The sequence below is a fragment of the Malaclemys terrapin genome, chromosome 21, assembly GCF_027887155.1.
Source record: "Malaclemys terrapin pileata isolate rMalTer1 chromosome 21, rMalTer1.hap1, whole genome shotgun sequence".
In the NCBI taxonomy this organism is placed as follows: domain Eukaryota; kingdom Metazoa; phylum Chordata; order Testudines; family Emydidae; genus Malaclemys; species Malaclemys terrapin.
In genome coordinates, this window is record NC_071525.1 from 18,396,916 (window position 1) to 18,537,539 (window position 140,624).

General features: G+C 53.6%; 4 protein-coding genes and 1 pseudogene across 4 annotated transcripts; 1 reads left to right on the plus strand and 4 right to left on the minus strand.

The window, feature by feature from the left end:
* Positions 1-219: 219 nt before the first annotated feature.
* Positions 220-14,161, minus strand: LOC128827373 (sialic acid-binding Ig-like lectin 16; annotated as a pseudogene).
* A 17,226-nt stretch (positions 14,162-31,387) lies between these two features.
* Positions 31,388-46,290, minus strand: LOC128827207 (sialic acid-binding Ig-like lectin 16). Its single transcript, XM_054011018.1, has 13 exons — positions 46,167-46,290; positions 45,344-45,748; positions 44,024-44,344; positions 42,602-42,655; positions 41,912-42,175; positions 41,753-41,818; positions 41,503-41,632; positions 36,201-36,334; positions 35,890-36,079; positions 33,202-33,317; positions 32,915-33,008; positions 32,559-32,682; positions 31,388-31,561 (listed from the first exon to the last, which is right to left on the minus strand). The coding sequence occupies exons 1-13, from the start codon at positions 46,288-46,290 to the stop codon at positions 31,388-31,390; spliced, it is 2,196 nt and encodes a 731-aa protein (XP_053866993.1).
* Positions 46,291-82,243: 35,953 nt separating this feature from the next.
* LOC128827347 (sialic acid-binding Ig-like lectin 16) lies at positions 82,244-89,523 on the minus strand. Its single transcript, XM_054011204.1, has 11 exons — positions 89,388-89,523; positions 88,640-89,044; positions 88,186-88,506; positions 86,646-86,699; positions 86,013-86,279; positions 85,682-85,747; positions 85,285-85,551; positions 84,819-85,124; positions 84,611-84,704; positions 84,249-84,372; positions 82,244-83,259 (listed from the first exon to the last, which is right to left on the minus strand). The coding sequence occupies exons 1-11, from the start codon at positions 89,521-89,523 to the stop codon at positions 83,074-83,076; spliced, it is 2,226 nt and encodes a 741-aa protein (XP_053867179.1). The 3' UTR covers positions 82,244-83,073.
* A 28,551-nt stretch (positions 89,524-118,074) lies between these two features.
* Positions 118,075-133,016, plus strand: PPP2R1A (protein phosphatase 2 scaffold subunit Aalpha). The gene is made up of 15 exons (XM_054010607.1): positions 118,075-118,188; positions 123,181-123,271; positions 123,732-123,832; positions 124,125-124,357; positions 124,759-124,906; positions 125,091-125,246; positions 125,549-125,663; positions 126,247-126,317; positions 126,753-126,887; positions 127,084-127,257; positions 127,764-127,824; positions 129,789-129,943; positions 130,172-130,314; positions 130,581-130,672; positions 131,360-133,016. The coding sequence occupies exons 1-15, from the start codon at positions 118,111-118,113 to the stop codon at positions 131,374-131,376; spliced, it is 1,770 nt and encodes a 589-aa protein (XP_053866582.1). The 5' UTR covers positions 118,075-118,110; the 3' UTR covers positions 131,377-133,016.
* A 1,537-nt stretch (positions 133,017-134,553) lies between these two features.
* LOC128826864 (chemerin-like receptor 1) lies at positions 134,554-135,517 on the minus strand. Its single transcript, XM_054010377.1, has one exon. The coding sequence runs from the start codon at positions 135,515-135,517 to the stop codon at positions 134,579-134,581; it is 939 nt and encodes a 312-aa protein (XP_053866352.1). The 3' UTR covers positions 134,554-134,578.
* Between the last annotated feature and the right edge of the window lie 5,107 nt (positions 135,518-140,624).

Consider the following 140,624-nt stretch of genomic DNA (forward strand, 5'->3'; position numbering starts at 1 on the left):
ACAGCAGCAGGGTGTCCTGGGAGAGAGAGATTCTGGGGTATGTATGTGGCTGGCAGTCTGGATGGATGGATAGATAGATAGATGATGGGTGGGTAGGTACATAGTTTGCGGGTGGGTGGATAGACGGTAGGTAGGTGGGTACGTAGGTGGGTAGATTGGTAGGTAGGTATATGGGTAGGTGGGTAGATGGATGCATAGGTAGGTGGGTCAGTAGCTGAGTTACCGTCTGTAATAGAGCAGGGTGAGGTAATAGGCCAGGATGAATCCAGTCACCACGAACACGAGTTTGCAGCTGAATTCGATAAATGCCCAAGTGAGGCCACCTGATGGAGCTAGAAGAAGTCGAGAGTCTGGGATAAATCCCTGAAACCCCTGTCCTGAGCCAGCCACCCCTGCCCTGAGGCCGTGTTGGAGCCAGCGCCCCCTAGAGGGGAAATTCCCCAGCCCCTGAGCGACCCAGCCCCGCCCTGGGGCCCTGGGGTCAGATTGTAGGTGATGTTCTCTGAGGGGAAAGGTCCTGTGGCCCAATCCCCGCCCCACCCAAGCCCCACCCTGGGGCCAGATCAGAGTTCGCGCACCCTAGAAGGGAGGGGCTCTCACCTGTGTCTGGTGGGCTCAGCAGTACAGTATACATCCTGTGGGTGTTGGAGCCAAGGCAGAAGATCTGGGGGCCCCTGTCCCCGCTCCCCGTCCAGCTCAGGGTGCTGATGGCCTCATCCCCCTGGGCCCAGGAGCTGACCTGCAGGGCCCCCCATGAGCCGTTCCCAGCCAGGAGCTCCCCGTCCACCTGCCACTGGAGCCGGGGCGGAGAGCGGGAGTTCAGAGAGCAGCTGCAGCTGATGTTGGGCCCCTCACGCTGGCAGGATGCGTTCAGCCTGGTCCCCAGCAACCCAGTGGCAGGGAGTCCCACAGGTTAACCGTACAAATACTCAGGGATTGGCAGTCCTATAGATTAACCTGCTAATATCCAGTGGCAGGGAGTCCCATGGTTCTTCTGCTCTCCGGTGTCTATTTGGCTGGCCCCCAGGCACTGATCCTGCCCCATCCTCAGCCAGCTGCACTTCACACCAACTCACCTGCTTTTCCACCCTCAGTCTGGGCACTCATGGCCCTTGTAGACGGCCCAGGAGTCAGTTCAAGCCTCAGCTGCCCGCCTTGGGGCTGCCCTCAAAGCAGCTAATTAACTATGGCACAGGAGGGGTTGGCTCTGTCTCCGTTTACAGGGGCTGGACACCCTATGACACCTGCTAGAACTCAATGGCAAGGAGTCCCATGGATTAACACTGCTACTTTTCAGTGTCAGCGTCCCAGGGGTTAACCCCACTCACACACAGTGGCAGGGAGTCCTGTGGTCTAACCCCACTCACACCCAGTGGCAGGGAGTCCCACAGGTGAACCCCACTCACGTTTGCAGAGCAGTTGGAACTTTCCCTGGGACATCCCACCATAGACTCCTGCCCTGCTCCCTGCAGCACAGGGTCACCTATGGATGCCCTGCCCGACCCCCTGCAGAACAGCATGCCCCACTGAGGCCCCACCCTGCTCCCTGTGGCACAGCGCCCCCTAGAGCCCTACACTGCACGTGCACATGCAGAGCCCGGCTGGCCCACCCGTAGGAATTCATGGCTCAGCACCAATACTCCCCAGCATCCCCTCTGCTGAGATTCAGCAGCTCCAGGTGCCCGGCCCCTCCCTGGCCAGAGCTCAGGGACTCCTTCCCCTTGGCCCAGCTCAGGTTGGCATTGGCTCTGCTCCCAGCCTCACAGCTCAGGCTCAGGGAGTCGCCCTCCTGGGTCTCCAGAGACACAAATTCACGCTCAGCCTTCAATGGGGCCGGCACTGGAGGAGACGAGCAGGCAGGTTTCGCCCCTGCAGAGATCCTCTGCCAAGGAAGTGAGATTCAGCCATCTTTGGGGTGGGAAACGGGGGCTGTTTACATGAGAAGCCCTCGCCCAGTGTGGAGTCGTAGCCAGCTCTGGGGTTGGAGCACAATTTTGGTGACTTTCCATGGCAGCAGGTCTCTGTCGCAGAGATCGGTCCATGACCCATCTCATCCCCACTGCCCAGTGCCCCCTTAATGCCACCCCTGGGTCTGGAGACAGAGGGAACAGGGCCTGCTCCCTGCTCCCCGCACCACAGTCCTGTGGCTGCCTCGGACTTCCCGCTCCGGGCACGGACCAGCCTGGCCCGGCTGAGCCTGGCGCCTGGCCCTGAGTGTGGGCAGAGCGTGACTAGAAGGTGCTCGCTGATTCCCGGGGCTCACAGCGCGGCCTCTCACCGGGGTTTCCATTCGTGATCAGGTTCCCATTGGTGTTGGGGGGCCCGGACAGCTCTGTAACACAAACCACAAAGGGGGGATCAGGGTGGCTGGACAGCACAGGTGGCTATCCAGGCACCCCTCACCCAGCGTGGGGACGTAGCCAGCTCTGGGGTGGGTGCACAATCTCGGTAGCTTTCTATGGCAGTAGGTCTCTGTCGCTCAGTTAGCTCCCTAACCCATCTCCTCTCCACTGCCCAGCGTCCCACAGTGCCGCCCCGCGGGCTGGAGACAGAGGGAACCGGGCCGAACCTCCCACCATCCTCCCTACAGCCCTGAGGCTTCCTTGAGCTCTCCCCTCCGGGCATAGACTAGTCTGGCCATGGGTGACATATGAACTGCCAGCTCAGGGAGGCTAGCCCCTGACCCCACCCCTTCTGCCCAAGGCCCCACCCCCACTGGATCCCAGCGCCCCCCCACCATAGCCACTGCCCCCCCGAGCCAGCCCTGGGCCACCAGAGCACCCCAGCCCCAGAGCACTGGGAGGGAGGGAGACGTGGCACTAGCCTCCTCGAGTCCCAGGCCGCAGGCTGACCCCCTCTAGCCCTAGCCCCAGCCCCAGCACCGCCATGGGGGAACAGCATGGGCAGTGAGCAGGAGAGGACCTGGGGGCAGAGCATGGGCGGGGCCACGTAGGGCTGTTTGGGGCAGCTCAGTCTCCCCTCGCCTGCGATACCCACCACCCATGAGCCTAGCCCAGCTGGGCCTGGTGCCTGCCCTGAGCGCGGGCAAAGCGTGACTAGGAGGCGCTTGCTGATACCCGGAGTTCGCAGCGCGGCCTCTCACCGGGGCGTCCGTTCCTGGTCAGGGTCCCGGTGGGGTTGGGGGACCTGGTCGGGTCTGTAACAGAAATCAAACAGAGGGGATGAGTGGGGCTGGACAGCACCGGAGGGGAAGGGTCACTAGTGAGCACTGAGCCTAGACATGGCCCCTCGCTGTGAGCTCAGCTGGGGACCGGGAAAGTCCCTGAAGTGACACAAGACCCGTGGGCGGGGAAGGGAAGCGACAGACCCAACTGAGCCCAAACCAAGAGGCGACCAACGGAACCCAGGGGCCGGGTTAGGGCTGTGCCGGGGAACCAGAACCGTGGGAAATGGAGACCCAAGGGACCAAAACTGTTTGGTCAAAATTTGGCCTAATTGGCGGAGTCACTAACGAGGGGCTGGGCTGCTTCAGCCTGGGTACTTGAGCGAGCGTCACCAGCGCCACTGTCTGCCGGGCGCCTGGGCATTCAGCGACCTGCTTCCCAAACATGTCCTCCCCAGGGCGGGACAGAGGCAGGGGTCTAAATATCCCCACTTCCACCCCCATCCCCACCCCAGACCCAGCCACCACCGGGGTCATCAGACACCCCCGTCATCGGTCCTTTGCGTTCCCCCCTCGGTTCGTCTCTCCCCAGCCCTCTCCTTTTGCTGTCTGGCTTAGCTGGCCAGGCCTGGGTATTTTGCAGCCCGGCTGCACCCAGAGGGGCGGCTAAAAGCAACACCTCGAACAGCCAGATGCTGATACTGGCTGGCCAGGCCTGGCAGGGTCCCTCCACGCTGCCCTTAAAGCCCCGCGGCGCTGAGCCTCAGAGCCTGGGTCCGTTGGGTCGGGCTCACGGGGCTCGGGCTGCGGGTCTTTGATTGCAGGGCGGACGTTTCCTCCGAGGTCTGTGTAGATGTTCGGGGTCGGGCTGGGGCCTGGGCTCAGACACGGGGGGGGGGGGGCACTGGGGGGCGAGTTCCTGCTAAATCTCCCTCTGGCTGAAGGGAACAAGGGCCGTCCTTACACTGATGCCTGATTTGATCCTTCACCTCGCAAAGGCGGCCGCTGATTTCCCCTCTGCCCTGGATCTGCAGCTCGAGGGTAATTTAACAGGGGTTGCCCTGGTGCAGTTCGGGCCGAGGTCTCTGGTCACCGAGCCCCGAGTGTGTGTAGTACCGGACAGTGACTGGGTCCCATATAGGGCATCCACCGATCCCGGCAGAAAGGGGCGGGGGGGAGGAGATGCAGTGGGACAGCCTGGGGGGATCTCAGGGGGCACTGGGATGGCTGGTGTGAGGGGAAATCCCAACAAGGGGGGATTGTAATGGGGGGTGTGGAACGCAGCACAGGAGGATTTTGGGAGCAGGGTAAATCGGGGTAGAGAGGGGAGCCTGCTGCCCCTACTTATACAGCGCAAAATGCCATTAGCTGTCTTGGCAACAAGGGCACACTGTCAACTCATATTCAACTTCTCATTCACTGTAACCCCTAGGTCCTTTTCTGAAGAACTGCTGCCTAGAGCCACTCGGTCCCTAGTCTGTAGCAGTGCATGCGATTCTTCCGTCCTAACTGCATTACTCTGCAGTGCTCCTTGTTGACCCTCATCAGATTTCTTTTGGCCCAATCCTCTAATTTGTCTAGGTCCCTCTGTATCCTATCCCTACCCTCCAGCCTATCTACTACTCCTCCCAGCTTAGTGTCATCTGCGAACTTGCTGAGGGTGCAATCCACGCCATCCTCCAGATCACTGATGAAGATATTGAACAAAACCGGCCCCAGGACCGACTCTTGGGGCACTCCGCTTGAAACCAGCTGCCAACTAGACAATGAGCCATTCATCACTACCCGTTGAGCCTGACAATCTAGCCAGCTTTCTATCCACCTTATAGTCCATTCATCCAGCCCATAATTCTTTAACTTGCCAGCAAGAATACTTTGTTAAAGTCAAGGAATAACACATTCACTGCTTTCCCCGCATCCACAGAGCCAGTTATCTCATCATACAAAGCAGTTAGGTTAGTCAGGTATGATTTCCCCTTGGTGAATCCATGCTGACTGTTCCTGATCACTTTCCTCTCCTCTAAGTGATTCAGAATTGATTCCTTGAGGACCTGCTCCATGATTTTACTAGAGACTGAGGTGAGGCTGACTGGCCTGTAGTTCCAAGGACCCTCCTCCTTCCCTTTTTTAAAGATGGGCACTACATTAGCCTTTTCCCAGTCATCCGGGACCTCCCCCGATCGCCATGAGTTTTCAAAAATAATGGCCAATGGCTCTGCAATCACATCCACCAACTCCTTTAGCACCCTCGGATGCAGCGCATCCGGCCCCAAGGACTTGTGCTCATCCAGCTTTTCTAAATAGTCCCGAACCACTTCTTTCTCCACAGAGGGCTGGTCACCTTCTCCCCATACTGTACTGCCCAGTGCAGCAGTCTGGGAGCTGCCCTTGTTCGTGAAGACAGAGGCAAAAAAATCATTGAGTACATTAGCTTTTTCCACATCCTCGGTCACTAGGTTGCCTCCCTCATTCAGTAAGGGGCCCACACTTTCCTTGACTTTCTTCTTGTTGCTAACATACCTGAAGAAACCCTTCTTGTTACTCCTAACATCTCTTGCTAGCTGCATCTCCAAGCGTGATTTGGCCTTCCTGATTTCACTCCTGCATGCCTGAGCAATATTTTTATACTCCTCCCTGGTCATTTGTCCAATCTTCCACTTCTTGTAAGCTTCTTTTTTGTGTTTAAGATCAGCAAGGATTTCACTGTTTAGCCAAGCTGGTCACCTGCCATATTTACTATTCTTTCTACACATCAGGATGGTTTGTTCCTGCAACCTCAATAAGGATTCTTTAAAATACAGCCAGCTCTCCTGGACTCCTTTCCCCCTCATGTTATTCTCCCAGGGGATCCTGCCCGTCAGTTCCCTGAGGGAGTCAAAGTCTGCTTTTCTGAAGTCCAGGGTCCGTATTCTGCTGCTCTCCTTTCTTTCTTGTGTCAGGATCCTGAACTCGACCATCTCATGGTGACTTCCTCCCAGGTTCCCATCCACTTTTGCTTCCCCTAATTCTTCCTGGTTTGTGAGCAGCAGGTCTAGAAGAGCTCTGCCCCTAGCTGGTTCCTCCAGCACTTGCACCAGGAAATTGTCCCCTACACTTTTCTGACAGTCTCGTCCACCTGGGCCCACGAGCTGACATGCAGGGTCCCGTGTGAGCCGTTCCCAGCCAGGGGCTCCCCGTCCATCTGCCACTGGAGCCAGGGCGGGGAGCGGGAGCGCAGAGAGCAGCTGCAGCTGATGCTGAGCCCCTGGCACTGGCAGGACGAGTTCAGCCTGGTCCCTGGCCACGGGCTGTCTGGGGAGAGCAGGAGACACAGCGACAATAGTCAGATAGAGAAACCAGGGAGTCCAGTGGGTTAACCCCATTCACACTCGATGAGCAGCTGGAACGTCCCCTTGGTAGAGCTCTCGTTCTAGGCCCAGCACCTGTAGAGCCCCCTGTCCTCAACCGTCACCTTGGGCAGCTCCATCCACAGCTGATTCACCCGCATGGGGCGGGCACCCACAGCGGCTCGGCTCCCCATAACCCAGCTCAGCACTGTGGGGGGCTGCTGGCGAGGGAGCAGAGGAACTAAAGGGAGTCGCCCTCCTGGGCCGTGAACTGTGAACTATTGACCACCAGGGTGCCGGGATCTGGGAATAGGAATAACAAGAAACCACTCGCACCCTGAGCCAACCAGTCCCTGCCCGGGGGCTGGATCAGGCCAGCACCCACTAGAGGGGAAAGGCCCCGTGCCCCACTCCCCACCCCCTAGCGATATGTTGGAATAGCTGGGGGTTGTTCCTGTTAGCTCTGGAGATGGTGATTTGCAGAGTCGTCACTGTAGCTGAAATACCCACGGCAACATGTTAGATTGGAGAGCGCCCCCCACTGACCCCCTGCCACATTCCCTGCAGCACAGTGCCCCCCAGCACCTTACACTGCCTGTGCACACGCAGGGCCTGGCTGGCCGATCCATAGGAATTCTTCGCCCAGCACCGATACTCCCCAGCGTCCCCTCTGCTGAGATTCGGCAGCTCCAGGCACCCGGCCCCTCCCTGACCGGTGCTCAGGGACTCGTTCCCCTTGGCCCAACTCAGGGTGGCGTCAACTCTGCTCCCAGCCTCACAGCTCAGACTCAGGGTGTCGCCCTCCTGGGTCTCCAGAGACACAACATCGCCCTCAGCTCCCCACACATCTGGCTCTGGAAGAGACGAGCAGGCCAGTTAGGCCCTCCCCAGAGATCCTCTGCCAAGGAAGCGAGGTTCAGGCACCTTTGGGGTGGGAAACGGGGGCTGTTTACATGAGAAGCCCTCGCCCAGTGTGAAGACGTACCCAGGTCTGGGGTTGGAGCACAACCCTACTGACTCTCCATGGCAGCAGGTCTCTGTCGCAGAGATCGGTCCCTGAACCATCTCATCCCCACTGTCCAGCACCCTCTAGTGCCACCCCAGGGTCTGGACACAGAGGGAACTGGGCCCGTTCCCCCGCACCCTCCCCACAGTCCTGTGGCATCCCTCGGGCTCTCCCCTCCGGGCACGGAGCAGCCTCGCCTGACTGAGTCTGGCATCTGGCCCTGAGCGCGGGCAGAGCATGACTAGGAGGCTGTCACTGATTCCCGGGGCTCGCAGCGCGGCCTCTCACCGGGGCGTCTGTTCCTGGTCAGGGTCCCGGTGATGTTGGGGGGCCCGGGTGGGTCTGTAACACAAACCAGACAGGGGAGATCAGGGGGGCTGGACAGCACCGGGGGTGGGGGGCTCACTAGTGATCACTGAGCCTAGACATGGACCCTCACTGTGAGCTCAGCTGGGGGACGGGAAAGTCTCTGAAGTGACACAAGACCCGTGGGCGAGGAAGGGAAGCGACAGACCCGACTGAGCCCGACCCAAGAGGCGCCCGACGGAACCCAGGGGCTGGGTTAGGGCCGCACCGGGGAACCAGAACTGTGGGAAATGGAAACCCAGGGGACCAAAACTGGTTGGTCAAAATTGGGCCTAATTGGCAGAGTCACTAATGAGGTGCTGGGCTGCTTCTGCCTGGGTACTTGAGCGAGCGTCACCAGTGCCACTGTCTGCCGGGCACCTGGGCATTCAGTGTCCTGCTCCCCAAATGTGTCCTCCCGAAGGGGTCTAAATAACTCCACTGAACCCCCACCCCAGACCCAGCAACCACCAGGGACATCAGACACCCCCATCATGGATCCTTTGCCTTCCCCCCTTGGCTGCTCTCCCCAGTACTCTCCTTTTGCCCTCTGGCTTATCTGGCCAGGCCTGGATATTGTGCAGCCCGGCTGTGCCCAGAGGGGCGGCTAAAAGTAACACATGGAACAGGCGGACTCTGATACTGGCTGGCCAAGCGTGGCAGGGTCCGTCCATGCTGCCTTCAATGCCCCGCGGCGCCGAGCCTCAGAGCCTGGGTCTGTTGAGTCGGGCTCATGGGACTTGGGCTGCGGGTCTTTCATTGCAGTGCGGATGTTTCCTCCGAGGTAGTTGTTCGGGGTCGGGCTGGGGTCTGGGCTCAGACATGGGGGACTGGGAGGTGGGTTCCTTCTAAATCTCCCTCTGGCTAAAGGGAACAAGGGCCGTCCTTACACTGATGTGATTTGATCCTTCACCTCGCAAAGGCAGCCGCTGATTTTCCCTATGCCCTGGATGTGCAGCGTGAGGGTCACAGGCCATTTAATGGGGGGTTGCCCTGGGGCAGGGCGGGCCGAGGTCTCTGGGCATCGATCCCAGAGCGGGTTTAGTGCCGGACAGCGACTGAGTCCCATTAACACTCTGCCCCATATAGAGCATCCACCGATCCCGGCAGAAAGGGGAGGGGATGGAGGAGACGTGGTGGGACAGCCTGGGGGGATCTCAGGGGGAACTGGGGTGGCTGTTCTGAGAGGGGGGAATCCCTGCAAGGGGGGACTGGAATGGGGATGTGGGTGGATCCCAGCACAAGAGGATTCTGGGGCAGAGCAGGTCAGCGGTAGAGAGGGGAGCCATAGCCAAGGGGGCAGGAAGGGGTGAAGATCCCAAGGGAGAAGGTGCTGCAGGGTGTGGAGGGAAGGGGCCTGGAGTAGAATTGGCTGAGGGTGCATGGTGGGGGGTGGGGATCCCAGGACAGGGCAGAGTTCGGGGAGGGGCTGGAGAGCAGGGCTGGGGAGCCCAGGGGTGGGGAACCCAGCAGAGGGGGCTGGGGGCAGCATGGTGGGACTGGGTGGGTCACTCACAGCCGACGTGGAGCCGGACGGTTCTGTGGGTGGAAGGTCCCTGTGCTGAGCTGTAGGTGACTCTGCAGACGAGCTCTTTGCCATGGTCCCACAGGGTGGGCATGAAGCTGAGCTCGGAGATGTGGGCCCAGGTGCCGTTCGCCAGCTGGGCTGAGACGTTCCAGGCTGTGTCGCTGAACGGCCCCATCCAGGTAACTCAGGGAGGGGGCCCGGAACAGCGCCCAGGGGCCATGCAGGTCACAGTTACTGGCTCCCCGGCCAGCAGCATCCCTGGCAGCCCCCGCGCCGGTGAGATCTGGATCTCGGGCTCCTCCGTCAGCTCTGAGGCACAGGGAGAGGGGAGAGAATCACTCGGGACATAGGGCGTTTGGCCTTTAGGGGCGCCGGCTCTGACCTGGCCCCAGGACGGGGACTGGCTGGCTCAGGGGGGCTGATGAGCAGTGTCATAAATATAGAGGGAAGAGTAACAACTTTCTGTATGTAGTAGCATCAAATCCCTCTTTGGCAGCTGTAATATATCATTTTACCTGTAAGGGATTAATCAGCTCAAATAATAGGGTTACCATATTTCAATAGTGCAAAAAGAGGACACTCCACAGGACCCCGCCCCTGCCCCAACTCTGCCCCTTCCCCACCCCAGCCACGCCCCAACTCCGCCCCTTCCCCACCCCAACTCCACCCCCTCCTCTGAGCACCCCACATTCCCCCTCCTCCCTCCCGCCCCCCCCCCAGCTGCTGCTGCGCTGGGGAAGTTGCTTCAGCCCCTGCTGCGGTGGAGAGCGGCGGGAGCCGGGAAAGTTGGAGCCCGGGGAGGAGGCGGTCCCCTTACCATGCCTCCCTATTTTCCCGGACACGTTCGGCTTTTTGGAAATTCCTCCTGGATGGGGATTTGAGGACCAAAAAGCCGGACATGTCTGGGAAAATCCGGACGTATGGTAACCCTACCTCTGACACTCACCTCTCCCTCCACTGGAGGGACTCCCCTGTCCATACCTGTCCTGGGGCCTTCCTTTAAAGGGGCATCCCCATATCAGCAGGGTCTACTTGGAAAAGATAATATTTACTCCCTTGTGTGGCTGAGCTGGGCTGTGACAATCCAACCCATCATGCGTACTGTGAGAAATGGGGCCCAACACTAACCATGGCAGTGTCATTTCAGGGACTGTATGGCCTCGAAGTTCAAACAAACAAGCTATATAAAGTCCTTTTCTTTACTGGGAAACCAAATGGAAGTTTTTCTAGAAGGGTATTTTTAGAAATCTCAGTATAATGACAAATTTCAAGCTCAGTTAAATAATTCAGAGCACAATTAGTACAGAGACATGAATAGTGAGAGATCCAAGCTGGTTTGCCTGATATTGGGTAAAAATGTGTGTAACTTTGCTATAGAAGGCCTTGCCAAACTAAGTATTGAAGCATATGCAACCATCATCGTAGACAGTGACTTGTTTATACTGCTCTATATACTATACCAGTGTTTCTCAATCTGGGAGTCGTGATTTATTTGATCATTTATATGGTAAAAATGAGAAAATAAGCAATTTTTCAGTAATGCTGTGCTGTGATACTTGTATTTGTATGTCTGATTTTGTAAGCAAGTAGTTTTTAAGTGAGGGGCACTCAAGACAAATCAGCCTCCTGAAGGAGGTACAGTAGCCTGGAAACATTGACAACCACTGCTCTAATCGACCTGGATCAAGAATGTCTTTGTTTTACTTTCTATTTCTATAGTAAGGCTATTGGGATCTCAGCATTAAAATACAGTCTCAGAAGGATTTTTTGAATTATGTTTTTAAGAAATTTCATAAATGGACCACTGCACTTCCCCCAAATTAATGAGTCTGATGGTTCATTTTTCAAGACCAAAGGTCCCTGCATCTTCCAAGTATTAGAGTGAGTTGTTTTCCAGAAACCCAAAGGTGGAAGTTCATTAGCAATCTATTTGTGTGTAATACATTTTATAGTAACAAATAAAAAGGAAGTCACAACTGATCTAGTCAAATTTGCTTCCTGCCCTCTAGTCAGGGACGTATCTCCCTGCTGTCAACAGTTCTCTCCGGAAACAGCAAAAGAAAGATCCCAGATCCATCTATGAAACTGAAAAGGGTATTCCCAGAAACACTGAGAAAATGAATGCCCAGGGCTTTTGTTACACTTTACCAGGGAGCTCAGGAGTGAATGCACCAAACCGAAAACTCACTGCTGCGGAAATAAACACTCAGGGCTAGACTCTGCTTGGAGACAGCAGAATCTGCTACCATTTGCTGCTCTGAGGGGTACAGTGCCTCACAGAGCTGGGGAAAGGAGGCAAGACCGTGGCTGGCAGTGCAGGAGAGAGTAAGGTGCATCACTGGCCTCCCCGCTGCGCTGCTATGGGGCCAAGCACCCCCCTCGCCGGGCCCCCCAGGTGGGGGGAGAGGTGACACCCCCACGTGCCCCAGGCTGGGCTGAGCCACGGTGGGGTCCCTGTCCCTTTAAGAGCGGGGCTGGGCTGAGCCGAGCCGAGCTGGCAGGGGTGGCTCTGCTCCCGGCTGCAGGCTGATGCCGGAGCCTGGGCTGAGAGCCAGGCTCGTCTCCTGCACCAGCTCTGGGAGGGGCTTTGCTGCGGCTCCCCCAGACCCCCCGGGCCGAGCCGCCACACGGTAGGGGCGGGTTGCATGTGGCAGGGCAGGACCCGGTGGGGCCGAGGGCTGAACAGGCCCGGCAGGGCGGTGCGGGGGCTGCTGGAGGGAAGCTGGGGAAGGGGTGGCACGGCCTCAACCCCCTGGGGCTGCCTGCCCCGCGGAGGAGGCAGAGGGGTGCAAGCCGCAGCAGGACCCCAGCCCCCCGGGGGAGGGGATCCGGGGCCAGCCCAGGGAGGCAGGAGCAGCCCCGGGGGTGCTGGGCGCGTGCAGGGCAAAGTCCCGGGAGAGCCCCAGCCCCGCGGCGGGCAGTGCTGCAGAGGAGGATCCCGCGCTCCCTGGAGGGCGAGGGGAGCCCCAGGCAGGGGGAGCCAGGCCGCCCGCACCCACCGCTCGCGGCCGCTCCAGGCTGCTCCCAGTACCGCTTTCAGCTGGCGCGGCTGCCCTGTCCGCTACTTTTGGGTCTTTAAATAGCCGTCCGGGGGGAATCCCGGACATTTTTAGCTTTTGACAAATTCCCCCCGGACGGCTATTTAAAGACCCAAAAGCCCAACATGTCGGGGAAACCCAGATGTATGGTAACCCTACAAATAACCTAGTTGGCACCTTACCAGAAGGACCAATGAGGAAAGAAGATACTTTCAAATCTGCGGGGGTGGGGGGAGGATTTGTTTCATGCTCTCTTTTTGTTTAAGTAGGCAGGGAAAGGCGTGAGGTTCTCTTTTGTTTTAGCTTGTGAATTTTCCTATGCTACAGATGTAGTTTGATTCCTGTTTTTGTAACTGTGAAGCTGAGCCCGAGGGGAAACCTCTGTGTTTGAAATCTTCTATTTACCCTGTGAAGTTACCTTCCAAACTGATTTTGCAGCTGTGATTATTTTTTTCCATATATATAAATAAAGTTCTTCTTTTAAGAACCTGATTGATTTTCAGTGTCCTGAAGACAAAGAGTCTGGTCTGTGCTCACATTGCTAACCTATTGGTTGGTATATTATTCTCAAGTCTCCACAGGAAAGGGGGTGAAGGGCCTTGGGGGGATATTTTCGGGGGATAGGGATTCCAAGTGACCCTGCCCTGAATTTTTCTATAAATCACGTGGTGGTGACAGCAATACCGGCCAAGGACAAAGGAAGGAATTTGTGCCTTGGGGAAGTTTTTAACCTAAGCTTGTGGAATATAAGCTTAAGGGTCTTTCATGTGGGTCCCCACATCTGTACCCCAGAGTTCAGAGTGGGGGGAGACCCTCACAAGCGGTGACTGCGGCTGTTCTTACCTGTCACAGAGATCATGAGTGCAGAGTCTGTGCCATCGGAATTGGAGCGGTAAGTGTGATCTAACATGCCTTTCTCGACGCTAAAGAAATATCTCCCCTCATCCGTCCGTCGGGCATCACTGATTTGCAGGGAGCAGTCGCCATGCGCTGGATCCCCCGTCAGCCGGAACCGGCCCTGGGTCTCCTGCGGCACCCCCACGTTGGGGACACCGCTGGCCACAGGATGATCCTGGCCCACAGTAGCAGGCTGCTTGTACCATTGTCCGTATAGCTGGGCCGAGGGATTGCCGGTGTCAGACGAGGCTGGGTACGTGAAGGTGCAGGGGACGAGAACACAGAGACCCTCCTGCACGGACACCGACTGCGGCACCGCCAGGGTAAATCCAGGTGGCTGGGACAGGGACCCTGCAGGGGATGGGGAGGGATCGAAGTGGGACCCATAGAGAGCAGAGACCAACCCTGAGCGGCACCCCCCAGCCCTGCCGGTTCCCCTCACTCCCAACCTGCAGCCCCCTGCGAGCCCAGCCCTCAGCTCAACCCCCGCTCGAGGTCTATCAGTGCCCCTCACTCCCGACCAACAGCCCCATGAGAGCCCACCCCTGGGTCCTTGACCAATTCTCACTCCATTTAATTCCATTCCTCCCTCCATCGAGCCCCCTGCCCGCTCTCTGTCACTCAGCGCCCCCTAGCACCACACTGGGGCACTGGGCTCCCCTCCCCATCTGGCCAGTCTCCCTTTCACATTCTGGGACAGACCTGACCCCGCTTAGCGCAGGATCTGCCCTTCCCCCTGCACTGGGGCTGCAGCAGCTGCTTACTTACCCCTCCAGAGCAGGGCGAGGATCAGGACCCTCAGCGTGGCAGGACCCCCTGCTCTCCAGAGGTGGCCCTGAGGCGGGAGCTCCCTTTCCCCGGCGTCATGCTGTGGCAGCAGGGCTCTGCCCATGGCTGGGGCGTCCGGCTGGGACAGACCTAGAGACAGACGGGGGGTGAGAAGTGTGAGAGCAGAGGCTGTGTGGGGGGACAGATCTGCCTCGGGGACCATCAGTACTGCTGGGCTCTGAAGGGGGCTGATCTGGGGCTGCTGACAGTGCAGTGACCTCCCCCCCCCCCACAGAAAACCCCAAATCACCAGACGGTCCTGAGAGATCGTGGGCTAAAAAAATCCTTAAATTGGCGGGAAAAAATGAGATTTTCTCTACGAATCATGAGAGCGGCCAGAAAATCCTGATCTGGTGACAGAAGATGGTGGGAAGGCAGCGCTGCTCCGTGTCTGCTTTGCTTCAGTCTTCCCACAAAAAAACAACATGTGAGCGAGCGACCAGTGAAGTTACCACGGACAACAAAGGGGACGGGCTGCAGATCGGAATGAGTAAAGAACACGTCAGAGATGTTCCAACCACTTTGAATGAATTCAGATCAGTGGAGCGGGAAGCTGTTCAACCCAGGGTGCTGAAGGAATTAGTCGAAGAAACCTTGGAGCCACTGGAAATAATATTTGCAAACTCCTGAATGCCAGGAGAGGTCTCAGAAGACAGGAGAAGGACTAACAGAGTGGCCATCTTTAAAAGGGGAAAAAGGAGGAGCCGGGGAACTCTAGACCAGTCAGCCTGACCTCGACACCTGGAAAGCTACTAGAGCAATGTATAAAACCTCCAGTTTTGTAAGGGGAAATCATGGCTCGCCAAACTGCTAGAATTTTTGGACGGAGTCAACAGCATGTGAACAAGAGTGACCCAGTCCATTTACTTAGATTTTCAGAAAGCCTTTGACAAGTTTCCCCCCAAAAGGCTTTTAAGCAAGGTAAGGTGTCCACCAGCGTTCTGTATTGTTACCAGTGCTGTTCAACATGTTCATAAATGATCTAGAAAAAGGGGTAAACAGTGAGGTGGAAAAATTTGCAGATGATACAAAACTACTCAAGCTAGTTAAGTTCAAAGCTGACTGCGATGAGCTACAAAGGGATCTCACAAAACTGGGTCACTGGATAACAAAATGGCAGATGAAATTCAATGTTAATAAATTCAAAGTTATGCACATTGGTAAACATAATCCCAACAACACATATAAAGTGATGGGGTATAAATTAGCTGATACTGCTCAAGGAAGAGATCTGAGAGTCACTCTGGATAGTTCTCTGAAAACACCCACTCAATGTGCAGCAGTCATCAAAAATCATTGAGAAAGGGATAGCTAATAAGACAGAAAATATCATATTGCCCCTATAAAATCCATGGTACACCCACATCTTGAATACTGCGTGCAGTTCTGGTGGCCCTATCGCAAACTGGAATTGGAAAAGGTTCAGAAAAGGACAACAAAAATGATTATGGGTGTGGAACAGCTTTCATAAAAGGAGAGATTAATAAAACTTGGACTGTTCCGCTTGGAAAAGAGACGACCAAGGGGACTATGATAGAGGTCTATAAAATCCTGACTAGTGTGGAGAAAGTAAATAAGGTAGTATGATTTGCTCCTTCCCATAACACGAGAACTAGAACTCCCCAAATGAAATTAATAGGTGGCAGGTTTAAAAGAAATGTAAGGAAGTGTTTCTTCACACAACGCAAAGTGAACCTGTGGAATTCTTTGCCAGAGGATGTTCTGAAGGACAAAACTATAACAAAGTTCAAAAAGAACTGGATAAATTCATAGAGGATAGGTCCATCAATGGCTATTAACCATGATGGAGAGGGATAGTGTCCCTAGCCTCTGTTTGCCAGAAGCTGCGAATGGGTGACAGGGGATGGATCACTTGTTGATTACCTGTTCTGTTCATTCCCTCTGGGGCACCTGGGATTGGCCACTGTCGGAAGACAGGATACTGGGCTAGATTGTCCTTTGGTCTGACCCAGTATGGCTGATCTTATGGACAAATGTGAGCTTGGTGGAACTATTACGTGGAGGTCCCAAGTGGGGCTCCACAGGGATCTGTTCTGGGTCCCACGTTGTTAAACATCATTATTCATGACCTGGATGTAGGACTAGGGAGCAGACTGATCTTATCTGCAGATGACACAAAGCTAGTGGGAGTTGCCAACACTTTGGAAGATGGAGCTAAAATTCAGAGGAATCTTGAAAAATTGCAGAACTGGGCTGTAGACGACAAAATGAAATTCGTGAAGGACGAATGGAAGGTGCTCCATTTAGGGAAGAAAAAACAAATACACAAATACAGGATGGGGAAGAACTGGCCTGGCAGCAGCACTGCTGAAAAGGAGTTGGGAGTTGTGGCGGATCACAGCCATGACATGAGTCAGCAATGCGATGCAGTTGCAAAAAAGCAAATGCAATTTCAGGTTGCATGAACAGAGGCAGAGCATGCAAGTCATGGGCAGTGACAATACCGCTCTATGCCTCAGCTGGAGGACTGTGTCCAGTTTTGGTCACCAATGTATAGAAAGGATGTAGAAAAACTAGATGTAGAGAAAAGATCCAGAGGTGAGGTATAAAGATGATGAAAGGGATGGTATGGAAGCCCTAAGGGCTCAGACTGAAGGAACTGGGCATGGTTAGTTTAGAAAAGAGATTGGCAGGGTAGGAGGGGACATTATCACAGGTTTCAAATACTGGAAAGGCTGCCATCAAGAAGATTGTTCTCTCTCGCCCCACAGGGCAGGACGAGGGGCAACAGGTTCAAACTACAGTAGAGTCAATTGAGATTAAATCTCACAGAAAACTTCCCAGCTGTGTGAGCAGTCGGACAATGGACCAGCCACCCCTAGAGGTCATGAAAGCTCCTTCCCTGGATGGTTTCGAGAGGAGGCTGGACAGCATCTGTCTAGGATGGGTTAGACCTAACCAATCCTACATCTTGGCAGGGGTTGGACTAGGTAACCCCTGAGGTCCCTTCTCACCTGTGGATCTGTGATTCCAGGATTCACTAAAAAATCCCAAGATTTAATGTGAATGTCATGACATCGGGAACCCCCACTCCGAAATTCACTAATAAATCCTGAGATTTCTCTAAGAATCATGTGATTGGCTGAAAAAGGTTTCAAAATCCTGAAACAGGCTTTTAAAATCCACAGATTTGTGCTTTGCCTCCAAACACCCCGTTGTTTGCACCCTGTTGGCTCAGCCCCCCGGCCCCAGTGATGGTGTCAGCCGCGCACGGTGAGGGGCTGGTTCTGCAGGGACCGAGGGGAACTGGATGTAGGTAAATCACCCCAGGGGTGGGAGTGCTGCAAAGAGATCATGGCTAATGCTGCCCTCCCTGCCCCACAGCTGCCTTGCCCCTTCCCCCGCTCCACCCTGCTCCTTCTGCAGCTGGGACTCTCCTCCTTGTCAGTGTTACAGACCCTCCATCCTCTTCACTCTTGTGAGAATGGTAGGGACCACTCCCTCCTTTCCCCTCCTCACATGGGAATTGGGTCACTCACACCTTCCCCCGTCTTTACCTGTTAAAATGGGATGGGCCTCTCACTCCTGCCTCCACCTCCCCCATTCACTGCAGTGAGCTCAGCTCAGATCCCCCATGGCCCATGCACCATGCCGTGCCAGAGCAGGGTGCGACGGCCCCCATTGCCCAGGGCTGAAGGGGAAGGGGCTGGACCCGAGAGATCCAGACTCCATCCCAATGCCTGGGGGGCTGCCCTGTCCCCATAGAGTATCTGGGAGTCCCAGGGGATCTGTGCCCCACACACACCCCACACTTTGTGCTGACCCAACTCCATGGGGGGCAATGGAGTCAGCGCAGTTGGACTATGGGTGAGACGTTTGCACGTATATGCTCAACCTGGAGTATCTATAACTACCTCCTCTGCAATGCCTGTCTTCCCTGCGCCCCAAGCGCACCCCAGAAGTTCCATTTCCCACCATCCCTCTGATGCCCTCAGATGTCCTCGGGAAGGAGGCTGAGAGATGAGATCTGGGGAACCCCCTGCTCTATGTGGCCCCCTGAACCAATGCCTCCAGTGTGGTCCCCATGGTGGGGCAGCCCTGGGGCAGGACCCTGCTCGGGCTTGAGGGGCCACGGCAGAGCTGTGGGGATGGGGAGCCCAGGCCTTGGATTGCAAGGGGCTGTTGGTCAGGATTGAGGGGCACCCCAGTCTCAACAGAAGATCCAGCTCCTTCCCCCCCATTTCCACTCACCTCTAGACCTGCAGAGGGGGGCCCAGCACCCGGCTCTCCGACCCTGCAGCCCGGGTTCCTCAGGGTTTGTGACTCGGAGCCTGTACAGGAACCTGAAAGCAGAAGTGGGCCCTGGCAGGGGCCGTTGGGGGGAGATGCTTTCTCAGAAACCCCAGAATCAGCATCCTGCTGACTTCCCCTCCCTCTGGCTGGCACTGCCCGCGGCTTCCCTGCAACAGGGGCAGGCTGCATATTGCTTGTGGGGCTGGAAATAGAACCCAGGAGTCCAGACTCTGAGCCCCGCTAAGCCCCACACTCCTCCCAGAGCTGCGACAGAACCCAGGAGTCTTGGATTCCAGCCCCACTACTCTAACCTGCCAGACCCCCATAATCTCCAAGAACCAGGGATAGAACCCAGTGATGGTGGGGCGCCCAGCCCCCGCATTAGCTCTAACCCTTTATTTCTGCTTTCTCCAGTTACAAAACAATATTTGAACACTAGCAGTTTGCACCTCTTATCATATTGTACATGCTGCAGATACTAATCACTTACCCGGAGCTGAGACGCGTTTCCCTCTGGGGTGGGGCGGCTGCGAAGAGCGCACTGGCGGCTGCTCAGAGAATTCCTCCTCAATACTAAATCCTAAAATACTGAATTAACTTTAGGAAAAACAAAGAAATATGCACAGATCCATGTGGAAATCATTGTCATTCATTTATTTGGGGGGGTTTGTAGACGCAATAATAAAAATAATGTTCAGTTCTCTCTGTTCTTTCCTGGACCTGTACAGACTAGAAACACAAATAAGGGGCTTTGAACGTTCCTGTCTTTTGCTTGTTTTTTTTACTTTTGCTTTTTCTGGTTCCTTTTTTTTTGTTTAGTCTGGCTGGCTGAGTCTGCTGCTGTGAAAAGTGATCCCTGTATGTCAATATCTCTTTCCACCATACGTGCAGACTTTTATTTTTCCCCGGGGAATGCTCCACCCCGGCTCCGCCCGAGGCCCTACCCCCCACTCCACCCCTTCTCGCCCCCTCCCCTGAGGCCTGATCCTTGCTCCACCCACTCCCCTGAAGCCCCGCCCTTTGTCTGCCTCTTCTTGCCCTTCTCCCTGAGGCCTGACCTTGCCCTGCACCCTTCCCGAAAGCTCCCCTCCCCTGCTGATCGCTGCGCTCCGTCCTCCCCCAGACCCCTCCCCGAGCCACCAAACAGCTGTGGTTGGTAGGTGCTCAGCACCCACTATTTTTTTCCCATGGCTGTTCCAGCCCTGGAGCACCCACAGAGTCGGCTCGTGAGCTTTTTACAGCCCCCAGCAGCTCCCAAGTCTGCTGTGAAAAGGGATATTAACAAACATACACGTATCCCTTTTCCCAGCAGACTTACTCAGCCCCAGATGGGACAAATTAAGCCCTGGATTTGGAGGCAGGTAGGGAGGCCGTGGGGGCCAGGGGCAATAGGGGGACTGGATGGGGGGCTTGAGGAGGCAGTGGGGGCCATGGGTGATGGGGGGTGAGCCTACGGCTGGAGCCTACTGCTGCGTGGCCAGGAGACAGAGCCCAAAGCCCACAGGACAGGGCCCAGGGATGGAGCCCAGGGCCTGGAGGTGGAGCCCGAAACCCCACAGCTGGAGCCCACCACCCCAGAGCTGAAGAGTGACTCCACCACCCCTGGGAATGTGGGGAACTCACTTGCCCCCTTCTCCTCCAGTGTTTGTGTCTCCAGATGGGGCAGGGCCAAACCCCTGCTGGCGGCCCTGGGAGAGAGCCCTCTGCTTTGCCCCCCCAATCACCACCCAGGAGGCTCTGGCCGCAAGAAAAGCCGCATTTGAAAAACTCGGCCCCAGAAAGTCTTGCACAACCTGGATCCAGTGTCTGGAGATTTCAGTGCCATCAACGCAAGGAGAGAGATCGTCACAGATAAAGGCCAGCTCCCACGGACAGCCGGCTTCTGACCCCACCACGGGGGGAACTGGCTGTGGGGAGGGGGAATGGGACATGGGTAATTCCCCTCTGGGGTCTCTTGGCAGGGGATACATCAGCAGATCAGAACTGCTCCATTAAGTGCAGATGTTTGTTTTCTGTCTCTCAGGTCCCGGGTCACTGAGGATTCCCTAGTGATGAGAGCTGGGTCAGCGGGTCTCAGGAGAGGCAGCTGGATTCCAGGGGCTGCTGACTCCAGCCTTTGATTTAAAAGCTGAGATGCAGCTGAATTTGGGGTGGGGTGCAAGGGTTGTTTTTTTAACGGCTCCATCACCCTGTGCTGAGCTGCAGAAGTGTCTGGGAAAAACCTATAACTAAAAGAAACACAGCGCCCCCTAGATGCGTTGAGGCTGGCCCTGATGGCCAGGCCCTCCCTAGTCTCCCACCCTGGCCTGGTCTCCCAGCCAGACCCTGTCCCGCTCTGGCCCAGGCATGTCAGCTCTGCACCCCTGCGTGTGGGCATCAGTGGCTGTGGTGGGCGGCTGGTGGCTAAGCGGATCTCATATAACAGGAAGTTTTCAGTCGGTGAGTTTACTCCACCTCTGGCCTGTTGGCCCCAGTTCGGGGCCAGGCAAGAGCCGCGGAGAGCAGGTGAGCGGGTGTGATGAAGCAGGATTTTTTGTTCTGTTTTTTCAATGGTTTGCATGCACAGGGGGTGGGATTCAGTTTCCCTGGTTTAGCGAGGTGGTGGGAGAGGGAGTTTGTTGTTACAGAGGGCCAGCGAATGGCCTGGAGAGTGGATACCTCAGCAACTGGTGACCTGGTGACCAGGAGGCCCAGCTCAGGAGTCACAGCCGGTTCTGGCCAGTGGAAGGACAATGGGCTGTGGAGAGAGAACCCTGGTGACTGGACCAGCCGGTTCCATCCAGAGGGGAAGCAAAGGATGGATAGATTCATAGATTCATAGAATTTGAGGTCAGAAGGGACCATTATGATCGTCTAATCTGACCTCCTGCACAATGCCGGCCACAGAATCTCACCCACCCACTCCTGTAACAAACCCCTAATCTATGTCTGAGCTATTGAAATCCTCAAATCGTGGTTTAAAGACTTCAAGTCGCAGAGAATCCTCCAGCAAGCGACCCCTGCCCCACGCTGCAGAGGAAGGCAAAAAACCCCCAGGGCCTCTGCCAATCTGCCCTGGAGGAAAATTCCTTCCCGACCCCAAATATGGGTCACTGTGCGGCCCGCGGGGGGGTGAGTAGGCAAGCGGGCGGGCAGTGGCGGGGAGTGAGTCAGCGAGCCGGGGGGGGGGGGGGGGGGGGCGGAGGAGACGAGCGGCGAATCGGTGGCTGACCTGTTCTACTGATCTGGTCTGGCTCTCATCCTCTTTCCCAGGGCCGGCTCCAGGCACCAGCAAAACAAGCAGGTGCTTGGGGCAGCACATTTCTAGGGGCGGCATTCTGGCACCGGCCATCATAGGCGCTGACTCCGGGACATGGGGAAATAGTGCCCCCCCCCGCCCCAGCTTGCCTCCACTCCGCCTGCTCCCCTGAGAGCGCCACCGCCACTCCGCTTCTCCCCCCTCCCTCCCACGTGCGAAACAGCTGTTTCATGCAGCAAGGCTGGGAGGGACGAGAAGCCGAGTGACGGGACACTCGGGGGAGGCAGCGGTGGTGGAGCAGAGGTGAGCTGGAGCGGGGAGCAGTTCCTCTACCCCCCCGTTACTTCCTGCACCCCCCCACCCTAGCTCACCTCTGCTCCACCTGCTCCCCTAAATGCGCTGCCGCTCTGCTTCTTCCCCCTCCCTCCCAGGCTTGCCACACGCAAAACTGCTATTTCGCGCAGCAAGGCTGGGAGGGAGGGAGGAGAAGCCGAGTGGCGGGCACTCGGAGGAGGTGATGGTGGTGGAGCGGAGCTGGAGCGGGGAGCGGTTCCTCTACCCCACCCATTACTTCCTGCTTTCCCCGACCCTAGCTCACCTCCGCTCCGCCTGCTCCCCTGAACGCACCACTGTTCCACTTCTCCGCCCTCCCTCGCCTGAGAGGGAGGGGGGAGAAGCGGAGCAGCAGCACACCCGGGGGAGCAGGAGGAGCGTAGGTGAGCTAGGGCGGGAGGTCACGGGGGGCCCGCAGGAAGCAATGGTGGGGGGGGAAATGCAGCACACCGGGGAAGGAGGCAGGGCTGGGGATTTGGGGAAGGGGTTCAGAAGGGGTGGAGTTGCGGCAGGGCCGGGGGCAGAGGGGCACGAAAAAAAGGGAGGGGGGCGGTCAAAAATTTTTTTGCTTGGAGCGGGAAAAATCCTAGAGCCCGCCCTTCCCTCTCCAAGTGTTGCAGCTGTCTGGAGGTGCCTGCCTTCCACACCTTCCTCATTCACACCTCATTCATTCAACAGGGCAATTGATTACAAAGTGGGGGGGAAGATCTTATTCTACTTCTAGCAAAAAGACATTTTTCTTTTACCTTAATTATACTACCTTTGGGGCCCGCTATAACAAATTACCAAGGTTCAATACTGCTGTTTCGGTGGGGTGACACTGGGGAAGGAGGGTTTGTTTCCGCGGGGCAGGTGGCACTGGGAGGGTAGAGGGGGGTGTTTTGGCAACGCTGGAGGGGGTTGTTTTTGTGGGGCGGGTGGCGTGGTGTTGTGTTTTGGGTGGCGCTGGGGCGGGGTTGGCGGCTCTCGGGGGGTTTCGGCCCTCAGCTGTTTTCTTTGGAATAATATGGCCCTCACCACTTTATGAGTTGTGCAGGCCTGGTCTAGTGTGACCTCCTGCACAACGCAGGCCACAGAATATCACTCACCCATTCCTGTAATAAACCCCTAACCTATGTCTGAGCTATTGAAGTCCTCAAATCGTGGTATAAAGATTTAAACATGCAGAGAATCCTCCAGCAAGTGACCCTGTCCCATACTGCAAAGGAAGGTGAAAAACCCCCAGGGCCTCTGCCAATCTGGCCTGGAGGAAAATTCCTTCCTGACCCCAAATATGGTGACCAGCTAAACCCTGAGCATGTGGGCAAGATTCGCCAGCCAGACACCCAGGAAAGAATTCTCTGTAGTATCTCAGATTCCACCCCATCTGACATCCCATCACAGACCATTGGGCATATTTACCGCTAATAGTCAAAGATCAATTAATTGCCAGTATCAGGCTATCCCATCATACCATCCCCTCCATAAACTTATCAAGCTTAGTCTTGAAGCCAGATATGTCTTTTGCCCCCACTGCTCCCCTTGGAAGGCTGTTCCAGAACTTCACTCCTCTAATGGTTAGAAACCTTCGTCTAATTTCAAGTCTAAACTTCCTGATGGCCAGTTTATATCCATTTCTTCTTGTGTCCACATTGGTACTGAACTTATATAACTCCTCTCCCTCCTTGGTATTTATCCCTCTGATATATTTATAAAGAGCAATCATATCTCCCCTCAGCCTTCTTTTGGTTAGGCTAAACAAGCTCTTTGAGTCTCCTTTCATAAGACAGGTTTTCCATTCCTGGGATCATCCTAGTAGCCCTTCTCTGAACCTGTTCCAATTTGAATTCATCCTTATTACACATGGGAGACCAGAACTGCACACAATATTCCAGATGAGGTCTTATCAGTGCCTTGTATAACTGTACTAATACCTCCTTATCGCTACTGGAAATACCTCGCCTGATGCATCCCAAGACCGCATTAGCTTTTTTCACGGACATATCACATTTGGCAGCTCATAGTCATCCTGTGATCAACCAATACTGCGAGATCCTTCTCCTCCTCTGTTACTTCCAACTGATGAGTCCCCAGCTTATAACAAAAATTCTTGTTACTACTCCAGTTTACAGGGTCATCCAGATGTTCCTGTATGATATCCCAGTCCTTCTCTGTATTAGCAATACCTCCCAGCTTCGTGTCATCTGCAAACTTTATTAGCACATTCCCACTTTCTGTGCCAAGGTCAGTAATAAAAAGATTAAATAAGATTGGTCCCAAAACCAATCCCTGAGGAACTCCACTAGTAACCTCCCTCTAGCCTGACAGTTCACCTTTCAGTACAACCCGTTGTACTCTCCCATTTAACCAGTTCCTTATCCACTTTTCAATTTTCATATTGATCCCCATCTTTTCCAATTTAACTAATAATAATGCCATTTGATATTGGAACTCATTTACGAAACTTTTCTTAAACATTACATGAATATATTGTCCCATACTATAGAATTAGCATTTATAATCCCTAATCCAGGATGAGATATTTGGGGGCTATAATGTATTTTAATTAAAACAATCTTTAGATAGATTTTTTCCTCAAAAAGCATTTTATTAAAAAAAACAATTTAAATAAAAAAATCAGATTTATTTATTTCTTTTTTAAAAAAATCATTGATTTTTATCCACCCTGTTTTGTATTTTAAGCAAATACATAGGTGTGGGTGAGAAAGATGGTAAAGTTAAGTTTTGTAAAATGTTTTTCCCCCCAATCAGGCATGTGCAGCTCTCCTGACAATGCTGTAGTTGGAGCTACAGGGACACCTCCACCAGAACTACCAAAGAACCAGGAATCTGCTTTGAGACCTTTAACAACACCAACGCAAAGCAGCACAAGAGTGCAGATGAAGCATCAGGGCAGTCCTAACCTCCTATACATCAAACCCAAGGACAAAACAAAAGACTCTGGTAAAAACCAACCACGCAAACACAACTCCAGTTCCTCAGGGGTCACCACCACACTAAGCCCGGAGAAAACCGTGAGCGAAAATGCCCACATTCACAAACCTGGAGCACACACATTAGGGATTGTGAATAAAAAAACAAGGACTGACAAACCATTCCCCCAACACCATAAGCTCGTCACAGCTCCCCCATACTCTATTATGTGGGAAAAGTATGATGCTTCGTTCAGAATACTGGTGGACGCTGTATCCTCAGGGGGTCTAAAAGAAAGGAGGGCTGGAAAGGACATCAAAAATGCAAAAGCTCTTGCAGGTGACTTTTTGAAAAAACTTCAATTTTTCCAAAGAGTGGCTCTGAGCAGGTGTGACTAGTAGTGGAAAGGGGCCTGGGTAAAAGGGACGCCCTCAAGGCTATACGTCAGCTCAGGTGTAAACAAAAGGGGGAAAGCGCTTGGGAGATAAACAGATGGCTGCCAAAAAAGTTTCAGGCCAGGGTCACTGTAACATTTTTTTAAAAGGCCAAAGAGGTAATGAGGAAAAACAATACAAAAGAGATGCTCCCTAGTGGATGCTCTCCAGCTGGCACATCTGAAAATGGGGAGGCAGAATCTGACCTGCGTAGTGGTGGTGACTCTCACACAGAATCTGATTTAGAAAACACCCCAGAAGACTCTCTAGATGGGTCCCCGTCTGCTCCTGATGATCCTCACGGAGGCTTCGCGAAGTCTGACTCTCAAATAGCATCTGACGTAGAAGATGTCACTGATGGTCCCATTGAGGAACCCCCAAGTAACCCTGGAAATGCAGAGGTGTAGATGGAGAGAGTGAGAAGTTGGCAACATGAATTACCTAGATTTGGGGGGTCCATGTATTGTGAGGAATTTAGTTTTGTCAATCTTGGGCAAATAAATTCAGCTCAGCAGGTTGTTGAAGCCATATCCAGGGGGAGATAGGAAGTTCTCGATGACGTTAATGGCAGGTAGGCCCTGATGATTCTGTTCAGTTACGTTTAGAGAGCAGGAATTGAACTAACCCTTTGTTTTCAGTCAGAAGAACCAGGGATGAGCTGTCTGCTGAGGATGTCTTAAATCAGACCCCAAAGCTGCTACAGAGCAGTAGAGAGAGGCATGTCGATGGGACGTTGCGCCTCCTTGTGACAGTTGTAAAAAACAGGGGTGGGGGCCGTCGTAGAGTTATAAATTCCATCCTCAGTCGTCAAATCGTCCATAAAAAGAGACCGTGTTTGGTAGCCCTGACATACACCAGTACCAATCTGTGTTTAGCGGGTGGGCTCTTGACTGTCATGTCCGACCATAAACCTACGGACACGGAATTGTTAGCGGGTGCGAGAAAGTTGCATGAGAAACCGGAGTGGTCAGATCAAAAAAAGGTTCTGCTCAGGGACGTAGCAACGTTTGAACAGCATTTAGGAGTTAACATACAGATGGCACTGTATGTGGTGAAAAGCGGATGGGGCCTTTTTAAAATGGGGGACCCAGTGTACCCCAAGACTTTTTTCATCCTGTTGCACGACGAGCATTATTATGGGGTTCTGGATGTGAAAAAGTTGTTCGGGGAGAAAAATGATTGTGAGTTTTGCCAGGTGGTGTACAGTCACGACCACTCTTGCAGGTATCGCTGCTGCCGCTGCTTGAGAGTAACGTGCTCGGACAGCGTGGGCGTGCAGCTGAGGTGTCCTAGCTGTAGACTGTATTGTCGCTCCAAAGAGAGTTTAGACAGACATGTCAACTGTGCATTGAAAATACAAGTCGAATGCCTGTCTAAAACTTTGTGTGATCAGTGTCAGTCTTACGTGGAGAAGGGGCACAAGTGTAAAGGGAGGTTCTGTAAGCAGTGTCAGGGTTTGATCACCGGTGATGTAGACAGACACCTCTGTTTTATGGATAGCATTAGAAAGCCCAAATCATCAGAAAGGTGTATGTTTTTACAATTTTCAATTCACGCAGGAGGCTGGGCAGCACATGCCCTATTACATTGTTGTAATGTCCCTAAAGCCAGAAATATCCTGGGAATTTAAGGGCAGTGAGTGTCTTTCTACCTTTGTTAAGACCTTTCTTGGCAAAGAGTTCCGGGACTGCACGTTCCTAGCGCACAGTTCCAAAGGTTACAATGTGCATGTTGTGATTAGACAGTTACTGAAGGAAAAGATGTGCACTCTGAGGCAGGTTTTCTAACCCTTTAATCATTCTCCTGCCTCTCCTCTGAGCCCTTCCCAGTGGGTCAACGTCCTTCTGGAACTGCGGGCACCAGAACAGGACATGGGATCCCAGCAGTGGTCGCACCAGGGCCAAATCCAGAGGGAAAATCACCTCCCTGCTCTGACTCCAGAGCCCACTGTTGATGCACCCAGGACGGCCACAGCATCGCACCGGGAGCTCATGTTCAGCTACTTACCCAGCATCACTCCCGAATTATTGTCAGAGTCCCTGCTGCCCATGAGAATGTCCCCCGTCCTGTAAGTCTGGCTGACACCTTGTGTTCCTAGGTGAACAAGTTGACATTTAGCCCTATTAAAACACACACTGTTGGCTTGTGCCCAGTTTAACAAGCGACCCGGAGTGCTCTGTAGCAGTAACCTGACCTCGTCATTATTTGCCGCTCCTCCCATCTGTGTGTCATCTGCAAACTTGATCAGGGCTGATTTTATGTTGTCTTCCAGGTAGTAGAAAAAAGTGTTAATGAATGTTAGGCCAAGGACAGTTCCCTGTGGGATCTCTCTGGAAACACGTGCTCGCTGCTGATTCCCTGGTGACAGTTGCCTCTGGAGATCTAGCAGCTAGCCAGTTAGCCAGGCATGACGGGGCCCTGAGCTCAGCTAGGATTTCAAAAGCAGTATTGCAATACAAATCACACGCACACATAGGGCCTTACTAGTCCTCCATCCTGATTTTCACCCTGTTGCTAAAGGCAATGGCGGTGATGTAATATCCATCGCCGTCCGTAGGGAGTTTCACTTGGCACCACTTGACATTTTGATTCAAAAACTAGAAGGATACGAAATTACCGTGACCCAGATTTAAAACTGGCTGTTAGCAAGAATGAGTCCTGTGAGTCACTGACAGCTGGGGGCTGCCCAGACACAGCAAGAGACAGGCCTTGCCCCAGCTGGGATCAGGGCTGTCAGGGTTCCCTCCCCACTCTGAACTCTGGGGTACAGATGTGGAGACCCCCATGAAATACCCCCTAAGCTTATTTCTACCAGCTTAGGTTAAAAACTTCCCCAGGGCACAAATCCTTCCTTGTCCTTGGACAGTATCGCTGCCACCACCAAGGGAGTTAGACAAAGATTCAGGAAAGGACCACTTGGAGTTTCTGGTTCCTCAAAATATCCCCCCAAGCTCCTTCACCCGCTTTCCTGGGGAGGCTTGAGAATAATAGACCAACCAAATAGGTAAACAAGGTGAGCACAGACCAGACCCTTGGGCTTTTGGACACTAAAAACCAATCAGGTTCTTAAAAGCAGAACTTTATTATAAAGAAAAGAGTAAAAGAAGCACCTCTGTAAAATCAGGATGGAAGGTAATGTTACAGGGTAATAAGATTGAAAACACAGAGGATTCCCCTCTAGGCAGAACTGCAAAGTTACAAAAAGCAGGAATAAACCTCCCTCTTAGCAAGGGGAAAATTCACAAGCTACAACAAAAGATAATCTAACACATTTCCTTGCTTTACTTACATTTTTGTAACCTTTGGTGCTTATTTCAGGGTTTTAGGAGAGGTTTTTCTCCTGCCCTGGTCCCTCTCCATCCTGAGGGAGCACACACAAAGAGCATAAACAACACCTCCCACCCCGCCAGATTTGGAAGTATCTTCCTTCCCCATTGGTCCTTCTGGTCAGGTCCCAACCAGGTTACTTGAGCTTCTTAACCCCTTAGAGGTAAAGGAGGGATTTTATGCTCCCCTTAGCTGTATGTTTATGACAAGGGCCCTATTGTGCCAGGTGCTGCTCATACACAGTGAGAGACAGGCCCTGCCCCAGCTGGAATTGGAGCCGTGTTAAGCCCGGCCCTGCCCAGAAACCAGCTGCAATCAGGGCCTTCCAGGGGAAAGGCAGAAGTGAAAACAGATTCTTTACTGGACACAAATAAGTCAGAGTTGTTATTGGCTCTTTGTTGAAAATGTAGCACTGACAGAAATGACACATGAAAATCTATTTCAAGTAACAGTTTGTAAACAGGGAATTTTACAGTCGGATGCCTTTGGCTTTGGAGTGAACAAGTTACCTTCAATAGAACATTGTTATTAAGAAATTATCATCACGTGGCACTGATTGACCTAGACAGAGATCAGGGCCCTGTTGTGCCAGGCGCTGCCCAGACACAGGGAGAGACCATCCCTGCCCCTAAGAGTTTATAATGTAAGTATCCCAGGGCACCATTATTATCCTCATTTTTGGGGTAGGGAAACTGAGACTAGACAGATGCAGCAACCTCTCCCAACCTCACCCTACAGCATTTTTAGTGAAGCAGAGATTAGAACCCAGAGTACCCAGCCAGCATCTTAGATACAAGCCCATCCCTCCAGCTTAGGGTTACCATACTTAAAAAATTTTAAAAAAGGACACTCCACGGGGCCCTGACTCCGCCCCTTTCCCACGCCCGGCCCCACCCATACTCCGCCCATTCCCCGCCCCAACTCCGCCCATTTCCCGCCCATTCCACAAAGTCCCTGCCCTAACTCCCCCTCCTCCCTCCCAGCCATGCGAAAAGGGCTGCCCGAGTGCTACTGGCTTCATGGTTTGCTGGGCAGCCCCCATACCCTGCGCCCCCGGCCGGCGCTTCCCCAGTGCAGCTGGAGCCCGGGACGGAAAGCGCCGAGCCGGGGGCACAGGGTCTGGAGGCTGCCCGGCAAACCGTGAAGCCGGTAGCACTCGGGCTTCGGCCAGCCCCCTTGCCTCCGTACCCTGCGCCCCCAGCCGGGCACTTCCCCTCCCGGGCTCCGTCTGCTGTGCTCCTCCCCTGACTCTTTGGCTCTGTTTAAGAGCCAAGCTGCTGGAGCGCTACCGGCTTCAGCCAGCCTCCATGCCTCCGGACCCCAGCCGCTGGAGCAGAGCAGCTGGAGCCCGGGAGGAGAAGTGTCCGGCCGGCAGCTCGGGGTCCAGAGGCAAGGGGGCTGCCCGAAGCCGATAGCACTGGCTCGGGCAGATTGGCTCTTAAACAGAGCCAAAGAGTCAGGGGAGGAGCAGAGCCGCCGCGGGAGGGGAAGTGCCCAGCCGGTATTTTCCCGGACATGTTTGGCTTTTTGGCAATTCCCCCCGGACGGGGGTTTGATTACCAAAAAGCCGGACATGTCCGGGAAAAACCGGACGTATGGTAACCCAACTCCAGCTGCTACCCCTGAGCTTGAAAATCCTGTCCATCTGTGAAAGTAGGGTTACCAAATTTAAAAAATAAAAAAAGAGGACACTCCACGGGCCCTGGCCTCGCCCCTTTCCCACCCCCGCCCCCGCCCCAACTCCACCCCAACTCCGCCCATTCCCCCAAAGTCCCCGCCCTAACTCCCCCTCCTCCCTCCCAGCCACGCGAAAAGGGCTGCCCAAGCGCTACCGGCTTCACGGTTTGCCGGGCAGCCCCCAGACCCTGCGCCCCCGGCCGGTGGTTCCCCAGCACAGCTGGAGCCCGGGAGGGGAAGAGCCCAGCCGGGGGCGCAGGGTCTGGAGGCTGCCCGGCAAACCCGTGAAGCGGGTAGCACTCGGGCTTTGGGCAGCCCCTATGCCTCCGAACCCTGCACCCCCGGCCGGGCACTTCCCCTCCCAGGCTCCAGCTGCTCTGCTCCTCCCCTGACTCTTTGGCTCTGTTTAAGAGCCAAGCTGCCCGAGCCAGCGCTACGGGCTTCGGGCAGCCCCCTTGCCTCCAGAGCAGAGCAGCTGGAGCCGGGGAGGAGAAGTGCCCGGCCGGCGGCTGGGGTCCGGAGGCACGGGGACTGCCCGAAGCCGGTAGCACTGGCTCGGGCAGCTTGGCTCTTAAACAGAGCCGAAGTCTGAGTCAGGGGAGGAGCAGAGCAACCGCGGGAGAGGAAGTGCCCGGCCAGTATTTTCCCGGACATTTTCGGCTTTTTGGCAATTCCCCCCGGACGGGGGTTTGATTACCAAAAAGCCGGACATGTCCGGGAAAAACCGAACGTATGGTAACCCAACTCCAGCTGCTACCCCTGAGCTTGACAATCCTGTCCATCTGTGAAAGAAGTTGGTGAGGGCTCAGGCAGGGTAGAAGAGAGACTCTCTGTGGCTGAGGGGTGAGAGGCTCTTTCCCCCGGGGCCAGTGGGGTTTGGGAGGGTGCAGGCTTTGAGACCCAGCTGCAGAGGACTCTGGGATACCTCCCTCAATGCAGTGCTCCAGCATTTCCAAAGCTTAGTTGACTCCGCCCTGAGTCCAGGCCGGAGCAGGGATTTGCACCCAGGTTTCCCACATCGTGAGTCCAGCCCTGGGCCAACCCCTTCCCTCCACACTGTGATCCCCCCTGCACTGGATGGGCCGGAGATGCCCAGCCTGGGCCCATGGCGCGAGGGGGCTATTTCCGCCGGACCTCAGCATAGACCATGGCTGGGGCCTCTGAAGGCTCCCCCTGTTTGTGCTGCAGCTTGGAGAATTCGATGGAGGCGTACTGCAGCTCGTCTGGGGCCTGTGCTGTGGCAGCCCTGTCCTGGTCGCCTTTGGTCCGGCGGGCGGCTGGAGTCTTGTGACGCTGAGTGAGAAGCAAGGCAGAGACACCAGGCAGAAACTTGCATCCACCCTACTAAGCTGATTGCCTGGGCTGCCCCAGGCCTCGTTTCCCCCACCCTCCGTGCAAATGCATTTGCTACATCGGGTGTGCACTAGCAAGAGGCTTGGGATTGGCTGTGTTTCACACTCTGCACGCATGAGCCAATCCCATGCCAGCACCAGCTCAGTTAATGCCTTCACTGCCTCACCTGCATTGGCCATGCATTAGCAACATGCATGTGGGTGTGTTCATTTCATGCACTATGAATGCAGGATTTTATCTCATGCATCTAATTGTAGAACAGGTTCAGGAAATATATTTTCTGCATTTCATGCACCGAGCACTTGGGGCAGCACTGGTTAAGTTAACGCATTCCCTGCATTGCCTGCACTGGCTATGCATTAGCAATATGCAAGGGGTTGTGTACATTTTATGCACCGTGCATGCATGATTTGATCCCATGCATGTCGTGGTTCCATAGACAATGCTGATGTGTTCATTGCATTTTCTGCAGGGTGCATATATTTGCAACAGACAAGGTGTACCCTGCATGCATTGTCTGATCATGTGTACCTAATACCATAGCAGGCAGCTCCAGAAATGCATTTCTTGCCCAGCTGGTGCATTCGGGAGATGCCCAGGGATTGGCAGCATTGCAGCCCCAATCTAGTCCCATGCACTTTGTGAATGCACATGAATGCATTCGCTGCATGTCCTCCCCTCTGAGCAAGACCTGAGGGATGAGGTGCATTTTCTGCATGCAGGAGCCAATCCCACGCAGTTCGGGGAGCCCAGGCTGGTGGCAGGGATGTATTTCTTGCACCAGGCATGCGTGGGGGGTCGGGTGCCCTGGTGAAAGCCTGACTTATATTTGTGCATTTGTTAAGGGGGTGGGAAGAAGAAGAAGTGGAGGGGGCAGAGAAGGGGTGGGGTGGGAATGGCAGGTGGGCTTGGTCCCCCACTCCCCCCAGGTACATACCATGGGGATGCTGGTGACGGTACTGTAGATCACGCTGGCCTCGTTGGCCGTGTGCTCCGCCTGGCTCCCGTTAGCTGTCTCCCCGGCCTCGGCACTGGGGGGCACCGGCTTCCGGCGCCGCAGTCTGCAGGGAAACATATCAGGACTGATGCATTAGCCTGGGGGAGGGGCGTAGAATAGCCCTGTTGGGAGGGAGAAAGTGGGATGCTAGAGTGCAGTGGACTGGGATCGGTCAGGGGAGGGGAGATCTTACTGGGGGCAGGGGGGAGCTGGAATACCCCAGGGGAAATAGCAGGGGATCTCAGTGGGATCTGGGAGGGGCAGTTGGGAGTCAGGGTGGGAAGCCTCAGACTTACTTGATCACATAGAGCCCGAGAAGGAATAAGCCAATGAGGACCCCCAGCCCACAGGCCGTCCCGATGATCACCGGGTTGCCAAGATCCTTCGAAGCTGCAAAAACACAGAGCACGGGGCATGGCTGGAAGAGAACCCAGCAGTCCTGGCTCCCAGACCCGAACTCCTGTCCCAGAGCTGCAGATCGAATCTAGAAGTCTTGGATCCCAGCCCCAACTCCCAATTCCCAGCTCCAACTCCAACTCCCCTCCCTGAGCTGGGGACAGATTCCAGGAGACAAAGGTCTCACCTCTCTGCAGGGGGCTGAGTTCAAAGTGGATGGCGGCATAGCTCCCTTGGGGGTTGGAGCCAAGGCAGAAGATCCGGAGGCCCCTGTCCCCATTCCCAGTCCAGGTCAGGGCAGAATCATGGAATCATAGAATATCAGGGTTGGAAGGGACCTCAGGAGGTCATCTAGTCCAACCCCCTGCTCAAAGCCGGACCAATCCGCAACTAAATCATCCCAGCCAGGACTATGTCAAACCTGACCTTAAAAACCTTTAAGGAAGGAGATTCCACCACCTCCCTAGGGAAACCATTCCAGTGCTTCACCACCCTCCTAGTGAATTTTTTTCCCCTAATATCCAACCTAAACCTCCCCCACTGCAACTTGAGACCATTACTCCTTGTTCTGTCATCTGCCACCACTGAGAACAGTCTAGATCCATCCTTTTTGGAACCCCCTTTCAGGTAGTTGAAAGCAGCTATCAAATCCCCCCCCATTCTTCTCTTCTGCGACTAAACAATCCCAGTTCCCTCAGCTTCTCCTTGTCAGTCATGTGCTCCAGCCCCCTAATCATTTTTGTTGCCCTCCGCTGGACTCTTTCCAAATTTTCCACATCCTTCTTGTAGTGTGGGGCCCAAAACTGGACACAATATTCCAGATGAGGCCTCACCAATATCGAATAGAGGGTAACAATCATGTCCCTCGATCTGCTGGCAATGCCCCTACTTATACAGCCCAAAATGCCGTTAGCCTTCTTAGCAACAAGGGCGCACTGTCAACTCATATCCAGCTTCTCGTCCACTGTAACCACTAGGTCCTTTTCTGTGGAACTGCTGCCTAGCCATTCGGTCCCTAGTCTGTAGCAGTGCATGGGATTTCCATCCTAAGTGCAGGACTCTGCACGTCACTTTGTTGACACTCATCAGATTTCTTTTGGCCCAAGATTCTAATTTATCTAGGTCCCTCTGTATCCTATCCCTACCCTCCAGCGTATCTATCACTCCTCCCAGTTTAGTGTCATCTGCAAACTTGCTGAGGGTGCAGTCCACGCCATCCTCCAGATCATTAATGGACCGACCCTTGGGCACGCCGCTTGATACCGGCTGCCAACTAGACAGTGAGCCATTGATCACTACCCGTTGAGCCCGACGATCTAGCCAGCTTTCTATCCACCTTATAGTCCATTCATCCAGCCCATATTTCTTTAACTTGCTGGCAAGAATACTGTGGGAGACCGTATCAAAAGCTTTGCTAAAGTCAAGGAATAACACATCCGCTGCTTTCCCCTCATCCCCAGAGCCAGTCATCTCGTCATAGAAGGAAATTAGGTTACTCAGGCATGACTTGCCCTTGGTGAATCCATGCTGACTGTTCCTGATCACTTTCCTGTCCTCTAAGTGCTTCAGAATTGATTCGTTTAGGACCTGCTCCTTGATTTTTCCAGGGACTGAGGTGAGGCTGACTGGCCTGTAGTTCCCCGGATCCTCCTTCTTCCCTTTTTAAAAGCTGGACACTACATTAGCCTTTTTCCAGTCATTCAGGACCTCCCCCGATCGCCATGAGTTTTCAAAGATAATGGCCAATGGCTCTGCAATCACATCCGCCAACTCCTTTAGCCCCCTCAGATGCAGCACATCTGGCCCCATGGACTTGTGCTCATCCAGCTTTTCTAAATAGTCCCAAACCACTTCTTTCTCCACAGAGGGCTGGTCACCTCCTCCCCATGCTGTGCTGCCCAGTGTAGCCGTCTGGGAGCTCACCTTGTTCATGAAGACAGAGGCAAAAAAAGCGCTGAGTACATTAGCTTTTTCCACATCCTCGGTCACTAGGTTTCCTCCCTCATTCAGTAAGGGGCCCACACTTTCTTTGACTTTCTTCTTGTTGCTAACATACCTGAAGAAACCCTTCTTGTTACTCTTAACAGCTCTTGTACCTGCAACTCCAAGTGTGATTTGGTCTTCCTGATTTCACTCCTGCATGCCTGAGCAATATTTTTATACTCCTCCCTGGTCATTTGTCCAATCTTCCACTTCTTGTAAGCTTCTTTTTTGCGTTTAAGATCAGCAAGGATTTCACAGTTAAGCCAAGCTGGTCTCCTGCCATATTTACTATTCTTTCTACATATCGGGTTGGTTTGTTCCTGCAACCGCAATAAGGATTCTTTAAAATACAGCCAGCTCTCCTGGACCCCTTTGCCCTTCATGTTATTCTCCCCGGGGATCCTGCCCATCAGTTCCCTGAGGGAGTCAAAGTCTGCTTTTCTGAAGTCCAGGGTCCGTATTCTGCTGCTCTCCTTTCTTCCTTGTGTCAGGATCCTGAACTCGACCATCTCATGGTCATTGCCTCCCAGGTTACCATCCACTTTTACTTCCCCTGCTAATTCTTCCTGGTTCCTGGGCAGCAGGTCAAGAAGAGCTCTGCCCCTAGTTGGTTCCTTCAGCACTTGCACCAGGAAATTGTCCTTACACTCAGGGCCGGCTCCAGGGTTTTGGCCGCCCCAAGCAGCCAAAAAATTTTTTAAAAAAAGCCACGATCGCGATCGCAATCTGCGGCGGCAATTCGGCGGGAGGTCCTTCGCTCCGAGCGGGAGTGAGGGATTGTCCGCCAATTTGCCGACGAATAGCTGGACCTGCCGCCCCTCTCCAGAGCAGCCGCCCCAAGCACCTGCTTGCCGGACTGGTGCCTGGAGCCGGCCCTGCCTACACTTTTCTGACAGTCTCATCCCCATGAGCCCACGAGCTGACGTGCAGGGCCCCCCGTGATCCGTTCCCAGCCAGGGGCTCCCCGTCCACCTGCCACTGGAGCCGGGGTGGGGGATCAGAGCGCAGGGAGCAGCTGCAGCTGATGCTGAGCCCCTGGCGCCTGCAGGGCGAGTTCAACCCGGTCCCCAGCCAGGGGCTGTCTGGGGAGAGCAGGAGTCACAGCGACAATACTCAGAGAATGAAATCCAGTGGCAGGGAGTCCTGCGGGTTAACCCCACTCACACCTGGTGGCAGGGAGTCCCATGGGTTAACCCCATTAACACTTGACAAGCAGCTGGAACGTCCCCTGGGCAGAGCTCTCATTCTGGGCCCAGCACCCGTACAGCCCCCTGTCCTCAGCCGTCACATTGGGCAGCTCCAGCCACAGCTGATTCACCCTCATGGGGCGGGCGCCCCTAACAGCTCACCCCCCCTCACCCAGCTCAGCACCGCGGGGCGGCTGCTGGCGAGTGAGCAGAGGAACCGTTGGCCACCAGGGTGCCGGGATCTGGGAACGGGAATAACCAGAAGCCACTCGCACCCTGAGCCAACCAGTCCCTGCCCAGGGGCTGGATCGGGGCCAGCACCCACTAGAGGGGAAAGTCCCTGTGCCCCACTCCCCACCCCCTAGAGATACATTGGAATAGCTGGGGGTCGTTCCTGTTAGCTCTGGAGACGGTGATTTGCAGAGTGCTCACTGTAGCTGAAATACCCACGGCAACATGTTAGATTGGAGAGCGCCCCCCACTGTCCCCCTGCCACACGGCACCCGCCTAGAGCATTACACTGCACGTGCACACGCAGGGCCCGGCTGGCCGACCCATAGAAATTCTTTGCTCAGCATCGATACTCCCCAGCGTCCCCTCTGCTGAGATTCGGCAGCTCCAGGTGCCCGTCCCCTCCCTGGCCAGAGCTCAGGGACTCATTCCTCTTGGCCCAGCTCAGGTTGGCGTCGGCTCTGCTCCCAGCCTCACAGCTCAGGCTCAGGGAGTCGCCCTCCTGGGTCTCCAGAGACACAAATTCATGCTCAGCCTTCAATCGGGCAGGCACTGGAGGGGACGAGCAGGCAGGTTTCGCCCTCGCAGAGATCCTCTGCCAAGGAAGTGAGATTCAGCCACTTCTGGGGTGGGAAACGGGGACTATTTACATGAGAAGCCCTCGCCCAGTGTGGAGATGTAGCCAGCTCTGGGGTTGGAGCACAATTTTGGTGACTTTCCATGGCAGCAGGTCTCTGTCGCAGAGATCGGTCCATGACCTATCTCAGCCCAGCGCCCACTAGTGCCACTCCTGGGACTGGAGACAGAGGGAACCGGGCCTGCTCCCCGCTCCCTGCACCACCCTCCCTACAGTCCTGTGGCTGCCTCGGACTACCCCCTCCGGGCACGGACCAGCCTGGCCCGGCTGAGCCTGGCACCTGGCCCTGAGCGTGGGCAGAGCGTGACTAGAAGGCGCTCGCTGATTCCCGGGGCTCGCAGCGCGGCCTCTCACCGGGGCTTCTGTTCGTGGTCTGGTTCCCATTGGTGTTGGGGGTTCCAGACAGCTCTGTAACACAAACCAGAAAGGGGGGATCAGGGTGGCTGGACAGCACCGGTGGCTATCCAGGCACCCCTCACCCAGCATGGGGACGGAGCCAGCTCTGGGGTGGGTGCACAATGTTGGTACCTTTCCATGGCAGCAGGTCTCTGTCGCTCAGTTAGGTCCCTAACCCATCTCCTCCCCACTGCCCAGCGCCCCCTACAGCTGCCACGCGGGCTGGAGACAGAGGGAACCGGGCCGAACCTCCCACCATCCTCCCTACAGCCCTGAGGCTCCCCCCTCCAGGCATAGACTAGTCTGGCCATGGGCGACATATGAACTGCCAGCTCAGGGAGGCTAGCCCCTGGCCCCGCCCCTTCTGCCCAAAGCCCCACCCCCACTGGAGCCCAGCGCCCCCCCACCATAGTCACTGCCCCCCCGAGCCAGCCCTGGGCCACCAGAGCATTCCAGCCCCAGAGCACTGGGCGGGAGGGAGACGTGGCACTAGCCTCCTCGAGTCCCACGCCGCAGGCCGGCCCCCTCCAACCCTAGCCCCAGCCCCAGCCCCAGCCCCAGCGCTGCCAAGGGGGATCAGCATGGGCAGTGAGCAGGAGAGGACCTGGGGGCAGAGCATGGGCGGGGCCACGTAGGGCTATTTGGGGCAGATCAGCCTCCCCGGCCTGTGATATGCACCACCCATGAGCCTGGCCCAGCTGAGCCTGGCACCTGGCCCTGAGCGCGGGCAGAGCGTGACTAGGAGATGCTCGCTGATTCCCGGGGCTCACAGCGCGGCCTCTCACCCGGGCTTCTGTTCGTGGTCTGGTTCCCAGTGGTGTTGGGGGGCCCAGTCGGGTCTGTAACACGAACAAGAGAGGAGGGATCATGGGGGCTGGACAGCACCGGGGTGGGGGTCCCTAGTGATCACTGAGCCTAGACATGGCCCCTCACTGTGAGCTCAGCTGGGGGACGGGAAAGTCCCTGGAGTGACACAAAACCCGTGGGCGGGGAAGAGAAGTGACAGACCCGACTGAGCTCGACCCAAGAGGCGCCCGACGGAACCCAGGCGCCGGGTTGGGGCCACGCCGGGGAACCAGAACCGTGGGAAATGGAAACCCAAGGGACCAAAACTGGTTGGTCAAAATTGGACCTAATTTCCACAGTCACAAACGAGGGGCCGGGCTGCTCCAGCCTGGGTACTTGAGTGAGCGTCACCAGTGCCACTGTCTGCCGGGCACCTGGGCATTCAGTGTCCTGCTCCCCAAACGTGTCCTCCCCAGGGCGGGACAGAGCCAGAAGTCTAAATAACCTCTCCCCCAGCTCCAGCTGAGCCCCAGCCACCACCAGTGACATCAGACACCACCGTCATGGGTCCTTTCCCTTCCCCCCTCGGTTCGTCTCTCCCCAGCCCTCTCCTTTCACCCTCTGGCATAGCTGGCCAGGCCTGGATATTTTGCAGCCCGGCTGCACCCAGAGGGGCGGCTAAAAGTAACACGCAGAACAGCCGGAGGCTGATACTGGCTGGCCAGGCCTGGCAGGATCCGTCCATGCTGCCCTCAAAGCCCCGCGGCGCCGAGCCTCAGAACCTGGGTCCGTTGGGTCGGGCTCGGGGGCTCGGGCTGTGGGTCTTTGATTGTAGCGCGGACGTTTCCTCCGAGGTCTGTGTAGACATTTGGGGTCGGGCTGGGGCCTGGGCTCAGACACGGGCGGGGGACTCGGGGGCGGGTTCCTTCTAAATCTCCCTCCAGTCCTTACACTGATGCCTGTGTGTTAGGGGAAATCCCAACAAGGAGGTATTGGAATGCGGGGTGTGGATCGCAACACAGGAGGATTTCGGAGGCAGGGCAAGTCGGGGTGGAGAGGAGAGCCTACTGCCCCTACTTATACAGCCCAAAATGCCGTTAGCCTTCTTGGCAACAAGGGCACACAGTCGACTAATATCCAGCTTCACATCCACTGTAACCCCTGGGTCCTTTTCTGCAGAACTGCTGCCTAACCAATCGGTCCCTAGTCTGTAGCAGTGCATGGGATTCTTTTGTCCTAAGTGCAGGACTCTGCACTTCTCCTTGTTGAACCTCTTCAGGTTTCTTTTGGCCCAATCCTCTAATTTGTCTAGGTCCCTCTGTATCCTACCCCTACCCTCCAGCGTATCTACCACTCCTCCCAGTTTAGTGTCATCTGCAAACTTGCTGAGGGTGCAGTCCATGCCATCCTCCAGATCATTAATGAAGATATTGAACAAAACAGGCCCCAGGACTGACACTTGGGGCACTCCGCTTGATACCGGCTGCCAACTAGACATGGAGCCATTGATCACTACCCGTTGAGCCTGACGATCTAGCCAGCCTTCTATCCGCCTTATAGTCCATTCATCCAGCCCATACTTCTTTAACTTACTGGCAAGAATACTGTGGGAGACCGTATCAAAAGTTTTGTTAAAGTCAAGGAATAACACATCCACTGCTTTCCCCTCATCCACAGAGCCAGTTATCTCATTATAGAAGGCAATTAGGTTAATCAGGCATGACTTGTCCTTGGTGAATCCATGTTGACTCTTTCAGATCACTTTCCTCTCCTCTAAGTGCTTCAGAATTGATTCCTTGAGGACCTGCTCCATGATTTTTCCAGGGACTGAGGTGAAGCTGACTTCTTCCCTTTTTTAAAGATGGGCACTACATTCGCCTTTTCCCAGTCATCCGGGACCTCCCCCGATCGCCATGAGTTTTCAAAGATAATAGCCAATGGCTCTGCAATCACATCCGCCAACTCCTTTAGCTCCCTCGGATGCAGCGCATCCGGCCCCATGGACTTGTGCTCATCCAGCTTTTCTAAATAGTCCCGAACCACTTCTTTCTCCACAGAGGGCTGATCAGCTCCTCCCCATGCTGTGTTGCCCAGTGCAGCAGTCAGGGAGCTCCCCTTGTTCATGAAGACAGAGGCAAAAAAAGCATTGAGTACATTAGCTTTTTCCACATCCTCTGTCAGTAGGTTGCTTCCCTCATTGAATAAGGGGCCCACACTTTCCTTGACTTTCTTCTTGTTGCTAACATACCTGAAGAACCTTTCTTCTTACTCTTAACATCTCTTGTACCTGCAACTCCAGGTGTGATTTGGTTTTCCTGATTTCACTCCTGCACGCCTGAGCAACATTTTTATACTCCTCCCTGGTCATTTGTCCAATCTTCCACTTCTTGTAAGCTTCTTTTTTGTGTTTAAGATCAGCAAGGATTTCACTGTTTAGCCAAGCTGGTCGCCTGCCATATTTACTATTCTTTATACACATCGGGATGGTTTGTGCTTGCAACCTCAATAAGGATTCTTTAAAATACAGCCAGTTCTCCTGAATTCCTGGATTCCTTTCCCCTTCCTGTTATGCTCCCAGGGGGTCCTGCCCATCAGTTCCCTGAGGGAGTCAAAGTCTGCTTTTCTGAAGTCCAGGGTCCGTATTCTGCTGCTCTCCTTTCTTCCTTGTGTCAGGATCCTCAACTCGACCATCTCATGGTCACTGCCTCCCAGGTTCCCATCCACTTTTGCTTCCCCTACTAATTCTTCCTGGTTTGTGAGCAGCTCTGCCCCTAGCTGGTTCCTCCAGCACTTGCACCAGGAAATTGTCCCCTAGACTTTTCTGACAGTCTCGTCCACCTGGGCCCACGAGCTGACGTGCAGGGCCCCCCATTAGCTGTTCCCAGCCAGGGGCTCCCTGTCCACGTGCCACTGGAGCTGGGGTGGGGGTGGGAGTGCAAGGAGCAGCTGCAGTTGATGCTGAGCCCCTGGCACTGGCAGGACGAGTTGAGCCTGGTCCCCCACTGGGGGCTGTCTGGGCGGAGCAGGAGACCCAGCGACAATAGTCAGAGAGAGAAATCCAGTGGCAGGGAGTCCCACAGGTTTACCCCACTCACACCTGGTGGTAGGGAGTCCCGGGGGTTAACCCCATTCACACTTGATGAGCAGCTGGAATGTCTCTTTGGTAGAGTTCTCATTCTAGGCCCAGCACCTGTACAGCCCCCTGTCCTCAGCCGTCATGTTGGGCAGCTCCAGCCACAGCTGATTCACCCCCATGGGGCGGGCACACCCAGCGGCTCGGCTTCCCATAACCCAGCTCAGCACCATGGAGGGGATGCTGGGGAGGGAGCAGAGGAATTGCAGGGAGTCGCCCTCCCGGGCTGTGATCTGTGAACCATTGGCCACCAAGGTGCCGGGATCTGGGAACAGGAATAACAAGAAACCACTCACACCCTGAGCCAACTAGTCCATGCCCCGGGACCGGATCGGGGCCAACGCCCACTAGAGGGGAAAGTCCCCGTGCCCCCCCCTAGAGATACATTGGAATAGCCGGGGGTCGTTTCTGTTAGCTCTGGAGACGACGATTTGCAGAGTGCTCACTGGAGCTGAAATACCCACAGCAACATGTTAGATTGGAGAGCACCCCCCACTGACCCTCTGCCACACTGCCTGCATCACAGCGCCCCCTAGAGCCTTACACTGCACGTGCACACGCAGGGCCCGGCTGGCCGACCCATAGGAATTCTTCGCCCAGCACCGATACTCCCCAGCGTCCCCTCGGCTGAGATTCAGCAATTCCAGATGCCCGGCCCTTGCCTTGCCGGGGCTCAGGGACTCGTTCCCCTTGGCCCAGCTCACGTTGGCATCGGCTCTCCTCCCAGCCTCACAGCTCAGACTCAGGGAGTCGCCCTCCTGGGTCTCCAGAGACACAATGTCACCCTCAGCTCCCCACGCATCTGGCACTGGAAGAGACAAGCAGGCAAATTAGGCCCCCCAGAGATCCTCTGACAAGGAACCGAGGTTCAGACACCTTTGGGGTGGGAAACGGGGGCTGTTTACATGAGGAGCCCTCGCCCAGTGTGGAGACGTAGCCAGGTCTGGGGTTGGAGCACAATGCTGCTGACTCTCCATGGCAGCAGGTCTCTGTCGCAGAGAAGGGTCTCCTCCCCACTGTCCAGTGCCCTCTAGTGCCACCCCGGGGTCTAGACACAGAGGGAACCGGGCCCGCTCCCCCGCACCCTCCCCACAGTCCTGTGGTATGCCTCGGGCTCTCCCTCCGGGCACAGAGCAGCCTGGCCTGACTGAGCCTGGCGCCTGGCCCTGAGTGAGGGCAGAGCGTGACTAGGAGGCGCTCGCTGATTCCCGGGGCTCGCAGCGCGGCCTCTCACCGGGACGTCTGTTCCTGGTCAGGTTCCCGGTGATGTTGGGGGGCCCGGGCGGGTCTGTAACACAAACCAGACAGGGGGAATCAGGGGGACTGGACAGCACCGGGGGGGGCGAGGGGGGAGTTGCTAGTCATCACTGAACCTAGACATGGACCCTCACTGTGAGCTCAGCTGGGGGACGGGAAAGTCCCTGAAGTGACACAAGACCCAGGGGCCAGGTTAGGGCCGCACTGGGGAACCAGAACCGTGGGAAATGAAAACCCAAGGGACCAAAACTAGTTGGTCAAAATTGGGCCTAATTGGCAGAGTCACTAATGAGGGGCTGGGCTGCTTCCTCCTGGGTACTTGAGCGAGCATCACCAGCGCCACTGTCTGCCGGGTGCCTGGGCATTCAGCGTCCTGCTCCCCAAATTTGTTCTCCCCAGGGGTCTAAATAACCCCACTCCCACCCCCAGCCCAGACCTAGGCACCAACAGGGGCATCAGACACACCCGTCATGGGTCCTTTCTCTTCCCCCCTCGGTTCGTCTCTCCCCAGTCCTCTCCTTTCACCCTCTGGCTTAGCTGGCCAGGGTCCGTCCACGCTGCCTTCAAAGCCCCACGGCGCCGAGCCTCAGAGCCTGGGTCTGTTGGGTCGGGCTCGCGGGGCTCGGGCTGCAGGTCTTTGATTGCAGCGCGGACGTTTCCTCCGAGGTCCATGTAGACGTTCGGGGTTGGGCTGGGGCCTGGGCTCAGACACGATGGGGACGAGGGGGCAGTTTCCTTCTAGATCTCCCTCCGGCTGAAGGGAACAAGGGCCGTCCTTACACTGATGCCTGATTTGATCCTTCACATCGCAAAGGCGGCCGCTGATTTCCCCTCTGTCCTGGATCTGCAGTGCGAGGGTCACAGGCCATTTAATGGGGGTTTCCCTGGGGCAGGGCAGGCCGAGGTCTCTGGGCACCGAGCCCAGAGCATGTTTAGTGCCAGACTGTGACTGGTCCCGTTAACACTCTGCCCCATATAGAGCATCCACCGATCCCGGCAGAAAGGGGAGGGGGGAGGAGACGTGGTGGGACAGCCTGGGGGGATCTCAGGGGGAACTGGGGTGGCTGGTGTGAGGGGAAATCCCAACAAGGGGGGATTGTAATGGGGGGTGTGGATCGCAGCACAGGAGGATTCTGGGGCAGAGCAGGTCGGGGATAGAGAGGGGAGCCATAACCAAGGGGGGCAGGAAGGGGTGAAGATCCCAAGGAAGAAGGGGCTGCAGGGTGTGGGGTGAAGGGGCCTGGAGTAGAATTGGCTGAGGGTGCATGGTGGGGGTTGGGGATCCCAGCACAGGGCAGAGTTGGGGGAGGGGCTGGAGGGTAAGGGTGGGGAGCCCAGGGGTGGGGAACCGAGCAGAGTGAGTTGGAGCCACCGTGGAGGGGCTGGGTGGGTCACTCACAGCCGACGTGGAGCTGGATGGTTCTGCTGATGGAAGGTCCTTGTGGTGGGTAGTATGTGATCTTGCAGACAAGCTCTTTGCCATTATCCCCCAGGGTGGGCGTGAAGCTGAGCGCGGAGCTGTGGGTCCAGGTGCCGTTCGCCAGCTGGGCTGAGACGTTCTGGGCTGTGTCGCTGAACGGCCCCATCCAGGTGACTTGGGGAGGGGGCCCGGAGCAGCGCCCAGGGGCCGTGCAGGTCATAGTCACCGGTTCCCCGGCCAGCAGCATCCCTGGCAGCCCCTGCACCGGCAAGATCTGGATCTCTGGCTCCTCTCTCAGCCCTGAGACATGGGGAGAGGGAAGAGAATCGCTCGGGGATATAGGGGAAAAGACAATTGCCCTTTAGGTGCGCTGGGTCCGATCCGGCCCCAGGACGGGGACTGGCTGGCTCAGGGGGGCTGATGAGCAGTGTCATAAATATAGAGGGAAGAGTAACAACTTTCTGTATGTAGTAGCATCAAATCCCTCTTTGGCAGCTGTACTAAATTGCCTTCCCTGTAAGGGATTAATCCTCTCAAATAACGTAGTTGGCACCTTACCAGAAGGACCAATGAGGAAAGAAGATACTTTCAAATCTGGGAGGGTGGGGGAGGGTTTGTTTGTTGCTCTCTCTTTGTTGTTCCCTCTCTGGACAGAGGGATAGACCAAGCAGGTACAACATCTCTTGAAAATATACCTGGAAGAATAGATCTAAACCCACAGAAATTGTAAGTAGGCAGGGAAAGGTGTTAGGTTATCTTCTGTTTTAGCTTGTGAATTTTCCTATGCTTCAGATGTAGTTTGATTCCTGTTTTTGTCACTGTGAAGCTGAGGCCAGGGGGAATCCTCTGTGTTTGAAATCTTTGATTTACCCTGTGAAGTTACCTTCCAAACTGATTTTGCAGCTGTGATTCTTTTATATTTTATATAAAGTTCTTCTTTAAAGAACTTGATTGATTTTCAGTGTCCTGAAGACAAAGAGTCTGGTCTGTGCTGACATTGCTAATCAATTGGTTGGTATATTATTCTCAAGCCTCCCCAGGAAAGGGGGTGAAGGGACTTGGGGGGATATTTGGAGGATAGGGATTCCAAGTGACCCGTTCCTGAATTTTTCTATAAATCACGTGGTGGTGGCACCAATACCGTCCAAGGACAAGGGAAGGAATTTGTGCCTTGGGGAAGTTTTTAACCTAAGCTGGTAGAATATAAGCTTAAGGGTCTTTCCTGCTGTTTCCCACATCTCTACCCCAGAGTTCAGAGTGGGGGGAACCCTCACAAGCAGTGACTGCAGCTGCTGTTACCTGGCACGGAGATCGTGAGCGCAGGGGCAGTGCCATCGGAATTGGAGCGGTAAGTGTGTACAAACATGCCTTTCTCAACACTAAGGAAATATTTCCCCACATCCGTCTGTCGGGCATCACTGATTTGCAGGGAGCAGTCGCCGAGCGCTGGATCCCCCGTCAGCTGGAACCGGCCCTGGGTCTCCTGCGACACCCCCCCACTGGGGAGACTGCTGGCCACAGGAGGATCCTGGCCCACAGTAGCAGGCTCCTTGTACCATTGTCCGTATAGCTGGTCCGAGGGATTGCCGGTGTCAGACGAGGCTGGGTACGTGAAGTTGCAGGGGACGAGAACACAGAGACCCTCCTGCACGGACACCGACTGCGGCACCGCCAGGGTAAATCCAGGTGGGTGGGACAGGGACCCTGCAGGGGACGGGGAGGGATGGAAGTGGGACCCATAGAGAGTAGAGACTAACCCTGAGCTGCATCCCCCAGCCCTGCCGGTTCCCCTCACTCCCAATCTGCAGCCCCCTGTGAGCCCAGCCCTGAGCTCAACCCCCCCTCGAGGTCTATCAGTGCCCCTCACCCCTGACCAAAAGCCCCATGTGAGCCCAACCCTGGGTCCTTGACCAATTCTCACCCCTCTTAGTTTCCATTCCTCCCTACATCGAGCCCCCTGCCCGCTCGCTGTCGCTCAGTGCCCCCTAGCACCACACTGGGGCACTGGGCTCCCCTCCCGCTCTGGCCAGTCTCCCTTTCACATTCTAGGACCTACCTGACCCCGCTTAGCGCAGTTTCTGCCCTTCCCCCTGCACTGGGGCTCCAGCGGCTGCTTACTTACCCCTCCAGAGCAGGGCGAGGATCAGGACCCTCAGCGTGGCAGGACCCCCTGCTCTCCAGAGGGGGCCCTGAGGTGGGAGCTCCCTTTCCCCGGCATCCTGCTGTGGCATCAGTGCTCTGCCCATAGCTGGGGGTCTGGCTGTGACAGACCTAGAGACAGATGCGGGATGAGATGTGTAAGAGCAGAGACTGTTTGGGGACGCAGATCTGCCTGGGGGACCATCAATACTGTTGGCCTCTGCAGGGGGCTTATTTGGGGCTGCTGGCAGCACAGTGACCTCTCCCCCCCCCCCCAGAAAACCCCAAATCACCAGACGGTCCTGGGCTAAAAAATTCCTTAAATTGCCAAAAAACCCTGAGATTTTCTCTACGAATCATGAGAGCGGCCAGAAAATCCTGATCTGGTGACAGAAGATGGTGGGAAGGCAGCGCTGCTCAGTGCCTGCTTTGCTTCAGTCTTCCCACAAAAAAACAACATGTGAGCGAGCGACCAGCGAAGTTACCACGGACAACAAAGGGGACAGGCTGCAGATCGGGATAAGTAAAGAACACGTGAGAGATGTTCCGACCAATCTGAATGAATTCAAATCAGTGGGGCAGGAAGCTGTTCAACCCAGGGTGCTGAAGGAATTAGTCGAAGAAGTCTTGGAGTCACTGGCAATAATATTTGCAAACTCCTGGATGCCAGGAGAGGTCTCAGAAGATGGGAGAAGGACTAACAGAGTGGGCATCTTTAAAAGGGGAAAAGGAGGAGCCGGGGAACTCTAGACCAGTCAGCCTGACATCGACACCTGGAAAGCTACTAGAGCAATGTATAAAACCTCCAGTTTTGTAAAGGGAAATCATGGCTCACCAAACTACTAGAATATTTGAGGGAGTCAACAGCATGTGAACAAGGGTGACCCAGTCCATTTACTTAGATTTTCAGAATGCCTTTGACAAGGGTCCTCCCAAGAGGATTTTAAGCAAAGTAAGCTGTCATGGGATAAGTGGGAAGGTCCTCTCTTGGATCAGTAACTGGTTAAAAGATAGCAAAAAAGGGTAGGAATAAATGGCTAATTTTCAGAGTGGAGAGAGGTAAATAGTGGTGTCCACCAGTGTTCTGTATGTTGACCAGTGCTGTTCAACATGTTCATAAATGATCTAGAAAAACGGGTAAACAGTGAGGTGGAAAAATTTGCAGATGATACAAAACTATGTAAGAGAGTTAAGTTCAAAGCTGACTGCGATGAGCTACAAAGGGATCTTACAAAACTGGGTCACTGGATAACAAAATGGCAGATGAAATTCAATGTCAATAAATGCAAAGTTATACACATTGGGGAACATAATTCCAACTATCCATATAAAGTGATGGGGTACAAATTAGCTGATACTGCTCAAGGAAGAGATCTGAGAATCACTATGGATAGTTCTCTGAAAACACCCACTCAATGTGCAGCGGCCATCAAAATCATTAAGAAAGGGATAGCTAATAAGACAGAAAATATCATATTGCCGCTATATAAATCCATGGTCCACCCACATCTTGAATACTGCGTGCAGTTCTGGTGGCCCTATCGCAAATTGGAATTGTAAAAGGCTCAGAAAAGCGCAACAAAACTGATTATGGGTGTGGAACAGTTTTCCTAAAAGGAGAGATTAATAAAACTGGGACTGTTCATCTTGGAAAAGAGACGACTAAGGGGGGCTATGATAGAGGTCTATAAAATGGGCGACAGGTGATGGGTCACTTGTTGATTATCTGTTCTGTTCATTCCCTCTGGGGCACCTGGCATTGGCCACTGTCGGAAGACAGGATACTGGGCTAGATTGTCCTTTGGTCTCACCCAATATGGCCATTTTTATGGAGAAATGTGGGCTTGGTGGAACTACTATTAAGTGGATACAGAACTGGTTCAACAACCACAAACAAGCAGTAACTGTTAATGGAGTGACATGGGATTGGAGGGACGTCTCAAGTGGGTTCCACAGGGATCTGTTCTGGGTCCCGTGATGTTTAACATCTTTATCAATGACCTGGATGTAGGACTAGGGAGCAGACTGATCAAATCTGCAGATGACACAAAGCTAGTGGGGGTTGCCAACACTTTGGAAGATGGAGCTAAAATTCAGAGGAATCTTGATAAATTGCAGAACTGGGCTGTAGACGACACAATGAAATTCATGAAGGACAAATGGAAGGTGCTCCATTTAGGGAAGAAAAGCCACATGCACAAATACAGGATGGGGAAGAACTGGCTTGCAGGAGCACTGCTGAAAAGGAGCTGGGAGTTGTAGCGGATCACAGCCATGACATGAGTCAGCAATGCGATGCAGTTGCAAAAAAACAAATGCAATTTCAGGTTCCATGAACAGAGGCAGAGCATGCAAGTCACGGGAGGTGACAATACCGCTCTATGCCTCAGCTGGAGGACTGTGTCCAGTTTTGGTCTCCAATGTATATAAAGGATGCAGAGAAACTGGAAAGGATCCAGATGTGAGGGATAAAGATGATCAAAGGGATGGAATGGAAGCCCTAGGGGCACAGCCTGAAGGAACTGGGCATGGTTAGTTTGGAAAAGAGATTGGCGGGGTGGGAGAGGACATGATCACCATTTTCAAATACTTGAAAGGCTGCCGTAAATAGGAAGGAGAAAAGTTGTTCTCTCTCGCCCCACAGGGCAGGACGAAGAGCAACATGTTCAAACTACAGCACAGTCAATTGAGATTAAATCTGAGGGAAAACTCCCCAGCTGTGTGAGCAGTCAAACAATGGACCAGATGCCCATGGAGGTCATGAAAGCTCCTTTACTGGAGGGTTTCGAGAGGAGGCTGGACAGCATCTGTCTGGGATGGGTTAGACCCAACCAATGCTACACCTTGGCAGGGGTTGGATTAGGTGACCCCTGCGGTCCCGTCTCACCCTGTGGGCCTGTGATTCCAGGATTCACTAAAAAGTCCCAAGATTTAATGTGAAAGTCATGACATCGGAACCCCCCACCCCAAAATTTGCTAATAAATCCTAAGTTTTCCTCTAAGAATCATGTGATTGGCTGAAAAAGGTTTCAAAATCCTGAGATTTGTGCTTTGCCTCCAAACACCCTGTTGTTTGCAGCCCATTGGCTCAGTCCCCACCGCACACTCAGTGATGGTGTCGCCCCCGCACGGTGAGGGGCTGGTTCTGCAGGGACCCAGTGGAACTGGATGTGGGTAAATAATCCCTGGGGTCGGGGTGCTTCAGAGAGCTCATGGCTCCCCCCTCTGCAGACAGGGTGAGGTGCTAATGCTGCCGTCCCTGCCCCACAGCTGCATTCCCCCCTCCCCCACTCCACCCTGCTCCTTCTGCAGCTGGGACTCTCCTCATTGTCAGTGTTACAGACCCTCCATTCTCTTCACTCTTGTGAGAATGGTAGGGACCACTCCCTCCGTTCCCCTCCTCACATGTGAATTGGGCCACTCACACCTTGCCCCCTGTCTTTTCCTGTTAAATGGGATGGGCCTCTCACTTCTGCCTGCCCCTACCCCATCCACTGCTGTGGGCTGGGCGGGTCTCAGCTCAGATCCCCCATGGCCCATGCACCATCCCCTGCCAGAGCAGGGTGGGACGGGCCCCGTTGCCCAGGGCTGGAGGGGAAGGGGCCAGCCCCGAGAGATCTAGAGTCCAACCACATCCCTGGGGGGCTGCCCTGTCCCCCAAAAGTATCTGGGAGACCCTGGGAGTCTGTGCCCCACACACAACTCACACTTTGCGCTAACCCAACTCCATGGGGGGCAATGGAGTGAGCGCAGTTGGACTATGGGTGAGAAGTTTGCATGTATGTGCTCAACCTGGGGTATCTACAACTACACCCTCTGCAATACCTGCCCTCCCTGCCCCCCAGAACCACCCATACAGGGAAGTGGAAGCCCCCGGGAGTTCCGTTTCCCACCATCCCTCTGCTGCGCTCAGGTGTTCTCGGGAAGGAGGCTGAGAGATGAGAGCTGGGGAACCCCCTGCTGTACTGGCCCTCTGAGCTGATGCCTCCAGTGTGGTCCCCATGGTGGGGGAGCCTTGAGGCAGAACTCTGCTTGGGCCGGAGGGGCACTGGCAGAGTTTTGGGGGTGGGGAGCCGAGGGCTGTGATAGCAAGGGGCTGCGGGTCGATATTGAGGGGCACCCCAGTCTCCACGAACCATCCAGCTCTTGCCCCGCTTAGTTCCACTCACCCCTATATCTGCAGAGGAGGGCCCAGCTCCTGGCTCTCAGTCCTTGTAGCCGGGTTCCTCAGGGTTTGTGACTTGGAGCCTGGGGAAGCAGCATGCACAGGAACCTGAAAGCAGAAGTGGGCGCTGGCAGGGGCCATTGGGGGGAGCTGCTTTCTCAGAAAGCCCAGCACCAGCATCCTGCCAACTTCCCCTCCCTCTGGCTGGGGCTGCCTGCGGCTTCCCTGCAACAGGGGCAGGCTGCATATTGCTTGTGGGGCCGTAAATAGAACCCTGGAGTCCAGACTCTGAGCCCTGCTAAGCCCCACACTCCTCCCAGAGCTGGGACAGAACCCAGGAACTGTGACTCTCTGCCTCCACTCGCACTGTAACCCACTAGACTCTGCTCCCCTCCCAGAGCTGGGACAGAACCCAGGAGTCCTGGCTTCCAGCCCCCCTACTCTAACCTGCCAGACCCCCTCATCTCCAAGAGCCAGGGATAGAACCCAGTAGTGGTGGGGCGCCCAGCCCCTGCATCGGCTCTAACCCTTTATTTCTACTTCTCCAGTTACAAAACAATATCTGAACACTAGCAGTTTGCACCTCTTATCATACTGTACATGCTGCAGATCCTGATCACTTGCCCAAAGCTGAGACACGTTCGCCTCTGGGGTGGGGCGGCTGCGAAGAGCGCACTGGCGGCCGCTCAGAGAATTCCTCCTCAATACTAAATCCTAAAATACTGAATTAACTTTAGGCAAAACAAAGAAATATGCACAGATCCATGTGGAAATCATTGTCATTCATTTATTTAGGGGGTTTTGCCTTCTCAATAATAAAAACAATGTTCAGTTTTCTCCATTCTTTCCTGGATCTGTACAGAATAGAAACACAAATAAGGTGCTTTGAACATTCCTGTGTTTTGTTGTTGTTACTATTTTTTCCCATGGGGTGTTCCAGCCCGGGGGCACCCAGAGAGACGGCCTCTGAGCTTTTTACAGCCTCCCAACTAGCTCTGAAGTCTGCTGTGAAAAGGGACAAACATACACGGATCCCTGTTCCCAGCAGACTTCCTCAGCCCCGGAAGTGCAGGGGACAAATTAAGCCCCAGATGAGGAGGTGGGTAGGGAAGCAGTGGGGGCAGGGGTGATGGGGGACTTGGGGAGTCAGTGGGGCCCATGGATGATTGGGGGTGAGCCCAGGGCCAGAACCTACTGCTGTGTGGCCAGGAGACAGAGCCCAAAGCCCACGGGACAGGGCCTAGGGATGGACCCAGGGGCCTGGAGTTGGAGCCCGAAACCCTACACCTGGATCCCGCCACCCCAAGGCTGAAGACCGACACCACCACCCCTGGGAAGGTGGGGAACTCATTGGCCCCCTGCTCCTCCAGTGTTTGTGTCTCCAGATGGGGCAGGGCCAAACCCCCATTGGCGGGCCTGGAAGAGGGGTCCCTGCTTTGCCCCCCCAATCACCACCCAAGAGGTTGTGACCACAAGAAAACCCGCATTTGAGAAACGTGGCTCTAGAACGTCTTGCACAACCTGGATCCACTGGCTGGAGATCTCGGTGCCATTGACACAAGGAGAGAGATTGTCACAGATACAGGCCAGCTCCCACAGACAGCCGGCTTCTGACCCCACCACGGGTATTTCCCCTCTGGGGTCTCTTAGCAAGGGAAAGATCAGATCTTAGCAGATCAGAGCCATTGCGCGCAGACTTTTTTTCTGTCTCCCGGTTCCTCAAACACCTCCCAGGTCCCAGGTCACTGAGGATTCCCTGGTGATGAGAGCTGGGTCAGCGGGTCTCAGGAGAGGCAGCTGGATTCCAGAGGTCACTGTCTCCAGCCTTTGATTTAAGAGCTGAGAAGCAGCTGAATCTGGGGTGGGACGTGGGGGCTGTTTATACAGATATCCCTCGCCCAGAGCTGAGCTGCAAAAGTGTCTGGGAAACCTATAACTAAAATAAACACAATGCCCCCTACATGCATTGAGGGCAGCCCTGATGTCCGGGCCCTTCCCAGTCTCCCACCCTGGCCTGGTCTCCCAGCCAGACCCTGGTCCTCTCTGCCAAAGGCCAGTGGCACATCAAGTTCTGCCCTCCTGCATTTGGGCACTGGTGGCTATGCTGGGAAGCTGGTTGTTGAGCAGATCTTGTACAACAGAAAGTTTCCAGTCCATGAGTTTGCTCCACCTCCGGCGTAATTGAGGCCAGGCGAGAGCTACGGAGAGCAGGTGTGACAAAGCTGGGTTTTTCGTTTTGTTTTTTCAGTAGTTTGCATGCAGAGGGCGTTGGACTCAGTTTCTCTGGGTGTTACTGGTTTAACGAGGTGGTGGGAGAGGGAGTTTGTTGTTAGCGAGGCCCAGCAACAGAACTTCTGACCCCAGCCAATGGCCCGGAGAATGGATATCCCAGCGACTGGTGACCCGGAGGCCCAGCTCAGGAGTCGCAGCTGGTTCTGGCCAGTGGGGGGACAATGGGCTGCGGGGAGAGGACCCCGGTGACCTGGCCAGTCAGTTCCAGCCAGAGTGGAAACAAAGGATGGATGAGAGGAAAGGAGACCCAGTCAGCCTGTCTACCTGGGACAGAAGACAAAGGACAGAGGCAGGACTTGGGGTACAGTGATATTGGATGCCCAGCTGGAAGAAAGGGGTTCTGAACTGGGGAGAGAGCAGCCAGAGCCAACCTGGATGGAGAGGATACTTAGATGTCCTGTGCTGATGGAGGCCAGGCCTGTGGCCCTGAGAGTTTCCTGTGCTGTGTTCAGAAGCTCTGTCATAAATATAAAGGGAAGGGGAACAACCTTCCTGTGTACAGTACTATAAAATCCCTCCTGGCCAGAGGCACAAAATCCTTTTACCTGTAAAGGGTTAAGAAGCTCAAGTACCTGGCTGCCACCTGACCAAAGGGACCAATAAGGGGACAAGATACTTTCAAATCTCGGGGGGAGGGAGAGGCTTTGTTTTGTCTGTCTGTTCTGTGTGCTTGCTGGAGACAGATCAAGAAGGCAAGCAATCCAACTCCATTAGAGTTAGGGTACGTCTATACCCAGCCGCTAGTTCGGCGGCTGGCAATCGAACTTCTGGGTTCGACTTATCGCGTCTTGTCTGGACGCGATAAGTCGAACCCGGAAGTGCTCGCCGTCGACTGCGGTACTCCAGCTAGACGAGAGGAGTACCGCGGAGTCGATGGGGGAGCCGCGGAGTCGACGGGGGAGCCTGCCTGCCGCGTGTGGACCGAGGTAAGATCGAACTAAGGTACTTCGAACTTCAGCTACGTTATTCACGTAGCTGAAGTTGCGTACCTTAGTTCGATTTGGGGGGTTAGTGTAGACCAAGCCTTAGTAAGTAATAATAAGGGAAGGCGTTAGCTTTCTTTTATTTTGGCCTGTGATTTTCTTTGTCTAGAGGGAGGTTTTGTCTAGAGGGAGGTTTATCCCTGGATTTGTAACTTTAAGGTTTTGTCTAGAAGGGAGATCCTCTATGATCTTGAGTCTTTTGTTATTCTGTAAAGTACTTACCATCCCAATTTTACAGAGCTGATTCTTTTACCTTTTCTTTAATTAAAACAATTCTTTTAAGAACCTGATTGATTTTTCATCATTTTAAGATCCAAGGTCTGTGTTCACCTGTACCAGTTGGTGAGGATATTATTCTCAAGCCTTCCCCATGAAAGGGGGTGTAGGGGCTTGGGGGATTATTCTGAAGACTGTCCAGAAAAAGAGGTGTAGGAGCTTGGGGGGATATTTTGGGAAGGTAGGGCTCCAAGTGGCCCTCCCTAAATGTTTGCCCAGCGTGGAGAGCACAGGTGACCACAGATAGCTCATCAGCACAGGTAACCATGCAGGCCGATAATCGAAAAAGAGAACCATCATGGACCGTGAGGGAGGTACTGGATCTGATCGCTGTATGGGGAGAGGATTCAGTGCTAGCAGAACTTCGTTCTAAAAGACGAAATGCCAAAACTTTTGAAAAAATCTCCAAGGGCATGATGGAGAGAGGCCACAATAGGGACTCAGATCAGTGCCGCGTGAAAGTCAAGGAGCTCAGACAAGCCTATCAAAAAACAAAGGAGACAAACGGTCGCTCCGGGTCAGAGCCGCGGACATGCCGCTTCTACGCCGAGCTGCATGAAATTCTAGGGGGGGCAGCCACCACTACCCCACCTGTGATCGTGGATTCCGGGTTGGGGATAGTCTCATCAGCGACGCCTGAGGATTCTGCCGATGGGGTAGAGGAGGAGGAGGAGGAGCTTGCAGAGAGCACACAGCACTCCGTTCTCCCCAACAGCCAGGATCTTTTTCTCACCCTGACTGAAGTACCCTCCCAACCCTCCCAAGCCAGTACCCAAGACTCTGACCCCATGGAAGGGACCTCAGGTGAGTTTACCTTTTAAAATATAAAACTTGTTTTAAAAGCAAACGGTTTTTAATGATTACTTTGCCCTGAGGACTTGGGATGCATTCGCGGTCAGTTCAGCTACTGGAAAAGTCTGTTAACGTGTCTGGGGATGGAGCGGAAATCCTCCAGGGACATCTCCATGAAGCTCTCCTGGAGGTATCCAAAAGCCTTGCCACAAGGTTTCTGGGCAGTGCATCCTTATTCCGTCCTCCATGGTAGGACACTTGACCACGCCATGCTTGCAGCAAGTAATCTGGTATCATTGCCTGACAAAGCCTGGCAGCGTATGGTCCCGGTGTTTGCTGGCATTCAAGCAACATCCGTTCTTTATCTTGTTGTGTAATCCTCAGGAGAGTGATATCACTCATGGTAACCTGGTTGAAATACGGGAACTTAATTAAGGGGACAGAGGTGGCCGTTCCTACTGGGCTGTTTGCCTGTGGCGGAAAATAAATCCTTCCCTGCAGTTAGCCAAGCGCAGATGGGAAATTGGCCCTGAGCTTTTCGCGTTTGGCTAGCAGGGATCTTCCCTGATACCAGCCATGCGGTGGGGGGGGAGGGGTACAGCGATCATCCCAGAGAATTCATGGCGGGAGGGGGGGGGTGGGGTGGTTAGTTTGTTTTCTGCTGCTGCTGAATGTTAACAGAAAAACCGCAGCACTCTACAGGCTATGCTTGGTATGTGGGAAAGGAGGGCGCAGAAGCTGTAAGACAATGGCTTACCATGGCCGCATGCAAGCCGAATTCTGTTGCCCAGACCTGTGATCTCTACCAGCAAAGCCACAAGCACTCAGCATTAAGAGGCAAAATGCGACCTTGCACAGAAATCACATGTGCTATGTAATGTGAATAGTGTTGGTCACTGTGAAAGAGTATAAGCATTGTTCTGCAAAATGTATCTTTTTAAACAATTCTCTCTTTTTTCCCCTCCCTACAGCAGCTGCAAATTCCTCAAGCCTCCCTCCTCCATCCCGAAGGCTATCACAGATAAGGCGTCGTAAGAAGAGAACGCGAGACGAGATGTTTTCTGAAATTATAGAATCCAGCCGCAGTGACAGAGCTCATCTGAATGAGTGGAAGGAAACAGTTTCAAAGTATAGGAAAGAAGCCAGTGAACGTGAGGACAGGAGGGACCAACGTGAGGAGAGGAGGGACCAACGTGAGGAGAGGAGAGACGCTCGAGATGAGAGGTGGCGGCAGGAAGACCAGAGGAGGCAGGATGCAACGCTGGGGCTGCTGCGTGAGCAAACAGACATGCTCCGGCGTCTGGTGGAGCTTCAGGAACGGCTGCAGGAAAACAGACTGCCGCTACAGCCCCTGTTCCACCCTCCCCCCTCCCCATGTTCTGTATCCTCCTCACCCAGACGTGTAAGAACGCGGGGGGGGGGGGGAGGCTCCGTACACCTTCCCATTCCACCCCAGTAGACAGCCCAAGCAAAAGGTTGTCATTTTTTTAACCTTTTCTTAGTGGCTTTTTCCTTCCCAGCAATCCTCCTCCCAAATACCACCCGGGTTCCCTCCCTCTTTTTCTAATCTATTAATAAAGAAGAAATGATTTTTAAATGATAGTGACTTTATTTGGTTTGAAAGAAAGCTGGGGGAAGGGGGAGGGTGGGTTCCTTACAGAAAATCAGTCAATAAAGGGGGCGGGTTTTCATGAAGGAGAAACAAACAGATATTTCACACTGTAGCCTGGCCAGTCATGAAACTGGTTTTCAAAGCTTCTCTGATGCACAGCGCTTCCTGGTGTGCTCTTCTAATCGCCCTGGTGTCTGGCTGCGCGTAATCAGCAGCCAGGCGATTTGCCTCAGCCTCCCACCCCGCCATAAAGGTCTCCCCCTTACTTTCACAGAGATTGTGGAGCACGCAGCAAGCAGAAATAACAATGGGGAGATTTCTTTGGCTGAGGTCTGAGCGAGTCAATAATGATCGCCAGCGACCTTTTAAATGGCCAAATGCACATTCTACCACCATTCTGCACTTGCTTAGCCTGTAGTTAAACAGCTCCTGACTCCTATCCAGGCTGCCTGTGTATGGCTTCATGAGCCATGGCATTAAGGGGTAGGCTGGGTCCCCAAGAATAACTATTGGCATTTCAACATCCCCAACGGTTATTTTCTGGTCCGGAAAGTAAGTCCCTTGCTGCAGCCCTTTAAACAGAGTAGTGTTCCTGAAGACGCGAGCGTCATGAACCCTTCCCGCCCAGCCCGCGTTGATGTTGGTGAAACGTCCCTTGTGATCCACAAGTGCTTGCAGCACCATTGAAAAGTACCACTTGCAGTTTATGTACTCGGTGGCTTGGTGCTCCGGTGCCAAGATAGGGATATGGGTTCCGTCTATTGCCCCACCACAGTTAGGGAATCCCATTGCAGCAAAACCATCCACTATAGCCTGCACATTTCCCAGAGTCACTAACTTTCATAGCAGCACCTGAGTGATTGCTTTGGCTACTTGCATCACAGCAGCCCCCACAGTAGATTTGCCCACTCCAAATTGATTCCCGACTGACCGGTAGCTGTCTGGCGTTGCAAGCTTCCACAGGGCTATCGCCACGCGCTTCTCAACTGTGAGGGCTGCGCTCATCTTGGTATCCTGGCGTTTCAGGGCAGGGGACAGCAAGTCACAAAGTTCCATGAAAGTGCCCTTATGCATGCAAAAGTTCCGCAGCCACTGGGAATCATCCCACACCTGCAACACTATGCGGTCCCACCAGTCTGTGCTTGTTTCCCTTGCCCAGAATCGGCATTCCATGGATAGAATCTGCCCCATTAACAACATGATCTCCAAAGCACCGGGGCCCACGGTTTGACAGAATTCTGTATCCGTGTCCGTGTCCGTGTCCATGTCCATGTCCTCATCATGCTTGTCGCTGCGTTGCCGCCGCCGCTGCCTCCTCGCCTCGTTTTTCTGGTCCTGGCTCAGCATAAACTCCACGAGAACGCGCGAGGTGTTTACAATGTTCATGACTGCTGTCTTGAGCTGAGCGGGCTCCATGCTTGCCGTGGTATGGAGTCTGCAGTGTTCACCCACCCAGGAAAAAAGGCGCAAAATGGTTGTCTGCCGTCCGTTGCTTTCATGCAGGGAGGGAGGGAGGGAGGAGATGAGGCTGTACCCAGAACCACCTGCGACGATGTTTTTTGTCCCATCAGGCACTGAGATCTTAACCCAGAATTCCAATGGGCGCGGGAGACTGCGGGAACTATGGGATAGCTATGGGATAGCTACCCACAGTGCAACGCTGCAGAAATTGACGCTAGCCCCGGTACTTGGACGCACACCACCGAATGAATGTGCTTAGTGTGGCCGCATACATTTCGACTTTATACAACCTGTTTTCCAAATTCGAATTATATAAATTCGGATTAATCCCATAGTGTAGACATACCCAAAGTAGCAAGTTTTGACCATTACTTTAGCTCAGGCCTTAGGTTTCATACCAGGCCTCTGATACACGGACAAATATTTCAGGCTGTCTTCCTACTACAGATGGATGCACCCTGTATGCAGTTGGCTGTGAGCTGAGGGACTCTGCAGTGAGTGGCTGCCAGCAATAAAACAAGGGAATTGAATGAACCAGTGAGGAAATTGCCTATAACCAGCTCCCTAAAAGGGACCTGGCATGTCTGTGCGGGGAGAGAGGGCTGAGCGTTGGGAGGCTCACCCAGAAGCAGCTGATTGCCCGGCTGGTAGAGAGTGACCAATCCGAGGAGGAAGTTCCAGTTCCCAGCAGGGCTCCCGGGATGCCTGGACAGCCTGGGAGTAGCCAGGGGGACGGTGAGTGTAGCATCCAGGAGTCTATCAGACCTGATTTCCCAATCAGCAGGGGGGCTGCCTAATCAGGTTTCTCCCCAGAGGAGCTGCGGAGACTGGAGCTGGAGCTGAAAGCGAAGGAGCTGGAACTGGAGAAGCAGAGGCTGGTGAACAGAGAGAGAGAACAAGACTGCTCAAAGGTGAGACTCCAGGAAGCCCACCTCAGGGGTGCCCGTGAAGGCCAGGGTAGGCCAACCCCCCACATGGGACTTGAGGGACCTGAAATGTAATTACTGTGGTCATTAAGGACACAAGGTGGCCTAATGCCTGAAGATGAAGGAAATGGCAGCCAAGCAGAACCCTCGGGATGTCAACTAGGTGGGAGCCGACCTAGAGGGGGCACCGCCAGTCCAGGGGGCTGCAGTCGACATGGCTGTGTCAGGGGGAGGGGACCGCCAGGCCAGGCCAGCTGGGGAAGACGGGGCTCCAGCCCCGCACTCAATTTGCCGACCGACCTGGGGGGACAATTGCCACATCATCCCCATTGAGGTGAGGGGAAGGAGTGTCCAGGGGTTCTGGGACATGGGTGCAGAGGTGACACCAGCCCGGCCGGAGGTGGTGGGCCCAGCCCAGCTAGGGCCCAACGCATACCTAGGCCAGAGGGGGATGTTTGGGCCCCCCATCAAGGTGTTTGTAGCGAGGATACACCTGAAATGGGGGGCTAAGGAGGGATCCAAAGAGGTCGGGTGCATGATCACCTGCATACCGAGGTGCTAATGGGTAATGACTTGGAGAACTGGTTGGATGGTATTCAGAGCGCCCTGGTGCTTACCCAGAGCCCGAGCCAGTGAGGGATGCGGGACCTCCTGAAGGGAGGACCGAAGCACCGAGGGTAGGACTTGACAGGGCTGGGCCTGAGCCTCTGTCCCAAGGTGGGGAAACCGAGGCACAGCCAACCAGTACTGTGGCCCCAAACCCAGCAGCTGAATTCCAGATGGAGCTGCAGGAGGATCCCTCCTTAGAGAAGCTGATGGCCCTTGCTTGCCACAGCGGTGCAGGATCCCAGGGGGAGGACCACCAGGCGAGATTCCTGTGGGAGAAGGGATTTTCCTGTACTGGGAATGGACTGGCCTGGGGCAAACTGAACCTTGGAAAGCCAAGAGGAAGTTGGTGGTTCACCAGGGGTACCGCCACAGGCTAGTGTACTTGGCCCACGATATTTCCCTCTGCACCAGGCAGAGGCTGCTGCAGAACTTTTACTGGCCGGGGGTCTTTGATGCCATCCAGCAGTATTGCAGCTCCTGCGACCCCTGCCAGAGGGTGGGGAAGGCCCAGGATAAGTGTAAATCAGCTCTGAGAGCTTTGCCCATCATAGAGGAGTCTTTTCAGAAGGTGGCCGTAGACATAGTGAGGCCCTTCAGCAGGGTGACCCGGTCAGGTAAGAAATACATTCTGGTGGGGATAGATTTCGCTTCCCGGTACCCCGAGGCAATGCCTTCTATTGAGGCAGACACTGTGGCAGATGTGTTGCTGACCATTTTCAGCAGAGTGGAGTTCCCCAAGAAGGTCCTTACAGAAAAGGGGTCCAACTTCATGTTGACCGAGTCCAGTGCTTGTGGAGAAGTGTGGGGTCCGTCTGGCACACCTGGGCCTCTGTGTATCACCCTCAGGCCAATATACTTGTGAAGAGGTTCCTTGGAATCCTAAAGATGATGATGAAAACATTTATGGACCAGCACCTGCAGGACTGAGACAAGTATTTACCCCACCTGCTGTTCGCATACAGGGAAGTGCCCCAGGAATCCACAGGGTTCTCCCCATTCAAGTTGCTGTATGGGAGGAGAGTGAGGGGACCCCTGGACTTGATGATGTGGATGAGTGGGAGGGGAAGGCCTCTCCAGATGGAGAATTGGTGGTGGAGTATATACTGACTGTGACGAACTGGGACTGTTCTTAATGTGGTCTTTGAGTGCTGAGAGGGGAGTGTTGGCCTGGGAAGGCAGGAGAGCGTGGCTGGGACGGTCTGCATTGGGGGATGGGAGACTGGCCTTGAGGGAGAATACCTGAGCATGTAATGTGAGAACCCAGGAAGGGGTTAGAGGCCAGGTGACACCTTTGCCCGGGAAACTGAACAAAGGCTGGGGGGTGAGGGGCTTTTTCAGGAGCTGACTGGTGGAATGGCTGGGAGGCAGACGGGGCTCTGACCTCCCAAGGGGGCTGTGGTGCCCTGGGACCCCAAGATGTACCTAACTGAGGGGGATCCTGTTGTCTGTGCCTGCAAGACCTGTCTTGGACTGTGTTCCTGTCGTCTAAATAAACCTTCTGCTTTACTGGCTGGCTGAGAGTCATGGTGAATCGCAGGAAGCCGGGGGTGCAGGACCTTGTGTCCCCCACACTCCGTGACACTGACCTTCTGGGAAAAGCTCACTGAGCTCATGGGCTTGGCAGGGAGAACCTAGCCAGGGCCAAAGGGAAGCAGAAGGTCTGGTCTGACTACTCAGCGCGTACCTGCTCCTATGCCACCGGGGACCAGGTGATGCTTCTCAACCCCATGAGGAAGAACAAGCTGCCTGGGACAGGCCCTTCAGGGTCACAATGAACTACATGAAGGTGAACTGCTGAGAAGGAGCTGGGAGTTGGGGTGGATCACAACCTCGACAGGAGTCAGCAATGCGATGCTCTTGCAAAAAAAGAAAATGCAATTTTAGGTTGCATTAACACAGTCAGAGCATTCAAGTCAGCCTCCTCTCACAGCTCCCCCGTCTGCAGCCAGGGCGGGGCACTAATGCTGCCCCCCCGCCCCAGAGCTCTCTCCCCTGCCCCCACTCCACCCTGCTCCTCCTACAGCTGGGACTTTCCTCCCCCCATGAAAATGACACTGGCCACTCCCTCCTCCCCACTCATCTGAGGCCTTGTCTATCTGCAAGTTTGTGTGCAGTAAAGCAGCTTTCTGCGCTGTAACACCCGAGGTGTCCACACTGCCAAGCCACTTAGTGTGCAGAAACTGTGCAGTTGTAGTACTCTAAAAAAAACCACCCAACGAGAGGTGTAAAGCGTTCTGTGTCAGGGGCACAGCACTGCAGTGCCAGTGTAGACACCATGGTGATTTCAGCGCTGTGATTGGCCTCCGGGAAATGTCCCACAATGCCTATTCTCATGTCTCTGGTCATCAGTTTGAATTCTACTGCCCTGCCTTCAGGTGACCAACCGTCATCCCCACCCTGTACATTCCTTTGCAAATTTGAAAATCCCCTTCCTGTTTGCTCGGTGATGTGTCCAGTGGTCTCAGCGCATCTTTCCAGGTGGCCCTGCCTGCTCCACGCACCAGGCGATCCCCAGCTTGGAGCAATGCCGAGCTGCTGGCCCTCATCGGCATTTGGGGAGCGGAGGCTGTCCAGTCCCTGCTGCACTCTAGCCATAGGAATTATGATACCCATGGACTGATTTTATGATTCTTGATAGGGGCCATGACTGGGACACATTGCAGTGCAGAGTCAAAGTGAAGGAGCTGCAGAACACCTACCATAAGGTGCGGGAGGCAAACCACCGCTCAGGTGCTGTGCCCACAAGGTGCTGGTTCTACAAAGAGCTGGATGCGATACTCGGTGGTGACCCCACCTCCACTGTGATGGTCCCTGTGGATAGTTATTTGGTTCGTGTGCCACTTGAGAGGTTATATAAATGTCTATCAGGGATGGTCTAGACAGTATTTGGTCCTGCCATGAGGGCAGGGGACTGGACTCGATGACCTCTCGAGTCCCTTCCAGTCCTAGAATCTATGAATCTATGTATCTATGAATCTGACAAACAGAGGCTAGGGACACCATTCCTTACCCATCCTGGCTAATAGCACTCCACCACCAAAAAACAGGAATTGAAGGTGTTGTGAGACAGCAAGAAGAGAGACCAAAAGGAGAACACGGCACACCAGAACGAATCCACAGAGCGACTCTTAAACGTGATAGAGCACCAAGCAGACATGCTGCAGGCGATACTAGCTCTTCAAACCGAGCAGCTCCATGCCTGCCCTCCCTTGCAGCTGCTGTCGCAAAACTCTTTCCATGCGCACCTCTCCCCACCCCATCCCAGCCCCTGCTCCTCCACCACCACCACACTCTTATCAACCTCCTGGCTCCACTCTCTACCCGCAGCATTCCACTCCTCCCTCCTCACAGTCCAGCCATGTGGACTCCCACTACCCACTGCAATCAACACTTGTCCCTCTGCAGTTTGGCCATGCTGAAGTACAGCACCCGCTGCATTGTACTCCAAAGGCGAAGGTTGGGTATGATCTCTGGACATACACAAATCTGTAACTGTCCTGGGACCCCTCCTCCTCCTCTTGAAACCTTCCCTTCCCCCATATCCCTCCCAGCTGATGATTTTTTTTGTTTGACTTTCTTCTCTGGTTGTTGTCTTTTAATAAAAGAATTGTATTGGTTTGAAAGCAAATCTTTATTCTATTAAGTGAAAGCAAAAAGAGCCCTGCAAAGCAACATACACTTATGTTAAGCCCCCTTCTTGCATCATGTGCACCAATCATATAATAGCATTACAAGCACTGCAATCCCGAGCATAGCAACAAATATTAGTGGCTTTCAGCTTCAAATTGCTGCCTCAAGGCATCCCTGATCCTTATGGCCCTGCGCTGTGCCCCTCTAATAGCCCTGGTCTCTGGCTGTTCAAACTCAGCCTCCAGGCGCTGAGCCTCTGCGGTCCAGCCCTGCGTGAAGCTTTCACCCTTAACGTCACAAATAATATGGATCATACAACACGGATATAAGCATAGAAATATTGTCATCGGCAATGTCCAGCTTCCCATACAGGCATCGCCAGCGGGCTTTTAAACTTCCAAACGCACACTCCACAGACATTCTGCATTTGCTCAGCCTGTTGTTGAACCACTCCTTCCTGCTGTCAAGTTGCCCTGTATATCGCTTCATAAGCCATGGCATTAAGGGGTAGGTGGGGTCTTCCAGGATCACAATGGGCATTTTGACTTCCCCTACAGTGATCTTCTGGTCCAGGAAGAAAGTCTCTGAATGCAGCTTCCTGAACAGGCCAGTGTTCTGAAAGATGCGTGTGTCATGCACCTTTCTGGACCAGCCTGCGTAAATGTCTGTGAAATGCCCACGGTGATCCACAAGTGCCTGGAGAACCATTGAAAAATACCCCTTGTGATTAGTGCACATGGTGTCTAGGTGGTCTGGTGCCAGAATTGGAATGTGTGTGCCATCTATTGCCCCTCTGCAGCTGGGAAGCCCATTTGTGCAAAGCCATCCACAATGTCTTACACATTGCCCAGAGTCATGTTCTTTCAGAGCAGGATTTGATTAATGGCCCTGCATACTTCCATCAACATGAGTCCAATGGTCAATTTTCCCACTCCGAACTGGTTAGTGACTGATCGGTAGCAGTCTGAAGTAGCCAGCTTCCACAGTGCAATCACCACGTGCTTCTCCAACAACAGGGCAGCTCTCATTCTTGTGTCCTTGCGCCACAGGGCTGGGCGAGCTCATCACACAGTCCATTGAATGTGGCTTTCCACATCCGAAAGTTCTGCAGCCACTGCTCGTCATCCCAGACGTGCATGACGATGCGATCCCACCACTCAGTGCTTGTTTCCTGAGCTCAAAAGTGGGATTCCATTGTGGTCAGCACCTCCATGAATGCCACAAGCAATCTCGTGTCATAGCTACTACTCATGGTGAGATCAATGTCACACTCCTCTTCCCTTTGTAGTTTAAGGAATAACTCCACTGCCACTCGTGATGTGATGGTCAAAGCGAACAGCAAACTGGTCAACAGTTCGGCATTCATTCCTGCACCCTGAAGAGGCAGGGCACGCAGTACACAACTATTGAAAGATGGTGCCAAATGCAGATGGAAAAACAGGAATTTCTGGGATGCGAAGCAATGTGTCACGGGACATTGGAACAGGACCCAGGATGCCGAACAACCCCATCCACCTTCCCACAAGTCTTAGTGGCAGAAGAGAAAGAGCTGCTCTGTGGGATAACTGCCCAGAGTGCACCGCTCCGAATACCACTGCAAGTGAACACGGTATTGTACAGGCAGCTGACAGTGTGAACAAAACAGCCAACACTGCGGCATTTAATTTCAAAAAGGGGAACTATACAAAAATGAGGGGGTTAGTTAAACAGAAATTAAGAGGTACAGTGTCTAAAGTAACAGAGGGTCCTGTGGCACCTTTGAGACTAACAGAAGTACTGGGAGCATAAGCTTTCGTGGGTAAGAACCTCACTTCTTCAGATGCAAGTAATGGAAATCTCCAGAGGCAGGTATAAATCAGTGTGGAGATAACGAGGTTAGTTCAATCAGGGAGGGTGAGGTGCTCTGCTAGCAGTTGAGGTGTGAACACCAAGGGAGGAGAAACTGCTTCTGTAGTTGGATAGCCATTCACAGTCTTTGTTTAATCCTGATCTGATGGTGTCAAATTTGCAAATGAACTGGAGCTCAGCAGTTTCTCTTTGGAGTCTGGTCCTGAAGTTTTTTTGCTGTAAGATGGCTACCTTTACATCTGCTATTGTGTGGCCAGGGAGGTTGAAGTGTTCTCTTACAGGTTTTTGTATATTGCCATTCCTGATATCTGACTTGTGTCCATTTATCCTCTTGCGTAGTGACTGTCCAGTTTGGCCAATGTACATAGCAGAGGGGCATTGCTGGCATATGATGGCATACATAACATTGGTGGACGTGCAGGTGAAGGAGCCGGTGATGTTGTAGCTGATCTGGTTAGGTCCTGTGATGGTGTGGCTGGTGTAGATATGTGGGCAGAGTTGGCATCGAGGTTTGTTGCATGGGTTGGTTCCTGAGTTAGAGTTGTTATGGTGCGGTGCGTGGTTGCTGGTGAGAATATGCTTAAGGTTGGTGGGTTGTCTGTGGGCGAGGACTGGCCTGCCTCCCAAGGTCTGTGAAAGTGAGGGATCATTGTCCAGGATGGGTTGTAGATCACTGATGATGCGTTGGAGAGGTTTAAGATGAGGACTGTAGGTGATGGCCAGTGGAGTTCTGTTGGTTTCTCTTCTGGGCCTGTCTTGTAGCAGGAGGCTTCTGGGTACACATCTGGCTCTGTTGATTTGTTTCTTTATTTCCTTGTGTGGGTATCGTAGTTTTGAGAATGCTTGGTGAAGATCTTGTAGGTGTTGGTCTCTGTCTGAGGGGTTGGAGCAGATGCGATTGTACCTCAGTGCTTGGCTGTAGACGATGGATCGTGTGGTGTGACCGGGGTGGAAGCTGGAGGCATGAAGGTAGGCGTAGCGGTCGGTGGGTTTTCGGTATAGGGTGGTGTTAATGTGGCCATCGCTTATTTGTACGGTGGTGTCCAGGAAGTGGACCTCCCATGTAGATTGGTCCAGGCTGAGGTTGATGGTGGGGTGGAAGCTGTTGAAAGCATGGTGGAATTCTTCCAGGGTCTCCTTCCCATGGGTCCAGATGATGAAGATGTCATCAATATAGCGTAGGTAGAGAAGGGGCATGAGTGGACGAGAGCTGAAGAAGCGTTGTTCCAGGTCAGCCATAAAAATGTTGGCATATTGTGGGGCCATGCGGGTGCCCATAGCGGTGCCACTGGTATGGAGGTATATATTGTCACCAAATTTGAAATAATTGTGCGTGAGGATAAAGTCACAGAGCTCAGCAATAAGTTGTGCTGTGTCATCATCAGGGATACTGTTCCTGACAGCTTGTATTCCATCTGTATGTGGGATGTTTGTGTAGAGAGCCTCTACATCCATGGTGGCTAGGATGGTGTTTTCTGGGAGGTCACCAATGCATTGTAGTTTTCTCAGGAAATCTGTGGTGTCACGGAGATAGTGTCTAAAGTGAAATAGTGTCTAAAGTGAAATCCCTGCAAACTGCATGGACGCTTTTTAAAGACACCATAATAGAGGCCCAACTTAAATGTATACCCCAAATTAAAAAACACAGTAAAAGAATGAAAAAAGAGCCACCATGGCTTAACAACCTTGTAAAAGAAGCAGTGCGAGACAAAAAGGCATCTTTTAAAAAGTGGAAGTCAAATCCTAGTGAGGTAAATAGAAAGGAGCATAAACACTGCCAAATTAAGTGTAAAAATGTAATAAGAAAAGCCAAAGAGGAGTTTGAAGAACATGTAGCCAAAAACTCAAAGGGTAAGAACAAAATGTTTTTTAAGTACATCAGAAGCAGGAAGCCTGCTAAACAACCAGTGGGGCCCCTGGATGATTGATATACAAAAGGAGCGCTTAAAGACCGGTAAGTCTAACATCAGTACCGGGCAAATTAGTTGAAACAATAGTAAAGAATAAAATTGTCAGACACATAGAAGAACATAAATTGTTGGGCAAAAGTCAACATGGTTTCTGTAAAGGGAAATCGTGTCTTACTAATCTATTAGAGTTCTTTGAAGGAGTCAACAATCATATGGACAAGAGGGATCCAGTGGACATAGTGTACTTAGATTTCCAGAAAGCCTTTGACAATATATATTTAGGGTTAATTTGTTCTTTTATTTTTAGGTTTGATTTTTTTTGTGCTGCTATTTATGGGCAGGTTTTTTTAATTAGTTGGGTAATTTGCATTAACACAGATGTTTTCTGGCTTGCTTTTGGATTTAAAGCCATTAACAGAGCTAAGAGACTCTATCTTAAAAGGGACACAATCAACTTTTACCAGAGTTTTGATAACTTTTTATTTTTAACTTTTGCTTTTAAAACACACAACAGTTTGAAAAAGAAAACACAACCTATTGCGGCTTCATTTGGAGCCCTAATAGGATTTTAATTAAGTAGCATGGTATGTTTGGATTTTTTTTACCCTTTTATAATATACACTGCTCAGTGCCTGCTGTGCTTCAGTCTTCCCCCACAAAACAACATGTGAGCGGGTGACCAGCCAAGTTACCATGGACAGAAAGAGGAAGGGCTGCAGATTGGGATAAGTAAAGAACACCTCAAAGACCTTCCAACCAATTTGAATGAATTCAGATCAGTGGGGTGGGAAGCTGTTCAATCCAGGGTGCTGAAGAAATTGGTTGAAGAAACCTTGGAACCACTGGCAATAATATTTGCAAACTCATGGATGCCAGGAGAGGTCCCAGAGATGGGAAAAGGGTGAACAGAGTGGCCATCTTTAAAAGGGGAAAAAGGAGGAGCCGGGGAACTATAGACCAGTCAGCCTGACTTCAACACCTGGAACACTGCTAGAGCAATGTATAAAACCTTCAGTTTGTGAGGATGAAGGGGTGAGCACCCGCATGGATTTACCAAGAACAAATCCTGCCAAACCAGCTTGATTTTCTTCTTTGATGAGGTAACTGGTTGGTGGCGGGGGGAAAGCGGTGGACATGTGAATTGGGCCACTCACACCTTCCCCCCGTCTTTACCTGTTACAATGGGATGGGCCTCTGACTCCTGACTCCTCCTACCCCATCCACTGCAGTGAGCTGGGTGGGTTTCAGCTTGGATCCCTCATGGCCCATGCACCATCCCCTGCCAGAGCAGGGTGGGGCGGGCCCCATTGCCCAGGGCTGGAGGGGCAGGGGCTGGCCCCGAGAGATCCAGACACCATCCCCATCCCTGAGGGGCTGCCCTGCCCCCGTAGAGTATCTGGGAGTCCCAGGGGGTCTGTGCCCACACAACACCCACTTTGCACTGACCCAACTCCATGGGGGGCAGTGGAGTGAGCGCAGTTGTACCCTGCAGTCCGGGTTCCCCAAGGTTTGTGACTCGGAGCCTGGGGAAGCAGCATGCACGGGAACTGAAAGCAGAAGTGGGTGTTGGCTGGGACGGTTGGGGGGAGACATTTTCTCAGAATCCCCAGAATCAGCATCCTGCCAACTTCCCCTCCCTGTAGCTGGGCCTGCCTGTGGCTTCCCTGCAACAGGGGCAGGCTGCATATTGCTTGAGGGCTGGAAATAGAACCCAGGAGTCTAGACTCTGAGCCCCGCTAAGCCCCACACTCCTCCCAGAGCTGGGATAAAACCCAGGAGTCCCGGCTCCCAGCCGCCCTACTCTCACCTGCCAGACCAGTGCTCCCAGTGGTGAGCTGGAGCTGGTTTGCACCAGTTCCTGGGAACCGGTTGTTAAATTTAGAAGCCCTTTTTGAACCAGTTGTCCTGCGCGGGACAATCAGTTCTAAAAGGGCTTCTAAATTTAACAGCTGGTAAGTTGAAGTGACCCAGGAGGGAGGCGGAGGTGAGCTGGGGCGGGGGCCGCCCACACCGAAGCAGGTAACCTGCGAAGGGGGGTGCAGGGGAACCGCTCCCCTCCCCAGCTCACCACCGCTCCGTCTGCCTCCCTGGGCCTGAGCGCAAAGCTGCCACTTGCTTCTCAGCCCTCCCAGGCTTCCCGCGCAAACAGCTGATTCGCAGGAAGTGGGGGGGGCTGTGAGCTCACCCTGACCTGGTGCTCCAGGTGCTGTGCAGTGACAGCGTGGCCCGGCTACAGCCGATCGGCACAGCTGTAGCACCACCAGCCACCTCCAGGCAGCGCGGGAAGGGGGTAGGGAGCGGGGGTGGTTGGATAGAGGGCAGGGGACTTCAGGGGGGTGGTTGGGGAGTGGATAGGGGTTGGGGTGGTCAGAGGATGGGGAATGGGGGGTTGAATGGGGGCAGGAGTCCTGGGGGAGCAGTCAGGGAGGGGGGGTTGGATGGGGCAGTGGGAGGCAGTCAGGGGCTGGGGTTCCAGGGGCAGTCAGGGGACAGGGAGAAGGGGTGGTTGGATGGCACAAGGGTCCCTGGGGGCCATTAGGAATGAGAGGAGGTGTTGGATGGGGTGGTGGGGGGCAGTTAGGGGACCGGGAAGGAGGGTGGATGGGGCAGGAGTCCTGGGGGGCAGGGGCGGGCCACGACCCCCTTGTGGGGTGAGGAGGGAGCCGGTTGTTAAGATTTTGGCAGCTCATCACTGCAGACCCCCCTCACCTCCAAGAGCCAGGGATAGAACCCAGTAGTGGCAGAGCGCCCAGCCCCTGCATCCGCTCTAACCCTTTATTTCTGCTTTCTCCAGCTACAAAAAATAATCTAGTAACGCTAGCAGTTCGCGCCTCTTATCATATTGTACATACTGCAGACACTAGTCACTTATGTGGAAGAAACAAAACTTCACTCTCAGGTTGGAAGCAACAAAATCCGAGACAGCTTTATTCAAGCAATTGCAGGGGAAGAATACACCTGGCAGAGAGCATCCCTGCCTCAGTTTCTCCAGAGTACAAGCAACATCACACAAGCATTTATACCTCTTTGTGACATGCTTGAAATTAAAAACATCTACATTTTATTTAGACTATTTGCTATCTAGTCCAGTATTTTCTCACTTTCTTTTCTCAAAAACATCGTTATCTCAAGGCTCGGTCACACTGACTATTCTGCTGTTTTTCACTCGCTTCTGACGTGAGTTCTGCTTTTACAGGTCTTGCCATATTAGGCTAAGACTTAGCTCAACAGTTGTTCTGTCTCTGACACTTAAATGGCTGCACTTAAACCCTCTCTTTCTTTCCCTGCTTCCACACTCCCCCTTTTGTGCTTCCTTTAGCACAACTAACATTTTTAAATTCCCAATTGCATCACGCCTTGTATTTCTGTCTTTATCTCAGGAGGATTAGAATTAGCCCTATAAGACTTAACTGGATATAACGATAATGCGTGATTAGTGTGAACATGAAGGGCATTTTTGTTAGTACATTTTTTACAACAATAACATATTTTTCCATTAAACAAAAGCAATACAAGCAGTAATGTCCCCATTGTAATAATATGCTGGGATTGTTTTATTGCATTAATTAGATAGCACATTGCATTATAATTAGTACACAAAGTCGACACTTCATAGGCTGTATGAAAAGCATGTTTTTTAATTTGATATATATTTGGAAGCACATGGATTTGGCTTTGTAAGTTAGAAATTTTTTGAACCGTTGGTAGGAGTGAGCGTAAATTTTGAAACCGGTCTGGTGTTAAAGTGGTTCAAGTAAAAGAAATCTGATACCTAAGGTTTAATTGTGGGGCTTTGTTTGCAGGCCAAGAAATAGTGTGATTTCCTGCAGTTGTAGTGAGATTAAAATGCATGTTTAGCAAAGTGGTAGCTTTAACATATACACAGTTATCATTAGCTTGGAACAGCAACTGTCCTGTCAGGGTAGTTTCTTGTCCCATACCCTCCCAACAAACTTTGTTAAATACTGTGACAACTTTTCTTGCTTTAATTTTTTTACGCACTGAAGCTGCGCGGGTTTCAGGGGCCATAATGTTCACTGATTTTTTATTTTAATTTAAATATTGGGTGTTATTCTAGGAGCACTAACAACAGATTGGCTAGGCATATTAGGTGGTCTAATATTTTAGATGTTACGGTAAATAATTCAGTCCCACATGCATCCTCCCCATCGACCCGGCAGGATTTGGTATGTGGGAGCCCACACAGACCCCAACCGGCCCATATGCTTGGAAGGAGCACTGCAAGTATTTGCAACTTTATTTTGAAAATCTTTATGTATGTTTTTATGGCCACTAATCAGATGGCATTTTTGAGGTATTTGTAAGTGCAGTGGGCCACACCTGATGCTCGAGATCATTTTGAACGGCCATTAGCTGGTCGTTCAGGAAATCCTGAATTTTTGAACATGCTAGATTCCATTGCAATTTTTTTTTGCCTTAGTGATATTTAATACCGTTTTTGTTAACAGTTTTTGGGTCATTGAACTAAGGGCAGAAATAACATGTAATTTACCAATTTCAGCTTGCACCTGGGGGAGTTGTGCTTTAGTAATAAGACCAGTGGCTTTTTTAATTGTTTTAATTTTTATTATGTTGTTGGCCCTTAAGAATATTTTAAATTACGGCTGCACTATTTGCACCATTTCATAGGTGTCCAGCTAAGCTTTTTTTTTTTTTTTTTTTAGAGGAGACCTGTGCCCTTTGCTGCGCTAGCCGAATAGCAGCCCCCTTTGTGCAATTTGGATACATGGAAGTGATTTGGAAACTGGATAAGGGCAGGGTGAATTTTACAGTTCGTAATGTGGCATTAATTATGGTTATTTGATGTCCTAGTACATTTTTTGGGGGGATAGCATTATACCACATCTGTTGTTTGATTGTTTTTAAATATTTTTGAGATGCATTAACATTAATGGTATAAGAAGGAGTATATTGTAAGATGGTACAGGTTAGATTGTTAGTTACTGGGATCATTTTAGGACAGGTAAAATTTCCAGTGGTAGAACATACTCTTTGAGTATGAGTCTGGTTATTTACTAATTGGGTAATTAAATAATAATAAGGCCCCTTTTTTTCCAATACACTACAAACCTCTGGAATGGCCATTATATCAACCCCTTCATAAAACCCATTTATCTTACATTTAATTTTTTAGAGCCATTTGTGGTAATATTCTATACTTCTATTTTGCTAATTTATAATAGTCCCTTTTTTTTTTTTTAACCAGGGCCAATTCTTAATGTCTTTTGTAGTCAGGAACTTCTGGACCTTGGTGGTTTCGGCAGAACAAGTGTTCCTTCTTCTTTCTTGGAACTGTCGTGGTTTAGCATCATACAAGGGAGAGGTTACAAGCACATTACCCTGTAGTGCTGTAGTTTCTGTAGCAAATGACACAATGATTTCAGCAGTGGACAAGGGAGAGGTTACTAGCACTTCACTTTCTCCTGCCGCTCAGGAGGAGGAGCAGAAGTACCAGAAGAAGAAACAAGCTGATCAGCAGTTGATGTAGAATTATTTTGAGGCGAAGGGTCTTTTTGCAGTGACGAGCATGGGTCCAGGTGGTCAGTCCTTGGCACTTCACAGCAGTGTTGGTAGTCAGCAGGACTTTTTTTTTCATAGATTCATAGACTCTAGGACTGGAAGGGACCTCAAGAGGTCATCGAGTCCAGTCTCCTGCCCGCATGGCAGGACCAAATACTGTCTAGACCATCCATGATAGACATTTATCGAACCTACTCCTAAATATCTCCAGAGATGGAGATTCCACAACCTCCCTAGGCAATTTATTCCAGTGTTTAACCATCCTGACAGTTAGGAACTTTTTCCTAATGTCCAACCTAGACCTCCCTTGCTGCAGTTTAAACCCATTGCTTCTTGTTCTATCCTTAGAGGCTAAGGTGAACAAGTTTTCTCCCTCCTCCTTATAACACCCTTTTAAATACCTGAAAACTGCTATCATGTCCCCTCTCAGTCTTCTCTTTTCCAAACTAAACAAACCCAATGCTTTCAGCCTTCCTTCATAGGTCATATTCTCAAGACCTTTAATCATTCTTGTTGCTCTTCTCTGGACCCTTTCCAATTTCTCCACATCTTTTTTAAAATGCGGTGCCCAGAACTGGACACAATACTCCAGCTGAGGCCTAACCAGCGCAGAGTAGAGCGGAAGAATGACTTCTCGTGTCTTGCTCACAACACACCTGTTAATACATCCCAGAATCATGTTTGCTTTTTTTGCAACAGCATCACACTGTTGACTCATATTTAGCTTGTGGTCCACTATAACCCCTAGATCCCTTTCTGCCATACTCCTTCCTAGACAGTCTCTTCCCATTCTGTATGTGTGAAACTGATTTTTTCTTCCTAAGTGGAGCACTTTGCATTTGTCTTTGTTAAACTTCATCCTGTTTACCTCAGACCATTTCTCCAATTTGTCCAGATCATTTTGAATTATGACCCTGTCCTCCAAAGCCGTTGCAATCCCTCCCAGTTTGGTATCATCCGCAAACTTAATAAGCGTACTTTCTATGCCAATATCTAAGTCGTTGATGAAGATATTGAACAGCGCCGGTCCCAAAACAGACCCCTGCGGTACCCCACTCGTTACGCCTTTCCAGCAGGATTGGGAACCATTAATAACAACTCTCTGAGTACGGTTATCCAGCCAGTTATGCACCCACCTTATAGTAGCCCCATCTAAATTGTATTTGCCTAGTTTATCGATAAGAATATCATGCGAGACCGTATCAAATACCTTACTAAAGTCTAGAGTTGGTAAGGGCCTTTCCAGCGTGGAGCCAAAGCAGTGTTTTGCTGGTGGACCTTTATGTAGATCTGATCTCTTGGTTCCAAGGAGTGGCAGGGCTGTTCAGGGTCCTTGGGTAATGCTTCTTTTACCTGTGAGTAAAAAGACTTAACACATCTCATTAGTGCCTGGCAGTAATTAAGCATCATATTATCCATTAAATGAATGTCCATCTGAGCAAGGGCCAGTGGGGGCGCTACTGGAAGTTGTATCGGGCACCCTGTCAAAATCTCATGTGGGCTGAGTCCAGTCTTTCGGTTGGGAGTGGCCCTCGTGCTCATCAATGCTAATGGCAAAGCGTCTGACCATTTGAGATTTGTCTCTGCACAAATTTTAGCCAGTTTGTTTTTCAGAATCCCACTGTGACGTTCCACTGTCCCAGCAGATTGTGGGTGGTGGGGGCAGCAGAGGTTGTGTTGTATCTGCAAGGCTGCACATAATTCTTTTACAATCTGTCCAGTAAAATGAGTACCACGGCCACTGTTGATACACACAGGTATACCAAATCTTGGTACAAAGTCTTTGAGCAAAATTTTCACAACAGACACGGCACCTGCCCTCCTGCAGGGGAAAGCCTCAACCCAACTTGAAAAAACATCAACTAATACCAATACATATTCATAATTACAACATTTAGACATTTGAATGAAATCAATCTGAATATTTACAAATGGTCCCCACAGAGGGGGATAGGCTGCTTGTCTGGTTTTAACAGCTTTACCAACATTGTGTTGCTGGCAGATTGAACATTGTTGGCAGTAGTGCTGGGCCACAGAAGGAAAACCTGGGGCATACCAATCGCGTCCCACTGCAGCAAGCATCCCCCCTTTGCTCACGTGCACCACCCTGTGGTGCACACGAGCAAGATAGGGCAGAAGCACCCTTGGGGCAACCGGGCGGCTGTCTCAGAAGCGCCAAAGGTGATCAGGGTGCAAGGTGCACCCAGCAACCCTCCAAGAACATTTTTCAGTCTGACAGATGACGAAAACCAGATGAAATACCATGACCTAGGTAGTGCACTCTAGATTGGCACAACTGAAGCTTTTCCCGAGAGGCCTTGTGACCCTTTAAAGCAAGAGCAGGCAAAAGAACCACAGTATCAGTTTTACAAGAATCAAAGGAAGGAGACGCAAGCAAAAGATCATCCACATATTGGATAAGCCTAGATTTTCCTGGAAAGACCACATCATTCAGATCCTTTTTTAGGATCTGAGAAAACAAGGAAGGTGATTCTGTATATCCTTGGGGTAAGCGAGTCCAGGTATATTGGCATCCCTTATAGGTAAAGGCAAACAAATACTGGCTCCCAGGGTGAATAGGAATAGAAAAGAAAGCTGAACAAAGATCGACATCAATAAAATAAGTAGCTGTGGAGGGAATACAAGATAAAATAGTTGCCGGGCTTGGAACCACAGGAAAAGATGGCAACACAACAGCATTAATCGCACGGAGATCCTGAACAAAGTAATAAGTGTTCTTCCCTGGTTTCTTTACAGCAGTGGTCCCCAATGCGGTGCCCGCGGGCGCCCGCGGGGGCATCTATGTGCGCCCGCGTACTGGCCAGTGGACGAGCATCCGCTGAAATGCCGCTGACGAGCAGCGTCATCCACCAATTTTCGGCAGCATTTCGGCGGCGACGCCTCTGGATGACGCTGCTCGTCGGCGGCATTTCAGCGGCGACGCCTATTGACGTTGCCGCTTCTCGGCAGCATTTTGGCGGATGCTCGTCCGCCGCCACGGTCCGCGGTGGCTCGTCCTCTGGCGCCCGCCAGACGAAAAAGGTTGGGGACCACTGCTTTACAGGGAAAATAGGAGTATTACAAGAGCTAATCACAGGAACAGTAATATCTTGCTGTAACAAAGAATCTATTACTGGGGCTATCCCTTTCTCTGCATCAGGGTGCAGTGGGTACTGTGGTACCGTCAGAAGGGGATTAGAAAGGTCAACTGTGGAGCCAGTTAAAATCTGCCCCACTTCATTTGCATGCTGAGACCAAAGGCAAGCAGGCACTTGCGATAACAATTTAACAAGATCATTGCTGAGAAATGTGTTTACTTGAACTGGCTCCTGAATTTGGAGAGTGGCCAGTACCAGATTAGTAAAAAGAAGAACAGGAGTACTTGTGGCACCTTAGAGACTAACAAATTTATTAGAGCATAAGCTTTCGTGGACTACAGCCCACTGGCTGTAGTCCACGAAAGCTTATGCTCTAATAAATTTGTTAGTCTCTAAGGTGCCACAAGTACTCCTGTTCTTCTTTTTGCGGATACAGACTAACACGGCTGTTACTCTGAAACTTACCAGATTAGTATTTGTATTAGGAACTTCTAAGAATACGCCATCTGGTGTACAATAGCTAGTACAACATAGTTTACATAATAAATCTCTTCCTAATAGATTAACAGGAGAAGTTGGACTAAGCAAAAATGCATGTTGGCCCATAATAGGTCCCACAGAAATAGAGAGAGCTTTGGTAACAGGATGGAGAACAGATTGATTTGAAATACCAACTGCATTAACAGAAGACGATGACAAGGGAACAGAGGAAAACTCAGCAGACCGTAAAGCAGATCTGCTAGCACCTGTATCTACAAGACAAGCAACAGATTGTCCTGCAATTTCACAATTTATGTACGGGCCTTCTTGATTAATAGGAAGCAAATGATTCATGATGCAGTTACGTTCCCTCAGGCTGTCCTAATAAGGATTATTTTGTGGAGCAAAGGTAGGTGTATCAGGGTTTGGGAAAGGGGATGAAAGGTTCAGAGGTCGTCGGTTCGGGCATTCGTTTCTCCAATGCCCCTCCTGGCTACAAAAGTTGCATGTGGTGTTCCCTGACTGGGAAAGATATGAGGGACCTCTCCCTCTTCCCCATCCACCCCTCTGTTTCCCACGGCCTTTAGGCTGATAAATTTGCAGCTGTAGGGCCAAAAGTTTTGTTTCAGTGTTTTCCTTTTTCTGTTCTATACAGGCAATACAGTGGTCGGCAACTGTCACCAATTCAGAAAGAGGCTTAGTTTGCCAGTACTTAGAATATATGGGTTAAAAGGGACCTTAGGAAGTCATCTAGTCCAACCACCTGCTCAGAGCAGGACCAATCCCTAGACATTTTTACCGCAGATCCCGAAATAGCTCCCTCAAGGATTGAACTCACAACCCTGGGTTTGGTAGGTCAATGCTCAAGCCACTGAGCTATCCCTGTCAGTGAGGATGATACTGCATCCTGAAGTGTTGATGAGGGAATTGCTTGTGGGTGAAGAGAAGAAGCTGGCTGTAAAACACTGCTGCCTGCCTGAGAATCATTAAGAGGCACAGCCTGTGAAGGGGGAGGAAGAAGGGGAGGCACTGCAGGTCTGCCGAGCAGCACTGAAAAAGTCTACAATGTCTTCAACTGCTTCCTCTTCACTCTCAATCTTAACTAACTGGGGATACAAAGGAGCTGAGGGGGATAATGAGATTGCTCTCGCTGGAAAGCATCCAGATGCCTTACACCTGGTTTTTAACTCCTGCATCTGAGTTTTTAAATTTTCCTGGGAGTCTTTTAAAATTCTCACCCCAGACTCATGGAGTCTTTTGGTAGTTTCCTCCCACCAATAAACAAACTGTTCCCACTGCCCATCAGGGATTTTAGGTGACACAAGAGCGCCTCTCAGGTGGACAATCTTATTTAAATCGAAGGTACCTTCTAGTGGGAATGGTTTAGATGGAACATCACGTGTGTAAAAATTCCAATTCTCTAAGTACTTACAAGTCCCGGGACCATAATGCACATACATAAAATAAGCAGGCGTGCCTTTCGGTGGAGCGGGAGTAGTCTTGGACTGATTTTCACCCATTCTCTAAGCGTGTGGGGGTGCCCTGTCTGATGCAGAAGCTCATAAAGCTAATTACCACACCACTCCTCGGACACTCACACCGGAAAGATTTATTGAGGATGCCCACTACCCTCCTACACCTCCTTTCAGCAAAGAGCGTCGGCTAGTGTCAAAGAGATGATGCTGCATACTCTAATTGCCTCCGGTAAGGTGATCAGATCAGTCAGTGGCTCAGGCAGGGAGGAGAGGGGGAGGAAAGATGTGGTCACACAATCCTAGACCCAGGCAGCCTCCTCGCTGGTCATGCCATGCAGAGTCAGCCCGCCTTGGGTCGGATCTTTTACCGATCCACTAAGATGCAGTCACCAAGCTTGCATTAGAGACATCCTCGTTCATGAGCTTTTGGCTTCACAGGGAGCTCTGGGCATCTTTCGATGATCCTCACACACACACACACACACACACACACTCTATTCCTTCATACCATGATGCATTGGTTTTCTCCTCTTTTTATCCTTTTTTTTTCTCCTTTTTTAGGAGCAAAATCGGTTCGAATCCGAGTCACGGCACCAAATATTGTGGAAGAAACAAAACTCCACTCTCAGGTTGGAAGCAACAAAATCCGAGACAGCTTTATTCAAGCAATTGCAGGGGAAGAATACACCTGGCAGAGAGCATCTCTGCCTCAGTTTTCCAAAGTACAAGCAACATCACACAAGCATTTACACCTCTTTGTGACGTGCATGAAATTAAAAACATCTACATTTTACTTAGACTATTTGCTATCTAGTCCAGTATTTTCTCACTTTCTCTTCTCAAAAACATTGTTATCTCCAGGCTCGGTCACACTGACTAGTCTGCTGTTTTTCACTCACTTCTGACGTGAGCTCTGCTTCGACAGATCTCGCGATATTAGGCTAAGACTTAGCTCAAAAATTGTTCTGTCTCTGACACTTAAATGGCTGCACTTAAACCCTCTCTTTCTTTCCCTGCTTCCACACTAGTTAACCATTTTACAGAATGTAACCCTACAGGTGATATGGATGCCAAGTTGGAAGAATCCAAATTTAAAGTGGCCACAGCCTGGAGCCGAGACTATTCCCCGACGAGCAAATGTATGGGAGCCATTGTGGGAGCGGGTGCAGTCAGCACTTTTTAACGTGTCCTTTCACTCTATTCCATGGGTGGTACCCCTCAAGGAATGGTGGGTGGACCAAGTTCATCCTAATTGTAGTATGTACATAAAAGGATTGAAACAATTCAATTGCTGGGTGAGGGGACACACCTGGAATCATTGTCGGAAAAGGGGACTGTGGGCAGCGGGGAACACTATGCTGGGTACATGGAATCTGGGGGACAAGTGGGTAACCAATCAATTAGTAAGCCAAAATGTGAGATTTCAACAACAAATTAATGAATGAATGGCACAGCAACTATCAGCAGTTGCCACAAGGTGGAGGACAGCAGTAGAGGTAAACTTGCAGTTCATAGACTCATAGACTTTAAGGTCAGAAGGGACCATTATGATCATCTAGTCTGACCTCCCGCGTGATGCAGGCCACAAAAGCTGACCCACCCACTCCTGGAATAATTCTCTCCCTTGACTCAGCTGTTGAAGTCCCCAAATCATGATTTAAAGACTTCAAGTTGCAGAGAATCCTCCAGCAAGCATTGGGTAGGGGACCTGGTGACATGGGTACGGGATGGCTTCAAAAGATGAACATGGGAGAAGTACGTGTAGCTATTGAAAATACTCAGTTAATAATGTTAATGGATATTATGAGAAATGCGTGGTCTGAACAATGGCCTTCAGTGTTAAATTGGGAGGCTAACCCATATTTATCCACAATTGCAAAAACATACCCATCTACCAGGAAAATAACATCCCTGACCTGCGGGGACAGTTCTTGTGTAATTGTTACTATGATACCATGTAAAGGAAATGCAAATAAGATGGTCCCCTTAAACCCTATGGGAGTAACTAGGGAAGGGGGAGTGCGTTGGGAGCCACTAGAAAATAGGTGTGGGGGGGTGGAATGGGGTAAATTGGATGGTGTAACGGGGTGGTTACCCGCTCCTGGCCTGAAAGGTTTAACAGCAGCCCTGGGAGAGGGCTGTGGCAGGGGAAAAGCTGGGCTGATTGGGGGAAGCAGCCTCAGCTGGGGGCCATGCCCCAATCAGGCCCTATAAAGGCCAGGGAAGCCAGGAGCTGAAGGAGTCTCTCTCTGCGCTCAGAGAGAGAAGGGCCTGGGTGGAGCAGGGCTGGGGAAAGGCTGAGGAGCTGGGGAGCTCCAGCCTGGATAGCCCCAGGCTGCGGCCTAGGAGAAGGCCAAAGGTACTGGGGGTTGCAGAGGGCAGCCCAGGGCTAGGCCAAGGCAGCAGGTCCAAACCCAGCCTTGTCGATGATGGGTGGCTTATACTGCAGTCTGCCCCAGGGAGCAGGGGCTAGTTGGTGACTGGCAGTGGCCTTATTCTGAGGCAAGGTGGGGATAGTGGGTGGGGGTTCCCTGGGGAGGGGAGACCCAAAGAGAAAGGGGTTACTGCCAGGGGGCAGCCCCCCAGATAAAGGGGCACCGGGGTCCCGGGAGTGACACGGGGGCTAGCGATAAGGTGGATCACCGGCCTGCAGAGGGCGCTCCGGAGCTGCGATGAGCTAATTCCCAGAAGTAACCAGCAAGAGGCGGCGCAGGGGTGAGTCCACACCCTTACAGACTGACATCACATTAAGCAGTTGTGTATCCAGAGGAGGACTATGGATGTGCCCCTCTCCTATGACTCTGGAGAAGCAGGATCAATGGCCTATTGCAAAGGGGGGGGGGGTTAGGGGTAACGTGTATGGGGTACGGGGTATTCTGTTGGCACTGTATGCAATCCTGCAATATAACACTAGGAGGCAAAATCCTTCCAGTATACAACCAAATTATGAACTTCTATACACTGCCACCTGGACTATGGTGCACCAATGGATCAGTGGACTTAATCGTTGTAAACAATCGAACCAGCACTTACTACCCCATGCCGTACCAAGTAGTTGAATTGGTTTGGATGATACCAGATTTCACTGTGGATATTCAATGGGCACACAATACAGACAAAGGTACACAAAAATTACAAGAGCAACTTGCTGCAGGCGCCAACAGTTGGACACACTTACAATACACACAACAGGATGGCGCTGACAACATTTTAACCCTGTCGAAGGAGGAGAAGCAGTGGTCTTGGTGGTGGCCAGGATGTTGGACCATACTGCAGTGGTCAGGGCTCTCGGTGTTGTTGTGGATGATCATAGCAGCTGGTGTATTGTTAACTGTATTTGTGTTACGTTGCGTATGGAAACGATCAAGGGGGGCACAACCCCCTAGAGAACAGCCACTAATTATAACCTATAAGTAATGTAGTAAGCCCTCCCCCCCCAGTGTACTAGACAACCCTGACCCAACCTTCTCGGGCCCACTATAATGGGAAGTCTGGAACACTAATTGGAATAGGTGTGGTATGCCCGTACGAGAGAAGGTGCAGGGCTTTGTACTACACAAGGGGCAGTGGGACAGAGGGAGCATCAACATATTCCACCTTGATGCCTGGCCCTATCAGGAAATGTGTCACCATATGTCCTATGCTTTCCCAGGGATACCTGGGCAGGAAGATCCCAAAAGAAAAAAACAGGGGTGGAGTGTTAGGATATAGATATTCAGGCCTGTCTGTAAAGGCCTATACTTTAAGAATTGAGGTATATGTTTAACATTTAGCTAGTTATGGAGGTATAAAAGAAAGAATCAAAATCATAGTCTGCCTGTGTCTGGGCCTTCTCTTACTGTGACAGTCAGAGGCCTGGTTCTTAGGCTCAGGCCTTTGGCTAAGCAGCAGGGGCAGCTATAAGCCGGGAAGTGAACGGTCACATCCTCACATCCCAAACCAGCCACACTGACATAAGGGGCTATTGGCCTGTTAGGAAGACGATCCTGTCCTGATAGTGCCCATCACCTCCAGAGAAAGATGATAAAAGAAAACTTAGTTTGATAGCATCCTGTCTGGCAAGAAATCACTTCTCAATGGTTGTGGTTGTAAAACCCTCATTTCAGTATGTTTTATCTTTATGGCCCCCACTTTTCTATTGTTAATCTGTCTGGTTCTCTAATTGTTTCTGTCTGCTGTATGTTGCTAGGTGTAAGTTAATTAGGGTAGTGGGATATAATTGGTTAGAGAATTATGTTACGATATGTTAGGATTGGTTAGATAGATTTCAGTAAAATGATTGGTTAAGGTATAGCTGAGAATATTCCTTCGGGTATTGTTGCTCTCTGTTCATGCGAGAAGGCCCAGGGAAGTGGGAGGGTGAAGGAATAAGCCCTCTCACATCCTGGTGCTGTGACTCGGATACATCACATCGGATAGGTGAGTGGCAGCCTGTAAGTCCCTCTCGCCAACAGTCCATGCAGCTGCTTGGAGGGGGTCTGGCGAACTCTCGTGATGGTAGTTGTAGATTCTGGCAAGCTGGGGTAATGGAAGCCGATCTCCTCCAACACATTATCAGGCCCCAGGGGGCCGGACAGTAGGTACTCCCTGAGGGGGCCCACGGCAGAGACAGGCCAACTCAGAGGTGCATTCCCAGGATTTGCCAGAGTGCCTAACCCCAGAGAGAGAGAGAGTGAAACCGTCCCGGGGGGCTGTCACGCCGAAGGAGGGTTACTCCCAGGGGCCATACGTAGCCAAGCAAAAATGAGTCCTGTGAGTCCATGACAGCTGGGTGCTAGCGAGAGACTGGCCCTGCCCGAGCTGAGATCAGGGCCCCATCATGCTGGGCGCTGCCCAGGCATAGTGAGGGGACAGGCCCTGCCCTAGCTGGGATCGGGGCCATGTTATACCCGGCCCTGCCCAGAAACCAGCTGCAATCAGGGCCTTCCCGGGGAACGGCAGACGTGAAAACTGATTCTTTACTGGACACAAATAAGTCAGAGTTGTTAGTGGCCCTTTGTTAAAAAAGTTGCAGTGACAAAAAATGACACATGAAAATCTATTTCAAGTAACAGCTTGTAAACAGGGAATTTCACAGTCGGATGTTTTTGGCTTTGGAGTGAACATGTTACCTTCAATAGAACATTGTTATTAAGAAGTTATAATCATGTAGCACTGATTGACCTAGACAGAGACCAGGGCCCATTGTGTGTCTGGGCAGACACACAGCGAGAGACAGTCCCTACCCCTAAGAATTTATAACATAACTAGCCCATGGCACCATTATTATCCCAATTTTCAAGGTGAGGAATAGTTGCAGCAACTGGCCCAACCTCACCTACAGCAGTTTCAGTGGAGCAGGGACTAGAAGCCAGGAAGCCCGAGTACCAGGCCAGCACCTGAGACACAAGCCCATCCCCCTGCTCCTGCCAGCTGCTGCCCCTGCACTTGAAAATCCTGTCCATCTGTGAAACGAGTGGGTGAGGACTCAGGCAGGGTAGAAGAGAGATGATCTATGGCTGAGGGGTGAGAGGCTCTTTCCCTAGGGACAGTGGGGTTTGGGAGGGGGCAGGCTTTGAGACCCGGCTGCAGAGGACTCTGGGATACCTCCCCACAATGCAGTGCTCCAGCATCTCCAAGGCCTAGTTGACTCCACCCTGAGTCTGGGGCCAAGCAGGGATTTGCACCCAGGTTTCCAATGTCATGGCTCCAGCCCTGGGCTGACCCCTTGCCTCCTTCCCTCCTCACTGTGAGCCCCGCCCTCGCACTGGACGAGCCGGAGACACCCAGCCTGGGCCCGTGGCGCGAAGGGGCTATTTCAGCCGGACCTCAGAATATTCTGTGTCCGGGTCCTCCAAAGGCTCCCCCCCTTTGCGCTGCAGCTTGGAGAAGTTGATGGAAGCGTACTGCAGCTCGTCTGGCTCCCCGGGGTCTAGCGGGGCCTGTGCTGTGGCAGCCCTGTCCTGGGCGCCTTTGGTCCGGTGGGTGGCTGGAGTCTCCTGAGTGAGAAGCAAGGCAGAGACACCAGGCAGAGACTTGCATCCACCCTGTTGAGCTGATCGTATGGGCTGCCCCAGGCCTCGTTTCCCCCACCCTCCATGCAAATGCATTTCCTGCATCGGGCGTGCACTAGCAAGAGATGGGGGATTGGGTGTGTTTCACACTCGCTATACACATGAACTGATCCCATACCACCACCACCTCAGCTGCACAGGCCATGTATTATCAAGATGCATGGACGTGTGTGCATTTCATGCACTGCGCATGCAGGATTTCATCTCATGCAATTCATCACAGAACAGGTTCAGCAAATGTATTGATTGGATTTCATGTACTGAGGATGCATGAACTGCTCCCAGGCAGCTTGGGGCAGCATTGGTTCAGTCAATGCATTCACTGCATTTCCTGCACCAGCCATGCATTAGCAAGACACATGGGGCTGTGCGCATTTAATGCACTGTACATGCATGATTTGATCCCATGCATCTCATGGTTGCATAGACTATTCTGATGCATTCATTGCATTTTCTGCAGGGTGCATATATTTGGAATAGACATAGTGCACCCTGGATGCATTGTCTGAGCATATGCACCTAATACTATAGCAGGCAACCGCATAAATGCATTTCTTGCCCAGCTGGTGCATTCGGGAGATTCCCAGGGGTTGGCAGCATAGCAGCCCCAATCTAGTCCCGTGCACTTTGTGAATGCACGTGAATGCATTCGCTGCATGTCCTCCCCTCTGAGCGAGACCTGAAGGATGAGGTTCATTTTCTGCATGCAGGAGCTGATCCCACGCAGTCCGGGGAGCCCAGGCTGGTGGCAGGGGTGCATTCTTGCACTGGGCATGGGTGGGGGGTCGGGAGCCCCAGTGAAAGCCTGGCTTATATTCATGCTTTCGTTAAAGGGGTGGGAATGAGAAGAAGTGGAGGGGGCAGAGAAGGGGTGGGGTGGGAAGGGCAGGTGCCCCGCTCTCCCAGATACATACTATGGGGATGGTGTTGACGTTAATGTAGATTAGGCTGGTATCGTCAGCTGTGTGCTCGTCCTGGCTCCCGTTAGCCATTTCCCCGGCCCCAGCGCTGGGGGGCACCAGATCCTGGCCCCACAGCCTGCAGGGAAACAGATCAGGATAGATGAATGAGACTGGCGGGGATAGAATAGCCCCATGGAGGGAGAAAGTGGGAACACGAGTGGGGGAGGCTCGAGCACAGGGGACTGTGATAGGCCAGGGAGAGGAGCTGGGGGGGGATCTCACTGTGGGGGGGGAAGGGCTGGAATACCCCAGAGGACATGGCAGGGGATCACAGTGGGATCTTGGAGGGGCAACTGGGGAGGTGTTAGACTCACTTGATCACACAGAGCCTGAGAAGAAAGAAGACAACGGCGACCCCCATCCCACAGGCCACCCCGACGCCCAGCAGCTTGCCAGGCTCCTCCGCACCTGCAAAAACACACAGCACGGAGCATGGCTGGGAGAGAACCCAGGAGTCCTGGCTCTCAGACCCCACTCCACTCCCCGACCTGGGGACAGAACCCAGGAATCTGAATGTCTCACCTCTCTGCGGGGGGCTGAAGTCAAAGTGCAGGGCGGCGTAGGTCCCGTGGGGGTTGGAGCCGAGGCAGAAGATCCGGGGGCCCCTGTCCCCGCTCCCCGTCCAGCTCAGGGTGCTGACGGCCTCGTCCCCCTGGGCCCACGAGCTGACCTGCAGGGCTCCCCATGAGCCGTTCCCAGCCAGGGGCTCCCCGTCCACCTGCCACTGGAGCCGGGGTGGGGGGTGGGAGCGCAGGGAGCAGCTGCAGTTGACGCTGGGCCCCTGGTGCTGGCAGGACGAGTTCAGCCTGGTCCCCGGCCGGGGGCTGTCTGCAGAGAGCAAGAGATACAGTGACAATAGTCAGAGAGAGAAACCAAGTGGCAGGGAGTACCGCAGGTTAACCCCACTAACACCCAGTGGTAGGGAGTTGTGTGGATTAACCCCACTAATATCCAGGGGCAGGTAGTCCCACAGGTTAACTCCACTCACACTCAACGAGAAGCTGGAACGTTCCCTGGGCAGAGCTTTCCTTGTTCTGGGCCCAGCACCCGTACAGCCCCCCGTCCTCGGCCGTCACATTGGGCAGCTCCAGCCGCAGCTGATTCTCCCCCGTGGGGTGGGCACCCTCAATCGCTCGGCCCCCGTTCACCCAGCCCAGCGCAGCGGGGGGGCTGCTGGCGACAGAGCAGAGGAACCGCAGGGAGTCGCCCTCCCGGGCCGTGAGCTGTGAACCGTTCCCCACTGTGGTGCTGGGATCTGGGAACAGGAATAACACAGAGCCACTTGCACCCTGAGCCAGCCAGTCCCTGCCAGGGGGCCGGATCCGGGGCCAGCGCCCCCTAGAGGGGAAAGGCCCCGTCCCCCACTCCCCACCCCCTAGCGGTACCTTGGAATAGCGGGGGGTCGCTCCTGTTAGCTCTGGAGACGGTGATTTGCAGAGTCCTCTCTAGAGCTGAAATACCCATGGCTACGTATTAGATTGGCGAGCACCCCCCACTGACCCCCTGCTCCACAGCCAAGCACTCGCCACTGAGCCCCTGATCTGCAGCCCAGCACCCCCCAGTACTCCCCACACACCCTGCAGCCTAGTAGTCTCCATGGATCCTGCCCGCCCCCTGAGCCCCAGTGCCCCCTGCTGAGCCCTAACCCGGCCCCCTGCAGCACAGCACTGAACCCCTGTCCTGATCCTGGCGGCACGGAGCCCCCTAGCGCCTTACTCTGCACATGCACATGCAGGGCCCGGCTGGCTGATCCATAGGAATTCTTTGCCCAGCACTGATACTCCCCAGCGTCCCCTCTGCTGAGATTCGGCAGCTCCAAGTGCCGGTCCCTTCCCTGGCCAGGGATCAGGGACCTGTTCGTCCTGGCCCAGCTCAGGGTGGCCTCAGGTCTGCTCCCAGCCTCACAGCTCAGGTTCAGGGAGTCGCCCTCGTGGGTCTCCAGAGACACAAAAATGTCGCCCTCAGTTCCCAATGGGGCCAGTCCTTGAAGAGACAAGCAGGTAGGTTAGGCCCCCCTGCCAGAGATCCCCTTCAAAGGAGTCAAGATGCAGCCACCTTCAGAGTGGATACCTTTCCATGGCAGCAGGTCTCCATCGCAGAGATCGGTCCCTAACCCATCTGCTCCACACTGACCAGCACCCCCTTAATGCCACCCTGGGGTCTGTAGACAGAGGGAACTGGGCCCGCTCCTCCCACCACCCTCCCCACAGCCGTGCAGTTTCCTTGGGCTCTCCTCTCCGGGCACAGACCAGCCTGGCCCGGCTGAGCCTGGGGCCTGGCCCTGAGTGCGGGCAGAGCATAACTAGGAGGCGCTTGCTGATTCCCGGAGCTCGCAGCGCGGCCTCTCACCGGGGCGTCCGTTCCTGGTTAGGTTCCCGGTGATGTTGGGGGGCCCGGGCGGGTCTGTAACACAAACCAGACAGGGGGGATCAGGGGGACTGGACAGCACCGGGGGGGAGCGTGTCGCTAGTGATCACTGAGCCTAGACATGGACCCTCGCTGTGAGCTCAGCTGGGGAACAGGAAAGTCCCTGGAGTAACACAAGACCCGTGGGAGGGGAAGGGAAGCGACAGACCCAACTGAGCCTGACCGAAGAGACGCCCGACGGAACCCAGGGGCCGGGCTAGGGCTGTGCCGGGGAACCAGAACTGTGGGAAATGGAAACCCAAGGGACCAAAAGCAGTGGGTCAAAATTCAGCCTAATTGGTGGAGGCACTAACGAGGGGCCGGGCTGCTCAGGCCTGGATACTGGAGCGAATGTCGGTGCCCCCATCTGCCGGGCGCCCGGGCGTTCAGCGACCTGCTCCCCAAACATGTCCTCCCAAGAGTGGGCCAGAGCCAGGGGTCTAAATAACCTCTTCCCCGGCTCCGGCTGAGTCCCAGCCACCACCAGGGACATCAGACACCCCCCTCGTGGGTCCCTTGCCTTCCCCTCTCAGTTCATCTCTCTCCAGCCCTCTCGTTTTGCCCCTGGGCTTGGCCAGCCAGGCTGGATATTTTGTACCCCAGATGCCTGGCTGCGCCCAGAGGAATGGCTAAAAGCAACACCCAGAACTCAGAGCCTGGGTCCGTCGGGTCGGGCTTACGGGGCTCGGGCTGCCGGTCTCCGATTGCAGCGCGGATGTTGCCTCCATGGCCTGTGTAGACATTGGGGTGGGGGGGCTGGGCTCAGACACAGGGGGTGGAGGGGGTGGGGGGGGAGTTTCCCTCAGTCCGATGGTAACAAGGGCTGTCCATACACTGATGCCTGATTTGATCCTTCACATCGCAAAGGCGGCCACTGATTTCCCCTCTGGCCTGGATCTGCAGCGTGAGGGTCACAGCCATTTAACGGGGGGTTGCCCTGGGGCAGGGCAGGCCGAGGTCTCTGGGCACCGAGCCCAGAGCGTGTTTAGTGCTGGACAGTGACTGGGTCCCATTAACACTCTGCCCCCTATAGAGCATCCACCGATCCCGGCAGAAAGGGGAGGGGGGAGGAGACACAGTGGAACAGCCTGGGGGGATCTCAGGGGGAACCGGGGTGTGAGAGGGGGAAATCCCAACAAGGGGGGACTGGAATGGGGGGGTGGATTCCAGCACAGGAGGATTCTGGGGGCAGGGCAGGGCAGGGGTAAAGAGGATATGAGAAGAGAAAGGCCTGGGGACCTGGGGGTGCGGATGGGAGGGGGGAGCTATAGCCAAGGGGGGCAGGAAGGGGTGAAGATCCCAAGGGAGAAGGTGCTGCATGGTGTGGAGGGAAGGGGCCTGGAGTAGAATTGGCTGAGGGTGCATGGTGGGGGGTGGGGATCCCAGCACAGGGCTGAGTTGGTGGAGGGGCCGGAGGGCAGAGGTGTGGATCCCAGCAGAGGGAGCTGGGGGCTGGTGTGGAGGGGCTGGGGGGGTCACTCACAGACAACATGGAGCTGGATGGTTCTGCGGGTGGAAGGTCCCCATGGTGGCCTGTAGCTGGTGCTGCAGATGAGCTCTTTGCCGTGGTCCCCCGGGCTGGGTGTGAAGCTGAGCACAGAGCTGTGGGCCCAGGTGCCATTCGCCAGCGGGGCTGAGACGTCCCGGGCTGTGTCGCTGAACGGCCCCGTCCAGGTGACTCGGGGAGGGGGCCCAGAGCAGCGCCCAGGGGCCGTGCAGGTCACAGTCACTGGCTCCCCAGCCAGCAGCGTCGCTGGCAGCCCCCGCGCCGGTGAGATCTGGATCTCTGGCTCCTCCGTCAGCCCTGAGACATGAGGAGAGAATCATTCGGGGACACGGGTCCTTTGCCCTCTAGGGGCACGGCCCCAATCTGGCCCCAGGGCGGGGATTGGCTGGCTCAGGGGGTGCTGCTGAGCGGTGACTGCGGCTTCTCTTACCTGGCACGGAGATTGTGAGCATTGCGTCAGTGCCATCGGAATTGGAGCGGTAATTGTATTTCAATGTTCCTTTCTCAAATCTAAAGAAATATCTCCCCGCATCCATCTGCTGGGCATTGCTGATTTGCAGGGAGCAGTCGCCACTTAGCAGATCCCCCGCCAGCCGGAACCGGCCCTGGGTCTCCTGCGACACCCTCCGGCTGGAGTCAGTGCTGGCCACGGGTGGCTCAGAGTCCACAATGGCTGGATCCTTGTACCAGTATCTGTAGAGCCGGGCCCGGGAATTGTAGGTGTCCAGCGAGGCTGGGAACGTGAAGGTGCAGGGGATGAGAACACAGAGACCCTCCTGCACAGACACCGACTGCGGCACTGTCAGGGTAAATCCGGGCTGCTGGGACAGATACCCTGCAGGGGATGGAGAGAGATTGAAGTGGGACCCATAGAGAGCAGAGACCAACCCTGAGCTCCCCACACAGCTGTGCCGGTGCCCCTCACTCCCAACCTGCAGCCCCTTGCGAGCCCAGCCCTGGGTCCTTGACCAATTCTCACTCCATTTCCTTTCCAGCCTTCCCTACATTGAGCCCTCTGCCCGCTCCCTCAGCACCCCCCCCCCAGCACCACTCTGGGGAATTGGGCTCCCCTCCCTCTCCGGCCAGTCTCCCTTCCAAGTCCTGGGACAGACCTGGCACCGCTTAGCACGGATTCTGCCCTTCCCCCTGCACTGGGGCTGCAGATGCTGCTTACTTACCCCTCCAGAGCAGGGCAAAGATCAGGACCCTCAATTTGGCTGCAGGGAGAGCAGGACCCCCTGCTCTCCCGGGCGGGCCCTGAGCCGGGAGCTCTCCTTCCCCGGCATCCTGCTGTGGCAGCAGGGCTCTGCCCATGGCTGGGGCGTCCGGCTGGGACAGACCTAGAGACAGACGGGGGGTGGGAAGTGTGAGAGCAGAGGCTGTCTGGGGGGACAGATCTGCCTGGGGGACCATCAGTACTGCTGGGCTCTGCAGGGGGCTGATCTGGGGCTGCTGGCAATGCAGTGACCTCCCCACCCCAAATCCCCAAATCACCAGATGGTCCCGAAAGATCGTAAACTAAAAAAATCCTTACATTGGCAAAAAACCCTGAGATTTTCTCCAGGAATTGTGAGATTGGCCAGAAAATCCTGAGCTGGTGACAGAAGATGGTGGGAAGGCAGCGCTGCTCCGTGTCTGCCTTGCTTCAGTCTTCCCACAAAAACCAACATGTGAGCAGGCAACCAGTGAAGTTACCACAGACAACAAAGGGGACAGGCTGCAGATTGGGATAAGTAAAGAACACGTCAGAGATCTTCTGACCAATTTGAATTCAAATCAGTGGGGCAGGACGCTGTTCAACCCAGGGTGCTGAAGGAATTAGTCGAAGAAATCTTGGAGCCACTGGCAATAATATTTGCAATTTCATGGATGTCAGGAGAGGTCCCAGAGTACGGGAGAAGGGCTAACAGCGTGGCCATCTTTAATGGGGAAAAGGAGGAGATGGGGAACTATAGATCAGTCCAGGGCCGGCTCCAGGCACCAGCGAAGGAAGCAGGTGCTTGGGGCGGCCAATGGAAAGGGGCGGCACATCCAGGACTTTGGCGGCAATTCAGCGGCTGGTCCCTCAGTCCCTCTCTTCCTCTTTGAGCTGCCACCGAAGTGCCACCGAAGATGAAGAGAGGGAGCGAAGGACCTGCTGCCGAATTGCCACAGAAGAATGAAGCAGCGCGATTGAGCTGCCGCCGAAGTGCCACCGAACGGCTTTATCTTTTTTTTTTTCTTCTTCTCACTTCGCTGCTTGGGGTGGCAAAACAGCTGGAGCCGGCCCTGGACCAGTCAGCCTGACCTCAACACATGGAAAGCTACTAAAGCAATGTATAAAACCTTCAATTTGTGAGGACGAAGGGGTGATCACCAGCATGGATTTATCAAGAACAAATTCTGGCAAACCAGCTTGATTGCCTAAATTGACGAGGTAATTGGTTGGGGGCTGGGGGAAAGCGGTGGACATAATATATCTGGACTTCAGCGAGGCTTTTGACACAGTCCCACATGACATTCTCATAAGTAAGCTGGAGAAGACTTCTGACGGAACTCAAATGTGAAATTGCAGAACTACTAACTCTGTTATGTAACCTATCATTTAAATCAGCTTCTGTACCAGATGACTGGAGGATAGCGAATGTGACACCAATTTTTTAAAAAGGCTCTGGAGGTGATCCCAGCAATTAGAGGCCACTAAGTCTAAGTTCAGTACCGGGCAAACTGGTTGAAAGGATAATTATCAGATGCAGAGATAAACACGATTTGTTGGGGAAGACTCAACATAGTTTTTGTAAAGGGAAATCATCCCTCACCAATCTACTAGAATATTTTAGGGAGTCAAAAAGCATGTGGGCAAGGGTGACCCAGTCATTGTACTTAGCCCTGGTCTACACTGGGGGGAGGGAATTGATCTACACTACACAACTTAAGTTACGTGAATAATAATAATAATCTGGAAAAAGGGGCAAACAGTGAGGTGGCAAGATAGTTAATTTCAAAGCTGACTGTGAAGCTCTACAGAGGGATCTCACAAAACTGGGTGACTGGGTAACAAAACAGCAAATGAAATTCAATGTTAATAAATGCAAAGTAATGCACATGGGAAAACATAGTCACAACTATACATTACCTGTTACCACTCAAGAAAAAGATTTTGGAGTCATTGTGGAGAGTTCTCTGAAAACATCCACTCAATGTGCAGCGGCAGTCAAAAAAGCAAACAGAAAGTTGGGACTCATTAAGAAAGGGATAGATAAATCCATGGTATGCACACATTTTAAATACTGCGTCCGGTTCTGGTGGCCCTATCTCTAAATGGAATTGGAAAAGGTTCAGAAAAGGACAACAAAAAGATTAGGGGTGTGGAACAGCTTCCATATGAACAACAAGGAGTCCGGTGGCACCATACACCATGGGACAGCTTCTATATGAGGAGAGATTAATAAGACTGGGACTGTTCAGGTTGGAAAAGAGACGACTAAGGGGGGATATGATTGAGGTCTATAAAATCCTGACTGGTGTGGAGAAAGTAAATAAGGAAGTGTTATTTACTCTTTCTCATAACACAAGAACTAGGAGTCCCCAAATGAAATTAATAAGCAGCAGGTTTAAAACAAAGGTAAGGAAGTATTTCTTCACACAACACACAGTCAACCTGTGGAACTCTTTGCCAGAGGATGTTCTGAAGGCCAAAACATTAACAGGGTTCAAAAGAACTTGGGAAATCCATGGAGGATAGGTCGATCAATGGCTATTAGCCATGATGAACAGGGATGGTGTCCCTAGCCTCTGTTTACCAGAAGCTGGGAATGGGTGACAGAGGATGGATCACTTGATGATTCCCTGTTCTGTTGATTCCCTCTCGGGCACCTGGCATTGGGCACTGTCGGAAGACAGGATACTGGGCTAGATGGACCTTTGGTCTGATCCAGTCTGGCCATTCTTATGGAGAAATGTGGGCTCAAGGCAACTACCAATAAGTGGATACATAATTGTTTAAAGAACCGCAAAAGAGTAACTGTTACTGGAAAGAAGTTGGATTGGAGGGAGGTGCCAAGTGGGGCTCCACAGGGATGTGTTCTGGGTCCCGTGTTGTTTAACATCTTTATCAATGACCTGGATGTAGGACTAGGGAGCAGACTGATCAAATCTGCAGATAACACAAACCTAATGGGGGTTGCCAACACTTTGGAGGATGGAGCTAAAATTCAGAGGGATCTCGAACTGGGCTGTAGATGACACAATGAAATTCATCAAGGAGAAATGGAAGGTGCTCCCCTTAGGGAAGAAAAAACAAATACAGGATGGGGAAGAACTGGCTCGGCAGCAGAACTGCTGAGAAGCAGCTGGATGTTGGGGTGGATCACACCCTCGACATGAGTCAGCAATGCGATGCTGTTGCAAAAAAAAGCAAATGCATTTTCAGGTTGCATTAACAGAGGCAGAGCATGCAAGTCACGGGAGGTGACAGTACCGCTCTACTCGGCACTGGCTAGGCCTCAGCTGGAGGACTGTGTCCACTTTTGGTCACCAATGTATAGAAAGGATGCAGAGAAACTGGAAAGGATCCAGAGGCGAGGGATAAAGATGATGAAAGGGATGGTATGGAAGCCTTAGGGGCACAGCCTGAGGGAACTGGGCATGGTTAGTTTGGAAAAGAGATTGGGGGAGGGGGACATGATCACAGTTTTCAAATACTTGAAAGGCTGCCATAGAGAAGCTGGAGAAAAGCTGTTCTCTCTCGCCCCAGAGGGCAGGACAAGGGGCAAAGGGTTCAAACTGCAGCAGAGTCGATTGAGATTAAATCTCAGGGAAAACTCCCCAGCTGTGAGAGCAGTCGGACAATGGATCAGACACCCAAGGAGGTCATGGAAGGTCCTTCACTGGAGAGTTTTGAGCGGAGGCTGGACAGCATCTGTCTGGAATGGGTTAGACCCAACAAATCCTGCATCTTGGCAGCGGTTGGACTAGGTGACCCCTGCGGTCCCTTCTCACCCTGTGGGTCTGTGATTCTAGGATTCGCTAAAGAATCCCGAGATTTAATGTGAACATCATGACCACCACCCCCAAAAAAATTCGCTAATAAATCCCAAGGTTTGCTTTAAAAATCCTGAGATTGGCTTTTAAAATCCGCAGATTTCTGCTTTGTCTCCAAACACCTTGTTTTTTGCAGCCCGTTGGCTCATATCGCCCCCCCCCCCCACTCACCCCACAGTGCTGGTGTCGCCTCCACGTGGTGAGTGCCTCCATTCTGCAGGGACCCAGTGGAGCTGGATGGCCCAGATGTGGGTAAAGCATCCACGAGGCAGGGGGAGGGAGCAGAGAGCTGATGGCTCGCCCCTCCGCAGCCAGCGCAGGGCACTAATGCTGCCCTCCTTGCCCCACAGCTGTCTCCCCCACCCCCACTCCACCCTGCTCCTCCTGCTATCTGGACTCTCATCCCCCCATGAAAATGGTACTGGCCACTCCCTCCTCCCCACTGTTCTGAGAATGGTAGGGGCCAGTCCCCCTGCACCACACTCTTGTGAGAATAGTATGGGCCTCCTCCCCACTCCTCACATTTGAAAATGGTATTGGCCACTCACACCTTCCCCCCCTTCTCAGCTGTTAATATGATTTGGGCCTCTCCCTCTTACCCCTTCCTCACCTGTGAGAATGGTATGGGCCACTCACTTCTCTCCCCTCCTCCCCTATGAAAATGGTGTGGACTACTCACTCCTCACCCCTCCTTTCCTTTTAAAATGGTATGAGCCACTCCCCTCCTCCCCATTCCATTTCTTTGCAAATGGTACAGGACAATGGCTCATCGCACCCCCATGAAAATGGTACAGGCCACTCCCCCCTTTCCCTCCCCTACCTAAAAACTCCTCTCTGCTCCTGAGGGGGGAGCTGCCTCCCTCCTGCAGCACCCTAATTGGCTGCCCTTCTCCAGGAGGCGGGACAAGTGGGCAGGGCAGCCAATCAGAGTGGGGTTCCCCCTCTGGGCAAGGCTGGAGTTTTGCAGCCTTGGGCTGGTCACTAGTGCAGTGAGCTGGGTGGGTCTAAGCCTGGATCCCCCATGGCCCATGCACCATCCCCCTGCCAGAGCAGGGTGGGACAGGCCCCGCTGCCCAGGGCTGGAGGGGCAGGGGCCAGCCCCAAGATATCCAGCCTCCATCCCCATCTGTGGGGGGTTGCCCTGCCCTGTGAAGTGTCTGAGAGCCCCAGGGGGTCTGTTGTCCACACAGCCCCATGGGGGGAAATGGGGTGAGCGCAGCTGGAGGATGGGGGAGAAGTTTGCACTTATGTGCTCCCCCTGGGGTATCTATAACTGTAGTAGCAGGATTCTGAATTTTGTATAAATTAGAATGAAGGACAAAGAATAATAATGTAGCATGCATTAAATGTATTGATGTATGATTTGACGATATTCTCCCAGCCACCCTTTCTGAAAGCAGGAAGGAATGGCCTCTGTGCCATTGGTAAAGATGCATCAGCCAGAATCTTTTCTCTGAAGCTGATTTCAAGGCAGCAATAGGCCTTTAGGGTCACCTACTTTGTTGTAGGTTTAAAATTAGCATTTTGAAATAAGTAAAAGAATGCAATGATTGTTTTCTCCTACACTGCAATTTGATGTTCCTGTTCAAATGTTCTGTGTAAATCAATCCTGTTTTGCGTGTGAATGAGGAATGTGTGTGTTAGAAGATAAGTCTGAAGGCCATTACCAGACCAGATGTTCTAAGGAAGGAGCTGAGGATAGACGTAAAGGCACCAGTAGATTGCAACACGCCCCCCATTGAAATGTCAAAGGAGGGCAGATTGACGATGCTAAAAGATGGGGCAGGCACCTATCAATGGGGACAAGAGAGCTCTGATCAAAACAGGTATGGGGTAACTCCCTGAGAGACTGATAAAAGAACAGGATAAAGGATGAGAAGAACAATTTAAGAAAACAAGAACTCGTCAAACAGCGATTTATTACAGCATGATAGTACACAACTCATTGGTCCCAGTGAAGGAAGATCACTATATAAACAGGGTGCTTTGCCATGAAACTTTGGGTTCGTCCTGCCAAGACTTCCCGGGATCATCATATTGCGACCAACAGAACCCAGCTCCTCCCTACCCTTGATCAACCTAGCTGGCCACTAGATTGATCAACCTAGCTGGCCACTAGATTGACTCTGGACTGGTAACTATAACATCGACTGGTGGGACAGTTTGTGTGTGTGTGTGTGGGGGGGGGTATGTGTGATTGAATGCATATAGTAATTGTTGTATGTCCAATAAATGTAGCATATTGCCTTTTCCCCTGAAGAAGATGCCTTGTGCTTCTTATAAGCATAACATAACTGCCCCCTCTGCAATGCCCTCCCTTCCCTCCAAAACCGCCCCCATGGGGAAGGGGAAACAGGCAGCAGTTCCATTTCCCGCCATCCCTCTGATACCCTCAGGTGCTCTCGGGAAGGAGGCGGAGAGATGAGAGCTGGGGAACCCCCTGCTGTATGTGGCCCCCTGAGCTGATGACTCCAGTGTGGTCCCCATGGTGGGGAAGCCCTGGGGTGGGATGTTGCTCAGGCTTGAGGGGCACCGGCAGAGTTGGCGGGGGGGTAGCCCAGGGCTGGGATAGCAAAGGCTGCTGGTCGGGATTAAAGGGCCCCCCAGTCTCCACAGACCATCCAGCTCCCTCCCCCACCCTAGTTCCACTCACCCCTAGACCTGCAGAGGGGGGCCTGGCACCTGGCTCTCCGACCCTGCGGCCCAGGTTCCCCACAGTTTGTGACTCAGAGCCTAGGGAGCTGACATGCACAGTAACCTGAAAGCAGAAGTTGGTGCTAACGGGGATCATCGAGGAAGATGCTGTCTCAGAAAGCGCAGCACCAACATCCTGCCAACTTCCCCTCCATCTGGCGGGGGCTGCCCTCGGCTTCCCTGCAACAGGGCAGACTGCATATTGCTTGTGGGGCAGGAAATAGAACCCAAGAATCGGAGCTCTGAGCCCGTCTACACCTCAGTCTCCTCCCAGAGCTGGGAAAGAATCCAGGAGTCCTGACGCCTGCCTCCACCCCCCACTCTAAACCACTAGACCCTGCTCCCCTCCCAGAGCTAGGGACGGAACCCAGGAGTCCTGGTGTGACATTGCACTCCATATGTTTATGGAAATATGCTCATGAGTGTGAATCTAATGTAATTGGAATATGCTTTACGCATAAGGTCTCTTGTAAGATATCATTACAAAGCTTATAATCCACTGAGTGTGTTCATCTTATTTGTATGACTGTATCATTCTTGTATATGAAGCTAGAAATATGAAGTATTACTCTGAAGTCCTATTGTAATTATGCAAACTGTGGGCCATTAATGGTGGTTCAGAATTTTGATGTCTCCCACTGACCAGGAAAATTGGTTGTAAATGGCTCTGTTTACTTGTAAGACTTCCTGTGTTCCTGTGAGTGAGGCCAAAAGGAATGGAGGCTTTGGGGTCTCACAGGACATGTGACCATGTCACCTGGTACTGGAATCCATCTTAAACCTGGTGCTTTTCCATTTAGAAGGAGGGATGGGGAGCCAGAGAGACAAAGGATTCCCACCTTGTGCCAAAGCCATAAAAGGGGGTGGAACAGAACAAAGAGAGCTGCAGGCATGAGAAAACCCCTAGTTACCACCTGAGCTGGAACTAACAAGGATTGTACCAGGGGAAAGAATTGGGCCCAGACTATGAAGGAGTCTAGTCTGTGAAAGAAGCTTATTGGAACATCTGTGAGGGTGAGATTAAGCTGAACTCAGTTTCTTAAACATATTAGGCTTAGACTTGCATGTTTTCTTTTAGTTTGCTTGGTAACTTACTTTGTTCTATTTGTTATTTCTTGAAACCACGTAAATTCTACTTTTTATACTTAATAAAATCACTTTTGTTTATTAATTAACCCAGAGTAAGTGATTAATACTTGGGGGAGCAAACAGCTGTGAATATCTCTCTATCAGTGTTATAGAGGGCGGACAATTTATGAGTTTACCCTGTATAAGCTTTATACATAGTGAAATAGATATATTGGGGGTTTGGATCCCATTGGGAACTGGGTGACTGGATTCTGGAGATAGGTAATCTGCTGAGTGGTTTTTGGTTAAACTCTGCAATTTTGGGAGCGTGGACCAGACCTCATTCTGTGTTGCAGCAGACTAGAGTGTCCGTCTCAACAAGGCAGCATTCTGGAAACCCAAACTGACAGTGGAAAACAGACTCAGAGGTCGCTTCAGCACATCCGGTGACTGTCCCAAGGGGATCTCTGTGACAGAACCCATCACACCTGGCTCTGAGACCATCTACATCCCAGTCTCCTCCCAGAGCCATGGATGGAAGCCAGGAGTCCTGGCTACCTGCCTCCCATCCCAGCTTTATCCCTTTATTACTGTTTTTTTCCAGTAACACAATAATATTTTAACACTAGCAGCTCACACCTCTTCTCGTATTGTACATGCTGCAGACATAAATCACTCACCAGAAGTTGAGATGCAGCTGCCTCCGGGGTGGGACAGCTGGGGAACAGCCACACAGCAACACAGCCCGGGGGTTGCTCACCCAGACCAAAGATGTGTCTGCCTCTGGGGTCGGGGGGCTGGGAACAGTGCACTGGAACAGGAGATACCTGGTTATGATGGCTAGGGAATCCCGAATCCAATGGGAAGAGCCGGGTGCATGTGGAGACCTGCCTGCGAGAGAGCGGGTGCGAGTGTCAGGGCGTGGGCTGAGGCGAGACGTGAGATTTCAAGACAGGAAGGGGAAGTCAGCATATGAATCTGGCCCTAGACCGTCTTGCAGAAGCCCCGTTCCAGTGGCTGGAGATCTCGGTGCCATCGATGCAAGACGGAGATTGTCACAGATACAGGCCAGCTACCACAGACAGCCGGCTTCCGGCCACACCGTGGGTGGACTGGCTGAGGGTGAGGGGAATGGAGCATAGGGCCTTTCCCCTCTAGGGTGCACTGGCTCCGATCTGCCCCAGGGTGGGGCACTGGCTGGTTCTGGGGGGTGGGAATGGGACCAGGGGTCCTTCCTATCTTCGGTCTCTCAGCAGGGGAGACGCCAGCAGATTGTAGCCGGTTCATTGAGCACAGATGTTTGTTTTCTGTGTCTCAGTTCCTTAAACGCCTCCCGGGTCACTGAGTTTGGGGAGTCCCTTGTGATGGGACCTGGGTCATCGGTTGTATACGGAGAGGCAGCTGGATTCCACAGCCCACCACAGAATCCATCCTTCGACATAAGAACTGACACGCAGCTAAATTTGGCCTGGGTCAAGGGGGCTGTTAACACAGGGACCTCTCCCCAGTGCTGATGTGGCAGCCTCTGGGGTGGGGCATATTTATACAAGGACTCCTCGCCCAGTGTTGAGATATGCAAGGGTTTGGGAGAAACCTATAACTAAAAGAAACACAGTGCCCCCCTGGGACATTGGGACCAGCCTCGATGGCCGGGCCCTCCCGAGTCTCACACCCCATCAAGACCCAGGCCCACTCTGCCCCAGGCCAATGGCATGTCAGCTCTGCCCCCCTGTGTGTGGGCACCAGTGGCTTTGCTGGGATGCTGGCTGCAGAGAAGACCTTGTACAACAGGAAGTTTCCAATCGGTGAGTTTGCTCTACCTCCAGCCGGTAGGCCCCAGTTCGGGGCCTGGCAAGACCTGCGGAGAGCAGGTGAACGGGTGTGATGAAACAGGGCTTTTTGTTTTGTTTTTTCAATGGTTTGCATGCGGGGTGGGGAGCCTCAGTTTCTCTGTGTGTTACTGCTTTAGCGAGGTGGTGGGAGAGGGAGTTTGTTGTTACAGAGGCCCAGTGAGGGAACTTCGGACCCCAGCCAATGGCCTGGAGAATGGAGACCCCAGCAACTGGTCACCTGGCGACCCGGAGGCCCAGCTCAGGCGTTGCAGCCGGTTCTGGCCAGTGGGAGGACAATGGGCTGCAGAGAGAGGACCCCGGTGACCTGACCAGCCGGTTCCAGCCAGAGGGGGACAGAGGACAGATGAAAGGAGAGGCTGAGAGGAGAGAAGGCCCAGGCAACCCTGTTTACCTGGAGAGAAGACAATGGACAGAGGTGGGGCTTGGGGCCGGTGATATTGGATGCCCAGCTGGGAAGCACCGGGCCTATGGGCTGGAGAGAGGGAGCAGGCAGAGCCCACCTGGATGCAGGGGAGACTTGGATGTACTGTGCTGAGGGAGGCCAGGCCTGAGGTCCTGAGAGTTTCCTGTGCTGTGTTCAGACGTTCAATAAACCCGCCTGTGTTATGCTGGCTGAGAGTCACTGCTGGCTAGAGATCAGGGTTGCATTATTCCCTCTGGGAGTGGAGGCCCCGGGGGTCCAGAGCAAGTGAACTCCCTGAGGGGGCCCACGGCGAGAGACAAGCGTGCTAAGGCTCAGAGAGGTGCAGTTCCAGGAGACCGAGCGGGCACCAACAATCCAAGGGGCTGCAGTCCATACAGCAGTCCAACGTGCTTATGGAGAGTCTCAATGAGACCCTAAAGATGCTGCTGCAAACATTTATGGACCAGCACCCGCAGGACTGGGACAAGTATTTACCCCACCTGCTGTTTGCATACAGGGAAGTGCCCCAGGAATCCACAGGGTTCTCCCCGTTCGAGTTGCTGTATGGAAGGAGAGTGAGGGGACCCCTGGACTTTATGAAAGATGAGTGGGAGGGGAAGACCACTCCTGATGAAGAGTCAGTGGTGGAGTATGTACTGACTTTCCCAGAAAAGCTCACTGCGCTCATAGGCTTGGCCAGGGAGAACTTATCCAGGGCCCAAGGCATGCAGGACTGACTATAAAAGCTGGAAAGTGCAAGGTGGGGATGGCAGAGGTGTCATACCTGGGCCACAAGGTGGGGAGCGGCCACCTAAAGCCAGAGCCATCTAAGTGGAGACAATCAAGAACTAAGGAGCAGGTCCAGGCTTTCATTGGGATGGCGGGGTACTACTGGAGGCTTGTGCCCTATTTTAGCTCCCTGGAAGCTCCCCTTACAGAGCTTTGTAGGAAGGGCAAGCCAGACAGTGTGGTCTGGACCGAGCGGTGTCAGAGGGCTCTCTGGGCACTGAAGGAGGCTCTCATATGTAGCTTGGTGCTGGCAAACCCAGATTTTAACAAATCCTTCCTGGTGTTCACTCACACCTCAGACACCGGGCTGGATGCGGTGCTGATGCAAACTGATACTAAAGGGGAGAGACACTCCATTGTGTACCTGAGCAAGAAGCTGCTGCCCCGGGAGCAGCACTATGCAGCCATAGAGAAGCAATGCTTGGCCTTGGGATGGGCCCTTAAAAAGCTGCAGATGTATCTTTCTGAGTGTGCACTGACCATTCACCCCAACGTGGCTGCACCAAATGAAAGGGGCTAATGCCAAGCTCCTGAGATGGGGCCTGCTCCTCCAGGGGTATGACATGGAAGTGGGCCATGTGAGGGGGAGGGCCAATGTTATAGCCAATGCTTTATTGGGGCCCCTGAACTTCCCCAGGTAACTGGCTAAGTGACCCCTCTCAGTTCAGACTCAAAACGGGGAGAGATGGCATGAAGTGGGTGGGGGGTGAGGAAGGTCTTGGTTTTTGCAATGGTTTGCATGCAGAGGGGGTGGGACTCAGTTTCCTTGGGAGTTACTGGTTTAGCGAGGTGGTGGGAGAGGTAGTTTGTTGTTACAGAGGGCCAGCAAACGGCTGGGAGAATGGACACCCCAGTGACTGGTGACCGGGTGACAAGTGTGACATTGCACTGTATATGGTTTTATAAAAATATGTTAATGAGTGAATATAATGTAACTGGAATATGCTTCATGCAAAAGGTCTCTTGTATCATTACAAAGCTTATAATCTACTGAGTGTGTTCATCCTGTTTCTATAAATGTATCACTCTTGTATCTGAAACTAGAAATATGAAATGTAACTCTGAGGGCCTATTGTAACTATGCAAAGTGTGGGCAATTAATGGTGGTTTGGAATCTTGATGGCTCCCATCAACCAGGACAATTGACTGTGGATGGCTCTGTTTGCAGGCAAGCCTGCCTATGAGTCAGGCTGAGAGGAATGAAGGCTTGGGGTCTTACAGTGACATGTGATCATGTCACCTGAACTGGAATCCATCTTTAACTTGGTGCTTTTCCAGTGAGGAGGGGTGGGAACCCAGAGGGACAAAGGATTGCCACCTTATGCAAAAGATATATAAGGGGGTGGAACAGAACAAAGGGGGGAGCCATCATGAGGAATCCCCTAGTTACCACCTGAGCTGGAGCAAGGACTGTACCAGGGAAAGGATTGTGCCCAGACTAGGAAGGTGTCCAGTCTGTGAAAGAAACTTATTGAAACATCTCTAAGGGTGGGATCTTATCAGTATTCAGTTTCTTACTATATTAGACATAGATTTGCATGTTTTATTTTATTTGACTTAGTAATTCACTTTGTTCTGTCTGTTACTACTTGGAGCCACTTAAATCCTACTTTCTGTATTTAATAAAATCACTTTTTACTTATTAATTAACTCAGAGTATGTATTAATACCTGGGGGGGGGGGGAAACAGCTGTGCATATCTCTCCGTGTTATAGAGGGCAAACAATTCATGAGTTTACTCTCTATAAGCTTTATACAGGGTAAAACGGATTTATTTGGGTTTAGACCCCATTGGGAGTTGGGCATCTGAGTGTTAAAGACAAGAACACGTCTGTAAGCTGCTTTCAGGTAAGATTGCAGCTGTTAGGGGACATGATTGAGACCTGGGTCTGGGTTTGCAGCAGGCTAGCGAGTCTGGCTCAAACCAGGCAGGGCACTGAAGTCCTAAGCTGACAAGGAAGGAGAGCAGGGGCAGAAGTAGTCTTGGCACATCAGGTGGCAGCTCCCAAGGGGGGGTCTGTGATTTAACCCATCACAGGACGAGCCCCCATATTAAATACCGAAAGTAGGATTTAAGTGGTTCCAAGCAGTAACAGACAGAACAAAGTGACTTTACATCTTTGCCCCATAGACACTGCTTTACCTCAGCCTTACATATGCTTGAGCAACAAGATCCAACATTCCCTCAAAACTTGCCACTTCTTTCCCCCTCAACCATTTTCCCAACAAATCTTTCATTTTGTTTACATATTCCCCATTACTCATCCCAATATCCCTTTTAAGGTTCCTAAATTTACCTCTATATGTTTCGGGGGTAATCTGAACACTTCACAAAACAGCATTTTTAAATTTACAATAGTCTAAAGCATCTCCAATAGGCATTCCATTGACTACATTTCGAGCTTTACCAGTTAATTTCTCAATAAGGGCAGGAACTCTCTTATCATCGGGGATTTCATGTATTACACGCAGCCTTTCAAAGGTAGTCAAATATTCAGCAATATCGTCCTCCTCTCTGTATGCAGGACATAAGTGTTCCCACGTGTGGATTATTGGACTGATGGGAGTGGTTGGGGGTTGTGGGCCTCTGGTCTGCTTCTCTAGCAGGTCCAGCTGGTGTTTTCTCTCTCTCTCTCTCTCTCTGCCATAGCCAATGTATGCAGTCTCCTCCCTGACTGCCTCTGCCTCCATAGCCCTTTTGTGAGCAGCCTCCTCTTCTTTGAGCCTCATTTCTGCCTGCCACATTTCAAACTCGCGGTCCTTTTCCTTCCCTGCCACTTCCACTCTGGCCAGCTCTAGTTTTGTAGCTGCCTCACTGGTAGTCATTTTTCTCCTTTCTTGTGCTTATTTCCCTCACCCGAAATAAACAAACAGAAAATAACAAAACGGTGACCCCCTCCTGACTGCTCTTAGCCACTGAACTTAAGATTCACTTAAAATCACAAATATCAGTGCTTAAAGCGTGAACTCCACTTGGAGTAACAAAGCACACATGTACCGTGCGGGCTGAGCCACTGTGACATTCCCCTGGTGTTATCTGGCCCGGTGATCTGCTAGGTCACTCCAATCCTCGACACTGGGAGCCAGCCTTACCTCACTCTGCTGTGAGAACCCCCACTCCTGGGCTGTTCACACACGGTCTCTAGCATGTAAACTGCTCCCAGCAGATGAGTGAGCACTTTTGGCCACTGCTTGGATTGTGGAACTGAATGACACTAGCCAGTATCTCCACTCCCAGACACAACCCTAGGAACCTTCATCTTGCAGTGTCCAGTTATGCCCGCTGGATGCTGCAAGCTTATATGAGTTTGTCAATTTAACAAAGAAATTGATATGTACCGGGCTTGTTATTCCAAGGGGAGTCTTTGACACCCTTCAAACCAAACGCCCTGCCTCCGCTAGAATAAACAAACAAATTTATTAACTGCAAAAGATAGATTCTAAATTATTATAAGTCAAAGCACAACAAATCAGATTTGGTCAAATGAAACAAAAGCAAACAGCAAAACAAACACATGTATTAACTACAAATGATAGATTTTAAGTGATTATAAATCAAAGCACAACAAGTCAGGGATGGTGTCCTTAGCCTCTGTTTGCCAGAAGTTGGGAGTGGGTGACAGGTGATGGATCACTTGATGATTACCTGTTCTGTTCATTCTCTCTGGGGCACCTGGTATTGGTCACTGTCGTAAGACAGGATTCTGGGCTAGATGGACTCTTTGTCTGACCCAATATAGCCGTTCTTATGGAGAAATGTGGGCTTGGTGGAACTACCATTAAGTGGATATATAATTGGTTAAACAACCGCAAACAACGAGAAACTGTTAATGGAACGATGTGGGATTGGAGGGAGGTCTCAGGTGGGGCTCCACAGGGATCTGTTTTGGGTCCGATATTGTTCAATGTCCTTATTAATGACTTGGATGTAGGACTAGGGAGCAGACTCTGCAGATCATGAAATCTGCAGATCATAGAATCATAGAATATAAGCGTTGGAAGAGACCTCAGGAGGTCATCTAGTCCAACCCCCTGCTCCAGTCTTTCTAGAACTGCGGACACCAGAACTGGACACAGGATCCCAGCAGCAGTCGCACCAGGGCCAGATCCAGAGGGGAAAATCATCTCCCCGCTCTGACTCCAGAGGACCTCAAAGGATGGAGATTCTACCACCTCTGTAGGTAACCCATTCCAGTGCTTCACCACCCTCCTAGTGAAATAGCTTTTCCTAATATCCAACCTAGACCTCCCCCACTGCAACTTGAGACCATTACTCCTTGTGTCATCTGCCACCACTGAAATCAGCCAAGCTCCATCCCCTTTGGAACGCCCCTTCAGGTAGTTGAAGGTTGCTATCAAATCCCCCCTCACTCTTCTCTTCTTCAGATTAAACAAGCCAAGTTACCTCAGCCTCACCTCGTAAGTCATGTGCCCCAGCCCCCTAATAATTTTTGTTGCCCTCCACTGGACTCTCCAATTTGTCCACATCCCTTCTGTAGTGGGGGCCCAAAACTGGATGCAATACTCCAGGTGTGGCCTCACCAGTGCCGAATAGAGGAGAATAATCACTTCCCTCGATCTGCTGGCAATGCTCCTACTAATGCAGCCCAATATGCCGTTAGCCTTCTTGGCAACAAGGGTAAACTGCTGACTCATATACAGATTCTCATCCTCTGTAATCCCCAGGTCCTTTTCTGCTTAGCCAGTCGGTCCCCAGCCTGTAGCGGTACATGGGATTCTTCCATCCTAAGTGCAGGACTCTGCACTTGTCCTTGTTGAACCTCATCAGATTTCTTTTGGCCCAATCCTCCAATTTGTCTAGGTCACTCTGGACCCTATCCCTACCCTCCAGCGTGTTATGCTTATAAGAAGCACACAGGATCTTTTTTCAGGGGAAAAGGCAATATGCCGTATTTATTGAAGATACAACAATTAGCATATGCATTCAATCACACCACACACACACACACACTGTCCCGCCAGCCGATGTTATAGTTGCCAGTCCAGAGTCTGGATCAATCTAGTGGCTAGCTAGGTTGATCACAGGTAGCTAGGAGCTGAGTTTTGTCGGTCGCGACACAATGCTCCGGGAAGTCTTGGCAGGATGAATCCAAAGTTTCCTGGCAAGACAATAAAGAAGGAAAGCTAGTGACAGTAGCATATGAATCTAGGAAATTACAAGGAGTAGAAATACATTTTGATCCCTGTGAACATGAGTGCCTGGCAGCCCTCTGGGCAGTACAATCTTTTGAGCCACTCATAGGAACAGCCCCTATTACTATCCAAAGCATCTGTTTATATAGTGATCTTCCTTCACTGGGACCAATGAGTTTTGCATCATCATGCTGTAATCAATTGTTGTTTGACGAGTGCTTGTTTTCTTAAATTGTCCTTCTCATCCTTTATCTTGTTTTTTCATCAAGTATCTTGGGGAGTTATCCCATACTGGTTTTGATCACAGCTATCTCGTCCCCATTGATAGGTGTCTGTGTCATCTTTAGAGCTGTCAATCTGCCCTCTTCTGACATTTCAATAGGGGCGATGTTAGAACCTCCTGGCACCCTTGTGTCTGTCTTCAGTTCCTCCCTAGAACATCTGGTTCAGTGATGGCCTTCACACTTATCTCTTAACACACATTCCTCATTCACTCTCAAAACAGAATTCATTTACGCAGAACATTTTGAGCAGGAACATCAAGTTACAATTTAAAAGAAAAACAATTATGACATTCTTTTACTTATTTTAAAATGCTAAACCTACAACAAAGTGGTGACCCTCAAAGGCCCTTTAAATCAGTCCAGACACAAAGAAATTCTTGCTGATGCATCTTTACCAATGGCACATTAGGCCATTCCTTTCTACTATTCAAAAAGGGTAGCTGGCAGGATATAGTCAAATCATATATTAGTACATTTAATACATGCTACACTATTATCTTATTATTCTTTATCCTTCATTCTAAATCATACAAAACACAAACATAAAATCCTACTACTAAAAGTGTATCTACCTCTCCCCCCAGCTTAGTGTCATCCGCGAACTTGCTGAGGGTGCAATCCATCCCACCATAAGAACATAAGAACGGGCATACCAGGTCAGACCAAAGGTCCATCTAGCCCAGTATCCTGTCTACCGACAGTGGCCAGTGCCAGGTGCCCCAGAGGGAGTGGACCAACAGGCAATGATCAAGTGATCTCTCTCCCGCCATCCATCTCCATCCTCTGACAAACAGCGGCTAGGGACACCATTCCTTACCCATCTTGGCTAATAGCCATTAATGGACTTAACCACCATGAATTTATCCAGTTCTCTGTTAAACGCTGTTATAATCCTAGCCTTCACAACCTCCTCAGGTAAGGAGTTCCGCAAGTTGACTGTGCACTGCGTGAAGAAGAACTTCGTTGTATTTGTTTTAAGCCTGCTGCCTATTAATTTCATTTGGTGACCCCTAGTTCTTGTATTATCGGAATCATAGAATCACAGAATATCAGGGTTGGAAGGGACCTCAGGAGGTCCAACTCCCTGCTCAAAGCAGGACCAATTCCCAACTAAATCATCCCAGCCAGGGCTTTGTCAAGCCGGGCCTTAAAAACCTCCAAGGAAGGAGACTCCACCACCTCCCTAGGTAATGCATTCCAGTGCTTCACCACCCTCCTAGTGAAATAGTGTTTCCTAATATCCAACCTAGACCTCCCCCACTGCAACTTGAGACCATTGCTCCTTGTTCTGTCATCTGCCACCACTGAGGACAGCCGAGCTCCATCCTCTTTGGAACCCCCTTCAGGTAGTTGAAGGCTGCTATCAAATCCCGCCTCATTCTTCTCTTCTGGAGACTAAATAATCCCAGTTCCCTCAGCCTCTCCTCATAAATCATGTGCTCCAGACCCCTAATCATTTTTGTTGCCCTCCGCTGGACTCTTTCCAATTTTTCCACATCCTTCTTGTAGTGTGGGGCCCAAAACTGGACACAGTACTCTAGATGAGGCCTCACCAATGTCGAATAAAGGGAAACGATCACGTTCCTCGATCTACTGGCAATGCCCCTATTTATACAGCCCAAAATGCCGTTAGCCTTCTTGGCAACAAGGGCACACTGTTGACTCATATCCAGCTTCTCGTCCACTGTGACCCCTAGGTCCTTTTCTGCAGAACTGCCACCTAGCCATTCGGTCCCTAGTCTGTAGCAGTGCATGGGATTCTTCGGTCCTAAGTGCAGGACTTTGCACTTGTCCTTGTTGAATCTCATCAGGTTTTTTTTGGCCCAACCCTCTAATTTGCCTAGGTCCCTCTGTATCCGATCCCTACCCTCTAGTGTATCTACCACGCCTCCTAGTTTAGTGTCATCTGCAAACTTGCTGAGAGTGCAGTCCACACCATCTTCCAGATCATTAATAAAGATATTAAACAAAACCGGCCCCAAGACCGACCCGTGGGGCACTGATCACTATCCGTTGAGCCCAATGATCTAGCCAGCTTTCTATCCATCTTATAGTCCATTCATCCAGCCCATACTTCTTTAACTTGCTGGCAAGAATACTGTGGGAGACCGTATCAAAAGCTTTGCTAAAGTCAAGGAATAACACATCCACTGCTTTCCCCTCATCCACAGAGCCAGTTATCTCATCATAGAAGGCAATTAGGTTAGTCAGGCACGACTTCCCCTTGGTGAATCCATGCTGACTGTTCCTGATCACTTTCCTCTCCTCTATGTGTTTTATAATTGATTCCTTGAGGACCTGCTCCATGATTTTTCCAGGGACTAAGGTGAGGCTGACTGGCCTGTAGTTCCCTGGATCCTCCTTCTTCCCTTTTTTAAAGATGGGCACTACATTAGCTTTTTTCCAGTCATCCGGAACCTCCCCCGATCGCCATGAGTTTTCAAAAATAATGGCCAATGGCTCTGCAATCTCATCCGCCAACTCCTTTAGCACCCTCGGATGCAGCGCATCCGGCCCCATGGACTTGTGCACGTCCAGTTTTTCTAAATAGTCCCGAACCATTTCTTTCTCCACAGAGGGCTGGTCACCTTCTCCCCATATTGTGCTGCCCAGTGCAGCAGTCTGGGAGCTGACCTTGTTCGTGAAGACAGAGGCAAAAAAATCATTGAGTACATTAGCTTTTTCCACGTCCTCGGTCACTAGGTTGCCTCCCTCATTCAGTAAGGGTCCCACACTTTCCTTGACTTTCTTCTTGTTGCTAACATTCCTGAAGAAACCCTTCTTGTTACTCTTAACATCTCTTGCTAGCTGCAACTCCAAGTGTGATTTGGCCTTCCTGATTTCACTCCTGCATGCCTGAGCAATATTTTTATACTCCTCCCTGGTCATTTGTCCAATCTTCCACTTCTTGTAAGCTTCTTTTTTGCGTTTAAGATCAGCAAGGATTTCACTGTTTAGCCAAGCTGGTCACCTGCCATATTTACTATTCTTTCTACACATCGGGATGGTTTGTTCCTGCAACTGCAATACGGATTCTTTAAAATACAGCCAGCTCTCCTGGACCCCTTTGCCCTTCATGTTATTCTCCCAGGGGATCCTGCCCATCTCTTCCCTGAGGGAGTCAAAGTCTGCTTTTTTGAAGTCCAGGGTCCATATTCTGCTGCTCTCCTTTCTTCCTTGTGCCAGGATCCTGAACTCGACCATCTCATGGTCACTGCATCCCAGGTTCCCATCCACTTTTGCTTCCCCTATTAATTCTTCCCTGTTTGTGAGCAGCAGGTCAAGAAAATAAGTAAATAACTTTTCCTTATCCACTTTCTCCACATCACTCATGATTTTATATACCTCTATCATATCCCCCCTTAGTCTCCTCTCTTCCAAGCTGAAGAGTCCTAGCCTCTTTAATCTATCCTCATATGGGACCCGTTCCAAACCCCTAATCATTTTAGTTGCCCTTTTCTGAACCTTTTCTAGTGCCAGTATATCTTTTTTTAGATGAGGAGACCACATCTGTACGCATATTCGAGATGTGGGCATACCATTGATTTATATAAGGGCAATAACATATTCTCAGTCTTATTATCTATCCCCTTTTTAATGATCCCTAACATCCTGTTTGCTTTTTTGACCACCTCTGCACACTACGCGGACATCTTCAGAGAACTACCCACGATGACTCCAAGATCTTTTTCCTGACTTGTTGTAGCTAAATTAGCCCCCATCATATTGTATGTATAGTTGGGGTTATTTTTTCCAATGTGCATTACTTTACATTTATCCACATTAAATTTCATTTGCCATTTTGTTGCCCAATCACTTAGTTTTGTGAGATCTTTTTGAAGTTCATCACAGTCTGCTTTGGTCTTTGCTATCTTGAGCAGTTTAGTATCATCTGCAAACTTTGCCACCTCACTTTTTACCCCTTTCTCCAGATCATTTATAAATAAGTTGAATAGGATTGGTCCGAGGACTGACCCTGGGGGAACACCACTAGTTACCCCTCTCCAGTCTGAGAATTTACCATTAATTCCTACCCTTTGTTCCCGGTCCTTTAACCAGTTCTCAATCCATGAAAGGACCTTCCCTTTTATCCCATGACAACTTAATTAACATTATTATATAAAATATATCATAACATAATAGTCAACATACATATATATATACACACACAGTCTCCCTCTCTCTACATATTAACATAACGGTAAGACTAATTAGATGCTCCCTATATACCGTGTTTGTGTATGTGTATATATATGGGTAAATATATAGTAATATTATAGTATAATATAGATAGATAGATAGATAAACATATAGAGATAGATCTATATATCTACATAAAATAATGAACATAATTGATTCTGCATTTCTTCGAAGACTGAACACTTGCTCACACGCTAAGACCTGGTATGACTTTATGTAACTGCGCCATCCGGTGGATCCCTCCAGAACAGCCTCTTCCTCCTGTCCCATCTCTGCCATGCAGGATTCCTGCATGTTCAGGCCATCAACCAACCTTGGATCGGAGAGGCGATCTGTCTTTTTTCGTGGAGCAAGCGGACGTCTTCTGGGGGAAAACCATCGCTGCCGACATCCTCTACAGGGAGTTGTTGGAGGAGGCGCGGGGCCACTGCTGAGGGATCCGGAGAAGGTGGGCTGCTCGCTGGGCATCGAAGATGTGAGAGACAGGGACCAAGACTGCTGTTATCTTGCACATCGCCAGCGGGAATTAATTCCAGCACAGCTACTGAGCAACACAACCCACACTCATTGTCACAGGTATCCCACCTGAGCCAACCAGTCCCCTGCCCTGGGGCAGATTGGAGCCAGTGCCCCCTAGAGGGGAAAGGCCCCGTGTCCCATTGCCATTCCTGAGCCAGCCAACCCCCTACCCTGGGGATGAATTGGAGCTGGTGCCCCCTAGTAGTGAAAACTCAAGGTCTCATCTCCCAAGCTAATCCCCGTCCTCTACTTGATCTCACAGAGCTGACCTAGCAGCTGGTGCTGGAGGTCCCCGAGGTGCTGCTGCCCAGCAGCTGATGAACATGACCAGCCAGGCTCCAGAGACCAGCTCTGGGACCCCTCCCCAAATCACCTGGATGGGAGGGTTCAACCCCAGAGCCAGGGACCTCCCTGGCGAACAGCAGCATCTCCTACAGCTCCATGCTCAGCTTCACGCGGCCCCGGAGGACCACGGCAAAGAGCTCATCTGCAGTGTCACATGCCCTGCGATCGGGGTCTCCATCCATAGAGTCCTCTGGCTCCAGGTTGGCTGTGAGTGACCCCCAGCTCCAGGAGGGGAGTGTGGTCTGGTGATTAGACTGGGGGGCTGGGAGCGAGGATTCCTGGGTTCTAGCCTTGGCTCTGGGAGGGGAGTGGGGTCAAGTGGTGACAGCAGGGAAAAGGAAATGCTTTAGCATCTGCAGTATAATACCCAGCTCCAGAAACAAATGGGAAACAGGAAATCAAGGGGGACTCGCTTCCAAGCCCCGAGCTGCTAACCGGCTCCAGCCTTATTGCAGCCAGGCTCCCGGTCCAGCCGCTGCAGCTTCCACCCATCATCACGTGGGTCTGCAAGGGGGCGTTATGGTGACCGGATTCCTCCTGGCGTATCACCAGGTGTTCCTGTGGGTGAGTTCCTATGGGTAAGTCCCCACCTGGCTGCGCCGCACAGACCATTAGCTACGCCCCACGGATATCCCTGGGCAAGTTCCCCCCTGAGCTGGCGCGTGAACCGCAGTATCCTGGTGATATCCCCAGCCAGGTGTATCTGTTCTGCATCCATCAAACCCCCCCAGCTACAGGATTCTGCTTCACACCCTGTCCCAAATTGTGTGTGGCTGTTAGCCAGCTGCTGCACCCCCGAGGTGGTGGCATCTCAGCACTGGACGAGAGATCCCTGTGTAAACAGCTTGGGTCTTTGCATAGCTCGGGGTTGATCTCTGCAGCGAGTGGCTTGCGTCCGTTTCCATCCCTGTCTGAGTTGCTCTGTCTCCCTACAGGAAAAGCCCAGTGAAAACCCATTAACCCCGACGCTTCAGCTGATGAGAGGAAATTCCCAGCAGCTCCTTCCTCCAGCCTCGGCCCGGTGGGACCCGAGGGAGCTGGGATGTTAGACCCCTGAGTGCCACTGCCTGACCCCCGACATGCAATGACTTGGCTGGGGCTCAGACCCATTCCCAGCTGCGCAGAGGCCCACGGAGAAACTACATCCTTGGCAGCAGATGGCTCCATCTTTCACAGAATGGGCTGCTGTGACTCAGTTTCCCTCCATCGTCAGAGCCAGTGCCCCAAAGAGGGGAAAGGCCCCATGACCTGTTCCTCGCGCCCCCCCCCCCCCCCCCGAGCCAGCCAATCCCCACCCCGCTAGAATGGTGCTAGAATGAAGCCAGTGACCCCTAGAGGGGAAAGGCCCCCTGCCCAATTCCTCGGCCCACTGAGCCAGCCAGTCCCCGCCCTGGGGCCAATCAGATTAGGGAGGAAAGGCTTCGTGTCACATGATGAGTCTCTCCCCTCTCCCCATGTCTCAGGGCTGACAGAGGAGCCAGAGATCCAGATCTTACCGGCATGGGGACCAATGTGGGGGGGGAGGGCGCTCTCCAATTTAATGCTATTGCTGTGGGTATTTCAGTCCCTAGTGAGGAGTCTGTAATTCACCATTCCAGAGCTAGCAGAGACTCCCTGCCACTTCATATTAGCAGGTTAACCTATGGGACTCCCTGCCACTGGGTTTCTCTCTCTGACTGTTGTCACCATGTTTCCTGTGCCCCCCAGAGAGCCCCCGGCTGGAGACCAGGCTGAATGCATCCTGCCAGCACCAGGGGCCCAGCTGCAGCTGCTCCCTGCACTCCGATCCCCCGCCCCGGCTCCAGTGGCAGGTGGACGGGGAGCCCCTGGCTGGGAACAGCTCGCAGGGGGCCCTGCAAGTCAGCTCCTGGGCCCAGGGGGACGAGGCCATCAGCACCCTGAGCTGAGTGGGGACGGGGGCCCCGGATCTTCTGCCGCAGCTCCAACCCCCATAGGATGTACTCTGTACTGCTGAGCCCACCGGAAACAGGTGAGAGTCCCTCCCCTCTAGGGGCACCGGCTCTGACCCGGCCCAAGGGCAGGGACTGGCTGGCTCAGGGGGTGGGGAATGGGGCATGGGGCCTTTCCCCTCTAGGGGGCGCAGCTCCAACACGACAGGGGCTGGCTGGCTGGGGCAGGGGTTGCAGGGATCTATCCCAGGTTCTCAGCGTGTTCCTGCTCCCACAGGAGTGAGTGGCCTCACTCGGGCATTTATCGAAATCAGCTGCAAACTCGTCTTCATGGCGACTGGATTCATCCTGGCCTATTACCTCACTCTGCTCTATTACAGATGGTAACTCAGCTACCGACCCAGCCACCGACCTACCCACCTACCAACCCGCTTAGCTGCCTACTTAACATCCTACTCACCCATCCACCTACCTATGTACCTCCCTACCAACCTGCCTAGCTACCTACCTACCAACCTACTCCTCCACCCGCCTACATACCCACCAGCCAATCTACCTATTTGGCTCCTTTTCTACTGACCGACCGATCTATTTAACAAACTACCTACCTACCTACCTGTCTAGCCAACTGGCCAGACTTTCATCCATGCACATTCTCAATCTCTCTTTCTCTCTCCTCATATACCCCCCTCCCCCACCCTTTCTCTCTCTCAGAATACCCAGCTGCTGTTGTGGAAGCAGAAGCAAAGGCAGACCTGGTGCCAGGAAATCCGTAGTTACTGACTCAGGCGTGTAGATGGGGCCGTTCCTCTGCTACCGGAAAAGCCGAGCTAAAAATGGAATCTCACTGGAAAGGGGAAATGAGAAACGAGACTTCAGCTGGGGGACGGCCGCCCTGCCTCAGACCCATCTAGCCCAGTATCCAGCCCCCTCCCTGCTGCCCCAGATCTGTCCATGAACCTGGAAGCACATGGAAGCTGCCTGTAATATTTTTATGACTATTCTATATTGGCCGGACGTACCCCTTGTTTGGAAAAGGCTGCTGCTTCCTGTCCTCGAGTCCACGCCCTGGTGTTGGCTCCCCAAGGGAAAGCAGGTGGGTCCTGAAGCCTGTCAGACCTGGCTGAGCAATCACGGCTGGGGTCCACAGGCTGCAGGCTGGCACTTGCTCTGAGGGGGGGTGTAAGCAGAGTCAGGATGAGCTCTACCCTGACATCTGGTGGGGAATTATGGCGAGTGTGGAAAAGAACTCCAGGGGCTGATCTTGTTTGCATAGGCACACCCACTCGCCTGGCATGAAACCACAGCAACTGAAAGTGGTTACTTTGGCTGGTGTGAGATCCCCAGTTTCTCAGTTATTGGGGCAGGAAGAATAAAGTTTTGTTACCCTGATTCTGTGAATCAAGGCCAGTGGAACTGTTGTATGATAGGACTGAGTGAGTCCTTCACCATTACCTAAGTAGCACTTGCTTGACAAGGGGCATGGGTTATAAAACCCAGTGAATAGAGAGAGAGGATGGGGATAGGTATTTGTATCTGATGGGCTGGGCCCTCTCTGAGAGTTTGCAACACCTATTGCACTACCTTTTCTCTCCACTGTTAAGTATCAGGGGGTAGCTAGGTTAGTCTGTATCTACAAAAACAACAAGGAGGCTGGTGGCACCTTAAAGACTAACAGATTTATTTGGGCACAAGCTTTTGTGAGTAGAAACCTCACTACTTTGGATGCAACTGAAGAAGTGAGGTTTTTACTCGTGAAAGCTTATGCCCAAATAAATCTGTTAGTCTTCAAGGGACCACCAGACTCCTTGTTGTCTTTCCACTGTTGAATGTTAGAGTTAACTTTGATTCCATTAAGAGTCTACTTACAGGCTACTGAACTGAATTCACTTTGGGCCAATGGTGCACTAGCACTGGGGCTCCCCTACTATGAGCTGAAATTGCTAAGAGCTGAAATCACAAAAGAGCTGAAGTTATTAAGAGCTGAGATCACTGAGTGCTGTGTTGACTAGTGGGGGAGCCTGAACCTATATTGCTAAGCAGTTGGCGGAGCAATCTGTGGGGACGACTAGAGGAGCAGTGAGCAGCGCGGAGCCTTGCGGGGCCGGTTGGAGCGGCCCAAGGAACGGCGAGCGGAGCTGTTTCCGGGAACGGCTGGAGCGGCTCACAGGTCGGTGAGCGGAGCAGCTTGTAGAGCGGAGCAGTTTGTGGGACAGCAGGAAGTGGACTGGCTCGTGGTGAAGCCTGTGGCAGAACCTCACGGAGAGACGGCCAGCTGGCCTTGGATCACGTAAGGTGCCCCTTAACACCCTGCGTGCCCCCCCCCCCCTTTTACTCTGGGGCTGCACTGACCAGGGACAGAGACTTTGGGGTCTGTGGGACTTTGGGTGGTTGCTGGACCCAAGAGACTTTGGGGGTGTTGGACTTTGGGGACTCTGGGTGATTTTTGGGTTGCTGGAGTCAAGAACCAAAGGGAAAGGCCACAGCCCAATTTGCTGGGGTGGGTTTTTTGCTCATGGTTTGTGTTACGAATCCTGTTTGTGGTGTTTTTCCAATTTAATGCTGGGGTCGTTTACCTCATGTTATTAAACATTTTCTGTTACACTCAGACTCTGTGCTTGCGAGAGGGGAAGTATTGCCTCTTAGAGGCTCCCAGGGGGTGGTATGTAATTGTCCCAGGTCACTGGGTGGGGGCTCGAGCCGGTTTTGCATTGCGTTATTGAAATGGAACCCCTAGATACAGAACCAGGCCCTTGTTGCTGCCAACTTAGATGGGCAGAAGGGTTACAGGGGGAATGGGGCGATTCCAGCCCCAGCAGGTGCAGGCTGGCGAATTAAAGCCTGGAAGAGAGCACTTGGATAGAGCTGCTGAAGGAGGCAGGGGTGCAGCCAGCCCTGGGTTGTGACAGGGCCCATCTAGCCTGGTATCCCGCCCCCTAACTGCTGCCCAAGAGCAGCCCCTTGGGACAATCTAGCCCGGTACCCCACCCTGAGCTCTGGGGTGGGGCCGGCACTGAGGGGTTTGGGATGCAGGAGGGGCTAGGGATGTATATATTGGTTAAAAAAGTGAACCGGTTAAACTGTTAAAATTATATCGGTTAACCGTTACCCGAGGTCCGTCAGGCGGGCCGGCGTGGGGCAGCAGGGGCTGGTGTCCTGCTGTCCTGGCGTGGCTGGAGCTGGGCCGCTCCAGCCTGCCCGGCCCGCTCCAGCCTGCCCGAGTGGCCGGGGTTGCTCCAGCCCACCCGCCAGGGCTGGGGTCCCGCCGGCCCAGCCACGGATGAGGTCCCTCTGGCCCACCAGCTGGCTGCCAGGGTAAATGGTTAAGGTCTGGTTAATCGTAAGCCCAATGCTGAAAGGGGGGATTTAGGGTGCAGGAGCGGCTTCTGACCTGGGGTAGGGGCTTCGGGGTGCAGGTGGGGGAGGTGTGGGGTCTAGGAGGGAGTTAGGGAGGGGGAGGGGGTTCTGACCTGGGGCAGGGGGATCGCGGTGCGGGTGGGAAGCATGTGGAGTCTGGGAGGGAGTTAGGGTGCGGGAGGGGCTTCTGATCTGGGGCAGGGGGGTTGGGGTGCGGGTGGGAAGCATGTGGGGTCTGGGAGGGAGTTAGGGAGGGGGAGGGGGTTCTGACCTGGGGCAGGGGGTTGGGGTGCAGGTGGGGGAGGTGTGGGGTCTGGGAGGGAGTTAGGGAGGGGGAGGGGGTTCTGACCTGGGGCAGGGGGTTGGGGTGCAGGTGGGGGAGATGTGGGGTCTAGGAGGGAGTTAGGGAGGGGGAGGGGGTTCTGACCTGGGGCAGGGGGTTGGGGTGCAGGTGGGGGAGATGTGGGGTCTAGGAGGGAGTTAGGGAGGGGGAGGGGGTTCTGACCTGGGGCAGGGGGTTCGGGGTGCGGGTGGGAAGCATGTGGGGTCTGGGAGGGAGTTAGGAAGGGGGAGGGGGTTCTGATCTGGGGCAGGGGGTTTGGGGTGCGGGTGGGAAGCATGTGGGGTCTGGGAGGGAGTTAGGGAGGGGGAGGGGGTTCTGACCTGGGGCAGGGGGTTGGGGTGCGGGTGGGGGAGGTGTGGGGTCTGGGAGGGAGTTAGGAAGGGGGAGGGGGTTCTGATCTGGGGCAGGGGGTTTGGGGTGCGGGTGGGAAGCATGTGGGGTCTGGGAGGGAGTTAGGAAGGGGGAGGGGGTTCTGATCTGGGGCAGGGGGTTTGGGGTGCGGGTGGGAAGCATGTGGGGTCTGGGAGGGAGTTAGGGAGGGGGAGGGGGTTCTGACCTGGGGCAGGGGGTTGGGGTGCGGGTGGGGGAGGTGTGGGGTCTGGGAGGGAGTTAGGAAGGGGGAGGGGGTTCTGATCTGGGGCAGGGGGTTTGGGGTGCGGGTGGGAAGCATGTGGGGTCTGGGAGGGAGTTAGGGAGGGGGAGGGGGTTCTGACCTGGGGCAGGGGGTTGGGGTGCAGGTGGGGGAGGTGTGGGGTCTGGGAGGGAGTTAGGGAGGGGGAGGGGGTTCTGACCTGGGGCAGGGGGTTCGGGGTGCGGGTGGGAAGCATGTGGGGTCTGGGAGGGAGTTGGGGGGAGGGGTTCTGATCTGGGGCAGGAGGGTTCGGGGTATGGGCTCTGTCCGGGCGGCACTTACCTCAGGCGGCTCCTGGGGCTCGGGCAGGCTCCGGCATGTCCGGCCCCAGGCGCCGGGGCGGGCAGGGGGTCTCCGCATGCTGCCCCCGCCAGAGCGCCATCGCCCCACGGTGGGCGTTATGACATCATCACTGCTGATGTGACGTCACAGTGGGCATTATGACATCATCACTGGCACTATGACCTCATAGTTTCTGCGTGACAGCGTCACGGGCATGAGACCTCGTATTAGAGGCTGTTGTGCTGTGACATCACGGTGTGTTATGACATCATCAGAATCTGTGTGACATCATTGTGGGGGGGTTATGAAGCCACAGGTGGATGACCTTATCACTGGCTAGTACTGTGAGTGCCGTTGCCATGGGGACGGATCCAAGATGGCCGACACCATTGTTGCTCGGGGCAACGCGTATGCACTCCGCCCTCAGGGCCCGCCCTCACCACCAAGTTGAGTTGCCCTACACCCCATTCAAGCGAGGGCTCACGTAGGGGCGGGACTTGATGTCTGTCACTCGAGGAAAGTAACAAATAGGCTGGGAGATTGGGCAAGAGGAATGGAGATCGAAGCCAATAGTCTGAGGGGGGAGGCGGGTTTAAGGGTTTTTATCCAATAGGATTAAGAAGGAGGCTGGATTGAGAGTGACACAGTATCCAATGGGATTGGAGAGAAGGCAGTCCCGGGTATTATTCATCTAATTGGCTATTAATAAAGGTGGGATTAGGTCGGCGAATTAGCCAATGGCGTTATGGAGGAGGCGGGGCGAGTGCACCGAGAACCAATGACTATAGAAAATGGGCGGGAGGAAGGCGTGATATTAGCCAATAATAATTCAGAGGATTGGTTAAACTCTCAACCAATGGGATTCCAGTACAGATTCGGGTGCCAGCCAATGGCGTGACAGGAAGGGCGAGGCTAGTGCCAAATCAGCCAATGAACTGCGACAGTAGGCGGGACTATAGTCGCCGCCAGCCAATGAGCGCGGAGCCGCCCCTGCAAAGCGGCCGAGGCCACCCCGCGTTTTCCTTAGTGCCGGAGCTGGGAGCTAAAATGGCGGCCGCCGATGGAGATGACTCGCTCTACCCTATCGCGGTGCTGATCGACGAGCTGCGCAACGAGGACGTCCAGGTGCTGGCCGGGGCTGGGGAGGCTGGGCTGCGGGGATCCGCACGGCGAACGGAGCCCGGGGTCCGGCGTCCAATCACAGGCCGCCTCTCATCCCCAAAGCCGCGCTGCGGGCGTGAGAGGAGACGCCTGATTGGATGGGAGCGCCACATTGGGCTGAATGGGAGTCTGGGGGCCAATGTGTGTGCGGGGTTCTCTGCCCCCCCCCTCCCCCCAACCACCCCTGTGGGGCAGAGGAGATATAGCCGCTGATTGGCTGAACGTCTCCCCCATTCATTCCAGTGGGGTCTCTCTTCTCCCTGGGATCAATGACCCCTGATTGGCTGTGGGGTGCCCGTAGAGCCAGTCACGGGGTTTGGCTCACGTGACCTGGGCTGTGGTGTGAGGGGGTGCCTGGCTGGCTCCTTCCCAGGTATATCCCCTATAGCCAATCTCAGGCCATGCCTTATCCCCCAAGGGTGAGGTGGATGACAAGAGGTTGCTGATTGGCCAGATTTGGGGGAGGTGGGGGGGGGGGACATTGTATACTGGGGAGTCGGGGAGCCAATCAGAGAAGCTCTTAAAAGCGTATTTTGCAGGCTATACCCTGATATACCACTGAGCGGGGGCTCCATGGGGGATTGGCCAAAGGGGGCTCCCCTGTGTTATATAGAGTGGGGGTGTGGGGCCTGTGAGAGCCAATCCTTAACCTCTCTCTGTGATTGGCTGGGGGAAGTTTCTGTCTTGGGGATTGCGTCTGTGGGAGCCAATCCCTGCCACTGGCCTGTGGTAGATCTGGAAGTGACCTGTGGCAGCCAATCCTGGGCGTCCCCTAGGAGATGATGAATGTGGCTGGCCTTGGCACACCCCAAGAGAGTGTGATTTACCACAAAAAGAAGAACAGGAGTACTTGTGGCACCTTAGAGACTAACAAATTTATTAGAGCATAAGCTTTCGTGGACTACAGCCCACTTCTTCGGAAGTAGGCTGTAGTCCACGAAAGCTTATGCTCTAATAAATTTGTTAGTCTCTAAGGTGCCACAAGTACTCCTGTTCTTCTTTTTGCGGATACAGACTAACACGGCTGTTACTCTGAAACTTGATTTACCACAGCCATTCCTAGGGCTTCCTTGTCATGAGTACCTTGTGGTTGGTCCTTACTAGCCTCCTCCATGACTAATGCTGGCCAAAGCTTGTACAAACCAATCTCGGGGCTCCCCTTAATGAGCTGCTGCATGCAAGTGGCTGGGAAAGGCTGTGGTGTGGTGGGGGCATGCCCCCCAGGGGACCAATACTGGGATTAGCCTAGGAAGCAGCTGTGTGATTGGCTGGAAAAGTTCCTGCCATATAATCATGTTATATATGGAGAGAGGGCACAATCCTCTGATCTCTTCCTTTTTGGGGGAGAGGGGGCTCGGGCTTGGTTCAGGGGGTGCTCCGGTAGCTCATGAGCTCAGGCTAAGGATGAGGGTGGTGGGGGACGGAGGATATGGGAGCAGAGGTGAGGGAGTTGTCTGTGGGGTGAGGGGGGCTGGGGGGGTAATTTGATCAACATATGGCATTTTAGGACTGTCACAGGGCTCTAAGCCAGGGGTGGGCAAACTTTTTGGCCCGAGGGCCACACCTTGGTATGGAAATTGTATGGTGGGCCATGAATGCTCAAGAAATTGGGGGTTGAGGTACAGCATGGGGTGAGGGCTCTGGCTGGGGTGTGGACTCTGGGGTGGGGCCAGAAATGAGGAGTTCAGGGTGTGGGGGCGGCCTCTGGACTGGGTCAGGGGGTTGGGGTGCCGGGGGGCGTGTGGGCTCCGGCTGGGAATGGGGATTGAGGGTGCAGGAGGGTGCTCCGGGCTGGGACCGAGGGGTTCGGAGGGCGGGAGGGGGGATCAGGGCTGGGGCAAGGGGTTGGGACATAGGAGAGGATCAGGGGTGCAGGCTCCTGGCGGCGCTTGCCTCTAACAGCTCTTATTCGGAAGCATGGCCAGGCAGCTCTGCACATTGTCCTGTTTGCAGGCACTGTCCCTTCAGCTCCCATTGGCCATGGTTCCCGGCCAATGGGAGCCTTGGGGACGGCGCTTGGGCCAGGGGCAGCATGTGGATCCCCCTGGCTGCCCCTACGTTTAGGAGCCGGAAGGGGGACATGCCGCTGCTTCCGGGAGCCTTGCAGACTGGGGCAAGCCCTGGACCCCGCTCCCTGGCCGGAGCTCGAGGACCAAATTAAAACGTCTGGAGGGCTGGATGCTGCTCCTGGGTCGTAGTTTGCCCACCCCTGCTCTAATCACATACCTGTGGGGATGTACTGGGGGTCGGGTGTCTGTTCTATGACAGGGCCTTTTCTACCTGGCTATCTCTGGGGTGTGGCTCCCAGGGTGGGTATATCAGGCAGAGTAGGACTGGCCAGACAGGATGCCCCAGTGGTGAGACAGCGGAAGGGGTGTGGGAGTAGATCTTGTGAGGGGGAGGGGCTCTGGGCCGCATGTGTGGGGGGAATGTGATTTAGGGGTTGGAGCAGAGGGAGGGCTGAGAGCCAGGATTTCTGGGTTCTCTCCCTGGCTCTGGAAGGGGAGCGGAGTCTAGTGCATTAGATCACACGACTCCTGGGTTCTGTTCCCTTCTGAATGTGAACATTGGCCCAACTTCTATGAGGAGTGGCAGCTGTGTAGCTTGGAAGGGGGACCAACTTTCTCAGGGATTGCCTGGATTAGTCAGGAGGGTGTTAAACTAGTAACGAAAGGGGAGGCTAAAAAGAGGGAAGATACAAGCCCTGAGCACAGAATTGAGATGTTGAGAACAAAATTAATCAAGGAATGGAAGGGCGGGAACAGAAGAAATTCTTGACTTGCCTTTACTGCAATGCTAGGCAGCTGGGTTACAAACCAAAGGAATTGGAATTACTTGTTTATGAGCAAAAGCTCAATCGAGGTGGTATTATTGTATCCCGGCGGGATGATTTGCACAACTGGAATGTTAATATCATTGGTCATAAACCAGTGGTTTTCAGCCTGTGGTCCACAGATCCCTGGGGGTCCGCAGACCATGTCTAAGATTTCCGAAGGAGTCCGTACTGCCATTTGAAAATTTTTAGGGGTCTACAAATGAAAAAAGGTTGAAAACCCCTGTTATAAACTATTTAGGAAGGATCGAGTGGGCAGGAGGGGAGGGGCACTGTCAAAATGGCATCACCTGTTTCTGAATCACTGATAACTCGGAAGAAAATGATCTTGAATGCTTATGGATAAATGTCCTAACAGAGGAAGCACAAGGTGCTATATTAGTTGGGGTTTACTATAGACCACACTGGGGAACAGGAGGACAGATCTATAATGTGCAGGGGAAAAAAGTGTGAGATCCTGAGGGGCTTCAATTTGATTGACGTATGCTGGAGCGCTCAGGGTGCCAGTACTAAAACATCCTTGGAATTTATAAGTTTCCTAACTCAAAAAGGGTTGCATCCAACGTGGGGGAATTCTATATTAGAGACCTAAAAACTAGTGGTAACTTAGGTGCAAGTGATCATGATTTTATCACATTTATAATGTACAAACAGACCAGTGAAGCCAGACCAGTGAGAGATTTTATTTGGTGCTTTAAAAGGGCCAGTTTCACAAAGCCAAAAACAGTTGAGCCAAATCAACTGGGGGGAGGAGGGGGAATTGAATTAGGAAATGTGACTGATAATAAGCATTGTTTATGAACCCCACTGGATGCCTGAAAAGCCCCAATCAAGGAAGAGAGCCATATTGGTTTAAAAAAACAAAACAAAAACCCGATGTGATTTAGAAGGAAAGTGAAGGCAGCTATAAAAAATAATAAAACAAAGAAAATATATAGCAGTGGAAGAAAGGGGAACTGTAGAGAATTGATAAGGGAAGCAAAGGGACACAAGAAGAAATGTGTGTCCAGAAGTGTAAAATTGCTGCCCTTTGACCGTCTCTTGCATGTCATCAGTGCTGTTCCCAGCAGGGCAGGGGCCAATATCAAAAAAGTTTCCCTCAGGAGGGAGGTCTGAGGTAGCCGCAGTCAGAGATCAAGAGTTGAAATCAATTCTTGTCCCAGCAGCGATGCTCATGTGGCTACAGGGTTGATAAAGAGTGATGTGTTTTTATTTTGTTTAAATTAGAATAATTTTTTTTCAAATAAACTTGCTTAAATGAAATGAGTTTTATACGTTTAATATGTTCAGGCCTGAACTAAGGAGTCTCTTAAAACTTTTAAATAAAACACAAATGCTGAATCTGTGCGTCTGTCGCAAACTTTGACTGAGAGGCTGCTTTTCTATATAACGAAAGAATCGGGGGAAACATCTAACTTCTGCGGTTAAGCTCTGTAAATATGCCTCAGTGGGTCATCTACTGTATTAAGGACTTGCTCCGGTGGGGAGCCGAGGACTTGCTCTTCTGCGTGAGAGATTATTTAGTACAAATAAATTGTACATGCTGTTTTGTGTGTGTAATTAAATTCCACTCGCCGTCCTAATGCAGCTCCACATAAATCACGAGAAAGAAGTGAATTAGCTAGTGAAGGAGCCACAGATCAGTCACTTTTTCTAACGTATTACAAGTGTCATTAATAAGCATGTGAAAATACTGTGCTCTAGAATTGCTTAAATCAACGTATATAGTTAATGTCCCCTCCTAAGCAGCAAAAAGATACACCAAGTCTAGGCTGACGGCTCCATTTAGCTGTAATTGACGTTTTTTAATGGTCCCATCAGCCAGGGCAAATGCACCTTTTTTTAGAACATCACTGCAGTCCAAATGGAAAAGTTGATTAAACTTGATGATTGAAATCGAGGCTTCCCACCTGGCGATTTAAACCATGATTTAAAGCGAGGCAATTGAAATCACCCAGTGGAAAGCCTGCATTGCAAATTGCCTTGCTTTAAATCGCCAAGTGGGAAGCCTCGATTTCACTGGGGATTCAGATCACCAGGGTCTGACCTAGGTTTTCGCCCAGCGTCCCCCTCCCCTGTCTGCACCGGTCGCCTGGTTCTCACCCGCTCTCCTCTCCACACAGCTACGTCTCAACAGCATCAAGAAACTCTCCACCATCGCCTTGGCCCTCGGCGTGGAGAGGACCCGCAGCGAGCTCCTGCCTTTCCTCACAGGTAACCAGAGGGCTCCAAACTGGCCTCCAGGACTCCTGGCTTCTCTCCCTGGATCTGGGAGGGCAGTCGGGCTAGTGGTTAGAGCAGGGGGCTCTGGGAGTCAGGACTCCTGGGTTCTACCCCCACTTTGACCTTGGGTAAACTACCTCCGATGGCTGTGTTTTTTAAATGGTGGATAGCAACAGCCAGCACTGGTGGCGGAGGGCAGGGCTGTTGGTGTGTGTGGGGGCAGGGGCTTTGCAGGGCTGGAGCGAGGGCTGTAGGCTTTCCACCCCCCTTCAGGGCAGGAGCGGGCTCTGGAATGCTTCTGCTGAAACCCTGTGTCCAGGTGAGTCAGGGAGACAGCGCCCTGTGTGCAGTCAACTAGCGGCTCTCGATGCCCTTCTGAACCCACGCGTCTGGCTTTCGAAGGCGTCCGCCGCCTCGTCCTCTCCCTGCTCACCCGCCGCTTCTCTTGCAGACACGATTTACGATGAGGACGAGGTGCTGCTGGCTCTGGCTGAACAGCTGGGGACCTTCACCGCTCTCGTTGGGGGACCCGAATATGTGCACTGCTTACTGGTAGGTCAGACCCCTGCCACCTAGGGCATGGAGCCTCATCATACGGGCACTGGGGGGGTCAGGACACCTGGGTTCTATCCCCAGCTCTGGGAGGGCAATGAGGTCTAGTGGGTTAGAGTGGGGGTGGGGGGAGCTTGGAGTCAGGACGCCTGGGTTCTCTCCCCAGCTCTGGGAGGGGAGTGGGGTGTTGTGGGTTAGAGGGGGGGCAGGTGGGAGCCAGGACTCCTGGGTTCTCGCCCCACTCCAAGCCGGGGTGGAATCAGTCCATCCCTGATCTCGCTGCCCCCCACAGCCTCCCCTGGAGAGCCTGGCGACGGTGGAGGAGACGGTGGTCCGAGACAAGGCGGTGGAGTCGCTGCGTGCCATCTCCCACGAGCACTCGCCCTCCGACCTGGAGGGACACTTCGTGCCCCTGGTGAAGCGCCTGGCGGGGGGTGACTGGTTCACCTCCCGCACCTCGGCCTGTGGCCTCTTCAGCGTCTGCTACCCTCGCGTGTCCAGCTCGGTCAAGGCAGAGCTCCGGCAGTGAGTGAAGCCCCTATGGGGCCGATCGTGCGGCTGGGGGAGACCCTCGCAGGGCTGAATGCGGGGCTGGGGGAGAGCCCCTGGGTCAGTGGGACCCCCCCGTGGGTGGATCACAGGGCTGGAAGGGACCCGGGTCAATGGGACAAGTCCCTGTTATCTCTCATAGTCCCCTTCATAAATGGGATCAGTCTCCAACACACACACAATCCCTCCACTCCGATTGGAGGCAGTTGAGATTCACCCTCCTTTGACTGGTTTGATCCGGGGCGGGATATCAAGGTAGATGAGCCCCTGGGGCTGATCGGGAGGGGGTGAAATACTGGGCTAGATGGGCCCCTGGGGCTAACCCGCCGTGCCAGGGAGGAGCTGTTACAGGCGTCTCACTCCCCCGTCCCCGGCAGGTACTTCCGGAACCTGTGCTCTGACGACACCCCCATGGTGAGGCGGGCGGCAGCCTCCAAGCTGGGCGAGTTCGCAAAGGTCCTGGAGCTGGAGCATGTGAAGGGCGAGATTATCCCCATGTTCTCCAACCTGGCCTCCGACGAGCAGGTGAGAGCCGCGCAGGGGAGGGAGCTGGGAGCCAGGACTCCTGGGTTCTCTCCCTGGCTCAGGGAGGGGAGTGGGGCCTAGTGGTTAGAGCAGGGGGACTGGGGCCCAGGTCTCCTGGGTCGTCGTCCTGGCTCTGGGAGGGAGTGGGATCTGGCGTTAACCCATCCCTGCCTCTCGCCCGCAGGACTCGGTGCGCTTGCTAGCCGTGGAGGCTTGCGTCAATATCGCTCAGCTCCTGCCCCAGGAGGACCTGGAGACCTTGGTGATGCCCACACTACGGCAAGCGGCCGAGGACAAATCATGGCGGGTCCGGTACATGGTGGCTGATAAGTTCACAGAGGTGAGCGCTGCTTCCCTCCTCGCTCCAGTGATCTGTGGTGACCTAATGTTGCGTGGGCTAGCAGGGGGCTGTGGGTCGGGAGTGAGGGGCACTGGTAGAGCTTTGGGGGAGCGGGGAGCCCAGGGCTGGGACTGCCGGTGGGGATTGAGATCTGTGCACAGTGTCGATGCTTGTCAATTTCCCCTGTGCTGAAATTGACGGGCTGTTGTTGATCTGGTGACTCCCCATCTGTCTGGGGCCTGGATCCCTGGAACGCTCTGACATGTAGATCCCCTGCTGACCCACTGCCCTTCCCCCCACAGCTCCAGAAAGCCGTCGGGCCTGAAATCACCAAGACCGACCTGGTGCCGGCTTTCCAGAACCTCATGAAGGACTGCGAGGCCGAGGTGCGGGCTGCTGCCTCCCACAAAGTCAAAGGTCAGCCTTGGTGCCCCCTCTGTCCATGTGGGAGGTTGGGATCGCCCTCTGGAAGGACCAGAACAATCTCTACGGCCAGAGGGGGTTATTGTGGGGAGGAACTTTTGGGTAGGAGGATGGATGGGGGTTGTGGGTGAGGCTGAGAGTGTGGGATATAGTCTCCCCCAGGGACTGGCTGGGAACCCCGTGGCCGGAGCCCTGGGTAATTGGCTGGAGCTGGGATGGTCATGCCGGTCTCATGGACTGGATAGACAAGAGGGGGTGGTCCTGCCCTGCCGAGTGTGGGGTATTGATCTCGGCTGATCCTGGCCCCTTGTGGGGGGGAGGGGTGGGGGAGTCTTATGGGGAGGGGAATGGATGGTGGGTATGATCCTGGCCCTTTCCCCTGCTGGGGGGAGATTTGGGAGGGAATAAATAGATTTGGGGAGAGAGAAAAGGGGGGGCGGGTCAGGTCGCTTGCTGCATGTCTGAACTCCCGTCCCCTGTGCCCTGCGCTGAGCTCCTGAAGCAGCTGCCAGCGCCCCCATGGGAGCTGCTTCCCCCTCGTTAACCCCTCACCCTGTTCACCATCTGCCCTCCCCAGAGTTCTGCGAGAACCTCTCGGCCGACTGCCGTGAGAACGTCATCATGACACAGATACTGCCCTGCATCAAGGTACGGGGGTGGGGGCGGCTCGGCCTGATCTCCTTGCTGCTGGCATCCCCCCCACGGGGGAAAGTGGATGGGTGGCAGGGGAGCATAGGGGCACAATGGGATAGGGGTAAGCATGGTGTCGGGGGGAGGAAGATGTGAGAATGGGGGGCACAGGATGCAGTGGAAGGGCAGGGGAGCATGGGGAGAGGGATGTAGAAGGCCTGGGGGGCAGGGGCGTAAGGGGATGGTGGGGGGGAGGGGTCAGGGGTGCCACCAAGGACAGGAGTGTGAAGGGTAGTGGATGGGGTGGGAGGTTTTGGGGGTGGAGGAGGCATGGGAGGCTTAAGGGGGAGTACAGGGGGTTTTGGGGGGCAGCCCTAGCAGTTCAGTGCCATCAGGCTGGCGTCAGCCCGTCTACATTAACCCCCCACCCCCCCCCCTTTTCTCCCCGAGCAGGAGCTGGTGTCAGACGCCAATCAGCACGTCAAGTCGGCTCTGGCCTCCGTCATCATGGGGCTGTCACCCATCCTGGGCAAGGACAACACCATTGAGCACCTGCTGCCGCTCTTCCTGGCCCAGCTCAAGGATGAGGTGAGCGCCCCACCCCAGAGGTGGCTGCATTTCGGGGCCACTGTGCTGTGCTCCTGTCTTGTTGGTATCGATTTTTCTCTTTGGGAAGAGATGTCAGTGGGGTTTAGTGATTAGAGCATGGGGAGCTGGGAGCCAGGACTCCTGGGTTCCATCTTGTGTGGAAAGCCTTTGCTCTGAGCTCTACCCCTCTCCCTAGTGCCCTGAGGTTCGGCTCAACATCATCTCGAACCTGGACTGCGTCAATGAGGTGATTGGCATCCGACAGCTGTCGCAGTCGCTGCTGCCGGCCATCGTGGAGCTGGCCGAGGATGCCAAGTGGCGTGTCAGGCTGGCCATCATCGAGTACATGCCCCTGCTGGCTGGGCAGCTGGTAAGGAGGCCATGGGGACCGTGGGGGCTTCGGGATCAAAGGCCTGGAAGGATCAGGCCCGGCTGGTGGTGTCTCTTGCTAAACAGGGAAACGCCTGGTCAGGATTTGAATGAGAGGGTTCAGGCTTCCCACTTGGTCAGGACTGGCCCCGGTGCCCCAGCATAGCACTAGGGGGCGGGCTGGGGTGGGGGCTCTCCCCTGGCAGTCAGAGCTAGCCCCGATGCCCTGGGTGGTGCTGGGGGCACTGTTGTGTAGGGAGCTCAATTCATCGGACCTGGGGTTGCTAGGAGTTAGGACTCCTGGGTTCTCTCCCCAGCTCTGGGAGGGGAGTGGGGTCTAGTGGGTTAGAGCAGGGGGCCTGGGAGACAGGACTCCTGGGTTCTCTCCACCAGGAGCATCACATCTGTGAAATAAGAACAGTGCCTGTTTTCCAGGGGCCCTGTCTCTCCCACAAGGTCCCGGGTCTGGCACAAAGTTCCAGGACTAACAGTGTCTTCCTTTTCCAGGGGGTGGAGTTCTTTGACGAGAAGCTGAATTCCCTGTGCATGGCTTGGCTGGTGGATCATGGTGAGTGTCGCTCAGGGGACCTGCCCTCCCAGGGCTCCCTCCGTGGCCAGTGCTGGCTTCAGGGCCCTTGGTTTGAGTGGGGACTTCACCGCTGCAGGGTGGAACTCCATAACTCTGACCGAGCAATGGTGCATCGTGGGAGATGGGCTCTAAGGTCCTAGAAGGCAAAGGCTGGTCTTGAGACTCACGCAGAGGGCTGGGTGTCCGGATTCCTGGGCTCTGTTCCTGGCTATGCCACGGACTGGGGTGTAACCTCCAGCAAGTTGTGGGTGTGCTTAGAAATCAAGTCTCTGACCCCTTCCTTTGTTCGTTTAGACTGCGCTCTTCAGGGCCAGAGCGGTCTCTGGCGGTGTCTGAGCAGCGCCTGGCACTACAGAGGCTGTGCATCCTACTCGAATACAAACAAATTAACCGTCACTGATTAATTGCCCTTTTGGTCTATTGACTTATAAGGGCTCCCAGATCCTCTGCTTGGGGTTTTATAGCCCCATCCACTTGATCCTAGCTGTCGCAGCCACATGACACTGACAAGATCTAGGTCACTTCCCCCAGGGAAATCCAATTAACAAGAGTCTGGTCAGTTTCAGGACAGCTTTGCAGTTGACTAGGCTCTTCAGCTGTGTATCTCAGGTCGATGCTCTGGGGGGAGCAAGACGCAGTCCGTTTCACTCTGCCACTGCTCTGGAGGGGGATGGGGGGGCTCTGCAGGGGGAAACCACTCCTGAAAGGGGTTATGTGGGGGGTGGGGGAGGTGAGAATTCCCCTCAGCTGCAGGGCAGTGGGTGGGACAGAGGGCTAGAAATGGAGCATCCTAGGCCTGCGTGTGAGATTCCGCTTGGGGTGAAAATGGTGGGGCATCCTCAGCTCTAGGGCACCCCTTGTGTCTGGACATGGCATTGCAAAAGACTTTGCCTCTTGTACCCTACGCGTCCCCCTTCGGTGGCTGTTTCCAGTCCTGGCTGGGGTCTTCTCCCAACTCCATCTCTGGGGAGTCGGTGGCTCGGGTCTCTGCCTGTCCCTTCACTCCCCTTCCGAGATAGCAAAAGGTCCTGCTTAGAGCCCAACACAGGTGCCCAAATTAATAGTTCAGCCCCTCTCGGGCTCCACTGAAATCCTCTGCTGCTTTGCCTGGCCCAGCGTCTCTCGCCTTGCGTCTTCCCCAGCAGCGTTCTCCCGCTGCTTCCCTTCGCCAGCGGCTCCTGCAGGTCATCTCTTCCTGGTCCGTGTGGGCCCTGTCTCGGGACTCCACTCCCCCCAGAGCCTGCTCTGCTTCCTGGGGGTGGCTCAGTCTGGCTTTCTCAGGTTCTTCCCAGAGGGGAACCACCTTGTCCCCACCAGAAAAATTCCTGTGAGAAGTAAGGCCCAGGTCCAGACTGGAGGCCTCTCTGGAAGATGCTCTTAGCCACACACAAGTTGAAGGACTCAACCCGGGGGGAGCTGGAGGAAATGGAATAGCCTGCGCTATGCGGCGATCTAATTCCGCACTTCTGGACTTGGATCATGCAAAAATCCCAGCTCTTGTTTAAGAAGAACAGCCACTTCTTGGCCACGAGAAACCCTGAGCCCTGGGGCTGGTGGGGATTTCTAATGGTATCTGATGGGGATTATTATGGACAGTCAGTAGCTCTTGTGCGGCAGGGAAAGCTGAAGCAGAAGGTGCCAGTGTTTTAAATGAGAATTCCCAAAAACATAGAGGGAAACCTCGCCAAATATTGTGTTTTCCTCAGTGTTTTGTGGGGCGGCTGCCGAAAATGGGGAATAAACAGGGCACCTGGTGAACGTGGGCTGGTGGGGGCAGTGTGAATTGTAACCCCTGAAGACTCAAAATCCAGAGGGTGACTCTTCCTAGCCCAGATCTCAGGGTGGAGGGATCGGGGTTAGCGTGCCGCTGTTGGTAGCCAGCAGCCAGGATTGGCCCAGAGCCCCGGCCACCCCCGGTGATGCGTTTTCTCCTCCCTTCCCAGTCTACGCCATCCGGGAGGCAGCCACCAGCAACCTGAAGAAACTGGTGGAAAAATTCGGCAAAGACTGGGCCCATGCCACCATCATCCCCAAAGTGCTGGCCATGTCGAACGACCCCAACTACCTGCACCGCATGACCACGCTCTTCTGCATCAATGTGAGTGCCCCTCTGGGGGCAGGGGGAGCCCAGACGCCTGGGGTGGGGGGGTCTAGGGGTTAGACCGGGGGGGCTGGGAGCCAGGACTCCTGGGTTCTCTTCCCAGCTCTGGGAGGGAAATGGGGTCTAGGGGTTACTGCTGGGAGCCAGGACTCCTGGGTTCAGCTCCTGTTTTGCGTGATCGGCACAGATTCAGCGCTGGCATAACGCTGTCCCCCTGTCCCCCAGGTGCTTTCGGAGGTGTGCGGGCAGGAGATCACCACCAAACACATGCTGCCCACTGTGCTGCGCATGGCGGGCGATGCCGTAGCCAACGTCCGCTTCAATGTGGCCAAGTCCCTGCAGAAAATAGGACCAATCCTGGACAACAGGTACAGCCAAGGGGCGGGGACAGGCCGGGCCAGGGGCCCTGGCACTGGGCAGGGTTGGATGGGGGAGGAGAGGTTGGGATCTGCTAGTGGGGATGGTGGGGGCACCGGGGTGGGGAGGCAGGACTCTCAGCTCCCATTCGCCTCCACCTGAGCAGCTGTGATGGGGGGGGGGAGGGGGGGAATTCCCGGGCCAGGGTTCCAGTCTGCTCTGCCCCCCATGTCTCTTGCTCTGTGGGTCCCTCTAACTGCCCCACTGCACCCCGCAGCACCCTTCAGAATGAGGTGAAGCCCGTGCTGGAGAAGCTCACGCAGGACCAGGACGTTGACGTCAAATACTTCGCACAGGAGGCCCTGACCGGTATGGGGAGGGGCTGGGGTCGGGTTGCACACTCCGCCCCCTGGGGCCCTCCCTCTTGGAGGGCGCAGGGTGTCGCTGGGCCCTGCCCGACCGATCTAGCCTCGTGGGGCCCTGTGTGGTGTGGGGGGTGCTAGGCGAGGTCTCTAATCATTACCTCCTGTCACCAATCCTCCCCAGCTGTGGGAGGACTCAGACCTGCTGGGAGCGTGGGGTTTGGGGGGTGTCTTGGTCAAAGACCCCTTCTCTGCTGTGTGCGGTGGGGTGACCGTAGCAGGGGGCTCCTTTATGGAGCAGGGAGACATCCAAATGGTGTTGGGGTTCAAAGGGGAGATTCCAGATGTCCTCTTCTCCCCCCGGGGCAATCAGCAGCCCCCCCATGTCTGAATGAGTTCCCTGCTCCCCTCTGATCGGGCTCTGTCTTGACCCCCTCTCCCACGTCAGATATGGGGCAGCGTTATATGATTAGGGCTCTGTTGGGGTGGGGGCTTCTGGGTTTCCCCCTCTCTGACCCAAGTGTGGGGTGTGCCTTGGGGATACCCCATCTGGCTTCTGGGATTCTCCAGTTGTGGGGGGATGGGCCTGCAGGGAGAACCCCCCCATCCAGAAACGGGGGGGAGGGCTTCTGGGGCTGAGAGCCGTGGCCCTGTGATCTGACCCCCTCTCTCTCTCTCTCTCTCCTCCCCACAGTGCTGGCGCTGGCCTGACCCCGAGGATGTGCCCTGTCGTCTCCTGACCTCCAGCCACTGTCGGCCCCTCGCTCCCCGGCCCCTCCCCAAGCCTCTGTGCATGTGTATGAACCCCTGTTGGGTGGGGGTGCCCGACGGCCCAATACAGACACCCGTCCCCCACATTCCAATCAGCCCCCTGCTCGCCAGGGCATCACTGCCCTTCCCCTTTCAACAGTTCATCTCCCGCCTGGTCACTCACCAGGGGCGCAGCACTCGGCCCCCCAGTATTCCCCCCCACTCAAACACTGCAGTTTGGGGGGCTGCTCGTTGCTCCCTGAGTCCCCCATCCCTGCGCTGCCTCTCCCTCTGGATGGCTCGTTGCATCCCTTCTCAGCAGTCCCTGCCCACCCTGTGATCTGAGTGTGAGGGGCACAGGAGGAGATGGGGGGGGGGGGAGGGGGTCGGGGCTGCTTTCAGCTGGTTTTATGGAAGGCTCTGTCCGTGGGCTGTACTATTTCACAGCCACCGTGTCCCTGCTCTCCTCCTTCCTCTTCCTTCATCCATCTGTTATCCGCCTCGTTCTCCTCTTCCCCTGCAGCATTAAACACCCCCCAGACTCAGCCTTGCCATCCTAGGCCCCCTTCCCTCCCAGACAGCCCCCCATAGCTCAGGGGGGGGGTGTTAGTAAATAGTGCTCACCCCCCAAAATCAAAACCCTGAACCGCCTCTCCCCCGGGGCAAGTTGTAAGCAGAGAAGAGACTAAACCTCCCTGTGGAAACAGGTTTCTTTAATGTCTGTTTTAGCGCTGGTCAGTTTCACGCTGGAGGGGTGGGGGGGGGGTCTCCTTTGTCGGTTTCACTTCTGGGCAGGTTCATGCTGGCAGGCGCCCGCCTGATGCCAGCCTCAGGGAGGCTGCAAACGCTTCTCAGCCGTGGGGCAAAGGGCTTTCAAATCCAAACGCTGGAGCCTGAAACCCCCTGGGGCGATCTCTCCAGGGTGTGAGATGCTGATTAGAACATGGGGCGGGGGGGCGTGTGGCAGCAGGTCAGCCGACATTCTCAAATCCTCTGTGCCCATCAACCCTCACAAGGGTCTGAGCCCCTTTCCCCAGCCCCCATGGGGAGCTGGGTTGGGAGAATTGAGCTGGGATTTTACAGGCAACGTTTGGGGGGGGCGGGGGTCATGACCATGATCTGGGTCATGGGGGGGATAAAATCTGCTCAGAGTTCACCCCATGGCCTCTCAGTGGGGGGTAAGGAAAAGCCCCCACCCTTCAGGTGACTGGGCAGGAATTAGATCAGGATTTCCCCTGGGTTCTAGCCCCATGGCAGTCAGTCCTAAGTTCTCGGGGGCTGTGCCCCTCACCTGGAAGGGGTGGGGCATCACAGAGCTGTCTAGTGGGGAAATGGGATGGTCTCCGTTTGACCCCTCACACTCACCCCGCAAACACCTGTGCCCCAGCTTGACCCTTCCCTTCGCTGCTGCCCTGGTGGTCATGCACTGAGCAAATACAGGGGGATCTGTACCCCCCACACCCTTTAACACAAGTCCCACCGTCCCCCCTCCTCCACACCGTAAGTGAAATGTCACTTTCAAGCTAATGGGTTTTTTTTTTTGTGAAAACTTGTTTTATTATTTTTTTTCTTCTCCATGATTAATAAAATGCTCGATCGTTCCTGCGTGGTTGTGGTGTGGACAGAGCCACGTGGTTCTCAGGGCGGGGTGGAGGGTGGAGCAAAAGGATCTTAAAGTGCTGAAGCAATTTTAGGTGTGGTGGGGTGCAGAGGCTGGTTATACAGGGATCCCTCACCTGCTGCTGAGATGCAGCCACCTCTGGGGTGGGGCATGGGCTGGTTATACAGGAACCCCTCACGCGGTGCTGAGATGCAACCAGCTCTGGGGTGGGGTAACTTTATCCAGCTCCAGAGCAAGGCAGCTGCAGCAGCTGAGACAGACTGTCATGGAAAATCCTGTGTCCCTGTGGGGACTTGTGGGCTGTGGAAAGGATTTGAGCTGGGGCTGGCAAGTCGAGGGCCTCAGGCCAAGCGCTGAGGGTTGTGTGACCCTTTCCCTGGAATTTGTCTCCTCCCAGACAAGTGCTGCAGTAGCCGGGGCCCCCCTCTGAGCCAGCCAGTCCCCCGGCCTGGGGCTCTGCCCCCCATAGGGGAAAGGGTCTGTGTTCCATTTCCTGGGCCAGCCAGTCCCCCAGCCTGGGGCTGCACCCCTTAGAGGGGAAAGTCCCCTCCACAATCACCTGGAGATCAGCCTGTTAGGGTTAACAAATCCCTTCCTTCTCTCCCTGTAAGTACCATGACTGTTGGGGGTAGAGACGGGTCTGTCACCCCTCGTGGGGCTCTTCGTACCCACAGCGGAGGCTGGCCCCTCCGCGAGAGCTGGCTGAGGTTTTCCAAAGGGCGGCGGCTGTGTCAGAAAACGCAGCTCGATTGAAATCCACACAAGCTGGGGAACGCGTCTGTTTAGAGACAATTCCCTGGCGGGGGAGGCAGGTCCGAACGGAATGGACTGAGCGGAGTTGTTTCATTTCAAAACGACCCTTTTTTTTGGTTGCCGGATAATTTGATGATTTTGCTGTTTCTAAGACAGGAACCAAAGCAGCGACTGACCTGGGTTGGTTGTGGAATGGGGGAAATGGAAAGTCCAAACTGGGTTCTATTGGTTTTTTTGTAATACATAAAAGGCAAACAAGTCCCCGTTTTTGTATTTTTGGGGGGGGACGGGGGGCAGTCATGTTTTGGCCAATAGTCTATTTTTATATGATAAACAATTGGTATTTTATCAATTGTCTCAATGCACCCAAACCAACCTTGGGGTTCTTTTTTTCAGAAATGTTGTGGCGAGTTTCACAATCTGGTATCTTTATATATCTCTTTTGTTTCCATTTCGGAACCAAGATGGGGGGGATTTCCTTCCAAAGCGCACTTGTGCTTCCTGGCCAGCTCCCACCCGAGGCTGGTAGAGATAAGGCAGGACATGGGGCTTGAGATCTTGGTTCTAGCCACGTCTTTGCCCCCAGCGTAAGAGGAAAGGACCCGGGGTAGGTGACATGGGAAAATGTTCATGTCCCAGGCAGCATCTCTGGTTCATAAGGGGAAGAGTGCCCCCCAGCCCACTCCCTGAAGCACAGCACCACCTAGCACCACACGGGCATTGGGGCCAGCCCTGACTGCCAGGGGAGAGCTCCCCCAGCCGGTTCCCTGCAGTATGGTGACTCCCCCTTCACACGTGAGTTGGTGGTGCCTCCTCGAAGGCTGCCTTGAAGGCCTGCACCAGTGGCCTCCGCACGGCGTCCTGGAACTCCCTCCCAGCAAAGACGTAGAGCAGGGGGTTGATGCAGCTGTTGAACATGGCCAGGCACTTGGAGAGGGGGATGGCCACCAGGCGGACGGCGCTGGGCATTTGGGCCGTGGAGATCCTGGCTAAGGCCAAGGCATGGTAGGGTGACCAGCAGAGGAAGAAGCAGAAGATGACTCTTGTGACCACCAAGAGGGGCTTGCTGGACTTGGCCAGCCTCTTTCGCCTCATGGCCACCACCAGGATGGAGTAGGACACGGAGATGACCACCAAGGGCAGGAGGAACTGAGAGAGGAAGATGAACACGGTCAATATCTCGGCCTCTTGGCGCCTCCAATCTTGGAAGACATCCAGGTTGCTGCAGGAGCTCCGGTTCCTCTCGAAGGAGAGCTCGGAGAAGAGGAAGGAGCTGGGCACGAAGGTGGCCAGCGACAGGGCCCAGATAGCGGCACAGGCCACCCAGCTGAGCCGCGGCGTGCGGTGATTGCGGCACCAGACCGGGGCCACCACTACCACACACCGGTCCACGCTGATGGCGCTGAGCAGCAGGACCCCACTGCAGAGGCTCAAGCCGAAGAGGCAGTTGGCCAACTTGCAGGCCACGGAGCCGAAGGGCCAGTCCAGATCCAGGGCCAGGTACAGGACGGTGACCAGGATCAGAGAGGTGGAGGCCACGTCGGCCACAGCCAGGTTGAAGAACCACACGGTGTTGGGGGTCCAGCGCAGCTTCCAGCCTGTGACCCACAGCACTGCCCCGTTCCCGGCCGCCCCGGCCAAGAAAATGAAGCCGAAGGCGACAGCCGTGGTGACCTTCATGGCCTGGCGCAGTGTGGCCTCCCCAGATGTGGCGTTGATGGGCAGCATCGCCCTGCTGAAGAGACAGTGTAGGTTGTGAAAGGCCCTACGCTTGGGTTCTCTCCCTGGGGGTAGGATTGGGGGCTGGGAGCCAGGACTCCTGAGTTCTATACCTGACGCTGGGAAGGGAGTGGGGTCTGGTAGGTTAGAGCTGGCGGGGGCTGGGAGCCAGGACTCATTAACTGGGCCACCATTGAGGTCCCAGTCTCAGTTGAATGCTGGGATGATCCGAACCTCCACCTCCACCATTACCCATGTACTAACTAAACTAATGGTTGTGGGCACTGTGTGTGTCCCTGCTGGAAGGAGAGTGTGTGTATGTGTGAGAGAGAGAGAGACGGCTCCCCCACCCCCGTCCCTCGCTCTAAGCCCCGCTCACTTAGTGACGCTAATGGGCGAAGTTGCATTGACCGCAAGCCCCCCTCCCTGCTTTGTTCCCAAACAACCAGCTGGGCCCAATGCTTCCATCCTAATGCGTCAATTTCCCAGCCCCGTGGGGGTGAGAGCTCAGCTGGGTGCTGTGCCGGCAGGGGGCCCAGGGGGCTGGCGTCGCTCGGCACTGGGCAAGGAGCCAGCTCCCCAGGCCCCCTGCCCCTGTGGGGGGTGGTTAGGGCTTGAGCATGGCTGCTCATCACTCCCGTTGGCTGCTGGGGCCCAGACCTCTGCGCCAGCTGGAGGCGGGGGCAGAGTGAGGGGTTGGGATGGGAGAAGGGGGAGGAGGTGGGGTGGGAGAATTGACTCCATCTCTAGCTCTGGTAGGGGAGGGGAGTGGGGTCTATTAGTTGGGGGTGGGGGCTGGGAGGCAGGACTCCTGCTTTCTATCCCCACACCTGAGAGGGGAGTGGGGTCTAGTGGTTAAAGGGTGGGGGATTGGGGGGGGGGGGAGAGACTGGGAGCCAGGACGCCTGGATTCTATCCCCAGCTCTGTGAGGGGAGTGGGGTGTAGTGGTTAAAGGGTGGGGGGAGACTGGGAGCTGGGACTCCTGGGTTCTATTCCCAGCACTGGGAGGGGTGTAGGGTCTAGTGGTTAGAGCAGGAGGAGGTTGGGAGCCTGAACTTCTGGGTTTTATCCTGAGCTCTGGAAGGGGAGTGGGGTCTAGTGCTTAGAGCGGGGTGGGGGGAGCTTGGGAGCCAGGACTATGACTCCTGAATTCTCTCCCTGGGTCTGGGAGGGGAGTGGGGTCTAGTGGTCAGAACAGGGGGGGTTGGGAGCCAGGATTCCTGGGTTCTAGCCCTGGCTCTGGGTGGGTTTAAGGTTGCCAACATCATATTTCAAAAATAAGGGACTGTTTTCTTAGCCCCCCTGCCCCACCCCCCTCCCGATATTGCTATTATGATTATTATTATTAACAACCCCGAGCAGGACTCACCTACATGCGCCAGGAGGATTTTCTTGCTGCTTTTTGCAGAACTCAGCGAGCCCAGGGCTTCTTGCAGGGAGATGAAAACCCTTGTACTAAGGGCTGGTCGGCAGCCCTGCCTGTGGATCAGAGCAGGGGGGCACTGGGAGCCAGGACTCCTGGGTTCTCTTCCTGCCTCTGCGACTGATTCGCTGAAGGAGTGCCTGTCGCTCCTTCCTCTTCTCTGGCGTTTACGCCTCTCTATAAATACTATCCCCCAGCCCCCCCTGCTCTAGCCACTAGACCCCACTCCATGCTCAGAACTGGGGAGAGAACCCAGGAGCCCCGGCTCCTACCCCCCGCCCCAACCACTAGACTCCCACTCCCCTCCCACAGCTGGGGCTAGAACCCAGGTGTCCTGGCTCCAAGCCCCCCCTCCTCCCAGCCAGGAACAGAACGTACCTTCCCTCCCCTGCCAGTTCCCACCGCCCCCTGGCAGGACCCGTCCACCTGTCCCGCTTCTCTCTCCCCCCCTGCAATGTTCCCAGACACTCTGTACAGCTGTAGTCAGAGCAACGGCATCCATCCTCAAGGTCTGAGCTACAGAGAAGGGGGGGGGGGAGCGAGGGAGGGGAGTGGGAGGCAGAGCTGTGAATAGAACCCAGGAGTCCGGCCTATTCTCCCACCCCACTCTACTCTACCCACTAGACCCCACTTGTCTCCCAGGAGTCCTGGCTCCCAGCCCCCTGCTCTACCCCACTTGTTCCCCAGCCACCCCGGAGGCTGGGATAGAACCCAGGAGTCCTGCCTCCCAGCGCCCCCCATCTAACCACTAGACACCAGTCTCCTCCCAGAGCCAGGGGTGGAAGGACCCCTGGAGTCCTGGCTCCCAGCCCCCCTGCTCTAACCCATTAAATCCCAGCTCCCCCTCCCCCCAATTCCCCAGAGCAAAAGCAAAATCACTCACCTGAGGCGGAAGGATTCTCCAGGGCTTAGAGTTGGCGAGGGGGTTGCGCTGGGAGCCAGGACTCCTGGGTTCTATCCCTGGCTATGGGAGGGGAGTGGGGTCTAGTGGGTTGAAGTGGGAGGGGCTGGGAGTCAGGACTCCTGGGTTCTATCCCTGGCTATGGGAGGGGAGTGGGGTCTAGTGGGTTGAAGTGGGAGGGGCTGAGAGCCAGGACTCCTGGGTTCTATCCCTGGCTATGGGAGGGGAGTGGGGTCTAGTGGGTTGAAGTGGGAGGGGCTGGGAGCCAGGACTCCTGGGTTCTACTCTTGGCGCTTAGAGGGGAGTGCGGTCTAGAGGGTAGAGCAGGGGACAGGCTGAGAGCCAGGACGTTTGCCTTGCCTGTGCCTCAGTTTCCCCAGCTGTCTGAGGCGGGTAGCGCCGGTTTCCCGGGGGGGGGGCATAGGTGCTGCAGCACCCCTGGCTCGAAGTGGGTTCCATTATACAGGGTTTGTAGTTTGGGTCGAGGGCTCTCAGACCCCCCTCCCATACAAATTGTTCCAGCAGCCGTGGGATTCGGGGCGGGGGGGGGGTAACCCTGTCTGCTAGGAGCCCAGAGGCCGCGGGGATGGGGGCTGCCCGGCCCCTGGGCAGGGAGCGGGGCGCGACTCACCTGGCTTCGGCTGCCGCCAGGTCCGGGGGGACCGCCGGGCGGGGGGCGGGTCCGGGTCCGAGTCGGCTGCGCAGGGAGCCGGGCCGGTCGTGTGTGTCTGGGGGGGGGGGGAGAGGGACAGAGAGAGAGTCTGTGTGTGTGTGTGTGTGTCCCTGCTGGAAGGGACGAGCCCTGCTGTGTGTGTGTCCGTCAGTCCGTCCCCCTGCTGGAGTGGACGAGCCCTGCGGTGTGTTTGTGTGTGTGTGTGTCCCTGCTGCCCGTGCTGGAGGGGACGGGTCTTGCTGTGTGTGTGTCAGAGCTTCTCGCCCCCAGCCTTTCTAACTCCAGTTTGTGGGACTTTTCAGTTTTCCATCCCCTCAGCCCCACAGACAATGTACAGGGAGGGGTCATTTCTGGTGCCAGGCCTCCCCCCGTGGGCACTCCCAATCGGTGTGCGAAAGCACACACAGGTATCACACAGCAACTCTCAGCAGGGACACACACACACACACACAGAGCAGGACTCATCCCCTGCAGCAGGGACACACACACACACCGAACAGGGCTCATCCCGTCCATCAGGGGGCAGCAGGGACACACACACACACACACACACACAGAGCAGGACTCATCCCCTGCAGCAGGGACACACACACACACACACACACCGAACAGGGCTCATCCCCTCCAACAGGGGGCAGCAGGGACACACACACACACACACACACACACACAGAGCAGGGCTCATCCCGTCCATCAGGGGGCAGCAGGGACACAGACACTCACACACACAGCAGGGCTCATCCCCTCCAGCAGGGACACACACACACACACACACTGAGCAGGGCTCGTCCCCTCCAGCAGGGACACACACACACACACACACACACAGAGCAGAGCTCATCCCATCCAGCAGGGACACACACACACACACAGAGCAGGACTCATCCCCTCCAGCAGGGACACACACACACACACAGAGCAGGGCTCATCCCGTCCATCAGGGGGCAGCAGGGACACACACACACACACAGAGCAGGGCTCATCCCCTCCAGCATGGACACACACACACACACACACACACACACACACACACACACACAGAGAGAGCAGGGATCGTCCCTCCAGCAGGGGGCAGCAGGGGGACACACACACACACACAAATATCATTGTTAGATGAGGAAACTGAGTCACAGAGAGGGGACATAATCCAGTAGTTCTGCCCTCAGTTCCCCCCCCACACACACATACACACTCTTACCCCCTCCCCTCCCAGAATCAGAAATAGAACCCAGGATCCTGGCCCTCAACCCAGTATGCACAAGATTCTGGAGCAGGGAATAGGACAGGGGTCCTTAGGGGGCGCCGGCTCTGGTCTGGCCCTAGGGCAGGGGACTGACTGGCTTGGGGGGAGGGGGCTTGGAATGGTGCACCCTGAGCTGGGGAGTATATGCAGGGTCCTTCACACCTCATTGTAACACAGGAAACCTCAATCCAGGGAGCCGCTTCTCTGCCCCAGGGCCGTGCTGCCAGCCCTGCACCAGGGTCCTTGGGGGTATTGGCTCTGTCTGGGACTGCACCTCCCATGACTTGTTAGCATGGAGTCCTCTGTGCTCTGCAGAATTGCCTAATGGTTAGAACAGGGGGGTGGAGGGTAGCTGGGAGCCAGGACTCCTAGGTTCTATTCCCCAGCACTGGTTTTTGGTTTTTTGTTGGGGTCTAATGGTTAGAGCAGAGGGGGCTGGGAGCCAGGATTCCTGGCGTCTATCTCTGGCTCTAGGCGGGCAGTGGGGGCTAGTGGTAAGAGCAGGGGGGCTGGAAGCCAGGACTCCTGGGTTCTATCTGCAGCTCTGGGAGGGGTCTGGTGGATTAGACAGGAAAATAGGAAGTCAGGACTCCTGGGTTCTAGCTCTTGCTCTGGGAGGAGAGTGGGGTGTAGTGGGTTAAAGCAGGAGGATGGGAAGTCAGGACTCCTGGGTTCTAACCCCAGCTCTGGGAGGGAGGGATTTCAAGCATCATAAGGTGGGAATTTCACATCTGATTGATTTGAAACAAGACAGAGAAATTCATCGTCTGTCACAGACCTCACATAATTATATCCCTCTGCATTGAGTCCCATAGGTTAACTCCACTAATACGCTGTGGTAGGGAGTCCTGCAGTTTGAACCCAATAATGCCAGT

What these genes read in the sequence shown, in the direction of transcription:
- LOC128827207 (XM_054011018.1), bottom strand. Translation starts at nt 46,290, where the DNA reads ATGGGCAGAGCACTGATGCCACAGCAGGATGCCGGGGAAAGGGAGCTC. An exon ending in GCTCACGATCTCCGTGCCAG is followed by an intron (nt 44,345 to 45,343) that starts GTAACAGCAGCT and finishes CCCATGTCTCAG; the next exon opens with GGCTGAGAGAGGAGCCAGAG. An exon ending in ACTCAGCCCCCTGCAGAGAG is followed by an intron (nt 33,009 to 33,201) that starts GTGAGACCTTTG and finishes GTGTTTTTGCAG; the next exon opens with CTTCGAAGGATCTTGGCAAC.
- LOC128827347 (XM_054011204.1), bottom strand. Translation starts at nt 89,523, where the DNA reads ATGGGCAGAGCCCTGCTGCCACAGCAGGATGCCGGGGAAGGAGAGCTC. An exon ending in CTTTGCCCTGCTCTGGAGGG is followed by an intron (nt 89,045 to 89,387) that starts GTAAGTAAGCAG and finishes CATCCCCTGCAG; the next exon opens with GGTATCTGTCCCAGCAGCCC. An exon ending in CCTGCATGTGCATGTGCAGA is followed by an intron (nt 85,748 to 86,012) that starts GTAAGGCGCTAG and finishes TGGGTATTTCAG; the next exon opens with CTCTAGAGAGGACTCTGCAA.
- PPP2R1A (XM_054010607.1), top strand. Translation starts at nt 118,111, where the DNA reads ATGGCGGCCGCCGATGGAGATGACTCGCTCTACCCTATCGCGGTGCTG. An exon ending in ACCTGGCCTCCGACGAGCAG is followed by an intron (nt 124,907 to 125,090) that starts GTGAGAGCCGCG and finishes TCTCGCCCGCAG; the next exon opens with GACTCGGTGCGCTTGCTAGC. An exon ending in CCCTGCTGGCTGGGCAGCTG is followed by an intron (nt 127,258 to 127,763) that starts GTAAGGAGGCCA and finishes TTCCTTTTCCAG; the next exon opens with GGGGTGGAGTTCTTTGACGA.
- LOC128826864 (XM_054010377.1), bottom strand. Translation starts at nt 135,517, where the DNA reads ATGCTGCCCATCAACGCCACATCTGGGGAGGCCACACTGCGCCAGGCC.